Raw genomic sequence first — 124,959 nt, forward strand, 5'->3', positions numbered from 1 at the left:
ACGGACAGCTGATGCCAATCCCCTGGGTGTCCGTAATTCAAAGGTTTCACTGTACATACTATGTAGTCATTTACAGTTGATCTTTCTTCTAAATAAATCTGAGCATCCAGGTATTGCTGGTTAATTGAACTGCTCTGGAACAGACAAGTAGACCGCCTAGAAAGGGATACTTAAGTTTTAATAAAGGATCACACGTTGTCACTGACACCATTTAGAAAGGTGTAAAGCGCTAAACAAATGTAAGTCCCCTATCCATGGGGCACCCCACTCCGCACTCCGCACCTCTCCCTAACCTGACATAACTTCTCTAACAAGTACCCGCTGCTTTCTACTGTTCAGCGAATTTCTTATCCTTTCCCAAGCTTGATCCCGAATCCCCATTGTTTTGAGCTTAATTATTAACTTTCATGCCGAACTTTGTCAATTGTTTTTTGGATGTCTAGGTGCACCACGTTGTTGGGCTTTCCATAGTCCAATTGGATTGCTCCTTCCTCAAAAAAGTCAAGGCAGACAGGATTTTCTCCTTCTGAATCCATTTTTGCTGTTGCTAATAATTAAATTATTATCAGTCCCCAGTTTTACTCCTGACAGTTGATTCCATTATTTTACATGTTAATTAAGTAAGGCTAAATAGACCTGAAGTTTCCTGAGTTTGCTTTCTGGCCCTTTTTTTAATAATCAGAACCATTCCACGGATAGTGTTCAGTTCCTTCTGTAATTCCGTAGCTGCTTCATCAGATTCTACAGCCCCTCTTAGTATCATCTGTGATTTTGACTAACTTTACATTTCTGAATCCAGATCATTTATGTAGATCAGAAACAATAGAGCCTCAGCAGGGATCCTTGGGACACTCAACTCACTGCATCTCTCCAGGCTCACACCCTTCTCCAAAGCAGTACTCACTGCTTCCTCTCTTTGATGTGGAGATGCCGGTGATGGACTGGGGTGGACAAATGTACGGAGTCGCACATTGTCACCTGACGAAGGAGGAAAGCTCCGAAAGATTGTGATTTCAAATAAAGCTGTTGGACTATAACCTGGTGTTGTGCGACTCCGTACATTTGTCCTCTCTTTGAGCATTTCTTAGCTTATGATATCCGCTGCCGTAAGCTCGCGAGGCAGCTTTTCATGTAGAACTTCGTCAAAGGCTTTCTGGAAGTCCAACTGTGCTATATCATTCGTTTTCCAATGTCCACTTGGGATGTCACTTCCTCATAAAAAAAAATCAAGGAGGATGGTCGGGGAGGATCTGTCCCTTCTGAAATCACGTTGCCTGCCTGGGAACCTTAGAATTTATAGCACAGAAGAAGGTCATTTGGCCCATCGAGCATGTGCTGGTTCTTATTAGAATTGAATGCATTTTGTAATTTATTTCTGTATTTGGAAATAATTGCACACAAATGAAGAATCTCCTCGAGGTTTGGAGATTTTTACCCTTTAAAATGTTGCTTACACCCACCAACACATACTGTAAAATAGATGAGGCAGCTTTATGATTGTTCAGGACTGAGGTAGCCACTCATAAGCTTCCATTGTCAAATGTTTCAAATCCTATATTTTTCATCTATGTTTTTAAAATGGAAAATGTTGTAACTGCTTTCTGTTTTTCCTAACAACTTGAACTGACTGTGATCCTTAGGCTGGGGCGATGATGTAATTGTTGACTTGAAACTTTTTGCTGGCATAAATCTGAGGTACTTATATGCGCAAAACATGTTGAAGGGTAGGTGCCGGTGAATGGTGATGCTTCATGCTACTGCCGCTGTAACAGCACCTTTTTGTGTTTAAGCAGATTGCAACCATGTTAAATCCCCTTAGGGGAGCAATGCTATGAGTCTTACTTTCAAGATTAGTGCAATTTGTTACCCTCTCGACGTTCCTCAAACATCCCATCATTTCCCAACAAATTGGTCTGCATAAATCATATTATTTTTTGAGCCTTACTTTGTAAAAGAGTGATCTCAGAATAAAAATAATAAAGGCCCCCAAGAAAGTAAATCCTCTCCTTTAGTGAAACCGGGCGGGGAACTAATTTCAGCAAATGGAAGGGTACGAACTGCATACTTCAGCTGACGGTAACTTGCAGCAAATTTTTTCCCCTCATCAAACTCACTGCCATTTGTATATCAATTTTGCTCAGTTGATAGCACTCTTGACTCTGAGTCATAAGGCTGTAGGTTCAAGTCCCACACCAGGGGTGGGTACAGCAAGCAATTAGGAAGGCAATTGCGAGGGGGTTGGAGTAAAGCAGTAAGGAGGTCTTGCTGCAATTATATAGGGCTCTGGTGAGACCACACCTGGAACACTGTGTACAGTTCTGGTCTCCTTATCTAAGGAAGGATATACTTGCCTTAGAGGGGGTGCAACGAAGGTTCACTAGATTGATTCCTGGGATGAGAGGGTTGTCCTATGAGGAGAGATTGAGTACAATGGGCCTATATTCTCTGGAGTTTAGAAGAATGAGAGGTGATCTCATTGAAACATATGAAATTCTTAGAGGACTTGACAGGGTAGATGCTGAGAGGCTGTTTCCTCTGGCTGGAGTGTCTAGAACTAGGGGTCATTGTCTCAAGATAAGGGGTCGGCCATTTGGGACCTAGATGAGGAAAAATTTCTTCACTCAGAGGATTGTGAATCTTTGGAATTTTCTACCCCAGAGGGCTGTGGATGCTCAGTTGTTGACTATATTAAGACTGAGATCGATGGATATTTGGACACTAAGGGAATCAAGGGATATGGGGATAAGGCAGGAAAGTGGAGTTGAGGTAGAAGATCAGCCATGATTTTATTGAATGGTGGGGCAGGCTCAAGGAGTCGAATGGCCTACTCCTGCTGCTATTTCTTATGTTCTTATGTTCTTATGTCCAGAGACTTAATCTAGGCTGACATCAGAGCAGTACTGAGTGAGTGTTGTCAGAGGTTCCATCTTTCAGATGAGATGTTAAACAAAGGACCTGTCTGCCCTCTTAGGTAGATGTAAAAGATCTGACATCACTATTCAAAGAAGAGCAGGGTCCTGGCCAATATTTATCCCTCAACCAGCAGCACAAAAAAAAACAGGTTATCTGGTTACTGTTACTGTTTTTGGGATCTTGCTGTGCGCAAATTGGCTGCCACATTTCCTACATGACAATAGTGACTATACTTCCAAAGTATTCATTGACTGTAAACGCTTTGGGACATCCTGAGGTTGTGTAAGGTGCTATATAAATGCAAGTTCTTTCTTTTTATTTGAAGAGCAGGAAGCTCACTAGGTGTCTTGGCCGACATTCCTTCTTCAACCAACAGCGCCAAAAAAACACATTAACTGGTGATTCATCTGGATTGTGCGATGTTGAATAGGTGCTGTGTTTGTCTACATAAACCAGTTGCTGCACTCCAGAAGTAATTTTTTGCATTAAGCACTTTGAGGTGAATCAACACAACATTGCACAATATAAATGAAAGTGCTATGATTATTTTATTATTTCCCTTCCCACTGAACACTCAACCGAAATTTACGAAAGATTAAAACAGAAGCTTCCGAAAATAAATCATCATTCTAGAATAGTTTCTTTTAATCAATGCCCATGAAAATTCAGGCTAACCACAGCCTGGGTTCCCAGTCTGAAGATAAATTGCATACATTCACGCATTGTAAACAGAACAGTCGCCAAACTAAACACTGTTTAGAAAACCTTTAACTAACATGCAGACATAACACATTCCAGTTACTCATATAACTGCTGTGTAGGAATGACTGTAATAGCTCTGTTTACGTTAATACAAATCTTACAACGTCTATACATTTCTGAAATATTAAGGCATGTCTATGAATGGAATATATATGAATTGCTGTCAAAATTATACATTTGTCCCATAAATTCATTTTCACATTACCCTAAGCCTCCTGCTTGTCATCAGCAATGCAGTTGGCACAGAACTGCCACTGCCCGGGTCTATTCACTTTATTGGTTCATTTTTTTTCTGTTCTGGCCTTGGGTAGCACTTGTGGCCTCCCATCAGGCTTGCTCAGGGTCACATCCAGCCATTTGTTCTTGTTCCCGTAGTCCAGTCTCTTCTTTCTAGGAATTTACCCAGCATATGTTTTTCAGATGTTGGGTTTTTCCATTCGCTCCATACAACAAAGCAACTGTAGTTGTCTTACAAAGAATTTGAAGCCTAATGGTGACTGAAGATCCAAATAGAGATCTATTGGTTTATCGGGGAGGTACTCTTCTGAAATCTGTTATAATCGTGCTAGAGTTGTTGCTGAAACCATGAGGTATGAAACCTCCAAGTAAGAAAGAAAGAACTTGCATTTATACAGCACCTTTCATGTCCTCAGGTTGTCCCAAAGCACTTAACAGCCAATTAATTACTATTTGAGGTGTAGTCACTTATTATGTAGACAAACACTGCAGTCAACTTGCACACAGCAAGGTCCAACAAATAATCAGTTAAGCTGTCTTGGTCTTAATCTGTTGGTTGAGGGATAAATGTTGGGCAGGACACCAGGAGAACTCCCCTGCACTTCTTAGAATAGTGCCATGGGGTCATTTACATCCACCTGAACAGGCAGACGGGACCTCGGTTTAACGTCTCATCCAAAAGACGATACCTGCGACAACATAACACACCCACACTGCTGCACTCAAGAGTCAGCCTAGATTATGTGCTCCCGTCCTGGAGTGAGGCTTGAACCCATGACCTTCCTGACACAGAGGTCAGAGTGCTACTAACTGTGTCAAGCTAGTAGTGTCAATGGCTTCAAAGGAGGATGATAACACATTCTGTAGGAATTTCATCCTTGTTTGCCAGCTCAAAAAAGAGACTGCAGTAAGGATATATTTTAACCCTATATATGCTATTTTCAATATATAATGGCACATTTCATGTAAATGCTAACACTATCAAACATCTTCCACGTGTATATTACATGGGAGATGTCCAGCATTTCTACAGGAGGCCAATTTTATCATCCCTACCATTAGCTAACTCAGCACAGATTAGGGATCAGATTTAGGGCCTTTATGGCCTGCATGGATCAGTTACTTGCTGGATGAACTCACTGAACCACCAGAGGTGCTGTAATGCTCTGCTAATTGAATATTTACACTCAGTAGAAGCCTTTTAACAGTAGTACCGTAGTAACTGCGCCTGTTTTAACATGGTGCCACCTGATTGTTCCCTTTACCAATAGCCCTCATTCTCTGGATTCTTTTTAAGGGACACGTAAGGAAAGTAAGAACTTGCAATTCCAAAGCGCCTTTCACGACCTCAGGACATCCCAAAACGCTTCACAGCCAAAGAAGTACTTTTGAAGTGTCGTCACTGCTGTAATTTAGGAACTGTGCAGTGAATAAATGGCGCAGGTCAAATTTCTGTTTAAAGCAGCTCAAATATGTAGGTTGATTACGCCATCTTCCTCGGAGCTCGCTCCTTCTGAACCCTTTCTGCCTCAATTACCTGCGTACGTTCAAACTGGTGAAAACCAAATTCAGGACTGACGTCAGAAGGTGCTTCTTCACACAGGGAGTGATGCACACGTGAAGTGAATGTAGAGTACTGGAGGCAAAATCCTTGAGATCATTTAAGAAACAGTTAGATGGTAGGAGGTGGGGGCGGGGGAACTGCTCTTCATGGATTAGCTAGGAAGGCTTCATCTGTATTTATCGTGTGATCTGCCACAAAACAATGTGGAATGGAATGTGCTAAAATTAATGTAATAGTTGGATTAAAGTGCAGAGTGGAATATGTATAACCACAGTAGGCGACGCACGACTGAACCAGAAAGAAAAGTAATGCCTGACTCTCACGGAATTTCTATCTGAAGTGGTAAATCAGGAATACTTGTAATTAGCATTTATTCACTCCCTTGATTTACAGAAGTTCATTACAAAGTAACACAAAAATAAAAAGGGCCCATGTTGCTAGAAGAAATCCAATGTGGATTTTTTTAACTTGCTTTTTCTTTTTCATTCAAGTTTATTTCATTTTAATACCACAAAATATCATTCATGTGTTATAGGTGTCAGCCATGGCTCAGTTTTTGCACTCCCACCTCTGTGAGCCAAAAGGTTGTGGGTTCAAGCCCCACTCTGGAGATTTTGAGCACAAAAGCTAGGCTGACACTCCAGTGCAGTACTGAGGGAGCACTGCACTGTCTGAGGTGCCGTCTTTTGGATGTGAAGTAAATCGAGGACCCGTCAGCCTTCTCAGAAGGACGTAAAAGATCCCACGGCATTATTTCGAAGAAGAGCAGGGGAGTTCTCCCCAGTGTCCTGGCCAATATTAATCCCTCAACCAACATCAATAAAACTCATTATCTGGTCATTATCACATTGCTGTTTGTGGGCCCTTGCTGTGCACAAATTGGCTGCCGCGTTTCCTACATTACAAGTGACTATACTTCAAAAGTATAGGTACGGTAGCATTGTGGTTATGTTACTGGACTAGTAATCATGGAGTCATGAGTTCAAATCCTGCCATGGCAGCTGGGGAATTTAAATTCAATTAATTAAATAAAATCTGGAATTAAAAAAAACTAGTATCAGTAATGATGGCCATGAAACTACTGGATTATCGTAAAAACCCATCTGGTTCACTAATGCCCTTTAGGGAAGGAAACCTGTCGTCCTTACCCAGTCTGGCCTATATGTGACTCCAGACCCAAAGCAATGTGGTTGATTCTTAATCACCCTCTGAAATGGCTTAGCAAGCCACTCAGTTACACAATCTCACAAAAAAGTCATAACAAGCATAAAATCGGATGGACCACTCAGCACCAGACACGACAAAGACAAACCAAGCCCAGTCAACCCTGCAAAGCCCTCCTCACTGGGGACTTGTTGGGAGAGCTGTCCCACAGACTAGTCAAGCAACAGCTTGACATAGCCATACTCACAGAATCATACCTTTCAGCCAACGTCCCAGACTCTTCCATCATCATCCCTGGGTATGTCCTGACCCACCAGAGGTGGTGGTACAGTCAGGAGGGGGTGGCCCTGGGAGTCCTCAACATTGACACTGGACCCCATGAAATCTGGCATCAGGTCAAACATGGGCAAGGAAACCTCCTGCTGATTACCACCTACTGCTCTCCCTCAGCTGATGAATCAGTCCTCCTCCATGTTGAGAAGCACTGAGGGTAGCAAGGGCACATAAATGCACTCTTAGTGGGGGACTTCAATGGCTATCACCAAGAGTGGCTCGGTAGCACCACTACTGACCGAGCTGGCCGAGTCCTGAAGGACATAACTGCCAGACTGGGCCAACGGCAGGTGTTGAGCGAACCAATACGAGGGAAAAACTTACTTGACCTCATCCTCACCAATCTACCTGTCGCAGATGCATCTGTCCATGACAGTATTGGTAGGAGTGAGCACCGCACAGTCCTTGTGGAGACAAAGTCCCGTCTTCGCACTGAGGACACCATCCAACGTGTTGAGTGGCACTACCACCGTGCTAAATGGGATAGATTCAGAACAGATCTAGCAGCTCAAAACTGGGCATCCATGAGGCATTGTGGGCCATCATCAGCAGCAGAATTGTTTTCCAGCACAATCTGTAACCTCATAGCCCAGCATATTCCTCACTCTACCATTACCAACAAGCCAGGGGATCAACCCTGGTTCAATGAGGAGTGTAGAAGAACATGCCAGGAGCAGCACCAGGCGTACCTAAAAATGAGGTGCCAACCTGGTGAAGCTACAACTCAGGACTACATGCATGCTAAACAGCAGAAGCAACATGCTATAGACAGAGCTAAGCGATTCCACAACCAACGGATCAGATCAAAGCTCTGCAGTCCTGCCACATCCAGTCGTGAATGGTGGTGGACAATTAAACAACTAACGGGAGGAGGAGGCTATGTGAACATCCCCATCCTCAACAATGGCAGAGTCCAGCACGTGAGTGCAAAAGAGAAGGCTGAAGTGTTTGCAACCATCTTCAGCCAGAAGTGCCGAGTGGACGATCCATCTCGGCTCCTCCCGATATCCCCACCATCACAGAAGCCAGTCTTCAGCCAATTCGATTCACTCCACGTGATATCATAGCAGCTGAGTGCTCGGGATACAACAAAGGCTATGGTCCCTGACAACATCCCGGCTGTAGTGCTGAAGACTTGTGCTCCAGAACTAGCCGCGCCCGTAGCCAAACCGTTCCAGGACAGCTACGACACCGACAATGTGGAAAATTGCCCAGGTATGTCCTGTCCACAAAAAGCAGGACAAATCCAATCCGGCCAATTACCGCCCCATCAGTCTACTCTCAATCAACAGCAAAGTGATGGAAGGTGTCATCGACAGTGCTATCAAGCGGCACTTACTCACCAATAACCTGCTCACTGATGCTCAGTTTAGGTTCCGCCAGGACCACTCGGCTCCAGACCTCATTACAGCCTTGGTCCAAACATGGACAAAAGAACTGAATTCCAGAGGTGAGGTGAGAGTGACTGCCCTTGACATCAAGGCAGCATTTGGCCGAGTGTGGCACCAAGGAGCCCTAGTAAAATTGAAGTCAATGGGAATCAGGGGGAAAACTCTCCTGTGGCTGGAGTCAAAATTAGCACAAAGGAAGATGGTAGTGGTTGTTGGAGGCCAATCATCTCAGCCCCAGGACATTGCTGTAGGAGTTCCTCAGGGCAGTGTCCTAGGCCCAACCATCTTCAGCTGCTTCATCAATGACCTTCCCTCCAACATAAGGTCAGAAGTGGGGATGTTCATTGATGATTGCACAGTGTTCAGTTCCATTCGCAACTCCTCAGATAATGAAGCAGTCCATGCCCTTATGCAGCAAGACCTGGACAACATCCAGGCTTGGGCTCATAAGTGGCGAGTAATATTCGCGGCAGACAAGTGCCAGGCAATGCCCTACAAGAGAGAGTCTAACCACCTACCCTTGACATTCAACGGCACTACCATCGCCGAATCCCCCACCATCAACATCCTGGGGGTCACCATTGACCAGAAACTTAAATGGACCAGCCACATAAATACTGTGGCTACAAGAGCAGGTCAGAGGTTGGGTATTCTGCAGCGAGTGACTCACCTCCTAACTCCCCAAAGCCTTTCCACCATCTACAAGGCACAAGTCAGGAGTGTGATGGAATACTCTCCACTTGCCTGGATGAGTGTAACTCCAACAACACTCAAGAAGCTCGACACCATCCAGTCCGCTTGAAAGGCACCCCATCCACCACCCTAAACATTCACTCCCTTCACCACCGGCGCACTGTGGCTGCAGTGTGTACCATCTACAGGATGCACTGCAGCAACTCACCAAGGCCTCATCGACAGCACCTCCCAAACCCGCAACCTCTATCACCTAGAAGGACAAGGGCAGCAGGCACATGGGAACAACACCACCTGCACATTCCCCTCCCAGTCACACACCATCCCGACTTGGAAATATATCGCCGTTCCTTCATCGTCACTGGGTCAAAATCCTGGAACTCCCTACCTAACAGCACTGTGGGAGAACCGTCACCACACGGACTGCAGCATTTCAAGAAGGCGGCTCACCACCGCCATTCCAAGGGCAATTAGGGATGGGCAATAAATTTGGCTTAGCCAGTGACGCCCACATCCCATGAACGAATAAAAGAAAAAGCATTTAATTGGCTGTGAAGCACTTTGGGATGTCCTGTGGTTGTGAATAGCGCTGTATAAATGCAAGTCTTTCAAGTCTTACTTTATTTAATCACTGAGACAGTAGTGTTTCAGAAAAAATAGTTGCATTGCTATCAATGTTCTCTTAACATAATGGTATGTTTAAACATTTAGCTAAGGTCTCAAGTTTGTTATATAGTGATGCAAAGAAAAGGAGCGGGGTGTATCCAGGGTGAGGCATTTTAATGATATTTAGACTTTACAGATTTCATGTACAGGCAGATGTAGTTATCAATTATCATATTTCAAGACACTTAACTTCAAAGTACAGTGGCACGTTTCCAGAATATCTTAAAGCTGCCTTGACCTCTGGCCTCAGCGGCAGTGTCTGATGAGGTCCCAGTAATTCCTTTAAACAACAATTGCACAATTCAAACTTCTTCAGATGACAGGGATAAAAGACTATGATGACATTTGTGTTCAATTCTGATCACTTACTAAGAATGCTTACTTCCAGCTAATCTCCGTAGTAGACATCCCCCATCCCTCAGTTCCTCATGAACTGACTTAAACATCCATTCCCTCCACCAACGGCATACCGTGGTTGCAGTGCGTACTATCTACAGGATACGCTGTATCAAGTCACCTTCCAAACCTGCGACCTCTACTACCTAGAAGGACAAGAGCAGCAAATGCATGGGAACACCATCATCTCCAAGTTCTCCTCCAAGTCACACGCCATCCTAACTTGGACACATATCGCTTCATCGTCGCTGGGTCAAAATCCTGGAACTCCCTACCGAACAACATTGTGGGCGTACCTTCACCATATGGACTGCAGTGGTTCAAGAAGGCAGCGGCTCACCACCACCTTCTCAACTAAGGACAGGCGATAAATGCTGGCCGTGCTAGCAAAGCCCACATCCTGAAAATGAATAGAGAAAAATATCACATGATTCTCTCCAAACAGGAGGCTGAGTGGTCCAGCCTAACTCCATTAATAAATTTCTGGCCACTATGAATTGCTGTGGTGTTGTGGGTTAGATTCTTTCCATCTGAGTTTTTCATCCTTTCCTTTGGCCTAGCACATTGCTGCTCCTCATTGGTTAGATCTTCCACCCATTGACTGCTCTCACCGACTGCCCTTTTCTGGCTCTGGATTTAAAAACATAAATAAAGGGAAATGTGAGGTTATTCAGTTTGGTAGGAAAAATAGAAAACCGTAATATTTTTTAAATGGTGAGAAACTATTAAATGTTAGTGTTCAGAGGGATTTGGGTGTCCTTGTGCACGAAACACAGAAAGCTAGCATGCAGGTATTTTTAAAATTTTGTTCATGGGATGTGGGCGTCGCTGGCAAAGCCAGCATTTATTGCCCATCCCTAATTGACCTTGAGAAGGTGGTGGTGAGCCGCCTTCTTGAACCTCTGCAGTCCATGTGGTGAAGGTTCTCCCACAGTGCTGTTAGGAAGGGAGTTCCAGGATTTTGACCCAGTGACGATGAAGGAACGGCAATATATTTCCAAGTCGGGATGGTGTGTGACTTGGAGGGGAATGTGCAGGTGGTGTTGTTCCCATGTGCCTGCTGCCCTTGTCCTTCTAGGTGGTAAAGGTCATGGGTTTGGGAGGTGCTGTTGAAGAAGCCTTGGCGAATTGCTACAGTGCATTCTGTGGATGGTACACACTGCAGCCACTGTACGCCAGTGGTGGAGGGAGTGAATGTTTAGTGTGGTGGATGGGGTGCCAATCAAGCAGGCTGCTTTGTCCTGGATGGTGTCGGGCAATTAGGAAGGCAAATTGTATGTTGGCCTTTATTACAAGGGGATTGGAGTACAAGAGTAAGGAAGTCTTGCTGCAATTGTTCAGGGCTTTGGTGAGACCACATCTGGAGTACTGCTTACAGTTTTGATCTCCTTACCTAAGGAAGGATATACTTGCCTTAGAGGCAGTGCAATGAAGATTCATTAGATTGATTCCTGGGATGGAAGGGTTGTCCTATGAGGAAAGATTGAGTAAAATGGGCCTATACTCTCTGGAGTTTAGAAGAATGAGAGGTGATCTCATTGAAACATATAAGATTCTAAGAGGGATTGACAAGGTAGATGCTCAGAGGATGTTTCAGTTGGCTGGAGAGCCTAGAACTAGGGGACATAATCTCAGGATAAGGGGTCGGACATTTAGGATTGCGATGAGGAAAGATTTCTTCACTCAGAGGGTCGTGAATATTTGGAATTCTCTACCCTAGAGAGTTGTGGGTGCTCAGCCATTGAATATATTCAAGACTGAGATCAATAGATTTTTGGACTCTGAGGGAATCATGGGATGTGGAGATTGGTCGGGAAGGTGGAGTTGAGGTTGAAGATCAGCCATGATCTGATTGAATGATGGAACAGGCTCGAGGGGCCCTGTGGCCTGCTCCTGCTCCTATTTCTTATGTTAACCACTGGATTGGAGATGGAACCCGAAGAAGAATTGTTTTTTCACAAAAGTGAATTAATTATTTTTTTTTAAAAAAAAGAGAACCTGTATGTACAATAACTTTGTAAGATATATGTATAACTGCTTCATAAATTGTAAATGCCTATTCTTGACAAACCAATAAAAAAAGTTCGGTGCTGGGTCCCTTGCTGTTTGTGGTCTACATTAATGACTTGGATATGAATGTAAAAGGTATGATCAGTAAGTTCGCTGATGATACAAAGATTGGTAGGGTGGTAAATAGCGAGGAGGATAGCCTCAGTCTGCAGGACGATATAGATGGGTTGGTCAGATGGGCGGAACAGTGGCAAATGGAATTTAACCCGGAAAAGTGCGAGGTGATGCACTTTGGAGGGACTAACAAGGCAAGGGAATACACAATGAATGGGAGGACCCTAGGCAAGACAGAGGGTCAGAGGGATCTTGGTGTGCAAGTTCACAGATCCCTGAAGGCGGCGGAACAGGTAGATAAGGTGGTAAAGAAGGCATATGGGATACTTGCCTTTATTAGCCGAGGCATAGAATATAAGAGCAAGGAGGTTATGATGGAGCTGTATAAAACACTGGTTAGGCCACAGCTGGAGTACTGTGTGCAGTTCTGGTCGCCACACTACAGGAAGGATGTGATCGCTTTGGAGAGGGTGCAGAGGAGATTCACCAGGATGTTACCAGGGCTGGAGCGCTTCAGCTATGAAGAGAGACTGCGAAGATTGGGTTTGTTTTCCTTGGAGCAGAGGAGGCTGAGGGGGGACATGATTGAGGTGTACAAAATTATGAGGGGCACAGATAGGATGGATACTAAGGAGCTTTTTCCCTTCGTTGAGGGTTCTATAACAAGGGGACATAGATTCAAGGTAAAAGGCGGGAGGTTTAGAGGGGATTTGAGAAAGAACTTTTTCACCCAGAGGGTGGTTGGAGTCTGGAACTCACTGTCTGAAAGGGTTGTGGAGGCAGGAACCCTCACAACATTCAAGAAGCATTTGGATGAGCACTTGAAATGCCATAGCATACAAGGCTACGGACCAAATGCTGGAATATGGGATTAGAGTAGACAGGGCTGATGGCCGGCGCGGACACGATGGGCCGAAGGGCCTCTATCCGTGCTGTATAACTCTATGACTCTATGACTCTATAAGAGAAAGAGGGAGAGAAAAGTTTGGGTCACCCCATACTGCACACATCTTGCGTTGGATCGAGCAGCATTGCCCCTTCCATTTCCCACTTCCCATCAAATTTGGGGAAATTCTATATGATGTTTGTGAGAAAAAATATAATTAAAACCGAGGACTAATTTGCAAGGTTATGGGGAAAAAGCTGGGGTGTGGGACTAAATTGGACAGCTATTTCAAACAGCCCGCACAGGCATGATGAGCCAAATGGCCGCCTTCTGTGCTGTAAGATTCTATGATTGTAGGTGGGAGGAAGGAAGCGTATTGTTGACTTTACCCGTAAGGAACATCGTACTGGGTGTGCCCTGTCTGAGACGTCTCTCTCAAAATCTGATGCATGCCATTCAAATACTTGTCATTCCTAGCATGTTAATCTGTGAATGGTGCATTAATTCCTTATCCTTGGAATCATGCACCTATTCAATACTGCACAGTAAGGTTTTATGTTCTCAGCTCAAAGCTCAGAAAGCAGGCTCATTTTGGGCATTTATTGTAGTCTCTAGCTCAGACTCCAATTAATTTGTGCTTGAGAGTTATTGAAAAGGTTGGAATTCCAGGCATGGAAACAGAATCCTGCTTCACAAGAAACTATTGTAATACACCATTTTTTCCACCCGCTAAGCATGGCTAACAAGGTGCCCATAAAGTAGTCAACTTTATGTGTAGGTGATTATATTCAGAACATTTTCTGGTGTAATGCCAGGGCTGCCTCAGTTCTTGTTGGTGTCAGACCCTCAATACAGAGCCTCATATGAAAGTGAGATGTTGTACTTGGGGGTTGGCGGAGGGAGTGGGTCGCGAGGGGCCTGGTACTGAATCATTACACTGAAATTGCACCTTCCGATGACTGTACTTGTGTCTAAGCAAAAGAGAAAAAAAAGGAGTAAAGCCCCTCAAAAATAAACTGACAAAAATAGTAGCTGTAATCGATACTTACATAAGTGGTTAGAATGTGGAACTTACTACCACATGGAGTGGTTGAAGCGAATTGCATAGATTCCTTTAAGGGGAAGCTGGATAAGTACATGAGGGAGAAAGAAATAGAAGGATATGCAGATAGGGTTAGCTGAAATAGGGTGTGAGGAGGTTCGTGTGGAGCATAAACACGGCATGGACCAGTTGGGTGGAATGGCCTGTTTCTGTGCTGTAAAGTCTATGTAATTATCTGTATAATAATCTCAAGTACAATTCTAGCATTTTGTTTGCAACCTGTTCCTTCGACCCAAGGTCAGAATTTTAGTTCGAGAAGATGCGGAGCCTCTATTTCAGCTTCAGCAATCGGGTCTGCCGATATTTCAAAAATGAACCATCAATCTGTTCCTGATTACCACCTTCCCTCCCATTGGCAGCAAAATAGATCACTTCCCCATTTTGGAAGGTCTCCACACTCATTTAACTGCAATTCAAGGTAACTAACACTGGCCTTAAACCATATTAATGCCTTTACCCTCCCTTGATATATTCCTTATTTCTTCGGGGGTGGGGGGGGTGGGGGTACGATACTGGCTATGTTACTGGACTAGTAATCCAGAGGCTGTGAGTTCAGTTTGAGAATTTGAATTCAATTTTTAAAATCTGGAAATGAATGGCTGGTATAAGTAAAAGTGACCACGAAGCTGTCAGATTGTCATAAAAAAACCCAGCTGGTGCACTGATGTCCTTTAGGGGAGGAAACCTGCCGTCCTTACCCGGTCTGGCTTATATGTGGATCCAGTCCTACAACAATGTGGTTACCTCTTAACTGCCCTCCGATGTTCAGTTGTATTAAAGCGCCACCAACTTCTCAGGACAACTCAGATGGACAATAAATTATAAACCTGGAGGAGGTTAAAGAGATAGGGAGCAGAGGCCATGAAGGGATTTAAACACAAGGATAATAATTTTAAATCTGAGGTATTGTAGGACTAGGAGCCAATATAGGTCAGTAAGGACAGAAGTGATGGGGGAGCATTACTTGATGTGGGATGGATGCAGGGGCAGTCAGTTTTGGATAAGGTGAAGTTTATGGAGGATGGGAGGTTGGCCAGGAGAGCTTTGGAATAGTCGAGTCTGGGAGTGGCAAATGCAGGGTTAAGGATTGAGATGGGGCAGAAGCAGCTGATGCTACAGAGGTGGAAGTAGGTGGTCTTTGTGATGGAGGGTTTGGGGTCAGAACCTCAGCTTTGAGTCAAATAGGACACTGAGTTTGTGAACAGTGGCCGGGGAGGAAGATGGAATCGGTAGCCAGGGTATGGAGTTTGTGGTTGGAGCTGAAGCCAATGGCTTCTGTCTTTGCAATGTTTAGCTGGAGGAAATTGTGCCTCATTCAAGACTGTATGTCGGACAAGCAGTCTGACAACACAGAGGCAGTGGAAGGGTTGAGAGACCTCGTGGAGAAGTAGAGCTGGATGTCATCAGTGTACAATGAACTGGACACCATGTTTGCAAATGATGTCACCAAGGGGCAGCAGGTAGTCACAGAAGCCCCGTGCTATAAAATTGTGCTGACGTGCTGGCCTTAAACACGTCAACACGAAGCCAGCTGCATCCATTTCATCCACAACCCTTAAACTCCTGTATCTTGTTCCTCATGTCATTATTATTTATAAACCATTGCACCAGATCCTTGTTTATCGATTTACTTTATGACTACTTACTTTGTTCTTATATTTGTTTCTTATCATCCTTTTAATATAGTTCCTCCCCTCCCCCCAACTCCCACACCCAGGTTAAATCTTAATCTCTGTGAATAAATTCTGGCTGCATTTTAGCAGCAACCTCCAGACAGTTAATGCCTTCATAAAGCTATCCAATTTTCAACAAATTCCATTCCTTTCTCTTCACAGCATCTCCCCAATGAACAGTCTTTATCTGGCTTTATATCACCACATCAGCACTAGAAATTGCTCGGAATCTATTTACATTTGTATTGTTCAGTCTCAAAATCCCTGCATTGTGTCTGGGGCCCAATTGTAAAAAGAAATTCCGCCCCCATCTTCGGGTGGGGGGTGGGGGGGGGTTCAGGCCTCGATCCCGACCTGAACCACAGCTGGGCATCCCATCCATTCCTGTTGACGAGATATACCTGGTGAGTCTAGGCATACCTGCGCGGACCCTACGCCAGGTCCCGACTGAGGGCTGGCTTGCGGGAGCTCCAGACTTTAGAAGCCCCCACCCTGCCTCCTGTCCCCACCTCCTTATGTTGATGGCCTTGTAGGCATGGGCAGAGGCTCTGTCCCCTCAAGGCCTTACAGGGAACTTCGTCCTGTGGCTGAGGTCTAGCTTATCCTGGCCCAGTTGGAGTTAACGGCCATTCTGCCTGATTCCCGCTGACGTATGGAAGGAATCCATTGAAATGGGCCCCAAAATATTTTGCACCAGAAGGTCAGTATTTTGTTGAAACTAAATCGGACGTGCCCACCCTGGCCTCTCTTCCAAGGGATGTGGTGCCCTACGCTTTTGCTCCACTGTGGCGCCTCGCTATCTAAAAACAATTTCAGTTTCTTTAACTGTGCCTTCTCTACAGCATCTCTTGCCCACTTCCCCATACTTCTGCTTCTCCCCACTTACCGTCACTCTGCCGTGTTCAAGCACGGCACCTTTGTTGTACTCCCAGCTGGCATTGGTGCTCTGTTCCTGACTTCTGGCTACTCCCAGATCTAACGTAATACTCACAACCCGGGACTATAATCACATCCTCACTAGGTATCCTGCACTGCTTCCAGTCACATGACCTCAGTGCTGCCAGCCCCCATTTCCTCCCTCAGTGATCCTAATTCATCTTCCCCAGGAGTGCTCCTAGACCCCCCTCAGTGGCTACCAATCCTCCCACCCCTTCAGTCCTCCCAGCTCTTCCAAGTTCGTCCTGAGCCAACCGTACCCTTTTAATGCTTCCAATACCTATCATCTCAAACTCCCATCCTCCCACACCACATCCATCCTGATTAATCTCCAGCTTTATCCTCCCTCCCACACTGAAATCCCAACCCCTTGCTTCCTTGCAGCTGTACACCCCATCAGCCTCTCCTCAATCTCACCATACATAGAATTTACAGCATAGAAACAGGCCTTTCGGCCCAACTGGTCTATGTGGTGTTTATGGTCCACATGAGCTTCCTCCCACCCTACTTCATCTAACCCTATCTCCTATCCTTCTATTCCTTTCTCCCTCATGTGCTTATCTAGCTTCCCCTTAAAGGCATCTATGCTATTCACCTCAACTACTCCATGTGGTAGCAAGGTCTACATTCTAACCTCTCTTTCGGTAAAGAAGTTTCTCCTGAATTCCCTATTGGATTTATTAGTGACTATCTTATATTTATGGCCCATAGTTTTGGTCTCCTCCACAAGTGGAAACATCTTCTCTACATCTGCCCTATCAAACCCTTTCATAATTTTAAAGACCTCTATTAGGTCACCCCTCAGCCTTCTCTTTTCCGAAGAGTCCTAGGCTGTTCAGGCTTTCTCAATCACCCATGTTGCCTCACCTCTAATACGTTGCCTCCCATCTTCCTGAAACCCTGGGCTTTAAAATTTGTAAAACACATACATCAGTACAAGAATATGTGTGAAAGCCACACAGAGTCATTGGAGATGTACAAATGAGAGACAAGGCAGAGGGAGGAGAGACTTAAGGGAAGTGTGTGACAGAAGTGATATGAAAAAGGATTCAGACCTAGTGATACAGATACCTTCGTGAGAAAAGTGTGTGACAGCCAAACAGAGAGAGACGTGAGAGGGAGAAAGGCAGAAAGAGCGACATGAAAACGAGAATGGGAAGAAGCAGAAAGACAGTTATCTGGAGAGAGATATAAGACCCGAAACTCCTCAGGCCCACTCTGCCGGTGTAAGTACCTGTTAGACCATTCCAAACATGTTTAACCATTAGTGAAAGATGGGAGCTATACTACCCAGCCTATTTCCACTTTACTATATAAACTAATAAAGTGGAATATGCTTTTGGTCCAATGGTCAGATATTACCTTATAAACATGCCATCCAAATAGCTCTGAATGGTTGGACAAAGAGTCCGTGGCCACTCTTGTACATTGTAGAAAGTCAAATGTCTGCATCTGCCAAATCCAACATGGTATTTTATCTGCAAAGGGAAATTGCATCAGCTGCTGCAGATGTTGTGTTGCCCTGTGCTTTGGAAGGTGTGCCAGAAAGTGGCACGCTACATATGTTTTTTTTCGAGGTTTCTAGTTTAAGCAAAGAATTTTCACATTCTTCTGAGGTTTAGTAAACCAACCTTCATAGGGATCACAAACCCCTAGCTATGCAGTAAGCTTCCTGAGAGATCTGCTGAACACTTGGAAACAGTGCCGCAACATTTCAAAAAGCAATTTCAAAAAACAGACTGTCAAAAATGCACCTACCGAAATAGTACCATGCATCCCGCAGTTCACAAGGGAGACAAATGATCCCAAGATTCAATAATGCAATCATATCATGATATCATGTACCAAACTAGCAAACCAAATGGTAGTTTTTTTATGTTTTTATAACCTTTACTGACAGGTTCCCAGAATTCTTTATCTCTCCCAGGTTGAAAACAGTTGTCAAGAAGAGATAAATGCTCAACAGCTGACACATTTTACATGAATCATTCCCTGGGCTCCCTGAAGGTTCACAGGCAAAGTCTCTAGCCTGAATTTTGATTTCAATCAGCCGAATTTACGCCCATGCCTTTGTGCCATTTGCTCTGGAGTTACCATTTTCCTCCCACCATTTCACACAGGGCACAGTGGGCTTCCCATTGGGAATTTCCCTGTCACTTTGCTTTTTGAAAGATGCCAGACCCATCAGGCAGCACCCACTCGCTGGTACCCCCTTACTGGAACATACAAGCAGAGGAAGACATTCCTACATTTCTCAGGAGGGCATTGCCTCCGGAGGCTTTGCTTTACAATGGAAACCGCATGCCACATGCTGTATGTTGTCCTACATACAGGCCACCTCCAGCACAGGCAATTCACTGACAGCAACTGTTAACATCAGAGCTGCCCTTAACTTTATGCTATGGGTTTTATTCCAGCTTGCTACTGGGGATGTCATTAACATTTGCCAATCAGTTGTGCACAGATGCGTTAAGTAGGTTATAGAAACATTGTTTACCTGAACAAGCAATTTCACCTCCTTCCCCATGGACAATAAGAGTTAGCGTAATAGGCATTGCACTTTCACATAGTGACAGGATTCCCAAAGGTCCAAGGAGTCATAGATTACACCCACATGACATACATGCTCCCTTGCTAATGCCACTACAACATCAATAGAAAAGGACTCCACACTTTCAATGCATAGCTTGTTTGTTATCAGCAGCACTGCGTCATGCCTTTAAGGGGAAGCTAAATAAGTACATGAGCTAGAAAGGAATAGAAAGATATGTTGATTGGGTGAGATAAAGTGGGAGGAGGCCCCTTTGGAGCATAGACCTGTTGGGCTGAATGGCCTGTTTCTGTGCAGTAAATTCTATGTAATGCCAGTCAATACTCACTTCCCTGGGAGTTACCATAATGCTTTCATTTTAGGGAAATCCACTGTTTCAACTCTCTTTGTCCCAGAAAGGCAAGTTTTGGGGTGGTTTCAAGGAAATCCAGGTTATCCTTTTCAGCTTAAGCTCATAACATCTGTTCAAGATCCCAGGATGCAAACTGAGCACTGGTATAAATGAGGTCCATTCATGCACCAGACTGATACTTCAGCACGCCACTGGCATATTGAAGGTGTGCTTCAGGTGTCTGGATTAATCTGGGGACCTCCTGCAATATTGTCTAGCTAGGATTTCAAGCATCATCGCTATGTGCTGCATGTTGCATGACTTTACCTTCTCTTGATTCCACAAGGATGCCATCATTTAAAGACCCTTCTCTCTACGTAACGACTCATCAAGTTCCCATTCATGTCCCCTAACAAGACAACTTCCAAATGTTTCCAAGAGCAGAGTCTGCATGCATCACAATTTTAGCACTGCCATAATTTAAAGAAAACCCATATTGTGTTTGTGTGCCTAATGCTTCTTACCCCTGTGCTTTCCCTTGGTGCCTGTGTGAAGTATGTGCTCTTAACCTTGTGCTCTCCTAGGTGCTACCTCAGCGACAGGAGTGTGTGAGATAGCTGGGCATTATATTGCCAAAGGAGCCTCCTGGGACCGAGGTGGTGTCCTTCATCTCATGGCAACTAAATCCTGAGATGGACCTTCTGCTGGCTGCACCGCTTGTGCTGCTGGCTGGTTCAACGTTCCTTCTATCATATGTGCAAGGAATGGTTATCCTGAGAGACAGCATCATCATCCATGCCCATTCCTGCCATCCCGCTAATACTGGACACTGGCTCAGTGTGGCTAACGACCTGAGTCAAAGCAGACCTAATAGTCTCAATAAGATCACCGACGCCCAGTGGGATACATATCTGCAACCTATCCCCAACTTTTTGAGGCTAGAAGAGATTTGAGCCTTGTGAGCCAGGCTTCTTTGGCAGCAGTTTGAGCATCTATGGAAAAAGTAGAGACTGCCCCTAGAGTCTCTTTCACAGGAGACTCTGCTACGAATGTCCTTGAAACTACTACACTTCAAAGTGGACTGCAGAGTTACAAAGCTATACTCCAATGTCCTGTGCACACTCCTTCACACAAGCTGCTATTTGCATTGTCTGGCCCTTAGTGCCTCCACCAGCATTTGATGCTCTGTAAACATTTTAAAAGCCAGATGGGTGAAACCCTGATCCCCAGGCTCTTCAGCTGAGGGGCTATGAGACCTAACCCTCCCATCAGCAATGTCTTCCACCTCCATGTGCCATCAGCAGGTCCTCCTTTTCACTCATACTCTGTGTGTCACCCAGTGGGCTCCTCTTTGACTTGCTTTGTTACTCCCTGCCCTCCCCCTCCAGGTGGATGTCTCTGAAGCAGGATAGACTGAGTGACTCCATGTGCTCTGAAGTGCTGGCAGCGTGAGATATCCTAGGGCTTGCAACTTCTAGAGAAGGAAAAATGGCAGACAAGTTATAAAAGTTTCCCGACGAACAGAGTTCACATGTAACTCACACTAGAAAGTATGACACAAGGGTTTCATAGTATGGTTTGCGGGTAGTTAATACAGGATACAATAGCTGTTTAAAACAACAAAGGGATTCAATAGGGTGGATGCAGGGTAACCATTTCCTCAGGTGGGAGAATTCAGAACAAGAGGGATAATCTTAAAATTAGAGCTAGCACATTTAGGAGTGAAACGAAGCATTTTTTCCACGCAAAGGTTAGTGGAAACCTGGACCCCTCTCCCCTAAAAGGTTGTGGATGCTGGGACAAATAATTTTTTTTAAGGCAGAGATCGATATATTTTTGTTAGGGGTATCAAGAGATATGGATCAAAGGTGGGTAAATGGACATGAGGTACAGTTCAGCCATGATCGAATTGAATGGTGGAATAGGCTTCAGGGGCTGAATGTCCTACTCCTGTTCCTGTAAGAGAGGCAGATGCTCATCATGAATTCACAACTGGCAAATATTCTCTTACTTCCTCATTTTCAGTTGCCGTGCCTATTCTGCACAGGGGATGCGGTCAGAGGTTTGCAAGGCTGCAACCTGTTGCAGCACTCTCTTTCTCTGGTAGATGTACTACCTTCTCCTTGAAAAAGTATGCAAAAAGTGCTATGACATGCAGTAAAACCCAACTGTCAGCATGCAGCCCACAATAGGTGGGATGACAGATGCTTGCAATAAATAATTACATTCCATGCATGTAAGGCGAGTAATGGTGGTAACTGGGATGTCAAGGGCATAGGGCACGTCATGGGCATTGTTGGTAATCCATTAAAGTACTTCAACACAGGGAATAATTTTAATCAAACTCACCCGCCGAGAAGCACAGAGATTCAAACTGGCCGCCTGTTTTACGCTTCACCCAATTTTACTTTCCATTGGCTTCAATGGTGACCTGGCAAGGTCATTAAACATCTTGCATTGCCTGGCCAAGCAGAGGGTAGGGCACTCATTGCCCTAGCCTCCTCCTGCCATTGCAGGACTTGTCTTAGAGCCCTGCTGTATGCAATGCCTAAGCATACTGTCCTCTAGTTCACTTCCTGCAGCAGTATTCCCACTGCTCCATCAAAGAATATAGTGAAGTGCTGGCAGTCATTCTTTAATCTCAGAATGTCTTTCCTTGTGTAGAGACAGTAATGGTGATGCCTGCCCTTTTAAGCTGTTGCAGGCCTTTAAATCTTGCACTAACACACACTTTCCCACTTCTGAAATGGGGAGCTGCCAAGCAGAAGAGTTTCTGTTGCCTGGAACTCACCCAAAAAATTCTAATGAAGCCTCCCCAGATATTACAGTAGGTTCATAAGTGGGGCAAATCATACTCCTCTCTCTTTCACTATTTTCTCCTTGAAAAAAATTGCAAAAAGTGAGAAGTTTCTTTTGTTGCTATGACAACAGGCTCCAGTCAGGTGTGTGCCCAATTGAAAAATTCAAGGTTTTGTCTCTTGAATCATACATAATTAGGTCCATTTCTACCTCAATTCTTGTTCTCAACAGATGTCTATGAGGGCAGCGGAGGTGTGCTACAAAATGTCCACAGAGCCCCGAGTCTAGATTGACCAAGGTTCCTTTCCTAACTGTTATATAGTGACCCCCACCCCCCCGGACTCATGGAAATGCTGCACGTAGACACTGGCTAAGGACAGGGTCAGGCTCAGCTGTGATGTTCTCCAACCAGCACTCAATACCAAAGCTCACACATATGCAATGTTCACTTGGGTGATATACCAGAGCCCAACCCCTGCTAATGGAACCATATAGCAGTGAGAGAAGCAATGCCTTCAGTGGAATGAGCGGAGGAAATTGAGGAAAAAAATGTTTCCTATGTCAAGTTAGAACAATTTTGTTGTCTCTACAATGTTGACTTTGAGGGGCATATGCAAGAATATTACAGGTGATTGGATGATGCAGTGAGTTAATACTGTCCCTTCACCTTTGGCACTCAGGTTTTGAAACAGCTAGGCTGATGAAATGAAAGTCTCCTTTCTCTGCTGGCTATAAGGACCTTATGCGAAATGACTTTGGGCAGTTTTCAAACCCATTGGTGCAGTAAAGCTGCTTTTATGTGGCCAGAGTTAAGGCAACTTTTAGGGTGCAGTAAAGGAAGCTTTACTCTGCATCTGTCTGTGCTACACCTGACTCCGAAGAATGCTCAATGGTGACAACTGATGTCCAAACTGGAAATGTCATTCAGCTATAACAGTGACAGCCCTCATCTTAGTGAGTGCAAAAGTTCAACAAAAAGGTACACACATTTTAAAAGGTTATAATGAGGATGTTATTGAGAGATTATTTATAGGAAGCAATACACGTTTTATCAAAGGTCATGATATATCAGGAAGGGTTAGAAAGCTGCGTATCCTGAGCGAAAAAAGTAACATGCGTACATCTGGGATGAGGAATAATGTGGTCTTCCCAAACTAAGGATGTGGTCTTGACTGTCAAAACACATACTCTACAATGAATAGGAAACCCAAAAAACAGACAGCGTTCTTGTGGCTTATTTTCATTTTGCTGATTGTGTAAACGTGAACAACCAGTGTTCCATCACAGTTAAGTAACAGCAACATTTCCATGAAGTTGAAGAATTGCCGGATGTCTCTGCCAAGTTGCTCAACCAAATCAAAATATTTCACTGCAGATGTAGTTTTACATCTCTCTTCTTGGATAAGAAAACAGAGTCTAATGCCGCTTTACTGCATGATGACATTCACTTCTCACGTATAAATGGCAAATGAATTTCAATAATAGGTAAGTATGAAGTGGTGTATTTTGGTAGGAGGAATAAGGCGGCCACCTACTCCTTGGAAAATAAGAGTCTAAATGTTGTAGAGGCACAAATCATTAAAAGTAGCGACACAGTTTAACAAAGTCACAAAAAAGTGCAAACAAAGCACTGGGGTTCGTTTCTAGAGGAACTGAATTCAAAAGCAGAGAAGTTATGTTAAACTTATATAGAACCTTGGTTAGGCCACACTTGGAGTACTGTGCACAGTTCTGGTCTCCATATTACAAAAAGGATATAGAAACACCAAAGGAAGTGCAAAAAAGATTTACAAGGATGATACCAGAACTGAGAGGTTATACCTATTAGGAAAGACTGAACAGCCTGGGACTCTTTTCTCTAGAAAAGAGAAGGCTGAGGGGTGACCTGATAGAGGTCTTTAAAATGATGAAGGGATTCGATAGGATGGGTAATCCTAGAGAAGATGTTTGCACTTGTGAGGGAGTCCAAAACTGGGGGTCATAAATATAAGATAGTCACTAATAAATCCAATAAGGAATTTAGGAGAAACTTCTTTACCCAGACAGTGTTGAGAATATGGTAGTGAGTTCCTCATGAAGTGGTTGAGGTGAATAGAACAGAAGCATTTCTGGGGAAGTTAGATAAATATATGAGGGAGAAAAGGACAGAAGGATATGTTGATTGGGTCAGATGAAGTAAGGTGGGAGGGGGCTCACATGGAGCATAGACCTGTTGGGCTGAATGGCCTGTTGCTGTGCTGTAAAATTTGATGTCAACAGTAACAGAAGAAAATACTGATTATACAATAATTCCATGGCAACAGCACTCTCTGCAACAGGGTTGAATTTATAAAGAGAATAACAGAAGAAACTTATACATTAAAAGGACATGTGAACCGGTTCACTCAAGTTGCAAAATTGGTTGGCATTTTGACAAATTTCAGGCTGAAAAAAAATCTTGAATTACCTCACACAGTATGGAGGTGAAATTCCTCCAACAAAAATGGAAAAAGCCTGTTTTTCTTTGAAATTCATAAAAGAAATGATGGGAATGCACAGCTTTGAAATATGTGATTCTCAAGTATGCTAGCAGATTAAATAATGAGAAAAACAGGCCCTCTCCTACTTTCTATTAAAAGATGAATTTCACTCCATGACGTCTTATTATGAATTTATTGATGTGCATCTGCCATAAACAAAATCCAATTAATTATTTAGCTATTAGTTTTAAGATCTGCCAACAGAAGCAGCAAACCGTAACCACCAAATGATAGGAATCCAACAGGTAACTAACAAAAAGTACCAGAGTCACCATTTCATGCCTATCTGTCCCCAACAGCTCAAACCATTTGTATAGAATACTTTACAATATACATGAAATCATAACACAGACATCCTCACAAAGAGTACACAGTGATTATAATATTTGTGTTCCTAAAGATATCTTGAATTATTGCAGCAACTTTGTCCCACTCCAGATTGTCCAGTCCACATCCGATCCTGCAGAGAAAACAGTAATGTTCATTACGATGTAGTTGAGCCAGATCCTGGGGTAATAAACACTATTAGAATGAAAAATTGCAAAATCCCAATATACAGAATAGTGAGGATTTAACACCTGTTGTACAGGTACAAGTTATGTCATCTATTTGCAACTGGGCTATCGACAATATGGATGAGATAATTAGGCAATCTTTAGAGTTCTGGGCCTCAATGGGCTGAAACAAAGAAGGTTTTTAGTAGAGCATGACACAGAGTGGGAGTCAGTAAACAGGAAAAAAACAAATGGCATCTCAAATATCTAGAAGTTTTCTTGAATCTGCCAGCAGTCTAAAGGCTAAAAGTCACAAATTAAGCAAACTCAACCAAAAATCAGTACCTGACTGCATTATGATGGTGTGGGTCCTGGGTGCTTACAAGAACCCAAATGGAACCCAAACTTGGGTGCCAACATACTTTGCAATGACTTTATTAGTCCTGTCATTGCCCCTCACTGGTCTGTGTGTCATTCTCTATCACCTGCCTTCTCATTGAATGATTTGGTCCATACCATGCCTTCCAGCTGGTCTACTAAAAATCAGTTCTATGCTGCAATTACAGTTAATACAAGATAGCTACTGATATAATGACACACCTCTTATAACCAAATACTGATGTGGCAAACAACATTTCATTAGGTTCTAGCACATATTGCTTCACTGTATTCATTGCTGCCGGCAACTCTTTTGTAAGCACAGCTGCATCTTTAGTGGACAGACAAAATAACAGAAACAAAACAATTCATGGCATATTTATTTTGCTCACTTGAACAATGATTTCATTTCCACTCTCTACAAACATCAAAGCTCTGAATGGCCGTTCAAAAGAACAGTTGATCGCATACCAGCTGAACATCCAAAATCAGTCTGACCACTGTCTGCTCCAGACCCAGTGGTTTCTCACTGGATCAGCTGTGCTCACAGTAAGTATGAACAGAGCACCTGTCAGCTTTCTACGCTCTTACTGTTTGTTTTTTAAAAATATTTTTTCCTTACCTTCTGCGCTATCTCCCTCCTGCGACCAGGACAGAATTGCTTGTTCTGAAAACTTCTTCATGGTTACCACGCATGCATTCTGCGATTGGCCAACAGGTGGTCTACTTTAGGGAGGTGAGACTGGTCTTTTTCCACTATATTCATGTTTAATGCATAAATTCAGACAATATTGTGAACTGACCTCTCTGAGCCTGCTGGTGACTCGTACCATGAATACCCTTGTACCTCAAGTTATATCAGTTAGCTTAACAAGGTACTTATTTAAACATCTGACTGTAATCAAGTTTCAGCCACTGCCACAACACTGAAACAGCCCTGATCAAGTCACAAATGAAATCCTGTGACTGCGATCGTGATGCATTATCCCTCCTCGTCCACCTTGACTTCTACAGCCTTTGACATGGTCAACCACACATCCTCCTCCAAAGCCTTTAGTCTATGGTCCAGTTTAGTGGGACTGCTGGCACTTGGTTTCATGCTTACCTATCCACAGTATCTCCAGCAATGGCTTCTCTTCCACCTCCACATCATTTCCACTGGAGTCCCCAAAGTACCTATATTTGGCCCCCTTCCTCACCTACATGCTGCCATTCTGCGACATCATTTGAAAACATGGCGTCAGGTTCTACACGTACGCTGATGATACTCACCTTTACCCCTCTGCCATCTCTCTCAATCCCACCACGGCCTCTGTATTCTCAGCCCGTTTGTCCGATATACAGTCCTGCATGACCCGCAATTTTCTCCAGTTAAAGACTGGGAAGACCGAAGTCAGCGTCTTCAGCTCCCACCACAAACTGCATATCCTAACCACTGATTCCACCCCCTCCCTGGCCACTGTTTCAAGTTGAAGTTACTTATTCACTACCTTGACATTGTATCTGACCCTGAACTGAGCTTCTGACCACAAGTCCTCTTCATCACAAAGACTGCCTACTTCTACCTCAGGAATATCGTTAGTCTCCACCCCTGCCTCAACCCAACTTCTGCTGAAACACACAACTATGTCTTTGTCACCTCCAGACTCAACTATTCCAACACTCTCCCGGCTGGCCTCCCATCCTTCACCTCCATAAATGAGCTCACCCAAAACTCTGCTGCTCGTTTCCTAATGTACACCAAGAACCACTCACCCAATATCCTTGTGTTCGCTGACCTATATTGGCTCCTGGTCCCCCAATGTCTCTAATTTACAATTCTCATCCCTTCATGGACCCGCTCCTCACTATTTCTGTAACCTTCTCCAACCCAATTACCCTCTGAGAACTCTAGTGTTCCTTCAACTCTGGCCTCTTGTGCATCCCATGGAAATAGACAGGAAAATGGGTGCCAAGGCATGGAGAGAAATCAGAAAGGATGACTGAAAGCTTGGTCAAAAAGATGGATTTTAAGGAAGCTATGAGAGGAAATAGAAGGGGAAGCACAGAAACGTTTAGGGAGGTAGCTTCAGAGAGTAGAGACAAAGCAGCTGAAGGTTCTGCCACCAAGGCTGAAGCAAAGGAAAGTGGCGTAAATGTACAAAAAGGAGTCAGGGGATTGAAGTTTTTTGGGGGGGTGGGGAGGGGGAAATGAAAGGGTAGTGGAAGTTGTAGAAATAGGATGGGCAAAGGTTGTGGATGGATCTGAAGATGAGGATGAGGCATTAAATTTAGTACACTGGAGAACAGAAAGCTAACGTACATCAGTTAGGACAGGGGTGATGGGTGAGTGACACTCAGTGTGGGACAGGATACTGGCAGCTCAATTTTGGGAAAGTTGGAAGTTGTGGAGGGTTGAGGACAGTAGGCTAGAAAGGAGAATATTGGAATAATCAAGTTTATCTATAATACAAACAGGCAATTGTGATAAAACTGTAGTAAAAGCAACAAATTCAACTTCTCCATCATTATTACTTAGGCATTGAGATGTGCGAGACTCCATTATCCAGGCAATGGTTCTTCATGGCCTTGAGGCTGCTCTGCAGATTGTCATAAGTTGGCTTATCTGATGCCACCATTTTAGTGATCTGAAAAAGAATCAAATCACTTAGTATCAGGCAAGTCCCTGTAACTGTCTCACATAACAAGGTAGGCAATGACGAGTATTAAAGTGGAGATTTTCCTGGGTTTCTGCCCAAATGCACTGGATCACCTAGGTGCAGTGAATATCAGAAAACCAGGTAGATAAGGAAACAGGAGGAGGGGAAGCACAAAGGAGTTTAGGGAGGTAGCTTCAGAGAGTAGAGACAAAGCAGCTGAAGGTTCTGCCACCAAGGCTGAAGCAAAGGAAAGTGGCGTAAATATACAAAAGGAGAGTCAGGGGATTTAAGTTTTTTGGGGGGCGGGGGGGGGGAATGAAAGGGTAGAGGAAGTTGTAGAAATAGGACTTTAAAGTTCAACTTTAAACTGTTTTATATTGTATCCTCAGCAATTGTAGCTCAGCAATACCAGTTTTAAGTTGGCACCTTTGAGCTGGTCATTAACGAAAGGCACCAAAAGGTAAGTGGGAATTAAAGCCTTGTTTAACACCAAATGACACCTGAAGGTTTACAACACTAAATGACAGAACTGTAAGAAAGCAGCAGATAAGGTGGTTGAAGGGTTTATAGTTGTCTGGAGCATGAATCCCAGCAAGCTGACAGATAAGCCAACTGTTTTGTTTCTAAACAGAGATTGAATGCTGTATTTTTAATGGAGCTTTTCTTCTGATTAACAAAAAAAACTGAAGAGCAGTTACTTCATTCAGCACTAGCAGGTATATCACAAACCTGTGACAACAATGTGTATTTTCAAAATATAGTACACAAAGAAAATTTAATATCAAGAGGTTAAAAAAACACACAAAGTGAAAATTTACTTTTCCAAATTATTCGGTATCTTTCCATGATTTTTAGATCATTTAAATGGTAAATAATGATCATTACTCAATTGATTAAAATGTGGCTGGATTCATTACCAAATAGTAAATGTATCTTTGATCTTTCTGCAGCACTGCCACATCCCCAGTCTTCTTTTCTGTAAAGAAAATCACCAATTAAAAAAACAATTTTAGTTAACATGTAAATGCTAAGAAGGTGCAACAACCTTTTTTTTATTCGTTCATGGGATGTGGGCGTCGCTGGCGAGGCCGGCATTTATTGCCCATCCCCAATTGCCCTTGAGAAGGTGGTGGTGAGCTGCCTTCGTGAACTGCTGCAGTCCGTGTGGTGACGGTTCTCCCACAGTGCTGTTAGGAAGGGAGTTCCAGGATTTTGACCCAGCGACGATGAAGGAACAGCGATATATTTCCAAGTCGGGATGGTGTGTGATTTAGAGGGGACTGTGCAGGCGGTGTTGTTCCCACGTGCCTGCTGCTCTTGTCCTTCTAGGTGGTAGAGGTCGTGGGTTTGGGAGGTGCTGTCGAAGAAGCCTTGGCGAGTTGCTGCAGTGCATCCTGTGGATGGTACACACTGCAGCCGCAGTGCGCCGGTGGTGAAGGGAGCAAATGTTTAGGGTGGTGGATGGGGTGCCAATCAAGCGGGCTGCTTTATCTTGGATGGTATCGAGCTTCTTGAGTGTTGTTGGAGCCGCACTCATCCAAGCAAGTGGAGAGTATTCCATCACACTCCTGACTTGTGCCTTGTAGATGGTGGAAAGGCTTTGGGGAGTCAGGAGGTGAGTCACTCGCCGCAGAATACCCAGCCTCTGACCTGCTCTCGTAGCCACAGTATTTATATGGCTGGTCCAGTTAAGTTTCTGGTCAATGGTGACCACCAGGATGTTGATGGTTGGGGGATTCGGTGATAGTAATGCCGTTGAATGTCATGGGGAGGTGATTAGACTCTCTCTTGTTGGAGATGGTCATTGCCTGGCACTTATCTGGTGCAAATGTTACTTGCCACTTATCAGCCCAAGCCTGGATGTTGTCCAAGTCTTGCTGCATGCGGGCTCGGACTGCTTCATTATTTGAGGGGTTGCGAATGGAACGGAACACCGTGCAATCATCAGCGAACATCCCCATTTCTGACCTTATGATGGAGGGAAGGTCATTGATGAAGCAGCTGAAGATGGTTGGGCCTAGGACACTGCCCTGAGGAACTCCTGCAGCAATGCCCTGGGGCTGAGATGATTGGCCTCCAACAACTTCCTTTGTGCTAGGTGTGACTCCAGCCACTGGAGAGTTTTCCCCCTGATTCCCATTGACTTCAATTTTACTCAGGCTCCTTGGTGCCACACTCGGTCAAATGCTGCCTTGATGTCAAGGGCAGTCACTCTCACCTCACCTCTGGAATTCAGCTCTTTTGTCCATGTTTGGACCAAGGCTGTAATGAGGTCTGGCGCCGAGTGGTCCTGGCGGAACCCAAACTGAGCATCGGTGAGCAGGTTATTGGTGAGTAAGTGCCGCTTGATAGCACTGTCGCGACACCTTCCATCACTTTGCTGATGATGGAGAGTAGACTGATGGGGCGGTAATTGGCTGGATTGGATTTGTCCTGCTTTTTGTGGACAGGACATACCTGGGCAATTTTCCACATTGTCGGGTAGATGCCAGTGTTGTAGCTGTACTGGAACAGCTTGGCTAGAAGCACAGCTAGTTCTGGAGCACAAGTCTTCAGCACTACAGCCGGGATGTTGTCGGGGCCCATAGCCTTTGCTGTACCCAGTGCACTGAGCCGTTTCTCGATATCACGTGGAGTGATGCGAATTGGCTGAAGACTGGCTTCTGTGATGGTGGGGATATCGGGAGGAGGCCGAGATGGATCATCCACTCGGCACTTCTGGCTGAAGATGGTTGCAAACGCTTCAGCCTTGTCTTTTGCACTCACGTGCTGGACTCCGCCATCATTGAGGATGGGGATGTTTGCAGAGCCTCCTCATCCCGTTAATTGTTTAATTGTCCACGACTGGATGTGGCAGGACTGCAGAGCTTTGATCTGATCCATTGGTTGTGAAATCACTTAGCTCTGTCTATAGCATGTTGCTTCCGCTGTTTAGCATGCATATAGTCCTGAGTTGTAGCTTCACCAGGTTGGCACCTCATTTTTAGGTACGCCTGGTATGCTCTTCTACACTCCTCATTGAACCAGGGTTGATCCCCTGGCTTGTTGGTAATGGTAGAGTGAGGAATATGCCGGGCCATGAGGTTACAGATTGTGCTGGAATACAATTCTGCTGCTGATGATGGCCCACAATGCCTCATGGATGCCCAGTTTTGAGCTGCTAGATCTGTTCTGAATCTATCCCATTTAGCATGGTGGTAGTGCCACACAACACGTTGGATGGTGTCCTCAATGCGAAGACGGGACTTCATCTCCACGAGGACTGTGTGGTGGTCACTCCTACCAATACTGTCATGGACAGATGCATTTGCGACAGGTAGATTGGTGAGGACGAGGTCAAGTAAGTTTTTCCCTCGTGTTGGTTCGCTCACCACCTGCAGCAGGCCCAGTCTGGCAGCTATGTCCTTCAGGACTCGGCCAGCACGGTCAGTAGTGGTGCTACCGAGTCACTCTTGGTGATGGACATTGAAGTCCCCCAACCAGAGTACGTTTTGCGCCCTTGCTACCCTCAGTGCTTCCTCCAACTGGTGTTCAACATGGAGAAGGACTGATTCAGCAGCTGAGGGAGGATGGTAGGTGTTAATCAGCAGGAGGTTTCCTTGCCCATGTTTGACCTGATGCCATGAGATTTCATGGGGTCCAGAGTCAATGTTGAGGACTCCGAGGGCCACTCTCTCCTGACTGTATATCACTGTCCCGCCACCTCTGGTGGGTCTGTCCTGCCGGTGGGACAGGACATACCCAGGGATGGTGATGGAAGAGTCTGGGACGTTGGCTGAAAGGTATGATTCTGTGAGTATGGCTATGTCAGGCTGTTGCTTGACTAGTCTGTGGGACAGCTCTCCCAATTTTGGCACAAGTCCCCAGATGTTAGTAAAGAGGACCTTGCAGGGTCGACTGGGCTTGGTTTGCCGTTGTCGTGTCCGGTGCCTAGTGGTCCATCCGGTTTTATTCTTATTATGACTTTTCGTAGCGAGATTTTGCAACTGAGTGGCTTGCTGGGCCATTTCAGAAGGCAATTAAGAAGCAACCACATTGCTGTGGGTCTGGAGTCACGTATAGGCCAGACCGGGTAAGGACGGCAGTTTTCCTTCCCTAAAGGGCATTAGTGAACCAGATGAGTTTTTACGACAATCCGGTACTTTCATGGCCACCATTACTGATACTGGTATTTTAATTCAAGATTTTTATTTAATTAATTGAATTTAATTAATTAATTGACAGGATTTGAACTCATGACTCCGGATTTTAGTCCCGGCCTCTGGATTACTAGTCCAGTAACATAACCACTATGCTACCGTAACCTGATGACAAAGCAACATGAATAAAATTATACATTGCATTACATTAGGAAATAGAAGTTTGATTTGAGGAAGAAGAACCAATTGAACTAATAATGAGGTCCATTTCCAATCCCGTTACTGAAACAGGAAAACTTCCACTTATTGTGTTATCAGTTTGACATATTCTAATAGGTCATGGATAAGGAGTTAACCCAGAAATGAGCATAGCAATGGTACTTTTACAGTGAAAAACTGCAGTGCAAATTGAGGTAGTGTAGGTGCTGTGAGATGTATGGAGAGTCATGGAAAAGGATAGGGAGGGGCCGGAAATAAAGGTTCTAAATTGGGGGAAGGCCGATTTTAATAGGATAAGGCAGGATCTGGCCAAAATGGACTGGGATCAGCTGCTTGTAGGAAAATCCGCATCGGAGCAATGGGAGTCTTTCAGAAGGGAGATTGAGACCATACAATGGCAACATGTTCCCGTAAAGGTCAAGGGTGGTTCCAAGAACTCCAGGGAACCTTGGATGTCAGGGGATATACGAGAATGGATTAGGAAAAAAAGGAGGGCTTTTGGCAGATACAAAAGGCTAAAGACGGAGGAAGCCCTAGAGGAGTACAAAAAGTGCAGGGGGATACTTAAAAAAGAAATTAGGAGATCAAGGAGGGGCCATGAAATAACACTGGCGAGCAAAATAAAGGAAAATCCTAAGATGTTTTATAAGTATATTAAGGGTAAGAGGATAACTAGGGAAAAAATAGGGCCCATTAGGGACAAAAATGGCAATGTGTGTGTGGAGCCGGCAGATGTAGGAGGGGTTCTAAATGAATTTTTTGCATCTGTTTTCACTATGGAGAAGGACGATGTAGACATAGAAATACGGCAGGGGGACTGTGATATACTCGAACATATTAACATCGAGCGGGAGGAGGTATTGGCGGCTTTAGCAGGCCAAAAAATGGATAAATCCCCAGGCCCGGACGAAATGTATCCCAGGCTACTGTGTGAGGCAAAGGAGGAGATTGCGGGGGCTCTAACACATATATTCAGAACCTCTCTGGCCACAGGGGATGTGCCAGAGGACTGGAGAACCGCTAATGTAGTACCATTATTCAAGAAGGGGAGTAGGGAAAAACCGGGGAACTACAGGCCAATGAGCCTAACATCAGTGGTAGGAAAATTATTGGAAAAAATTCTGAAGGACAAAATTAGTCTCCACTTGGAGAAGCAAGGATTAATCAGGGATAGTCAACATGGCTTTGTCAAGGGAAGATCATGTCTGACTAATTTGATTGAATTTTTTGAGGGGGTGACTAGGCGTGTGGATGAGGGTAACGCAGTGGATGTGGTATACATGGATTTCAGTAAGGCCTTCGATAAAGTCCCCCACAGGAGACTGGTCAAGAAGGTACGAGCCCATGGAATCCAGGGTGCCTTGGCACTTTGGATACAAAACTGGCTTAGTGGCAGAAGGCAGAGGGTGATGGTCGAAGGTTGTTTTTGTGACTGGAAGCCTGTGGCCAGTGGGGTACCACAGGGATCGGTGCTGGGTCCCTTGCTGTTTGTGGTCTACATTAATGACTTGGATATGAATGTAAAAGGTATGATCAGTAAGTTCGCTGATGATACAAAAATTGGTAGGGTGGTAAATAGCGAGGAGGATAGCCTCAGTCTGCAGGACAATATAGATGGGTTGGTCAGGTGGGCGGAACAGTGGCAAATGGAATTTAACCCGGAAAAGTGCGAGGTGATGCACTTTGGAGGGACTAACAAGGCAAGGGAATACACAATGAATGGGAGGACCATAGGCAAGACAGAGGGTCAGAGGGATCTTGGTGTGCAAGTTCACAGATCCCTGAAGGCGGCGGAACAGGTAGATAAGGTGGTAAAGAAGGCATATGGGATACTTGCCTTTATTAGCCGAGGCATAGAACATAAGAGCAAGGAGGTTATGATGGAGATGTATAAAACACTGGTTAGGCCACAGCTGGAGTACTGTGTGTAGTTCTGGTCGCCACACTACAGGAAGGATGTGATCGCTTTGGAGAGGGTGCAGAGGAGATTCACCAGGATGTTACCAGGGCTGGAGCGCTTCAGCTATGAAGAGAGACTGGGAAGATTGGGTTTGTTTTCCTTGGAGCAGAGGAGGCTGAGGGGGGACATGATTGAGGTGTACAAAATTATGAGGGGCACAGATAGGATGGATACTAAGGAGCTTTTTCCCTTCGTTGAGGGTTCTATAACAAGGGGACATAGATTCAAGGTAAAAGGCGGGAGGTTTAGAGGGGATTTGAGAAAGAACTTTTTCACCCAGAGGGTGGTTGGAGTCTGGAGCTCACTGCCTGAAAGGGTTGTGGAGGCAGGAACCCTCACAACATTCAAGAAGCATTTGGATGAGCACTTGAAATGCCATAGCATACAAGGCTACGGACCAAATGCTGGAATATGGGATTAGAGTAGACAGGGCTTGATGGCTGGCGCGGACACGATGGGCCGAAGGGCCTCTATCCGTGCTGTATAACTCTATGACTCTATGAGAGGGCATTTACTGTGTAGCCGAAGCAATAACATTAGCTGTTCTACTAAAAACAGTTAGGTAGTTATTTACTTCCATGCATGGCACTATACTGGAATTCTAATTTTCATAGTGAGTAATTAAGGGCTTTCTTAGCAAATCTTTTTATGATGGAAGGTTTTAAACCTATGCCGTATGTGAGTCAAGTGGGCATAATTGACTATGGAATGCATATGACACGCAGGTGATTGTGTTTGTCTCTAAATACTGGAAAGTCCATATCCAGACAACATCAAGCAGCACTGCAGTGAGAGCTGTTATTATGATAGTTCTGAATGAGTCATTACATTGTAAAGTTTTTGCAAAAATAGCTCCATACTATAGACCTGTTGAATCACATTTGATGTATATGTTTGTATGGCTAGGTTTTCAGCCTTCCTGTAGGCTTACTGTGCACTGGGCTTGGCATCACTGCTGTAGAGATGCCAGCACTCTTCACAAATAGTTATTTTTGTCAAACAATACAAATTACTTATTTATATACTGGCTTCCCAATTAAGGTTAGAGGAATGCAACTTCTCCAGGTCTGTTGACCTTAGAACTGTATTTATTGGTATAAAGAGATGGTGTTTTTAAAAAGCAACAACGCTGACTTATTCTCCAGAAACCACATCAACATTTAAGAGTAGATTAGATTGGTGGTTGAAAAAAAAAGGGGAATATGGGAATAGGACATGAGATTAGGACTGGTACTCATGTGGAGGATAAACACTAACATGGGCTGGTTAGAGAATGGAGGACCTTACTGTTTCTGAAAGAATTTATTGGTTAATTTTTTTTTAATAAGTTAAGAATTTGGTGGGCCTAAAAAAAAACTTTGAGAAACCATATCCATTTCTATGGTAAACTGCAAGTTAAGATGACTTCTATAATTTTACTCGCTTACTCTGATTCTGCAGCTCCTCTTCGCATCCATATTTCTTCTTGAACAAGACCGCTATCCCTGCCTTCATATCACAATCTTCACTGATACAATGTGCCAGTGCATCCTTCTCTGGGCATGAGAACAGATCACCTTTCAGGTAACAGATCTCAAAGCTCTGTGGCTGCCGATGAAAAGACATAGTTAGATATTTAGAGTACTTGGAAGATTTGTCATTCCCACTTTTTTTTCCCCCTAAATCTTTTTAATAGTTGAGTATTTTTCAGTTGAAAGCATCCATACAGTTCACAATTTTTTTTTAAAAAGGACAAAGTAAGAAATTAGGAATGGGAAAAGGCCATTCAGATCGCAGAGCTTGCTCTCTCGTTTAAGCCCATATACTATTTTGGTCACACCTACTAATAATAGAACTAGGCACCATTTTTTTGGCCACTTGGACAAGGTACCAAAGAGTTGTAGGTAAATGCAATAACATACCACAGCAAGAACTACTGTTTACTCTTAATTCAAAGTTGCTTAATTCAAATGATCTGATACTCATTTAAAACATTACATTCCTACTTTACTGTATTAATGTTTATTAATTCAAATTATTGGATAATTATTTTTTTTAGATCAAAAAACATCTTTGAATGATCAAGAGTAGACTGTTATTGGCTTTAGCAGAGGAGGGACAGAACAAAAAGGGGAGAAAGTATGCAGAGTACTCACTGTGAGACCCAAACTTACATTGCCCTCTGGTGGCCTGTCTGAGGAACTAGTCATTTTTCTTTTCTTTTCGTTTACTTTGTGCTTCCTTCTCTATAAACATAGCAAAATAAATGATCTGTTAACTGTAATATTCACTTACTTATTTTCTACTATTAGCTGTGGCTCAGTGGTAGCACTCTCATCTCAGGTTGTGGGTTCAAGTTCCACTCCAGAGATTTGAGCTCAAAATCTGGACTGGCACTTCAGTGCAGTACTAAGGGAGTGCTGCACTGTTAGAGCTGCCGTCTTTCGGATGAGACGTTAAATCAAGGCCCCATCCACCCTCTCGGATGGACATAAAAGATCCCATGGCATTATTTCATAAAAGGGCAGGGGAGTTCTCCACAATGTCCTGGCCAATATTTATCCCTCAACTAACATGAAAAAACCCAGATTATCTGGTCATTATCACACTGCTGTTTGTGGGACCTTGCTGTACGCAAATTGGCTGCCATGTTTCCTACATTACAACAGTGACTACACTTCAGAAGTACTTCATTGGCTGTAAAGCGCTTTGTGAGGTTCTGAGGTCGTGAAAGGCACTATATAAATGCAAGTCTCTTTCTTACTCCTCATGTTCCCATTCTCTGTCAAGGTCATTCTGAGTTACCTGCTTGAAAGAGGCCAAGGATAAATGTATTGACCTGATCTCCAACTTGCCCTTTCTCCCTATAGGGAAGAAAACTAAATCTGTTTGGAACAACCTCACACAAACAGATTGACACTGTGTACTCTTGCATGGAGATTCACTGCTGCATATTTAATTTCATACATTAAGGAAACAATTTAGAACCACAGAAGTTTATAGCACAAAAGGTGACCATATGACCCATCATGTTTGTGCCAGCCTTTGCTAGAGCAATCCAAAACTAATCTTAAATTAATGAACCCTTGTTACTGACTCACCAACCAGAGGAAATAGTCCTTCCCTGTTCCTCCTTTCAAAACTCTTCATAATTTTGTAAACCTCTACTTCTCTGCCCCAATGGAAATAATCCCAAAAGGGAATTGGATAAATACCTGAAAAGGAAAAATTTGCAGGGCTATGGGGAAAGAACAGGGAGTGGACTAATTGGACAGCTCCTTCAAAGAGCCAGCACAGACACGATGGGCCGAAAGGTCTCCTTCTGTGCTGTATGCTGTATGATTCCAATCCTCGACAGTTTCTTATCTCTGGCATTATTCTGATGTACGCTCGCTATGGTTTTAATCTCCTTTCCGTAATGGGCTGCCCAAAACTGTACATAATACACTAAGTGTGGCCACGTATACATTTTATCACCTCTATGCTCTTGTACTCTGTATAAAACCCAACATGCTATTTTTATGGTTTTACCTTTACTGCACTTGCATTGAATTATGTATTCGAACCCCAAGGTCTCTCTGCTCATCCACAACCTTCAATGTCTTTCTATTAAGTGTAGACTCCCATTCCTTGTTTTTCCATTAAAAGCATTACTTGACACTTCTCCACATTAAATTGCTGCTGCCACGTCTGCCATTTCGCTAACCTGTCGACGTCCTCTTGAAGTCTTTTAAAGTCCTCCTTTCAAATCCCCACCCCACTTCTGTGTTTATGCGTCAATCACAAGACAGTGATTTGAAAATTCAATACAGACCAGTACAATTTTTCCCGCAGCCTAAATAACATGGGGGAAAAAAGCACTTTAGATGACTTCTAAAAGGGTGATTCAAAATTAACAAAAATCTCAGATTATGTTACAGGCATGGATAAAGAATGATAACAATGGCAAATTGTCTTGTGTTACCATTATCTTAATTTAACATGTACAGGAACGCCCTTGGCAGCAATGTAATCTTAGGACTGAACAGTGGCAGTCACACATATATTATTTTTATATGAAAACATTTTACTACAATCCCTACATAAAATATACATGAACTTAAATATATATTAAGAGTTCTACAACTACACACTTTCTGTCAAACTTATTTCCTGTGTCACAATTTAGTCATGACTCGTTTAATACTTACTTAAATTGCCTATCTACTTAACTTACCATTACTTACCTTGCAATGCAGGCCTCTGAACAGTAGGTTGCACTGTTGCACCTGCTACCTTCATCTCCTGGCTGACTCAGCCCGACATGACCAGCATCTTTGATACAGCCTAACTGCCAGCTATCCTCACCCTGTTCCCTTTCCCAGCAGTTGCCCAGATCCAAATCTCCACTCCCACCTTTCCTTACAGCCCTCCTACTCAGCCTCAAACCCCACTCCAGCTCTTCTTCCTGGCTGCAATCTGCACCAGATTCTAACAGGAAGCACAACCGTTGCATCAGATCGAGACCATTACCCCACAAATGCCACGTCCACGGAAAGGCTGTTCATTGAAACTGATGCCCTATTACAGCCTGCCTATATTTCATGAGCCCTGTGATGTCCTGGTTTATCACTCATAAACCTGAAGTGTCGTATCCTGATTCAACACAGACTCTCATCAGCAATTTCCCTCTCTTTTAGCAAGTGAATAATGCTATTAATGGTCTGTTCAAACATAAAACTATCTGTTTTTCCGCTTTGCCATTCTCTCCTACTTACTTACGGTTCTGTGCTGTGCTTTTGGGTTCTCTTTTCCTGTAGGAATTCCCATAAATGCAGAGCACTGTAATATCCGTTCATCAGGAAATCTACAGGAGAGTGAATGGAAAGTCTGTACTTGGATCAGGTCTGCATTCCCATATGAGACGTGGACAAGAATCGGCTGATTTAAAGTGAATGCAGACTAAATGAAGAGAGTAAAAATCAAGAAACATAGAAAAGCAGAAAAGACAAATGGAATTAAAAGAAAAAAACAGAAGCAAAACAGCAACAAAAACACAACAGACTATCCTTGTGACTTATTGTGAGCAATGCCAAGGGAGATCCACCAGTATGTTTGATGTTGAAATAACTACGGATGAAGTTCAAGGAGAATACTTTCTGTTCATGATTACGCAAATACCTATCTAAGGTAATTGAATTACTAGGAAGCTCTACAAAACAGAAGATAATTCTCGGGAAAAGTTTCCACAATCAACAGCTGTGAGGCTGGCATAGCTTTCACAGTATGACTATTTTATCATAATTTATCAACCAAACCACATGACATTTTGTTGTTAATGCTGGTTGATACTGAAGCATTCACCCACCACTGGAGAGAAAATTACAGAAAGCCTTGAATCACATTGTTATGGTTGTCAGGGAGCTGCTAGGAAGTCTGAGTGACACTGGGCAATGTCACACAAAGAGCAGGGAACACTGCAGCACATCCGAAGCTTGGTGGACAGCTGCAGCAGTCATAGAGAGCTTTAAACCACTGTTTAATGAGTGGCATTAATGGAAAAGTCAGCTGTCATTCATAGCACCACACAAGGCTGACTGGCTTTTGTATAAATACCCCTTACTGCTAACAAAAAAGAGACAGCAAGAAAGAGAACGCTAATACCAATGTATTAAAAAGGAGCACAATGAGTTCTTGCCGAAGAGTGTGGGAACAATTCCACATTCCCATCAGAAGGAAAACCACAACTACAGCCTTGGAAACCACAGTGGCATAGGAAAATATGAGTGATTAGAATGATGTTACTGATAGATTAACAGAATCTAAGACATCCATTATGTTTAGTTTCCATATATTACAACAGTGACTATGCTTCAAAAATGTTTCAGTGACTGTGAAGCAATTTGGGACATCCTGAGGTTGTGAAAGGAGCTACATAAATGCAAGTTTGTTCTTTCTTTCTTAGCTTGATCAGGCTTAGTACTTAGTAATTTCCCTTTTCAGGTTTTTAGTTACAGAAGGAAACTGTTTTATCTGTTGCTCAGTGACATTATTATGAATAATAATACGTTGGATCTTGGGTTCCAAGAATAATTCTTGGGTCTGCCTGTGCCACACACACTTCCTGATCGAGAGTGCTAGTAGCAACCAGCTGCCAGGTTTCTGCCAACATTGCTCTGAAACCAGCAATGAGGAAGTGTATAAGAGTATTCATGATGACCCTGCATCTGTTGTTTCCTCCCCATTCGCTTTTGGGTTCTTCTACGTTTTTGTACTCGGACCACTAGGCACCAGACACGACAAAGGCAAACCAAGCCCAGTCGACCCTGCAAAGTCCTCCTCACTAACATCTGGGAACTTGTGCCAAAATTGGGAGAGCTGTCCTACAGACTAGTCATGCAACAGCCTGACATAGCCATACTCACAGAATCATACCTTTCAGCCAACGTCCCAGACTCTTCCATCATCATCCCTGGGTATGTCCTATCCCACTGGCAGGACAGACCCACCAGAGGTGACGGTACAGTGATATACAGTCAGGAGGGAGTGGCCCTGGGAGTCCTCAGCATTGACTCTGGACCTCATGAAATCTCATGGCATCAGGTCAAACATGGGCAAGGAAACCTCCTGCTGATTACCACCTACCGCCCTCCCTCAGCTGATGAATCAGTCCTCCTCCATGTTGAACACCACTTGGAGGAAGCACTGAGGGTAGCAAGGGCACAGAATGTACTCTGGGTAGGGGACTTCAATGTCCATCACCAAGAATGCCTCGGTAGCACCACTACTAACCGAGCTGGCCGAGTCCTGAAGGACATAGCTGCCAGACTGGGCCTGCGGCAGGTGGTGAGCGAACCAACACGAGGGAAAAACTTACTTGACCTCGTCCTCACCAACCTACCTGTCGCAAATGCATCTGTCCATGACAGTATTGGTAGGAGTGAGTACCGCACAGTCCTCGAGGAGATGAAGTCCCGTCTTCGCACTGAGGACACCATCCAACGTGTTGTGTGGCACTACCACCATGCTAAATGGGATAGATTCACAACAGATCTAGCAGCTCAAAACTGAGCATCCATGAGGTGCTGTGGGCCATCAGCAGCAGCAGAATTGTATTCCAGCACAATCTATAACCTCATGGCCCGGCATATTCCTCACTCTACCATTACCAACAAGACAGGGGATCAACCCTGGTTCAATGAAGAGTGTAGAAGAGCATGCCAGGAGCAGCACCAGGCGTACCTAAAAATGAGGTGCCAACCTGGTGAAGCTACAACTCAGGGCTACATGCATGCTGAACAGCAGAAACAACATGCTATAGACAGAGCTAAGCAATTCCACAACCAACGGATCAGGTCAAAGCTCTGCAGTCCTGCCATATCCAGTCATGAACGGTGGTGGACAATTAAACAACTAACGGGATGAGGAGGCTCTGCAAACATCCCCATCCTCAATGATGGCGGAGTCCAGCACGTGAGTGCAAAAGACAAGGCTGAAGCATTTGCAACCATCTTCAGCCAGAAGTGCCAAGTGGATGATCCATCTCGGCCTCTTCCCGATATCCCCACCATCACAGCAGCCAGTCTTCAGCCAATTCGATTCACTCCACGTGATATCAAGAAACGGCTGAGTGCACTGGATACAGCAAAGGCTATGGGCCCCGACAACATCCCAGCTGTAGTGCTGAAGACTTGTGCTCCAGAACTAGCTGCGCCTCTAGCCAAGCTGTTCCAGTACAGCTACAACACTAGCATTTAAGGACAATGTGGAAAATTGCCCAGGTATGTCCTGTCCACAAAAAACAGGACAAATCCAATCCGGCCAATTACCGCCCCATCAGCCTACTCTCAATCATCAGCAAAGTGATGGAAGGTGTCGTCGACAGTGCTATCAAGCGACACTTACTCATGAATAACCTGCTCACCGATGCTCAGTTTGGGTTCTGCCAGGACCACTCGGCGCCAGACCTCATTACAGCCTTGGTCCAAACATGGACAAAAGAGCTGAATTCCAGAGGTGAGGTGAGAGTGACTGCCCTTGACATAAAGGAAGCATTTGACCAAGTGTGGCACCAAGGAGCCCTAGGGAAATTGAAGTCATTGGGAATCAGGGGGAAAACTCTCCAGTGGCTGGAGTCATACCTAGCACAAAGGAAGATGGTAGTGGTTGTTGGAGGCCAATCATCTCAGCCCCAGGGCATTGCTGCAGGAGTTCCTCAGGGCAGCGTCCTCGGCCCAACCATCTTCAGCTGCTTCATCAATGACCTTCCCTCCATCATAAGAAAAGGGGATGTTCGCTGATGATTGCACAGTGTTCAGTTCCATTCGCAACCCCAGATAATGAAGCAGTCCGTGCCTGCATGCAGCAAGACCTCGACAACATCCAGGCTTGGGCTCATAAGTGGCAAGTAACATTCGCGCCAGACAAGTGCCAGGCAATGACCATCTCCAACAAGAAAGGGTCTAACCACCTCCCCATGACATTCAACGGCATTACCATCGCCGAATCCCCTACCATCAACATCCTGGGGGTCACCATTGACCAGAAACTTAACTGGACCAGCCACATAAATACTGTGGCTACAAGAGCAGGTCAGAGGCTGGGTATCCTGCGTCGAGTGACTCACCTCCTGACTCCCCAAAGCCTTTCCACCATCTACAAGGGGAAAAAAACACTAGTGGGCGTAGTATATAGGCCTCCTAATAGTTGCAACTCTGCTGGAAGAAGCATTAATCAGGAAATAGTCGGGGCATGTAATAAGGGAACAGCTATAATTATGGGGGATTTTAACTATCATATTAACTGGACAAATCAAATTGGGCAGAGCAGCCTTGAGGAAGAGTTTATTGAGTGTATTAGGGATGGATTTCTTGAGCAGTATGTAACTGATCCTACAAGGGGGAAAGCAACCTTGGACCTGGTCCTGTGTAATGAGCCAGGATTAATTAATAATGTCCTAGTTAAGGATCCCCTTGGAATGAGTGACCATAACATGGTTACATTCCATATCCAATTAACGGGTGAGAAGGTTGGTTCTCAAACAAGCGTACTGAGCTTGAATAAAGGAGACAATGATGGTATGAGAGCGGAATTGATTAAAGTGGACTGGGAAAATAGATTAAAGGGTAAGACGGTACATGAGCAGTGGTGTTCATTCAAGGAGTTATTTTACAACTTTCAAAAAATATATATTCCACTGAGGAAAAAAGGGTGTAAAAGAAATGACAGCCATCCGGGGCTAAGTAAAGAAATTAAGGACAGTATCCAACTAAAAACAAGGACATATAAGGTAGCCAAACTTAGTGGCAGGATAGAAGATTGGGAAGTCTTCAAAAGACAGCAAAAAGTAACTAAAGGATTGATTAAGAAAGGGAAGATAGATTATGAAAATAAATTAGCAAAAAATATAAAAACAGATAGCAAGAGTTTCTATAGTTATATAAAAAGAAAAAGGGTCCCTTAGAGGATGAGACCGGGAAATTAATGGTGGGAAACATGGAAATGGCAAAAATGCTGAACAAATATTTTGTTTCAGTCTTTACGGTAGAGGACACTAAGAATATTCCAACACTGGACAAACAGGGGCTCTAAGGGGGGGGGAGGAGTTAAATACGATTAAAATCACTAAGGAATTGGTACTCAGTAAAATAATGGGACTCAAGGCGGATAAATCCCCTGGACCTGATGGCTTACATCCGAGGGTCTTGAGGGAAGTGGCAGTAGGGATTGTGGATGCTTTGGTAATAATTTTCCAAAATTCTCTGGACTTGGCAAAGGTCCCGGCAGATTGGAAAACTGCTAATGTAACACCCTTATTTAAAAAGGGTAGTAGGCAGAAGGCTGGAAATTATAGACCAGTTAGCCTAACATCTGTGGTGGGTAAAATTTTGGAATCTATTATCAAGGAGACAGTAGCAGAACATTTGGATAAACATAATTTAATAGGACAAAGTCAGCATGGTTTTATGAAGGGGAAGTCATGTCTGACAAATTTGCTTGAGTTCTTTGAGGACATAACGTGCAGGGTGGATAAAGGGGAACCAGTGGACGTAGTGTATTTAGACTTCCAGAAGGCATTCGACAAGGTGCCACATAAAAGATTATTGCTCAAGATAAAGAAACACTGGATTGGGGGTAATACTCTGGCATGGGTGGAGGATTGGTTATCTAACAGGATGCAGAGAGTTGGGATAAACGGTTCATTCTCGGACTGGCAACCAGTAGCCAGTGGTGTTCCACAGGGGTCGGTGCTGGGTCCCCAACTCTTTACAATCTATATTAACGATTTGGAGGAGGGGACCGAGTGTAACATATCAAAGTTTGCAGATGATACAAAGATGGGAGGGAAAGTGGAGAGTGAGAGGACATAAAAAACCTACAGGGGGATATAGACAGGCTGGGTGAGTGGGCGGAGATTTGGCAGATGCAATACAATATTGGAAAATGTGAGGTTATGCACTTTGGCAGGAAAAATCAGAGAGCAAGTTATTATCTTAAAGGCGAGAAACTGGAAAGTACTGCAGTACAAAGGGATCTGGGGGTCCTAGTGCAAGAAGATCAAAAAGTTAGTATGCAGGTGCAGCAGGTGATCAAGAAGGCCAACGAAATGTTGGCTTTTATTGCTCGGGGGATAGAATATAAAAACAGGGAGGTATTGCTGCAGTTATATAAGGTATTGGTGAGACCGCACCTGGAATACTGCATACAGTTTTGGTCTCCATACTTAAGAAAAGACATACTTGCTCTCGAGGCAGTACAAAGAAGGTTCACTCGGTTAATCCCGGGGATGAGGGGCGGACATATGAGGAGAGGTTGAGTAGATTGGGACTCTACTCATTGGAGTTCAGAAGAATGAGAGGCGATCTTATTGAAACATATAAGATTGTGAAGGGGCTTGATCGGGTGGATGCGGTAAGGATGTTCCCAAGGATGGGTGAAACTAGAACTAGGGGGCATAATCTTAGAATAAGGGGCTGCTCTTTCAAAACTGAGATGAGGAGAAACTTCTTCACTCAGAGGGTGGTAGGTCTGTGGAATTTGCTGCCCCAGGAAGCTGTGGAAGCTGCATCATTAAATAAATTTAAAACAGAAATAGACAGTTTCCTAGAAGTAAAGGGAATTAGGGGTTACGGGGAGCGGGCAGGAAATTGGACATGAATTTAGATTTGAGGTTAGGATCAGATCAGCCATGATCTTGTTGAATGGCGGAGCAGGCTTGAGGGGCCGATTGGCCTACTCCTGCTCCTATTTCTTATGTTCTTATGTTCTAAGTCAGGAGTGTGATGGAATACTCTCCACTTGCCTGGATGAGTGCAGCTCCAACAACACTCAAGAAGCTCGACACCATCCAGGACAAAGCAGCCCGCTTGGTTGGCACCCCATCCACCACCCTAAACATTCACTCCCTTCACCACCGGCGCACTGTGGCTCCAGTGTGTACCATCCACAGGATGCACTGCAGCAACTCGCCAAGGCTTCTTCAACAGCACCTCCCAAACCCGCGACCTCTACCACCTAGAAGGACAAGAGCAGCAGGCACATGGGAACAACACCACCTGCACGTTCCCCTCCAAGTCACACACCATCCAGACTTGGAAATATATCGCCGTTCCTTCATCGTCGCTGGGTCAAAATCCTGGAACTCCCTTCCTAACAGCACTGTGGGAGAACCTTCACCAAACGGACAACAGCGGTGCAAGAAGACGGCTCACCACCACCTTCTCAAGGGCAATTAGGGATGGGCAATAAATGCCGGCCTTGCCAGCGGCGCCCACATCCCATGAACGAATAAAAAAAATATGGTTTTGGGTGGGGTGGGGAGTGCATATTTTGTGATACACAAGGTATCAAGTGTGGGGGACAGGCTGAATGGACCAGAGGGCCTTTTCTTGTCCATCATTGTTCTTATATTTTTGGTTGCTGTGTTTCGGACTACTCTTGTAGGTCCCTATGTCCTCAAGTGTTTTCACGTGCCCAGATACCTAGATGAGCTTTATAACATGCCTGGGAGTATGAATAGAGCACTGTTTTTTTGGATCAATTCAGCTGCTAGTTTCATCGTGTACCTCCAAGAGACTCTTTGTTTTCAGGAAACAGCAGAATAACATTAAACTAGATCTGGTTTTGGTCTTTAACTGACAAATTAAATTTATTAAAAACAAGCAAATGGTAAAAGATACAGTATAGTTGTTAAACTTTGCTAGCTCCTTGTTTGTAGAAAAAGGTTTGCAACTCTTATACTAATACTAGCCACAATTAATAATGTGTATCTAGCTATTCCTTTTCCCCCCCATTAACTACAAAAGTATCTGGCTTAACTGATACTCTTAGAATTTGAAGACAGTCTTCAAAGGCTCCACTGATTTTAAAAGTAAAAGCTAAAATTAAATATCGTTGAAACATTCATCAGAGCTTTGTGAATTTAAATAACTGTCTGTTCAATTTAAAATGCTGCCAATCAGGCAGATATCACTCAGCATGTCTGGATTTGAATTAAGAGGTGTCGTTCTTCCTACCTCACATAGCTGCCCAGCAACCACCTAACAGTTGCAACAATATAATCGAGTCACACTGTAGAAAAAGGTTTGCAACTCTTATACTAATACTAGCCACAATTAATATATATTTAGCTATTCCTCCCCCCCCCCCCCCATTAACTACAGAAGTATCTGGCTTAACTAATACTCTTAGAACTTCCAGACAGTCTACACTGACGTGAGTTAAGCTGGTTTTCAATTTTTTTTTGCTTAATGTGTGTCAAGAAAGTGTCTGGCTCTGTTCAGCTTCTCTGCACAGCAGCAAAGCTGAAAATGCTTTTACATTGGGTTAGTAGGATATTAATACCACTGGCTCCCCTGCTCTTGTACAGCTGGCGGCAACCCCATAGTAAACTTGCCAGGTTCACTGTCGGGAAGGCCTCTTTTTTTCAAACCAGATCTTCTCAGCAGCCACCCTTATAGCATTAAATATGATTACTCTGGGGTTGCCACCAGTTGATCAAGACTCTGATGTCAGTAGTTGGCAGCAATAGCACCCCACTAAACCCCTTTAAAAGCAACTTAAAACTGGTAATTCATACTGTGGGTACAGCACATTGGGACTCTTACATGCCACCTCCAGTTTAAGCTATTATTAACACTGATACTAACTTCATAAGAATCGAAATCAATAAAGAGTAGGAATCCTTCGACAAGTAGGTCTGTTATACCTGGGTGGCATGTTCTGAGATGTGACAGATTTTGCGTCCCTCTAGGTTTTCTTCACTGTTGAATTTCCTTTAAAGTGTGTTTCTTAATAAAGGATGCCTTATTATTTAAGTGATGTAACAATATCTTATTCAATTCCTGAAATGTTCATCACCATCTGTTATAAACTAGATTAAGAAAAACCATAAATTTGGAAATACCTCAACCCCAAATTAGCTTCTCTCCATCTCCCCCTTCCCTCACCAAGATCACTAACTCAACATGAACCATTTCTGGCTCCCTTAATCCACTCTCCACCCAAATTCTGAGCACCAAAATGTGTTTTGCCCCAGTGCTCGCTGACATCATTAATTAACTCCCTAGCACAAACACCATTCCCTTCCCCATCAAAACTGCAGTCATCACTGCCTCCTGCAAAAAGTCCACCCTTGATCCCTTTTTTTGTCCCCATATACTTCCCTATCTCTAACCTTCCTTTTTTTCCTAAGTAACAGCAGCCTACTCTTTCAAACATTCCAGAGTTCCTTACTGTGATTCTAGCACTAATAGACCTGTCCTTGCCATAATTCTGAAACTAACCACTCTGTATTCCCTTTAGCATTAACAACAACTTGCTTTTATATAGCACCTTTAACATAGTAAAACGACCCAGGAGGGATTATCAAACAAAATTTGACACCGAGCCACCTAAGGAGATATTACGACAGGTGACCAAAAGCTTGGTCAAAGAGGTAGATTCTAAGGAGTGTTTTAAAGGAGGAGAGGTTGAGAGAATTCCAGAGCTTAGGGCCTAGGCAGCTGAAGGCATGGCCAGCAATGGTGGAGCGATTAAAATCAGGGATGCACAAGAGGCAAGAATTGAAGAAGCACAGAGATTTCGGAGGGTTGTCGGGCTGGAGGAGGTTACAGAGGTAGGGAGGGGCAAGACCGTGGAGGGATTTGAAAACAAGGATGTGAATTTTAAAAATCAAGGCATTCCCAGACCGGGAGCCAACGTAGGTCAGCAAGGACAGGGGGAATGGGATTTGGTGCGAGTTAGGATACGGGCAGCAGAGTTTTGGATGAGCTCAAGTTTATGGAAGGTGGAAGATGGGAGGTCGGCCAGGACAATATTGGAATAGTCAAGTGTACAGGTAACAAAGGCATGGATGAGGGTTTCAGCAGCAGATCAGATGAGGCAGGGCGATATTACGGAGGTGGAAGTTGGCAGTCTTGGTGATGGAATGGATATGCGGTCAGAAGCTCATCTCAGGGTCAAACAGGTCGCCGTGGTTGCAAACAGTCTGGTCCAGCATCAAACAGTGGCCAGGGAAAGGGACAGAGTCAATGGCTCGGGAATGGAGTTTGTGGCAGGGACTGAAGACAATGGCTTCGCTCTTCCAAATATTTAGTTGCAGGAAATGTTTGCTCATCCAGTACTGGATGTCAGACAAGCAGTGTCACAAATCAGAGACAGTGGACGGGTCGAGGGAGATGGTGGTGAGCTAGAACTGGGAGCCGTCACTGTACACGTGGAACCTGACGTCATGTTTTCGGATGATATCGCCGAGGGGCAGCGCGTAGGTGAGAAATAGGAGGGGGCCAAGGATAGATCCTTGGGGGTCTCCAGAGGTAACGGTGCGGGAGCGGGAAGAGAAGCCATCACAGGTGATTCTCTGGCTACGACTGGATAGATAAGAATGGAACTAGGTGAACGCAGTCCCACCCAGCTGGACAACAGAGGAAAGGTGTTGGAGGAGAATGGTGCGTTCAACCATGTCAAAGGCTGCAGACACAGCTGGGCAACGGGGGAAAGGCATTGAAGGAGAATGGTGCAATCAACCATGTCAAAGGCTGCAGACAGGTCGAGAAGGACAAGGAGGGATAGTTTGCCAATCACAAAGAACGTCATCTGAGACTTTGATAAGGGCCTTGGCTGGGGCGGAACCTGATTGGAGGGATTAAAACATGGAGTTGCAGGAAAGATGGGCATGGATTTGGGAAGTGACAGGACTTGAGAAGAAAGGGAAGTTGGAGATGGGGCGGTAGTTTGCAAGAAGAGGGGTCAAGGGTGGGTTTTATGAGGAGAGGGTGATGATGGCAGATTTGATGGGGAGGGGGACAGTAACTGAGGAGAGGGAACCATTAACAATATCAGCTAACATGGGGTCTAGGAAGGGAAGTAGGGTGGTCAGCAGTTTGGTGGGAATTGGGTCAAGGGAACAGGAGGTGGGTCTCATGGTCAAGATGAGGTCGGAGAGGGCATGAGGAGAGATAGGAGAGAAACTAGAGAAGGCTTGGTGGGCTAGGGCAAGCGACAGAGGCAGCTGAATGGATGGTCTCAATCTTAGTGACAAAGTAGTCCATGAGCTAGTAAAAACTTTCTTAAAATATTCACCGGTCCTAATTTAAGGGTTCATTTCTTGGACCTTTTTTAAAGAGGGTGGTCACATTTGCTATTTACCAATCCATTGGGACATTATCTGATTCCAATGAGTTTTGAAAAATTTGCAGGATTTGCAGTTTCTTCTGCCAACTTTACCAGCAATCTTGGATGGAAATTGTCAGTCCAATGACTTGATTACCGTAAGTTTCCTAAACCTGTCTAATATGATTTCTCTTGTGATAACTAAGAGTTCCAGATTGCTCTCTCCCTTATATTTTCTCAACTCCAGCATCTTTCCCCTTCTTTCAGTGGTAAATACAGTCACAAAATAATGATTTAGTAGATTCTACCACTTCCCTGTCCCATTGTGTCAAGATGATCAAAATCCCATGATTATATTTGAGATTTTAGCACTAATCTTTGTTATGACCTCCCACTGTGATACATCAACCTCCTTTTTGCTTTGTGGTAGTCTGTAACATATTCCTACCACTAACATTTTCCCCTATCTTCCAGATTCACTGAATTCTTTCCTCAGTGACATATAAACTTTCCCTGTTAAACTGTGCCATCACCCCCCCATTCTTTCCTTCTTCATCCTATCCGCAGATTTATTCCCCACTCATCTTCCTTTAGCCAGGTTTCAATAACTCTTATGATGTCAATTAGTTCTCTAATTCAGCCACTGTATCTCTTACTCTCCTAGTACTCATGTAACTACATCTTAGATCATTCCTTGCTGTATTCTATTCACATGACCCAAGAGCTGGTTCACACTAATATCCTCTCCCTCTGCTTCACCAATTTAAATCCATCCAAATTGTTTTATTTATCCTATCAAGATGAACGTGTCTCCTCAGTTTAGGTGGTCTGTCTCAAAGTTGTTGCCTTTCCTTGCCCTAGTGAGTCAAGAATTTGAACCTATCCCTCCATCATCATATGTTGGGCCATGCATTGACCTGCCTAATCTATATGTCTCAAATAGGTGCAGGACGTGACATGAGGTGTTATCATGTAATTTCTATCCTGGAAATCCTTTTCTTCAATCCTTGTAGGACCTCCAATCTACACCTATATACATCATTTGGTTCCCCTGTGAACCAAGACCTCTGGTTTCTCCTCTTCCTGTTGTGGGATCTTATCAACCCACTCGATTAAGTCCCAAAGCCTGGCAGCTGGAAAGCAACATACCTTTCATGGCTCCATCGTGCTTTCACAAGATTCATACGAACATACAAATTAAGAGTAGGCCATTCGGCCCCTTAAGCCTGCTCTGCCATTTGATAAGATCATGGCTGGTCTGATTGTGACCTCAACCCTACTTTCCCGTCTACCTACTATAACCTTTGACTCTCTTGTTAATCAGGAATCTATCTAGCATGACCCTGCATGCACCACTCTCTGGGGAACGGAGCTCCACAGGCTCACGACCCTCAAAGAAAAAAATTCTCCTCATCTCCGTCTTAAATAGGAGACCCCTTATTTTTAAACTGTGGCCCCTAGTTCTAGTCTCTCCCAGAAGAAGAAACATCCTCTCAGCATCTATCCCTTCCAGTCCCCTCAGGATCTTATGTTTCAATAAGATCACCTCTCATTCTTCTAAACTCCAGTGTATACAGGCCCAACTTGTCCAACCTTTCCTCATAAGATAACCCCCTCAGCCCAGGAATCAGTCGAGTAAACGTTCTCTGAACCGCCTCCAAAGCAATTATGTCCTTTCTTAAATAAGGAGACCAAAACTGCACACAGTATTCTAAATGTGGTCTCACCAATGCCCTGTACAACTGTAGCAAAACATCTCTACTTTTATATTCCATTCCCCTTGCAATAAATGACAACATTCCTTTTGCCTTCCTAATCACTTGCTGTACCTGCATACTAACTTTTTGTGGTTCATGTACTAGGGCACCCAGATCTCGCTGTACCTCAGAGTTCTGCAATCTCTCTCCATTTAAATAACATACTGCTTTTCTATTCTTCCTGCCAAAGTGGACAAGTTCACATTTTCCCACATTATACTCCATCTGCCAAATTTTTGCCCACTCACTTAACCTATCTATATCCCTTTGCAGACTCCTTATGTCCTCTTGACATCTGACTTTCCTACCTACATTTGTGTCATAAGCAAATTTAGCAACCATACATTCGGTCCCTTCATCATTGATATAAATTGTAAATAGTTGAGGCCCAAGCACTGATGGAAACATAGAAAATAAGAGCAAGAGTAGGCCATTCGGCCCTTCGAGCCTGCTCCTCCATTCAATATGATCATGGCTGATCCTCTATCCCAATACCATAATCCCGCTCTCTCCCCATCCATACACATTGATGCCTTTTGTGTCTAGAAATCTGTCTAGCTCCATCTTAAATATATTCAGTGACTCGGCCTCCACAGCCTTCTGTGGTAGAGAATTCCACAGGTTCACCACCCTCTGAGTGAAGAAATTTCTCCTCATCTCAGTCCTAAATGTCCTACTGCGTATACTGAGACTGTGACCCCTCGTTCTGGACCCCCCCCCCCCCCACCCTCAGCCAGGAGAAACATCCTCCCTGCATCCAGTCTGTCTAGCCCTGTCAGAATTTTATATGTTTCAATGAGATCCCCTCTCATTCTTCTAAACGCAAGTGAATACAGGCCTAGTCGACCCAATCTCTCCTCATACGACAGACCTGCCATCCCAGGGATCAGTCTGGTGAACCTTCGCTGCACTCTGTCTATGGCAAGTATATCCTTTCTTAGGTAAGGAGACCAAAACTGCACACAATACTCCAGGGTGTGGTCTCACCAAGGCCCGGTATAACTGCTGTAAGACATCCTTGCTCCTGTACTCAAATCTTCTTGCAATGAAGGCCAACATACCATTTGCCTTCCTAACTGCTTGCTGCACCTGCATGTTTGCTTTCAGTGACTTGTGTACAAGGACACCCAGGTCCCTTTGCACATACATTTCCCAATCTATCACATTTATCCACATTATACTGCATCTGCCATGTATTTGCCTGCTCACTCAACTTGTCTAAATCACCCTGAAGCCTCTTTGCATCCTCCTCACAACTCACGATCCCATCTAGTTTTGTGTGGTCAGCAAACTTGGAAATATTACATTTCGTTCCCTCATCCAAATCATTGATATATATTGTGAATAGCTGGAGCCCAAGCACTGAAATGGTACGGTACCCCACTAGTCACTGCCTGCCACCCTGAGAAAGAACCATTTATTCCTACTCTCTGTTTCCTGTCTGTTAACAAATTTTCAATCCATGCCAGTATATTACCACCAATCCCATGTGCTTTAATTTTGCACACTAACCTCTTATGTGGGACTTTATCAAAGGCCTTCTGAAAATCCAAATAAACCACATCCACTGGTTCTCCCTTATCTATTCTACCAGTTACATCCTCAAAAGACTCCAGTAGGTTTGTCAAACACGATTTCCCTTTCATAAATCCATGTTGACTTTGTCTAATCCCGTTGATATTTTCTAATGATCTGATCCATGTGGCACTCCACTCATTACATCTTGCCAACCTGAAAATGACCCATTTATGCTACTCTCTCTTTCCTGCTAACCAACCAATCCTTTATCCATGCTAATGTCACCCCCTACACCAGGAGCTCTTATTCTGTGTAGTAGCCTTTGATGTGGCACCTTGTCAAAAGCCTTCTGGAAATCCAAGTACACCACATCCACAGGATCCCCTTTATCCATGTTGCTTGTTACTTCCTCAAAGAACTCTAATAAATTCATCAAACACGATTTCCCTTTCAGTTTGGGTTCCGCCAGGACCGCTCGGCTCCAGACCTCATTACAGCCTTGGTCCAAACATGGACAAAAGAGCTGAATTCCAGAGGTGAGGTGAGAGTGACTGCCCTTGAAATCAAGACAGCATTTAACCGAGTGTGGGACCAAGGAGCCCTAGTAAAATTGAAGTCAGAGAATCAGGGGAAAACTCTCCAGTGGCTGGAGTCACACCTAGCACAAAGGGAGATGGCAGTGGTTGTTGGAGGCCAATCATCTCAGCCCCAGGACACTGTTGCAGGAGTTCCTCAGGGCAGTGTCCTAGGCCCAATCATCTTCAGCTGCTTCATCAATGACCTTCCCTCCATCAGAAGGTCAGAAATGGGGATGTTTGCAGGTGATTGCACAGTGTTCAGTTCCATTTGTAACCCCTCAGATAATGAAGTAGTCCGTGCCCACATGCAGCAGGACCTGGACAACCTCCAGGCTTGGACTGATAAGTGGCAAGTAATATTCGTGCCAGACAAGTGCCAGGCTATGACCATCTCCAACAAGAGAGAGTCTAACCACCTCCCCTTGACATTCAACGCATTACCATCACCAAATCCCCCACCATCAACATCCTGGGGGTCACCATTGACCAGAAACTTAACTGGACCAGCGATATAAATACTGTGGCTACAAAAGCAGGTCAGAGGCTGGGTATTCTGCGGTGAGTGACTCACCTCCTGACTTCCCAAAGTCGTTCCACAATCTACAAGGAACAAGTCAGGAGTGTGATGGAATACTCTCCACTTGCCTGGATGAGTGCAGCTCCATCAACACTCAAGAAGCTCAACACCATCCAGGATAAAGCAGCCCGCTTGATTGGCACCCCATCCATCACCCTAAACATTCACTCCCTTCACCACCGGCGCACCATGGCTGCAGTGTGTACCATCTACAGGATGCACTGCAGCAACCTGCCAAGGCTTCTTCGACAGCAACTCCCAAACCCACGACCTCTTTCACCTAGAAGGACAAGGGCAGCAGGCACATGGGAACAACACCACCTGCACGTTCCCCTCCAAGTCACACACCATCCCAACTTGGAATATATCGCCGTTCCTTCATTGTCGCTGGGTCAAAATCCTGGAACTCCCTTCCTAACAGCACTGTGGGAGAACCTTCACCACACAGACTGCAGCAGTTCAAGAAGGCGGCTCACCACCACCTTCTCAAGGGAAATTAGGGATCGGCAATAAATGCTGGCCTTGTCAGCGACGCCCACATCCCATGAACGAATAAAAAAAAGCAGTGTTGACTCTGCCTGATTGCATTGAGATTTTCTAAGTGCCCTGTTATAACCTCCTTAATAATAGATTCTAGCATTTTTCCTATAACCGATGTTAAGCTGACTGGCTTGTAGTTTCCTGCTTTCTGTCTCCCTCCTTTCTTGAACAGAGGAGTTACATTCGCTATTATCCAATCTGATGGGACCCTTCCAGAATCTCGGGAATTTTGGAAAATTAATACCAATGCATCTACTATCTCTGCAGCCACTTATTTTAAGATCCTAGGATGAAGTCCGTCAGGACCTGGGGACTTGTCAGCTTTTAGTTCTAATATGTTTTTCAGAACCTTTCAATCTTCCCTACTAAGAAATGCCCTAAAACTATTTTGTTCCTTTAATCTTATCTATTCCCTTTCTCTTGAGCAAGCACTTGCTGCCCTATGCCATTGGTTTGCTCATGGTTACCATTACGCGCAGTTCCATCCTTTCCACCTCGAGTGATGATAATCTGTTACGGGCAACTCTAGTTCCACAAGTTCCCTCTGTTTTATTTTACATAAGCAAAATCCTTGCTATTGTATGGCATCCCTGTTGGTTTTGCCCTACAGTAGGTATTATCAACTAATAAAAGGAAAGCAATTCAAGAGAAAATTTCTGGGATACTTTTATGTACATCTTATACCCGCCTTGGGTTCACAGATTCAGCTTCCACTTCTTCAGAAGCCAGTGTTGGAAATGTCTCAGGACTCATATGTTAAACATCAACATCGACATTGGCCTTAATAAAGAGTCAATGCTGTGCAGGCCAGATCAAGGTACAAGTGCCGTCAGTCCTGTGCAATAAAATCTGGTAGTAAGCACAGGATCACTGTTAAGATGACCATGACGCATAATTACAATCACAAAATTGATAGAAGTTACTCTCCTCTGGTTATTGCAGCTCTTGATTAATTCTACTATACTGTTCTCTGGATAAGTACCATTCTTTCACATTGTGATATTCTGCACCAAAAATAGACAATCAGCAGTCATCGTAACGGTGACATAATCCAGTTTGAGCTTGATGAGTATCTAAATTTACCGTATTTCAAGGTCAGTTAATGATTTTTTCACAGGGTTCTACAAGACTGTCCTTTCTTATTTGCCCACTATTGCTAGAGGCATAGAAAGTCACCCTAGGGCAACTGTCACTCCTTGGCAGCCAGAGGAAATAACCCACCAAGGGAGAAATAAATGTGGTGGACTTTCTTTCCATTAATAATTTACTACGGAATGTGTTGCTTTCCTCTGCAATGCTTTGAACTCCCAATTGTTATCCATTATTATTGCTTTACCCAAGTATCAGAATTAGCAAAGTTGCCAACAGCATCCTACCAACTAGCTCAGATGCCAAGAACATTGTGAATGGTTTCACAGGATAGTCAAGATCAGGAACCAGTGTAAGAGTTTAAAAAAACAAATCATACATATGGTCCCAAAAAGTTCGTGCTTATGTGAATCAGTAATTCCGGCTTGAAACAAATAGCGTAAAACACCAGTGAGGATGACAAAACCAATCTTTTAAGACTCAGGTAATTTTCAGAGATAAAGGAATGATGAGCTACCATACACAGATAAGCTCCAACCAAATTCCTTAATGTTAAAAATAGTGGAGAATCAGATTGATTAGTATTGAATCTCTTTGTAACTTAAATAGAACCAGTGAGGCAGCTACCTCAGGTAATCCATTGCTGCTTGGATTTTTTTTTGAAAGGACGTCCTTCTTTCTGAAATTACTCTGAAATGTAGTCACTGTTACATGGGTAAACACTGCAGCGGATTTGCACATACCAAGGTCCGACAACAATAAATTAGATTTCTTTTCTTATTCATTCTCAGGATGTGGGTGTTGCTGGCAAGGATGGCATTTAATGGCCATCCTTAGTTGCCCTGAGAAGGTGATGGGTCTTCTGTTTGATACCAGAGTGGCTACCTAGGCCACTTCAGACAGCAGTTAACAGTCAATCACATTGGTGTGGGACTGAGTCATATAGACCGGACCAGGTAAGGATAGCAGGTTTCCTTCCCTAAAGGGCATCAGTGAACCAGTTGGTGTTTTACGACAATCCGACAGCTTCATGATCACTTTTACTGACACCAGATGAATGATCAGTTAATCTGTTTTTTTTGGTGGCACTGGGGAGGGTGTAATATTAGCTAGGAAGTCCCTGGTCTTCTTCAAATAGTGGCATGGAATCTTGAACATGCATATGATCAGCCAGATGGGGCTTTGGTTTTACGTGTTATCCAAAAGGCAGAACCTTCGACGTTGCAGCACTCCCTCAGTACTACAATGAAGCATCAGGCTAGATTGTATTCAAACCTTCTGACTCAGGGGTAACAGTGCTACCAACTAGGCTAAGTTGATACATGCAACATAAATAGGATGTGTGGCATCCATCAATTAACCATCCTAGGTTAATCCATCAATGTTGGGAACTTTTCTCGAGAGAATTTAACGATTGGTAGATTTTCTTTGTGGAGCATCCGCGATGCAGAGAAACTTGTGGATAGCACGTTTAGCGAGTTGGTCACACCGCAGGTAAAGGGAGTACAGGCAGGAAGTGAATGGGTGACCACCAAGCAGAGTAAGAGGTGCAGGCAGGTAGTGTAGGGGTCCCCTGTGGCCATCCCCCTCTCAAACAGGTATACCGTTCTGGATGCTGTTGGGGGTGATGGCTCACCAGGGGAAGGTGACAGCGGCCAGGTTCATGGCACCGTGGCTGGCTCTGCTGCACAGGAGGGCAGGAAAAAGAGTGGCAGAGCTATAGTGATAGGGGACTCGATTGTAAGGGGAATAGACAGGCGTTTCTGCGGACGCAACCGAGACTCCAGGATGGTATGTTGCCTCCCTGGTGCAAGGGTCAGGGATGTCTCGGAGCGGCTGCAGGACATTCTGGAGGGGGAGGGTGAACAGCCAGTTGTCGTGGTGCATATAGGTACCAACGATATAGGTAAAAAATGGGATGAGGTCCTACAAGCTGAATTTAGGGAGTTAGGAGTTAAACTAAAGAGTAGGACCTCAAAGGTAGTAATCTCAGGATTGCTACCAGTGCCACGGGCTAGTCAGAGTAGGAATGACAGGATAGCTAGGATGAATACGTGGCTTGAGAGATGGTGCAAGAGGGAGGGATTCAAATTCCTGGGCCATTGGAACCGGTTCTGGGGGAGGTGGGACCAGTACAAATTGGACGGTCTGCATCTGGGCAGGACTGGAACCAATGTCCTAGGGGGAGTGTTTGCTAGTGCTGTTGGGGAGGGTTTAAACTAATGTGGCAGGGGGATGGGATCCGATGCAGGAAGTCAGTGGGAAGTGAAGTGGTGACAGAAACAAAAGGCAGTAAGGGAGAGTGTACAAAACATGACCGGACAGATGGTCTGAGAAAGCAGGGCAAAGACCAAGGGAAGTCTAGATTAAACTGCATTTATTTCAATGCAAGAAGTCTGATGGGCAAGGCAGATGAACTCAGGGCATGGATGGGTACATGGGACTGGGATGTTATAGCTATTACTGAAACATGGCTAAGGGAGGGGCAGGACTGGCAGCTCAATGTTCCAGGGTACAGATGCAATAGGAAAGATAGAGCAGGAGGTAAGAGAGGAGGGGGAGTTGCGTTCTTTATTAGGGAGAACATCACGGCAGTAGTGAGAGGGGATATATCCGAGGGTTCGCCCACTGAGTCTATATGGGTAGAACTGAAAAATAAGAAGGGAGAGATCACTTTGATAGGATTGTACTACAGACCCCCAAATAGTCAACGGGAAATTGAGGAGCAAATATGTAAGGAGATTACAGACAGCTGCAAGAAAAATAGGGTGGTCATAGTAGGGGACTTTAACTTTCCCAACATTGACTGGGACAGCCATAGCATTAGGGGCTTGAATGGAGAGAAATTTGTTGAGTGTATTCAGGAGGAATTTCTCATTCAGTATGTGGATGGCCCGACTAGAGAGGGGGCAAAACTTGACCTCCTCTTGGGAAATAAGGAAGGGCAGGTGACAGAAGTGTTAGTGAGGGATCACTTTGGGACCAGTGATCATAATTCCATTAGCTTTAAGATAGCTATGGAGAATGATAGGTCTGGCCCAAAAGTTAAAATTCTAAATTGGAGAAAGGCCAATTTTGATGGTATTAGACAGGAACTTTCAGAAGTTGATTGGGAGAGTCTGTTGGCAGGCAAAGGGACGTCTGGTAAGTGGGAGGCTTTCAAAAGTGTGTCAACCAGGGTTCAGGGTAAGCACATTCCTTATAAAGTGAAAGGCAAGGCTGGTAGAAGTTGGGAACCTTGGATGACTCGGGAGATTGTGGCCCTAGTCAAAAAGAAGGAGGCATATGACATGCATAGGCAACTGGGATCAAGTGGATCCCTTGAAGAGTATAGAGATTGCCGGAGTAGAGTTAAGAGAGAAATCAGGAGGGCAAAAAGGGGACATGAGATTGCTTTGGCAGATAAGGCAAAGGAGAATCCAAAGAGCTTCTACAAATACATAAAGGGCAAAAGAGTAACTAGGGAGAGAGTAGGGCCTCTTAAGGATCAACAAGGTCATCTATGTGCGGAACCACAAGAGATGGGTGAGATCCTAAATGAATATTTCACATCGGTATTTACGGTTGAGAAAGGCATGGATGTTAGGGAACTTGGGAAAATAAACAGTGATGTCTTGAGGAGTGTACATATTACAGAGAGGGAGGTGCTGGAAGTCTTAACGCGCATCAAGGTAGATAAATCTCCGGGACCTGATGAAATGTATCCCAGGACGTTATGGGAGGTTAGGGAGAAAATTGCGTGTCCCCTAGCAGAGATATTTGAATCATCGACAGCTACAGGTGAGGTGCCTGAAGATTGGAGGGTAGCAAATGTTGTGCTTTTGTTTAAGAAGGGCGGCAGGGAAAAGCCTGGGAACTACAGACCATCTGTAGTGGGTAAGTTGTTAGAGGGTATTCTGAGAGACAGGATCTACAGGCATTTGGAGAGACAGGGACTGATTAGGAACAGTCAGCATGGTTTTGTGAGTGGAAAATCATGTCTCACGAATTTGATTGAGTTTTTTGAAGAAGATAGATGAGGGCTGTGCAGTAGACGTGGTCTACATGGACTTCAGCAAAGCCTTTGACAAGGTACCGCATGGTAGGTTGTTACATACGGTTAAATCTCACGGGATCCAAGGTGAGGTAGCCAATTGGATACAAAATTGGATTGACGACAGAAGACAGAGGGTGGTTGTAGAGGGTTGTTTTTCAAACTGGAGGCCTGTGACCAGCGGTGTGCCTCAGGGATCGGTGTTGGGTCCACTGTTATTTGTTATTTATATTAATGATTTGGATGAGAATTTAGGAGGCATGGTTAGTAAGTTTGCAGATGACACCAAGATTGGTGGCATTGTGGACAGTGAAGAAGGTTATCTAGGATTGCAACGGGATCTTGATAAATTGGGCCAGTGGGCTGATGAATGGCAGATGGAGTTTAATTTAGATAAATGTGAGGTGATGCATTTTGGTAGATCGAATCGGGCCAGGACCTACTCCGTTATTGGTAGGGCGTTGGGGAGAGTTATAGAACAAAGAGATCTAGGAGTACAGGTTCATAGCTCCTTGAAAGTGGAGTCACAGGTGGATAGGGTGGTGAAGAAGGCATTCAGCATGCTTGGTTTCATTGGTCAGAACATTGAATGCAGGAGTTGGGATGTCTTGTTGAAGTTGTACAAGACATTAGTTTGGCCACACTTGGAATACTGTGTACAGTTCTGGTCACCCTATTATAGAAAGGATATTATTAAACTAGAAAGAGTGCAGAAAAGATTTACTAGGATGGTACCGGGACTTGATGGTTTGACTTATAGGGAGAGGTTGGATAGACTGAGACTTTTTTCCCTGGAGAGTAGGAGGCTTAGTATAGAAGTCTATAAAATAATGAGGGGCATAGATAAGGTCGATAGTCAAAATCTTTTCCCAAAGGTAGGGGAGTCTATAACGAGGGAGCATAGATTTAAGGTGAGAGGGGAGAGATACAAAAGGGTCCAGAGGGGCAATTTTTTCACTCAAAGGGTGGTGAGTGTCTGGAACGAGCTGCCAGAGGCAGTAGTAGAGGCGGATACAATTTTGTCTTTTAAAAAGCATTTGGACAGTTACATGGGTAAGATGGGTATAGAGGGATATGGGCCAAGTGCAGGCAACTGGGACTAGCTTAGTGGTATAAACTGGGCGACATGGACATGTTGGGCCGAAGGGCCTGTTTCCATGTTGTAAACTTCTATGATTCTACTTCTATGATTCTATAAGTAGTGTTCCATATCCATATAGTCCACCTTCCATCCATTAAAAAATAAAGAACTTGTATTTATAACACACCCTTCACGTCCCAGGGATCTCACAAAGCTTCATAACCAAATAGATACTTTTGAAGTGTAATCACTGTTGTAATGTAAGGAAATGCAGCAGCCAATTTGTGCACAGCAAGGTCCCACAAACAGCAATGAGATAAATGACAAGAAAATCTTTGCTTGTGTTGGCTGAGGGGTAAATGTTGGCCAAGACATTGGGAGAATTCACCTGGTTTCTTCTTCGAATAGTGCCATGGGATATTTTATATCCACCTGAGATGACAGACAGGACCTGTTTCAAACCTCATCTAAAAGACAGCATCTCTGACAGTGCAGCAATCCCTCAGTACGGCACTGAATTACTTTTCAATCCTATTGTAATGCATAAGATGGTTAATAAAAAAATCATTTTTTAAACAGTCAAGGATCAATGCAGGGCATCACCGAGACCAAAAAGACAAGGTTGATTGGTGCCAGGCTTGATTTTAAAAACACAAAGGTGGTAGAAGGAAGGAAAAACTAAGAGATGAGTTCTATGGTTTTGAGGTTCTCAAAAAGAATGCATTAGAGCAGGAGACAGTGTAAGAAATCTAAATTTCACACAGCAAAGACATAAAGAAAAAGAAGACATTGTGAGTATGGAAAAATTTCTTGCTCAAGAGGAACAGGACAATGAAGTTCAGGGAGTAACACAGAAGGGAGGGGGGTAGAGAAGGGAGAAGGGGGGTAGAGAAGGGAGTAGGGAGGGTGGGGCAGGGGGAAGGAGGAGGGAGGGTGGGGCGGGGGGAGGAAAAATAAAAAAGCAAAATATTATTTGAATGGAGAAAACTACAAAATGCTGCGGTACAGAAAGATCTGGGTGTCCTTGTACATGAAACACAAAAAGTCAACATACAGGTGCAGCAGGTAATCCGGAAGGTAAATGGAATATTGGCGTTTATTTCTAGGGGGATGGAGTATAAAAGCAGGGAAGTTATACTACAACTGTACAGGGTGCTGGTGAGACCACACCTGGAGTACTGTGTACAGTTCTGGTGCCTTATTTAAGGAAGGACATAACTGCATTGGAGGCAGTTCAGAGAAGGTTCACTGGGTTGATTCCAGGTATGGAAGGGTTGTCTTATAAGGAAAGATTGAACAGGTTGTGTCTATACTCATTGGAGTTTAGGAGAGGAGATCTTATTGAAACATACAAGATTCTAAGGGGACTCAATAGGGTAGATGCTGAGAGGATGTTACCAGTCATAGGGGAAATCTAAAACTAGGGGGCATAGTCTCAGAGAAAGGGATCGCCTGTTTAAGATGGAAATGAGGAGGAATTTGTTCTCCCAGAGGGTCGTGAATCTTTGGAATTCTTTACCCCAAAAAGCTGTGGAGGCTGAGTCATTGAATACATTCAAGACTGAGTTAGACAAATTTTTGATCAGCAAGCGAGTCAAAGGATATGGGGAAAGTGGAGTTGATGCAAAAATCAGATCAGCCATGATCTTGTTAAATGGCAGAGCAGCCTCGAGGGGCCGAATGGCCTACTCCTGCTCCTATCTCTTATGGTCTAAGGTAAAGGGCGGGGGGGAATAGAGTTTTAATGATCCTTAAATTTTATTATTAAAGTAGCATTGCTTATTCCCATTTTCTGCAAATTTAATACAGTAAATAAGTATTTATTTAGTATGGCCATTATTACTTCTCTTGGAGGAAAACACGAGGAATATTTATACACACAGTATCTCGAAGGGATCACTATTTACCCATGGGAAATGCGGGCTACGCTAGACCTCCGTAAACACGAAAGGGGAGCTTTACACTTAGTTCCATGCTCCTCAATTTAAATTAAAATTGTAAATTAAAAGCTTCTCCTTCAGTCGCCCACCAAACCATTTCCTGTGGGCGCCATTTTGTCAGGATATCTCGAATGTTCTTTCGGGATAAATGGCGTTACCCAACTTTGGTCCCTCTCACACTTAAAATGCGAAAATCTTGTAATCGCCGAGAGTATCCTTCTTTCACAAGAAACAAGTAAAAAAAAATCCTAACGTACAAATAAATAAAGAATAATTAAGTTTCATTAACCCCACCCACATACCTAGATCTTCACAGCGCTCTGACAAATATCAATCCGCACTTTTAATTCGTCCTACGCGCGGGCTCTTTTTTTTTCCTTCCAGAAGCGTCTTCCAAATCGGATCAACCTAACCTGCTACCGGAACTTCCCTGTCCGCAATTCGGCAGATTGACGTGCCGCTCGGCCACTCAGGAGCCAGCGGCCGCTTTATTTACCGTTCGCAAGGGTCGTGTCCGTTAAATGCAAACAACCAATGGTTGGGGGGAGGCATGAAGCGAGGGGGGAGGTGGCACTCTGAGGGAGTAGCAGGTTAGGTTGAGGCTGGGTGTGAGGAGCTCACTCGTTTCCTCTTGTGTAAAATCGGTAGAGAACCCTGTCACCGTCGCTGCACTAGAAAGCATCGAGCGCCATGTTTGTGAGGAATAACCACAGCGTGTGAAAATTTTCCTTTTTTTTTCTCGCTCTCGCCAACCAAAAATCACCAAGAACAAAACCGGCGGAAAAAGAGGGGTATCAAAACTCTTTAGAACCAATACGCAAACAGTTTAACCAAATAAGAACTCGCGTAAGATTGAACGCTCTTGTGTTTTTTTTCTTTTATGAAAAAAAAGAGAGAAAAAATATTGTTCTCTCATCAATTTACCGTGAGAGTTTTATTTTTATTTTTTTTTTATCTTCAGCATCAGCAGTCACACCAGCAACGTCTCAGTGAGACTCTCTCTACTTAGCCTTGTACTGTTGTGTGTGGGGGAAAAAACATGGCTTTTGAAAGCCTTTTCTCCAGTCCCCCAACCCCAGTTGACAAAAATGATGTTCTAAACATGACAGAGTCTGAGCTTGCAGGGGACGAAAGGTCGAGTAACATTCTTATATATCAACCATTCTGAAATTATTTTTAAAATAAGTTTTAACATTGCCATTCTCTATCTATCTATCTATATATATCTCTCTCTCTTTCTCTCTGCCTGTTTTAATTTTAACTTTTTCCGGAAAAAAAATCAGTTCATGGGAGGTGAATACTATAGTTTGTATTTCTCTCTCTGTACAGTAAATGTTTGCTGGGTAGGGCTTTTTCCTGTCCTTTTTTTTAAAAAAACAATTATAATTATATAATATAAAAAGTTGAAACTTGTGCATGCTTGGCTTTTTTAAAAAAAATCATTTGTCCATTTATAAAAAAAACCGACACTGCTCATTGTGGTAAGTTTTATATATCAAAATAGGGAGGAAACAACTTTTTTAAAAAAAAAGTTATTTACTTAGGGAACCATTTGATTTATTTATTTTTAGATGTAGTAGCGAGATTGAATGTTTTGTCTATTTTGGGTCCGTGAAACCTCTTCTCGAACTCGGGGTGGATCCGATTTCATGCCGTCTCATCGGATTATATCCTCCATTTTGGCAGTGAATCTTTATGTAAATCAATGGCGTGACCGACATGTTAACGTTCAGTTTGTTGCCACCACAGAAATACCCATGAGCACAGAACAAAGAAGTCCCTTTCCAAAAAGCTAGTTGCAAAATACAAGCACCATCACGTGGATTTTTTTTAAATCGGAAAAACAAAACGATTCGAACATTCTACTTTCACCTTGATTTGTTTTTTTAAAAAAGTATAATACAATGTTTACACACAGACTTATCACAGGACTATTTATAGAAGCCCTAAAAAAACAAGAACATTTGATAACGTTCGTTGTTTTGTTTTTGTAAAGGGAATTTGGCTCAACAGACAACAATAGATCTACCAACCCTTTGCCGAAAATGTAAATTTTTAAAATTCATTTCGCTTTAAATAATACGTGTTAACTGTTTAAATATATTTGCAGATGATCTTTGCTTTTAAACCTTCCCTGTACTGTGTGCACTTGGCAGTTGTTTGAGACTGACACTTCTATTCAGTGCATCACTTTTGTATTTGACTAATACATAGTGCAGACAAAGGTAATTTAGTTTATCTTTTCTCTTCCCTTCTCCCCTCCCTCATATGTGCAGACAAATATGAGGTTAAGTGAGTATTTTTTACATTAGGTATAGATTTGGAATGCTAAATGTTTTCCCAGTGGATTAGTGGTGGAACAGCATAGCTTCACTGCAGTCCTGTTGCAACCAGTAAATGGATTTAAACTTGACATTCTTGTAGTATTTGATGATAGGCCGTGTGTAAGGGCAGTTGAAATTAATATTTAATTTTTTACTTGTTAGACTAAACCTTGAAGCTGTGGCAAAATTTGTAATTAACTTGAGTTTCACCACCTGCAATACTCAGTTTTTAAAAATTCAGTCATCCTTTTGTTGTGTCCATTTCAGTTATTCATATTTTAAAAGTCGTTAAGTGGTGAACCTTGCCTGCACTCCTTGGGTTACTGAACACAATGATGTGAAGGGGGCTGAATAAGATTCGGTGTTGATGGTGAATGTACTTTGAATCTGATTATCCACTGATGATTCAGCTCTCCCACAGTAATTCAGTTTCACAACTTGCCTTGGTGGGATTTGATCTCACAACCAGAAGTCAGTTCAAATTCCACCATGGCACGTTGTGAAATTGGATTTGATAAATCTGGTAATTTGTAGCATCACAAAAATGACCAAGAAAACTGCCAGATCGTTATTAAAAACTCAACTGGTTCACTAAAAGAGACCTAAGAGAAAGGGAACGTGCCCATCCCTATATCTGGCTTACATATGACTCCAGTCCCACATTATGCATTTGAATCTTAATGTCCTCTGAGATGGCATAACAAGCCACTTATTTGTCAAGATAGTTAGGGATGGGAAATAAATGTGATATTGCCCACATCCCAAGGACAAAAAAACCCTCCTTTTAAGCGCTTTTTTTAATGGTGTCATCAGTACTCAATGTAACAAATGTTCATATTTCTTTGCAAATGTTTCACCTTTAAAGGGGGAGCATCTCCATCTGATTTTATGTAGTCAGTGTCATTCTGGCTCAGTCTGCAAAGTTAAATGGGAGTAAAGGTAATTTGGGAGATCATTTTCACTGTCAACGTATTTTCTCCTCATATTTGTTGGAGGACATGTGGTATGAAGCCATTCCTTAGTGAATTAGAATCATAGAAATTCTAGCCCAAAAGAAGGCCATTTGGTTTACTGAGCCTGTGCTGATGCTAGCTTTTCAACTAGAGTTATCTGCTCTAATCCCTTTTCTCTGGTCTTTCCCATAGAATCTATTACTGTGCTGAAAGTAGCAAGAATTTCCTGTTGGATAAGTGTCCAATATAAAGTAGACACCTTTTACATATTGAAAATGCTTTGGAACCATTGCGATCTAAATATAGAACTACTGTAGGGATGTCTGTGAGATGCTACACCTTTCTATTTAAAATTGCAATGTCATGGGGTTTATTGCTAGGTCTTCTCTAGCATAAATGTGTTAAATTGTACTTGTCTTTAGAGTGAAGTGGTGGTGGAGCACACTGAAGCCTGAGTGTTGTAATGTTGAGTGACCAGATGTGGATTCCTATCCATAATTCCTCTCACTGGATAACAAATGCAGGCTAGTTACTTATTGCAAGAGAGGAAGAGTCATCTTGAGGTGCTCTAGTACACCTCTAGTTAGTGTGGGTAACTTAAAATAAACCATTGTTGCCCTTTAGACAAAATAATTCTGAAGTGCAACTTTTTAAAATTTCCAACAGGCAGCCTTGCATGAATCTGAGCTTTCTAAAAAGCAAATGGTTTCAAAAGCCTATAGTTAACATTCCCCAGCCTCATTGCTTTAATAGGGTATACTACTGACACTGAGCTCTGGCTTGGAGGAATTGCTATTCTCATTGGTGCAAGGGAGCTAAATACATTGTTGAAGTTACATGATGAGCGAGTGGTGATAACTACCAATATTAAACTTCTCACATTGTATTTTAGTAATTCCTCCAAGCTAGTACAAAAATTACACCAGCACTTAATAAATTAAGGGGGGCAAGGAATACAAAATTTTCATTAATTATAATTTTAAAAAATTAATGGAGAGATGACATGTGGGTTTTAATATGCAGTCTCCGGAGTGCAGCAAAACAGAGTAATTTTGAAAATCTTTCCTTCCTCACCATTTATCCATGTGCAAGCTTTGTCCCTAATGTTCGGCTAGAGCTGTAATTCATAGTTTTAAAAGATTTTTGTGAAATTCACAGTCTAAATTGAAATATATTAGTATAGTCATTAGCACAATACTTATGTGTTTGCAGAAATGGGGCTCCCCATCACTTGTCAGCGTGGATGGACTTTGGTTCCGACCAAGTTTAGGCACAGATTTTTAGTATATAGTATTATCGCATGAATTAATACTGCCCAGCCAAGCATAACTGTTCATGCATGCTAATAATGTTCAGGGCCCATTCTAGTTGAGATGTTCAGCTTAGTCTTTTGTTAGTAGTTTCCCTTTGTTTCTGAATAACTTCATTAATTTCCAAGGCCCTGACTGTCACAGTTCAAATCCACTATTTGCCTTTAATCTAACTATAATGTTGAATAAAAAGATTCCTTTAAAAAACTCAGTTTTTACCTTCAGTTTCAGAGCTAGTGGTGGAGTAATTATACAGGACTGTGCAACTTGATATTAAGTGAGCAAACTCAGATTAAGATTGGATGATGTGTTAAATGGAAATTTATCTTTGTGCAGTACAGGATGTTACTTTAAACTTGAGATTAAGGTACACTGGTAGCAGGTTGAAGTTTTATTTCGCACCATGCTGTACTTTTCTTGAAATTGCTCCATTCTCAAAAAGTGGGGAATATATTACCCAGCACTAGTCACATTGTCTTAATGAACCCAAACTTTCTTTTATATATAAAAAAAATGCTATCAATCTCTACCCAAGTCTCTGTGGCTTTTATGCTTTCTCCAGGTTAAGTACAGTAATAGCTGCAGTAATGAGCTTGTTTCATCTGCCTTTGTATGATGTGCTGCCAGGGGAATGGAATCAGACTTCAAGTTCCCAGGAGCACTTACCTACAGTCCCTTGGCTGCCCATGTGGAAAATAGCTGATCACGGGTGTGCTTCTGTGGTTTTAATTCTTCAACAAAACAGTAAGGTCATAAAAGTTTTGATTTGTGTGATTGTTTTTGGCAAAGTTTACCTAAGGGTTCTTCGTTTATCACTATAATGACCAATTGAAAATGTTAATATAAAATGCAAATGCCAAAAAAAAGTTGGATGAAAAGAAATGCAGCATTGACTCATTTGATAAATCATTGCCCAGTGTGGAACTAAGCTACAGAGACTAGAAAGTCCTAGGTTGTTGGTTGAGCTCAGCTGAGTGGTTCTTGAAGGGGCTATAGTTGGTCTCAGCATTCCTAACCTAGGGAAAGGAGAAATAATTTCCTGCTCCTGGTTATCATCACCAGTATCTCTACTACTTACTTGTAATTGGTATCTTTGGGCTCCGAGGACAAAACAGGATTGGTTGGAATCAACACCTCCCTATACCCTTGCCGCCACTGATGACTAACCTGCCAAAGATCACTATTAAGGCACACGTAAAGAGAGGTCACTTGAAAAGATACTGATGAATAGCCAGTGCATCTGGAACTGTATCCCACATGATTCGTACTTTCATGAGTAGAGGAAATTGGGAGAGGTAGATCTTAAATGTAATACAAAATTATGGAAGTGAAAGGATTGTAAGCACAAAATATGCTGATTCAAACTGGCACTCTGCCCGTAAGCCGTTCACTCTTATTTTAAATAGTTGAATTTCATGGGATGTGGAGCCCTACTGTGACTTGCTTGACCCAACAAACTTTTATTAAGGAATTCCCATTATAAATAAATGTATAACAACCAAAATCTTTTAGTTGTAAATGGTTTATAGATTTAGTTGCAAAATTATAGCTTGTTTTTTCATAATTGTACTATTGATCTGCTCAGAAGTGTTGACTAAACTGAGATGTAACTGATACAGCTTGTGCACCCTGGTAGCGTAGTAGCTTGCATTCTTGGCGTGAGTGCTAGCAAGTAGCAGATACATTGGCCCAATGAAAACTTCAGTATGATTCGCTTTTAACTGTATTTATGCAATTGCGATTTAGCTTGGATGCAGTATACCAAACATTTTTTATCAGTTCAAACCTTGTACGTTGTTGTAGGAGTGCTGTTGGCATAGTAAAACTTGAGATGCTCATTTTCCCACCATTTGGAGGAAAATTACACCCAAGCCTTGAACTTTGAAGTAAATTGGTTATAAAACTTTTGGCCATTTGAATTGTTAGCCTGTAGAATGACCAGTTGGTACCCTATATTTTTTGTTTCGACTAGTTAACTAATTTGTGAATCCACTATGAAAATCATTTTAATTTGAAGCTATATGCTTCATTTTTTTCAGTTGGGTGTGTCTGGCCACAACAATTATTTAACTTGAGCAGCCATTCTGACCTACAAACATATTATGTAAGCTCATCTTTACAAACAGTTCTTTCATACGCCATCAGTGTGTGTGTGTATAATATTTTTATATATATATATATATATATGCATGTGTTCCGTGTCAAGCTATTTTGCTTCACAGCACATACCCCTTTTTCATAAATAGTTCAGTTTCAACTGATACAACGCTGGAATGCACTCTGTGTAGTGTTGTAACAAATGTAAACAAACTGTTCAGAGTTCCCCCAAATTGCACTATATTTCATTACTTAGGATTAACCATGATATACCATGTTACAATAAATACAATTTAATTTCCAAATAATCAATAAAATCACCTATCGGAACACCCCCAGTAAAAGTGTTCCTTGACTATTTGCTATATGGAATCACTTTAAAGTGCGAACTGGTGACGTTGCTAGACACTCAGATTAGAACTGATAAATGTTTTAAGAACTTTTCCCCTCCATCTGACCTTCCTGTCCTCTACCATAGTCCTTTTTTGCCTGTATTTCAGGCTCTTTACAGATATGCCTTCATCCCTTGTCCTTCGCATTCTTTTTCCTCTTTCCTCACTTTTTTGTATTTTCCTTCCTGTTGTTGGAGATAAATAGGGCAGAGGAAGACCGTTCTGTCTAATTTAGCTCGTCAATCTAGCGAACCTTTAGTCTCCTGATCAAAGCAATTATCTTTGTTAATCTGGCTCTCAAATAACTTAACTTCCAAATAGGACAGTGGAGGCTCATTTCAAGTGTTGCTGGCTGGTTTCTCATCCTCCACTCTAAATTTCAGTTCGTGGAAAACTTTATTACCCTTGTCCATCCTGCATCAAGTCCTGTTCACCTATTAATCCTATCCTCGTTGACCTATATTGGGTCCCAGTCCCCCAATGCCTCATTTAAAATTCTCATTCCTTTGTTCAAATCCTTTCATGCCCTTGCCCCTCTTTATCTGTAACCCCCTTGGGTGCTGCATCCACGACCTCCCACCCCCAAACTCTGTTCCGATGACTTCAACCTCTTGTGCATCCTTTTTGCCCATTGTTGGCGGCTGTGCTTTTAGCTGCCATAAGGCCCACACGCTGGAATTTCCTCCACTTCTCCATTTCGCCTCCTCAAAATCCATTGCTTTGACCAAGCTTTTGGCCATTCCTTATACCTCCTTTGACTAGATGTCCATTTTATCCTTGCGGCTCAACTTTTTTACGTCTCTATACAAATACATTGTTTCTTTGTGTGAAGAACTTCCTTACACGGCTTTGATCCTGTATCCCCCCCACCCCAGTCCAACTGTGTCTGGGTTTACCTTGGAATAGAGATTGAGTTCCAAGTATACCAGTTATATTTTCTACACTGGTTACTATCTTGGATACCTTTAAGGTTCAACGTCAATTGCTTTCCTTTCAGGGCTGAAGGTAAATCAATACTTTGAGATTAGGCATCAGACTAGTGGTTCTAATCTGGATTGCCTCCAGACAAATGTTTGGTGACCAAATCTGGGTACGGTACTTGAGGTATGGTCTGACCAGAATACTGCACTGTTTCAGCATCATGACCTCCAACTTGAATTATACAGATTTTATATTATAGTTCTGAGTCTTTGTATTGTTTATTTTTCCACAATGACTGGGTATATTGAGTGTATGGTCTACAAACGTCCCTACATGGTTTTCAACTTCATCCATAAGATAATTCAACACTTAGAGCATGTATGCTTCTCGTTGTTTACTTTTGATGTGTAGTACCTTCCGTTTATCTGTATTGAATTTTGCCTTGCATGTTTCATGAATTCAAATTTTATCTCATTTTGTAGATCCTTGGCTAACTCACCAGATTTGACTGCCTCCTAGTTTAGTATTATTTGTACATTTATATAAATATAAGATAGTCACCAATAAATCCAATAAAGAATTCAGGCGAAACATCTTTATCCAGAGACTGGTTAGAATGTGGAACCTGCTACCACGTGGTGTAGTCGAGGTGAATAACGTAGACACATTTAAGGAGAAGCTAGATAAACACAAGTGAGAAAGGAATAGAAGGAAGTGTTGATGGGGTTAGATGAAGAAGGATGGGAGGAGGCTTCTGTGGAGCATAAACACCTGCATGGACTTGTTGGGCAAAATGACCTGATTCTATGCTGTAAATTCAATGTAATTTACTCAGTTTCTGAATCCAAGTCATTGATATAATTTGGACACAGTAGGGCAATTGGTTCTTGTGCTCTTTGCAATAGCTAGCTTATTCTCACTTGGTATTTTATGTTGCTTTCCCCTCTCCTGTCCATTTCACTAGTGTGCAGCATTTATTTACTAGATGCGCTTCCACATTTTCCGTTATTTCCCCTTCTCTCCTGAGTTTGGGTGCCCCTACCCTTTTGAATGTTTTAGTCTTCTAATTTTTGATTCTCTTCCCAGCAATTGTTAATTTAGGAACTTGCCTCACTCTCCCATTGTGTTGCTCAGACACTCACAACCCGTTCCTCCTTCTTTCTTTCTTTGCTCTTTCTCCACATCAGCTGTTCTATTCTCAGATTCCAAACACAACTCTAATCTATTTTTAGAAACTCAGCATTCCAGGCTTCCAGATAGCCCTAGCCTGCCTTTGATACAGCGAGTGGGTATTGCAACAGCCAGTCAGATTCCCTTTGAGCCACCTCAGCTGTCCTTGCTATGTATTATCAGCAGATTGTTTATTCAATTCTTGCAAATTTACATTGTGTGTCCAGTACTAAGTGTGTATATATATATATATATATATATATATAATAGTTTAATATTGCCTGAGGTGAATGGATTGAAAATTGCAGGAACAGTTAGAGAAGTTCAACTTCAGCATATAAACACTTCTTAATTGGCTGTTCTATCTGTTTACCCCTGCAAAGTTAGGTTTTGTTGCTTTTGCCCAGGATGATCATGATTTAGTCTGTTACTTATTTTTATTTAGTGTTTATGCAATTGTATTGTATTTGTATTATGTGGCTAGAGCAGTTAGGTATTTTTAACAGTCCCATTGGAGTACAATTCTCTAAGGGTGTGTTTATACTGCATGTTTAGCATTTCAGTCTTGCATCATTTGGGGTTGACACTGCATAGAAAATAATCCCAGTGCAGTGTCAAATTAGGTTTGCAAAATGCAGATCTTTTGGACTTACTGGACCCTTTTATAAACTTGCCTAGAGCTTATTTAAATGAATTGAGTGCGGTTGCCCTGGTGTTGCTCTCAAAACATTTAAAATGTAACCACCGGGACCAGATCTCTCTGCCACAGCCAGGCAGTTTAAAAAAGGTGGCTGCCAATGGATCCTTTAGCTACTTGATCTGAAATTGGTAGATACAATGTACCCTAATTGGTATAGTTCTGAAAAGTGAACAATAAGTTTGACACTTCATTCTGAAGGGTACAATATGCCATCACTTTAGATGCTCATATTATACATTTGTTGGTTTTATTTTGGCATGAGATGAGACAGAATAGGAATATGAAAAGCCACAATTAAGTATTTTTTAAAAAACATATTCCAGTTTAATGAATGTTTAACAATGGAACAGTACAATGTAACAGGCGTAGTGAATGAGTACAGATAATTTTTGGGAATAGTAATGAGATTACCACTTAGAGTATTTAAAGTGGCTAAAACTTCTTTGCAGCATGGAATATACCTGTGGCCAGATATTTTTCTAGTTAGCTCTCAGAACGTAATGACATGCAGTTCATTTAAAACCCACGTAGTCTACTGCTTTTGAAATTGAATAGCATCTTGCAATATGGAACTTTTAGCAGAAATCAATACCTATTCAGTAGCTAGTTGAACTGTATTATTTCAACAGTTTTCTGTGTATTGTCAATAAAGCTGTTGTCTTGAATGGAAACTTTTGCATAATGATCATACATTATGTTTTTGCCAATTTTTCTTCTTTGCTCACTTCCCTAAAGGCATTGACTGCTTGTTCAGGTATGTGTCCATGTGTTTCTTGCCCAAGTGATTATTATTTGAGTAAGCCTTGATGGTGAATGTTGGTAGGCTATTCGGCCATAGCAGCATCAAGACCAAGTCTGAAACCGTCTTCATTCGTTCGTGTGTGTACTTCCAGTAGAGGTGGTTGATTAGTGAGTTTCAATTAATGACACAAATGTTTACTCAGCTGTGCTGGTGGGCACAGTAGCTCCTCAGGCTACCTTACAATGATATCCTGTTCATAACTTACATTTTTTTCCACAAGAAATAAATTCTGACTTTGAGGATGACTATTCCTCTTTCTTGGCTCTTCACTGTCATATACCATCCTGGCCAAAAGGATGATTAACTTGTTCCCAGAGCTCATGGAGTGCTCCAAAATCAACTGTCAGCGTGTGTGCACACAGGAACTCCCGTTTACTAACTTGTCATTGGGGTATGGTCTGACTTATATTAAGTAGGAACATTAGGAACAGGAGTAGGCCATTCAGCCCCGTGCGTCTGCTCCGCAATTCAATTAAATCATGGCTGAGCTGCACCACAACTCGATTTTCTTGTCTTTGCTCCATACCCCTTGATACAAAAATTTATCTACCTCCTCGTGGCTGCAGAGCTAAGATTATTGTGTGGAGACTAGCAGGTGCAAGCTTGCATTTCGCCACTCTTAACAGTCAGTTAATGCTGTAGCACTGTCATACTGGCCGCATTGTTAATTAGGGGTTAGAAGTGGCTGATGCTCTTTCCCAAATGTGAGTGGAACTGGTTTTCAGGAGTCCATTTGGTTATACGATCAGCTATACACTAAATCTCTGTCCTGGTAAATTTTATATATCCCATAAAATGTGCTTTGCATAAACTGACTGTGCATAAAGTTTAAAAAAAAATACTGCTTCCCAATCTCTACATTGCTATTGTCAAGCTGAGAGGAGAGTTTTAGCTGTTGATTTCTCCATGGCTGCTATCACTGCTGCTGCACGCTGAGAATTGTTTTGACAGTTTCTATTCCATCTTTGGTCTTTTTGGGTTGGAAAAAGTAAACCAAGCAGATACACCAGGACAAAAGCACACTGATTCCAGGTTGTGAAGAGCGATTTTAGACACATCAGGAAGTATTTCTTTACACAGAGGGTGATACAGTTCAAATTAGTTTCCAGGAAGAGTGGCTGAGGCTAGGATATCGGACTTATCTAAGATGCTGCAATTGGAAGATGGAGTTGTTAACTCTAAGGATGAGATCATATGGGTTGAAAGGCAGTCATCCAAAATTATTATGTGATCTTTTCAATTCATCTTGGCATTACTTATTTCTTTTCCTAGTTTGCAAGTTCTGCTGGCCACTTAATTTTGTACAGAGACAGGAAAATAGATTGTGACAAAACGGGAAAAGAAAACAGGAAGGCTTTAGCAAGGAAGATGGAGAAATGGGAAGACAGCTGAATAGGACTGGCATATGAATTTATTAATGGATTAATAGAACAATTAACGTGGTAACCTTTTATGTAATGACTCCCTTGTAAATGGTCTGTTACGTAATTTTGTAATTTCTAAAAACAGCATTACCGAAAAACTATATTTTGGTGGATTGGGAGTTTTGACTGCTTTATGAATGATTAATCCGCTCTTAAGGATGAGGGAAGAGGAGAAATACAGCACAGAGGCCCATTCGGTCATCGTGCCTGCACCAGCTCTGAGCTGTCTTATTAGTTCTATTCCCCTGCACTTTCCTGGTACTCTTTTTAAATTTTCTTTTTCAAGTATTTATCCACTTCCCTTTTAAAAGCTATTATGAATTCAGGTTGCACAACTTTTTAGTAGGGTATTGCGTGTCCTAATAATCCTCTGCTTAAAAGAAATTCTAATAATCTCCCTTGGTTCTTTTGATAAACTTATGCCCTCTCAATTCACCAACCAATAGAAATAGTTTTTCCTGATTTATCATATTAAAACCTTTCATAACTTTGAATATCTATTTCAGATTTCTTAACTTTCTCTGCTCTAATGAAGACAGCCCCATTTTCTCTAGTCTCTTATAATTAAACCCTTCATTCTGGGTATAGTATAAGTAGCGCTCTTCAGTATCCTCTCCATGGCCTTGACATCCTTCCTAAACTGGGGTGCCCAAAACTACACAATGTTCTAGCTGTGGCCTAACCAGTATTTTATATAGGCTTAACATTACCACTTAGCTTTTGCACACTGCCCTATTTGTAAACCGAGGAACTTAAATCCTTTGTTTCAGTTTTATCAATTTGGCCTCCGACTTTGAGATTTGTGTACATGAACCCATAAGTCTTTGAGCCTCTACTTTTAAAATTTTATCATTTAGTGTGTACGTTGTCTTATTCTTCCTCCAAGTAAATTTGATGTGACGTCTTTCTGCCCAGTCTACTAATTTGTCTCTGCTCCTGAAGTCACATGTAGTCCACTTCACTGTGATTGTGGTGAACTATGTTTCTAATTTAAGTAGGATTGTCTAGAATTTTTGATGTTTTAGGATCATAGCCTTATGATTTCCCAGCTGCCAAATGTTATCCCTTTAATCTCCCACCTGAATTCATGGCAGCTGTTTTCTTCTATAGCATCTTGCACTTTTCGATCATTATAACAGCATTGCTCTTAATTGTTAATTTTTTGTATTCAGATAATAAGTGGATGGTTGGTATGAGTAATGATTGTAATAATAGGGATTCAGCTGTTGTGTTTAAGAGTAATGCTTTGCTGTTCTAAATTATAGCATTATCTGGATCTGTTAACTAAATTGCAGCATAACTGGGCACATCCAGCTATAATTCATTAAGTAATCTCTAGTGACTTGAATATTTTGTTAGTTGGAGGAAAATAGAAGCAAAACACATCATTGATTCCCACTTCCAGGGAGCATCCCAGCAACCCAAGCGAGCACTAATTTGAATCTAGGAATTGAAATATTAAAATCAACAGTTTGTGTATCCGTACCAATTTTATCATGTCCTGAATATGTTGATTTCTTGCTGTAATGCAGTTCCACAAGTGCTGCTAACCTGGCAAGTGTGTTTGTAGGCTACTGACTGGGGCACATTGCAGTCACTTTGATCCTGTCTTGCCCAATGTCCATAAGGACAGTATGTTAGTTCTAGAATCACAGCAAGAAACTTGATGGGAAGTTTGGATGGGTAGGCTAATGGACCAATGGTATCCATCAGAATAAATTGAATTAAGCATGTTAATTTAGGTAATACTTCTGTTTAGTTTGTAGGCAAATTAAATTGCCAACAAGAGCTCTCCAGTGGCTCATTATTGTTGTGATACTGAGCTTGATCCCTGAACTCTGCTGATTGCAATTGGGAAGGGAGAGGAATGTTACGATTAGTTCTAGATCTCTTGGCTGGGGGGGGAATAATAAGCCACGGTTTCCGCTGTTGGTCACTAAGACCTTTGGCGGCAACCCACTCCCCCCTTCCTATTCCTACCATCTTAGCTGACATTTGCTGTTGAGGCTTACAGAAACAATGGCTACTTAGGTCAAGTACCAGGAGGCAGCAGGCATCTGTGAATCTATAAAACACAATAAGTTGATGCCTGTGAGGAGGGAGGTGGGGAAAGAGTGAGAGCAATGCTGCAGTCTTTAAATTCATTGCTCAATGAGAGTGACGGGCAGCCACAAGGTCAGTGTTAATTCAGTCTTTAAGTGCACATTTTTAGCAGCAGAACAGTAGCTGACTGGAAGTGTTAAAGTTTGAATCAAGAGAAACCAGCTTGTGCTATTTATGAAGTCATTGGACTTGAGGTTCTGTTGAAGTCTGTAGCACTCATTTCTAGGCAGCTGCTTTGGAGAGTTTTCTGTACAATTTCATTTTTAAAAAAGTTTTGTTGTGGAGCTTTTTCTTAAACCATAGACAAGTTTGTTCAGTAATCTGTCTGTACACTTAAAAAGTGTCCCTTTTGAACTGTCCATTTGGCCAGTGACCTTTATATTAGTGAATGTTAAGCAATCTGATTGGCCACTAGTATCTAGTATTCTATCCACATCCCTTTCTAGTAATCTCATTGGTTGCTTATAAGCACATAGCTGACGATTATTACGTTTGATTGGGCTCTGCATTCATGCTAGGAAAGGCATGCTAGGTGGGATTTTGTGAGTACGTGAGCATCAACTGATTTATGTGCAATAGCTTTAGCTTTCCATAATCCAGCCATGGTCCTAACTCTGCCTTGCTACCTGGCTACACTTCCCAGAAAAACCACCCACTACTCCAGGACTATCCTAGAAAGCAAAGGTAATCTCTGGTGGTTTCTTTCCACTGCCAACTTCCTCCTTAGACCCCTCTTCCCAGCCGCCTCCACAACAAATGCGAGGAGCTCATGAATTTCTTGGCCACCAAGATAGAAACCATCAATTCAACTGCCTCTGCTGCTTCCCTTCTTCCCCTTGTCCACAATGCTAAACCTTCTGCCTCAGCCCCCCGCACCCTGAGCTGCCATCGTTCTAGTTTCTCATCATCTTCCCTATATTCTCTCTGAACTCATCTTATCCATAAGACCCATCTCCTGCTCCCTCGCCCCCATTCCCACTAAATTGTTGACCACCTCATGCCAGCTGACATTGTAAATAGTTCCCTCTCCTGAGGCACTGTTCCATTCCCTTCCAATACCACCATCGTTCCCCTCTTTAAAAAAAACACCCCCCACCACTCTATCTTTGCAAACTATTGTGACCGTAATGCATTATCCCTCTTATGGATGGTTTCTATTTGTTCGTACTTGAATGGTAAAATATTATGATATTTTTAAGACAATAGGTAACGTGACCACAAGTGATATTCTAACAGGCTGACCCACAAGGCGGTGGAATGTAGCTTTCTCAGTTTTATTCTTCATTTCTAATTTGAACCATGTTGTTAAGGAGAGCTGCTGAGCAGAGGCCAGATTTTCTTGTTTGTTTCCCATGGGTTGCATATAAAGTCATCACCCTGTAGTACATTGATTTGTGCATGTATTTTGCAGTATCCAGATCAAAAGAGTGTTGATAGAGACCTGTGATCAGCAACCAGCCCCCACCACCCCCCCCCACCCAAACTTGATAGTTGCAAAGAATAAATAGGTTAGCGAGGACATGTTTGGTTTTGATTTGAACAAGTTATCCTTTTCCAGAGAAGGTGAAAGGGATCATTAAAGTTTAAAAAGTGATTGCAGAAGTAGCCTATTGTATTTAATGTTATAGATCTTGATCTGGACCTGCACTTCTACTTGCCGTGCTCTCTGTACACACTGAGCGAAGTATAGCAACTGTAAAAATTAACACAAGCATACATTTTAATTGTGATGTTAAAAGTATAATTTATGAAAGTGTTCTTCACCATGTACCTCATTGGAATGGGTGGTGTGCTATAACTACTTAACAATTAACAAATTAAACTTCTGTAAACAACTGAAGCTTTATGGTCTTCACATCTCCAATCCAGGTGTTCCCCCCCCCCCCCCCTACCACCTTTACTGTGCTAAGGTGTGGTACAGTGGCCAACAACAGTAGTCCATCAAATCTGTCCTCCTTAGTACATGCTTGACAGCAGGAGGGAGACAGGAAAATGCCCTTGGTTACACATGAATTTTTAGGAACATGAAACTGCCTGTTTCCAAAAAAGCTATTCTTTTTTGATCTCAACCCTGCTTGTACTACTTTCATCACATTATTTAACCCCCCCCTCTAGAAATGCGTCTGGTTACTTCTTGTGTCCATTTACATAATATTTGCTTCAGTGGTGTTCCCTAGTAACTTTGTTCCTAGTTACATAAACATATGTTGCTTGGAACGTTGCACGCTGGGTATCAAGATTGAGTGTAGCCTTCAGATTAAATGGGATACAAGGGGGTGGGGAGGGGTGGATAATTGGACTAGGGTGCACAAATGTAATTTAGTCCTAATTTGAAGCCATTTTTATTATAAGCTCCTATAGTTATAATGGATACCGCCGATGTAAACGTATCACGCTATAATTACACATTCCTACCAGTGATGACACAGTAGTGCCTCCACTGGGAGAGAGTGTATGGTACACTTAGACAGTTTCCACTATAAATTGGACATTGGGGTTTATAATGGAAAAGTTTACAAGAAGTGCATGCAGGCCTAAGATTTTTAATATTGCATCATTTTTTTGAAAAAAAACTTTGTTTGACTTATCTTTCAAATTTTCACATGATATTCTCCGATCCCTAAACTCTTTACTGGTCCAGTAGGTCACCTCAAATTCTTCAGGTAACAGAATTATCTTGGATGTTTGCCTCTTTACCCTTACAAGGGCAAGAACATCCTTACTATGTTTATGTGACCAAACTTAAGGTGGGGTCTGACTTTTTTATTCGTTCATGGGATGTGGGCATCGCTGGCAAGGCCAGCATTTATTGCACATTTATAATTGCCCTTGAGAAGGTGGTGATGAGCTGCCTTCTTGAACCGCTGCAGTCCGTGTGTTGAAGGTTCTCCCATAGTGCTGTTAGGTAGGGAGTTCCAGGATTTTGACCCAGCGACGATGAAGGAACGGTAATATATTTCCAAGTCGGGATGGTATATGACTTGGAGGGGAACGTGCAGGTGGTGTTGTTCCTGCTGCCTTTGTCCTTCTAGGTGGTAGAGGTCGCGGGCTTGGGAGGTGCTGTCGAAAAAGCCTTGGCGAGTTGCTGCAGTGCATCCTGTAGATGGTACACACTGCTAAAGCAGCAATACTACAACCCTTTGATTTGTACCCAATACTCTATTTGTGTATTTATTGCAGCCAAGTGCTAACCAACAATGACTTTGGATCTCTCTCTTATCTGGGATAGTTGGTGCATGGAAACTGATGGAAAAGGGAGAAAATAAATACAAAATAAATGCCAATGGACTGCAGGTTTTTCATGGTTATCGAAGGAGTGCACTGTGTCTAAAAAAAATCTTGATTACATGCCACTGTTCCAATAAACAAATACTCTTTTGGTTTTTTATGCCCATACTAATAATTTTACACTTTTCCATATTGAAGAGAATCTTCTGCTTGCCCAGTTTCCTAAATACTCAAGTCCTTCTGAACTGGGTAATGTTTGAGGCCAGCAATCTTTTAAAAATGGATTTGCTAAGTTTCTGTGTGTTGGGTGGGGGGGAATTCTTGGGTAATAATGCTATATGACTGCTCATTTTTAAAAAAACAATTACCAGATTTTTACCATACTTCAGAATCATCTTCCTAATCTTAAGTATCAGGCCCTTTCTGAAAATTCCCACGGTCAGAGCTATCTATAAGTCCTGCTTTGCATGTTTTGCTAGATGCACTGTATTCCTTCAGTAATATTAACCCAGATATTTTCTTGCATTCGTCCTGTGTTCTTATAAAACTTATCTTCTACCTTTTCCTTCCTTGAAGTTTCCCCGTATAACAAATTATTCCAACTATGAAAGTCTTGGGGACTTGGCCAGTGCTGTACATCAGCGACTGTAAGGAGTGCAGATGTAGCAGGGGACAGTTGCGCAGCTGAGGTTGGGATAGAGGACCAAGGGCGCCAGCATATTTCCTACTAATTCTGGGCTGAGATCCCATGGATTTTGCTTCTGATTTAATACTGCATGCCAGACATTGTCAGTATATTGCTTGATGTGTCTATTCATGTTCTGAATTTAACTTTTAAGCTCAATAATTTAAAACTGTACCTAGGATAACTTTCTATGCCCACTAATACTGAATTGACATCTGTTAGTTGAAGATTTAAACTTAATGATCACTTCATTGGGGTATTAATAGTTTAGATAGTGTTGCAACATCAGTTTGGTGATGAATTTTTGCTTTGCCTAAAATGACCAACTTAGTGCTGATGTAAAACACATATTTAAGAGTACCAGTTGAGTGGAAGAGCCAACTTTATCCAAAAGGTTGTAGCTTTGAAAGTCAGGCCCTTTTAATTTATAGTTCTCTTTCCTATCTGCGCTGGCTTCTTGTCACAGCACCTGTGTTGATACTTGGGAATATATGTGGGCATTCCTAACATTTGTAGTTTGCTGTTAATTTTCTGATTGGAGTACATTTCCAAAGTGGGACGTTAATGGAGAAACTTTGGCAAACGTTCTTAACTTTTGCTATAATCCTACATTTATTATTGCCTGGTTCCTAAGTGAAAAGACTAAACTAATTCATTAATTTAGATCTAATTGATGCTGACAGTAGTCTTTAAGCATACTTAGCTGGCATTTGGATCATTTTTTATTTTATATCTTCATTGCTTTCATTCTGCTTACTGTGCATCTGACAATATTTCAGTAACCAGTTAGTCACTCACTTCATTGATGTATGATTTCTTATTGCTGTGGCTTAATTGCAGTGAACAATTTCTGTGCATATTTTCTCTTCCTAATACCAGATCAGAACTTATGTATTATATGGATAATTATTTGTAGTGCTGTCGTGGTAAATTTGAGGTAACAAACCATCTGTTAGATCTTAGTTTTCTTCTTGCACTAAGCTGCTTTGTGGCTGTGTTTTTCAGTACAATTCAAAATTCACAGTTTTTGCGACCTTCCCACCTCCCTTTCTGATATAAACTTCATATGTAATAAGGAGCAATAGTAGTGGTGCTTTACACATTCATTTTTTAATATCTTTCTGGAATTTGAACAGTGCTATTTTTGAATTCATTCATGGGATTTGGGCGTTGCTGGCAAGGCCAGCATTTATTGCCCATCCCTAATTGCCCTTGAGAAGGTGGTGGTGAGCCGCCGCCTTGACTGAGTGGCTTGCTAGGCCATTTCAAAGGGCGATTAAGAATCAACCACATTGCTGTGGGCCAGACCGGGTAAGGACGGCAGGTTTCCTTCCCAAAAGGACATTAGTGAACCAGATGGGTTTTTACGACAATCCGGTAGTTTCGTGGCCACCATTACTGATACTAGCGCTTTTTTTATTCCAGATTTGATTTAATTAATTGAATTTAAATTCCCCAGCTGCCGTGGTGGGATTTGAACTCATGACTCAGGATTATTAGTCCAGTGTGATCTTTATCAGAAGATAAAGTGTAAGCCTGGCTGATGGCATGTATTTGACTGGGGGTGTGTGTGGTGCATGTGTCACAGCAAAGCTGAAATGTGCCTTTCCCCAGCATCAATATTTGCATTTTCAGCAGGGAATCCTGGATAGTCACGAGTGAGAACCTTACTTTCTTTTCTATTGACTCCCCCAACCCTGTAGCCCTGGGATCTTGATGTCATTTATGTTTTCCTGTCCTAAGTTAGCTCATCTTTGTCAGACCAAACTCAATCATTTTGGATGGACTGCATCTTCTACAAAACTGTACTTTTACTTTATTGTGCTTTAATAGTTAGTCTAAGTGTGGTAAAGGCGCAGAGGAATCTGGGGGTACAGATGCACAAATCAGTGATTTTGCTAACAAGTAGTGACTCACGTTAATAGCATTTAGCAGTTAATAGCATAATAAAGTAAACTAAGCACTGGGGTTCATTTCTAGAGGGATAGAATTGAAAAGCAGAGAAGTTATGTTAAACTTGTATAGAACCTCGGTTAGACCATACTTGGAATACTATGAAAAGTTCTGGTCTCCAAAATATCAAAAGGATACAGAGGCATTGTAGAAGGTGCAAAAAAGATTTACTTGGATGATACCAGAACTGAGAGGTTATACCTATCAGGAAAGATTGAGCATGCTGGGGGTCTTTTCTTTAGCAAAGAGAAGACTGAGGGGTGACCTGATAGAGGTCTTTAAGATTATGAAAGTGTTTGATAGGGTAGACGTAGAGAAGATGTTTTCACTTGTGGGGGAGACCAAAACTAGGGGCCATAAATATCAGATAGTCACTAATAAATCCAATAGGAAATTCAGGAGAAACTTTTTTACCCAGAGAGTGGTTAGAATGTGTAACTTGTTACCACAAGGCGTAGTTGAGGTAAATAGCATTGTTGCATTTAAGGGGAAGCTAGATAAACACGAGGGAGAAAGAAGTACAAGGATATGCTGATAAGGTCAGATGAAGTAGGGAGGGAGAGGCTCGTATGGAGCGTAAACACCGGCATGGACCTGTTGGGCTGAATGGCCACTTTCTGTGCTGTACATTCTTTGTAATTTCAGGTAATTTGTTGTGGTGTTTCCATGCAATATTGCTGACCCAAAGAGGAAGAGTGTGCCAAAATGTGTAAATAGGCCCATATTGCGCTGAGTTAATTTTACTTCAAATGGGCATCGTCAGCTCTTCAGTGATGTGAAGAATTTTTGATTGTATTTAATAACTGATCCTGGAATCCATTTACAGAATAGTAGTTGATAAACTGGAATTTTTTGTTTTCAAGTTTTTAGTTCAAAGATTTACAGATCTCACTGGAAAGTGATTCTGACTTGCTATTATCCATTGAAAGCCTGTTCAGATTTGTCTGAAATAATATGCCTTTCACAGTCAACAGTTAATATAAACAACGTACTTCATTTCTAACCATTGCAAGTGATCATTTTGTCAGCGTGATCTAGCTGTTTGGTTTTGACATTAATGAATAAGGTAGCATTCTGTTTTTTGGAAGAGAAAGTTTGACACTTTTTTTTAAAAAGAAAGCCAACCTAAAAAGTGACAGGAAAAGCTTTACCCAACTCATACTCCCATTAAGAATGTAGAAACTCTTGAGCATGATGTGAATTTTTTATGATGGTGGTATTTTGCACTTACAGGGAGGATGGGGAACTTGAAGATGGAGAAATAGATGATGATGGACTTGAAGGAAACCTGGAAGTGAAGAAAGAACCAAAAGAAAGTGAGAAAGAGGATAAGTCATCCCATAGAAGATCGAAGAAGAAGAGAAAGCGAGAGAAAGAAAGGGAAAAGAAAAAAGCAAAGAGGAGGAAGAAGGAGAAACACAAGGTATTGTGAACAGACGACCCTATTCAGCTATGTTTTCTATAGATACAATTTGGTTATTGTAGAAAAAATACATCATCTTTAAGCATTCACATTTATTGTGTGTAGGACCTTATTATACTGAGTGAGTTTGAATTCTTTACAGCGACATTCTCCTTCCAGTGGTGATTCAGACTTCAGTTATGATTCTGATATTGATACAGAAAGGTCGTACAAGAAAGGCCCTGTACCCTACAGGGAGTATGATGCTCCGTTCCCTCCGGTAGGTAACCAAAAATGGTTATGATGTGGTTTTTAAATAAGAGGGCTGTATTTTTGTGCTAATCTAGTACATACAGTTTAATGCAATGCATGTACTAATTTATGTTGAGTAACCATTCCACTCCAGCTCTGCTGCTGCAGGAAATCTCGGTAAAGCAGATAAGATCAGAGGACGTGGGCTTGAGTCATGCACTAAATGAAACTTATAGAAGCATGCGTGTTCTTTTTAATCAGCTGATCAGGAAGTGTTCTTGAGGAATGCAGAAAAGAATGTGCAATCCCTCTTTATTTCAAAGTGCAATTTAAACCTAAAAGCACGTTAATGTTGAGAATGGGGCATTCAGCTCATAAACCTGATCCTTTTATGGCATCTTGAGACTCTTCTCTCTTTCCCTCCCCCTCCCCGGGAGGTAGATTGTTCTAATAATTTAATACTGGGCAAAGAAATCCTTCCTGACTTGTGTTAAAACTGTTCCTCACTTATTTAAATTCATGTCCTTTAATCCCACTTTCCTGTCTCTTTGATATTCTAGCTTTGCCTTATCTAAAAGTCTTGCATACAGCATGGGTGACACTTTTAAATAAATTGCCTGTAGTACAAAAGAAAATCTTAATTTCTTATTTGGTTAGGAGCCAATCATAGAAACAGTTCATTGCTATCCACTTCACCGTCATGACATCCTCAAACATCAACCATATCCTCCGAATCACTTTCAGCAGCACTGCAAGAGGTCCAGTAGTACGACCTAATATTTTGTACAGGCTTATTAGGGGTCTCCTTAACTGTTTTCTTTCTAGACTCAATTAGATTTTTGGAATTGTTAAACTGCTTTGAAATGCATTATATTTGGTTAAGATTTCTTCACTTTACTGAAGCATAAGACATGTGTGTTACCATGTAATTTATTAATGGAGTAGTTTTAAATCTTCAGCTATTTCCTGTGCATCTTTGACCTAATCTGAGTAGAAATCCATACTTAGGTTGTTTGTTCATTTATTCATCCTTCCCATGAATATATTATACTCTGTCACCTAGGGGCAGTGTCTCTTCAAGAAATATCTTCTGCGATCACTTTCATTTAAATTTTCCCCTCTTCCCCATTCTCCCACATTGCTCTTAAGACCTCATTCAGTGCTATGGTGCTGCCTTTTTCTCCTAGTGCCAGCACCAGTCTTGATTATTGTCCATAAATACAGGAGAAAGTTAATGATGATTACAGACAAACTTATCTTGATGAGGTTTACAGCCCTTTGTAATGCAATTTTTTTTTTCCACTTTCCTGTTAGTGATGGAATCCAGTATACTTGGCCCCATGCAGTACTGAACTCTCAACCAAATTGCTTTGACAGTGTTGGTCAACAATATTTTCAGAATGCCACCTTTATTGTACCTCTCATTTCATCCCTACATTCCGTCAGACTTCAAGATGAAGTTGATGAATTTAGTACTAAATGGTGACTGGTATTGTGCTGTGTTTGTCTATCAATTCAACTACTATCACTTGAATGATCATATGTAAGGAATCTTACAACACCAGGTTATAGTTCAACAGTTTTATTTGAAAATCACAAGCTTTCGGAGGCTTTCTCCTGACGAAGGAGAAAGCCTCCGAAAGCTTGTGATTTTCAAATAAAACTGTTGAACTATAACCTGGTGTTGTAAGATTGATTACATTTGTACACCCCAGTCCATCACCGGCATCTCCACATCTTGAATGATCATAATACATGGAACTCATAACAAACCCTCCTCATGAGAGGAAACCTTAACTTAATTTTGTCTGGATTTAGTCTCTGGCAAAAAGGCACTGAGGATCTGCTACTCATTGACCAAATATACAGAGAAAAAGATAACACCATGAGGCCTTAGGTGCAATGTGAGGGAATGGGGAAGAGAGGGGAAAATTTTAATGAAAGTGATTGCAGAAGACATTTCTTAAAGGGACACTGCCCCTAGGTGACAGAATATGAGGTGAAGCTGAAGCTGTTATAAAGTTTCTGCTGTATTTGGACCTAACTTAGCTTCCTTTATTTTTAGCATGCACAGGGTCCTGGAAATTACATGAAATCCCCTGCACCCTTACCTGCACAGAAATCTTACAATAACAACAAGGCTGATAACAGAGATTATGCTGAATACAGTGACTACAGTGAGGAGAAGTATGATGCCTATGACGAGGAGGAGTGTGATGACTTTGCTAATGAACTGAAACAGTACAAACAGGCAAAGGAAGCCTCAACTGTTATGGCTCCAAAAGGGCCACCAATGGGACAGATGCGAAAGCCTGGAATGAAAGGTATCCAGAAAGGTCAGTTCTTTCTGTATCTTTAGAAATTATGTATTTTGGAACTAAAATGTTGGCTTAGTAGAAATGCATGTTGGGTCATATTCTAAGAGTGGTGCAGTGGCTGCATTTAAAGTCATATCACTTGATAGTTGTGGGCGCAACTACAATAAGTTGTATTTATATAGTGCCTTTAACATAGTAAAATGTCCCACAGTGCTTCGCAGGAACATTATCAAACAAAATTTAACACTGAGCCATATAACGAGATATTCGGACAGGCTTGGTCAAAAAGGGTTTTAAGGAGCGTCTTAAAGGAGGATGGAGAGGTGGATGTTTATGGAAGGAATTCCAGAACTTAGAGCCTTGATAGCTGAAGGCATGACCACTAATGGTGGAGCACTGAAAATCAAGAAGCCAGAATTGGAGGAGTGCAGAGATCTGAGGGTTGTAGGGTTGGTGAAGGTTAGAGATAGGGAGGGGTGAAGCCATGGAGGGATTTGAAAACAAGGATGAGAATTTTAAAATCGAGGCGTTGCCGGAGCAGATGCCAATGTAAGTCAGCGAGCACAGCGGTGATGGACGAACGGGACTTGGTGTGAGTTAGGATAGGGGCAGCTGAATGGATGAGCTCAAGTTTACGGAGGGTGGAAGACCGGCCAGGAGAGCATTGGAATAGTCAAATCTAGAGGTAACAAAGGCATGGATGAGGGTTTCGGTAGCAGATGTGTTGAGGCACGGGTGGAGATGGACGATGTTACGGAGGTAAATAGCTTGTAGGTGTTGGTTATAAAGAGGAAGAGAGTATCAGGATAGCGTGATTTCATTAATATTAGTTTTTTTAAATGTAAAAATACTGCAAGAATATGAAGGGTTGTCTAGTTCTAGCTACCTATATTCTAGAAGAGGATTTGCAGTGTTGGAGACTGCATTGATATATGGTGAAGATTAATAAAGGTTGTTTGCTCTAGTGACCATGGTTGCATAATTGCCACCTTTCTCTGCTCTCTATTTACACTTTTTTTCCTCGCATTTTGTACTCAGCCTGATAAACCATTTTTATTGCATAGCTATTTGCCTTTGTGCTATACATCGTGAAGCCTTCAAATCATAGAATGGCTTTGAATGAGAATTGATTAAGAATCATTGGAAGTGATGTTCATAGCCATTGAAAGACACTGGATGGGCTAAAAATCGATAAAGAGGAGGTACAAGAAAGGCTAGCTGCACTTAAAGTAGATAAGTCACCTGGTCCGATAGGATGCATCCTAGGTAGCAGAGGGAAGTAAGGGTAGTAATTGCAGAGGTACTGGCCATAATCTTCCAAACATCCATGGATACAGGGGTGGTGCCAGAGGACTGGAGAACTGCAAATGTTACACTCTTGTTCAAAAAAGGGTGTAAAGATAAACCCAGCATCTACAGGTCGGTCAGTTTAACCTCTGTGGTGGGGAAGCTTTTAGAAACTATAATCTGGGACAGAATTAGCAGTCACTTGGACAAGTGTGGATTGATTAAGGAAAGCCAGCACGGATGTGATAAAGGCAAACCATGTTAACTAACTTGATAGTGTTTTTTGATGAGGTAACAGAGGGTAGATGAGGGCAATACAGTTGATGTGGTGTATATGGACTCTCAAAAGGCATTTGATAAAGTGCCGCATAATAGGCTTGTCATCAAGATTGAAGCCCATGGAATAAAAGGGGCAGTAGCAGCATGGATACAGAATTGGCTAAGTAACAGGAAGCATAAAATAATGCTGAACAGTTGTCTTTCGGACTGGAAGGAGGTGTACAGCGGTGTTCCTCAGGGATCGGTACTAGGACCACTACTTTTCTTGATAGATGTTAATGACTTGGACTCGGGAGTACAGGGTACAATTTCCAAATTTGCGGATGACACAAAACTTGGAAGTGTAGTGAACAGTGAGGGGGATAGTGTTAGATTTCACGAAGATATAGACAGGCTGGTGGCATGGCGGACACGTGGCAGATGAAATTTAACGCAGAAAAATGCACGGTGATACATTTCGCTAGGAAGAACGAGGAGAGGCAATATAAACTATGGGGCACAATTCTAAAAGAGGTACAGGAACTGAGAGATCTGTGAGTATATGTACACAAATCATTGAAGGTAGGTTGAGAAAGTGGTTTAAAAAAAGCATACAGGATTCTGGGCTTTATAAATAGAGGCATGGAGTACAAAAGCAAGGAAGTCATGATGAACCTTTATAAAACAATGGTTCGGCCACAACTGGAGTATTGTGTCCAGTTCCAGACATCGCACTTTAGGAAGGATGTGAAGGCCTTAGAAAGGGTGCAGAAGACATTTATTAGAATGATTCCAGGGATGAGGGACTTTAGTTATGTGGATAGACTAGAGAAGCTGGAGTTGTTCTCCTTGGAAGAGAGAAGGTTGAGAGGAGATTTGATAGAGGTATTCAAAATCACGAAGGGTCTAGACAGAGTAGATAGAGAGAAACTAGTCCCATTGGCGGAAGGGTCAAGAACCAGAGGGCATAGATTAAGGTGATTGGCAAAAGAACCAAAGGTGATGTGAGGAAAAGCTTTTTTACACAGTGAGTGGTTAGGATCTGGAATTTACTACACGAGGATGTGGTTGAGGCAGCTTCAATCATGGCCTTCAAAAGAGAACTGAATAAATACTTGAAAGGAAAAAATTTGCAGGGCTACGGGGATAGTGCAGGGGAGTGGAACTAGCTGGATTACTCTTGCATAGATCCGGCATGGACTCTGGGCCGAATAGCCGCCTTCCGCGCTGTAACCTTTCTATGATTCTATGAAGGCGTCCCTTAGCTTGGTGTATTCAACTACCTCCTGCTGGAATATTATGGAATTACATTGAAGGCAGTCAGAAGTCTTCACATACAACCGTACTGTACTCAAACAATTAAATTTTAAAGCATTTACTTTTTGATCAAAACAAAGCTCTAAACCAATAAAATATTCAAAAGAATGAGGTTGAAATGTAGTAAACAGTGAGATGGATATTAGCAGACTTCGGGAGGATAGAGATGGACTGGTGAAATGAGCAGACAAATGGCAGATGAAATTTAATGTAGAGAAGTGTGAAGTGATGCATTTTGGGAGGAAGAATGAGGCAATATAAACAAAATGGTACAATTTTAAAGGGGGTGCAGGAACAGAGAGATTTGGGGATGACATACACAAATTTTTGACAGTGGCAGGACAAGTTGATAAGGCTGCTTTAAAAAAAAAACACATGGGACCCTGTGCTTTATAGAGGCATAGAGTACAAAAACAAGGCAGTTATGTTAAACCTTTATAAATGGTTAGGCCTTAGTTGGAGTATTGTGTCCAATTCTGGATACCGCACTTGGGAAGAATGTCATGGCTTTGGAAAGGGTCCAGAGGAGATTTATTAGAATAGTACCAGGGATGAAGGACATCAGTTATGTGGAGAGTAGAGAAGCTGGGATTGTTCACCTTAGAGCAGAGAAGGTTATGGGGAGATTTAATAGAGGTGTTCAAAATTATGAAGGGTTTTGATAAAGTAAATAAGGAGAAACTGTTTCCACTGGCAGGTGAGTCTGTAACCAGAGGAGACAGATTTAAGGTGATTGGCAAAACAACCAGAGGGGAGATGAGATTTTTTCATGCAGCGAGTTGTTATGATCTGGAATGCACTGCCTGAAAGATGGTGGAAGCAGATTCAATAGTAACTTTCAATAGAGAATTGGATTTATACTTGAAAAGGAAAAAAAATGCAAGGCAATGTTGAGAGAGCAGGGGAGTGGGACTAATTGGTTAGCTCTTTCAAAGACCTCCTTCTGTGCTGTATGATTCTATGAAATAAAGCAGATTGTCTACAGTGTTTAGATTCTTTCCCCTCATACTAAATTGGGGGAAGTGAGCAGGTAGCCTACTCCAGGTACCATTCTTGAGGTGACTGTTGAAAGATCTATGAGCTTGACTTTTCACCCACCCTCAGACCTGTTGAAAGTCTCACTAACTGGATGGTCCAGTTGAGATTGGGTAGTTTGCTGTGCATGGAGTTGTGGGCTGTGAGCATGTTTCCTATCACTCCATGATGCAGGGTATTGATGCATTCTATTTTAGTGGGCTGCCAGTACAACATACTCTTAATGATTCACAGCTTGCCCAAATCAAATGTTGCTGCAGAATTTGAAGGTAATATTTTTGATGAATTTTTTGTTCATGGTAAGAAATGTTAGCATTTGGAAACAGTACACCTTTTAATATCAGTCATCAAGTGTTAACATCAAAACATTCCCAAGTCAGCTACAGAATTCGTTAACACAAAGTAAATCTCTAATCCAATAATGCATCCCAGCCCTAAGCTTAGAGTGTCTGGTTTTTCTTATTCCATGCACTAGCCATCCTGCGGCTTCATTGTATGAGATTGGCAACTTAATGCTGAATTTGGAGCTGTTTTGTCCTGTGGCCCATCATCACTAAGAATTGGTAGAGACTGCCCAGGCTCATTTCATGTAAAACCCTTGCAACCCAACAGACAGAGGAAACTTTCATCCCATCAATCTGTGCTGAATTTTAACCCAAGTAAAAGGCTAGTGTACAGTGCACTATACTATCCAGTCATCAGTACCTTTATATATGACCAATTTTAAATGATTTACAAAGATACAATGGAACTGAAATATGCTGTGCCATGTGATTCCTCCCTCCAAATTCTCTGTTCTGTCTTCCATTTAGAAGCCACCTCCCTATAAGAAGGGAAAATCTGAAAGCCAGTGACTTCAGATTTCTTGTATGCCGCTTCTAGAACATACAGACTTGGACACGGGTCTTCAGCTGGGAAAGGCATTTGAGGGTACAAAATAAACTTGCAAATTTAATTTGATATAAAATTGTTCCAGGTATTATGCAGAAAGGTAGAGGTCGAGGAATTGGTCGGGGCCGTGGAATGCGAGGACAACCAAAACAGAAGCGCAAGGTTTGGGGACCTGGAAGAGGAGCTGATGGTGGTATGATGGATGGTGGTGATCAGGTAAAGAAAAAAAAAACAGCTACTAATTTATTGTCGTAACATCCTTTCCAAGAACAACTTAAATGAAGGCATTTAGTTCTGTCACTAGAACTTGAACTAAATATATGACATGCTGTTCTGAAAGATGTGATGGAATAGTATCCAATATCATGCAGCTCAAATCATGTGGTTTGATAGCTCTGCTGCTGTTTATCGTGCAGTATGCCATTCTGCCAATAATGGATTTTATATGTGTTGCATTTTTAATTTAGATTCTTTATTGCTGAAGTTAGCATGTGAGGGGTTAATGACCCATGCGTCATTGAATATTTCTCAAAGGAAAAAACGTGAGATCAGACATGTTGACTGTGGAGTGGTCTTCAAGCGTGAATTGATGATGCTAAGGACACTGGAAAGTTCAAAGTATTAATTGTCCAGAGCTATTGTATTCAATGACCAGCATGTTATACCACCATCATAGAATAGCTAACCACCAATATTAGTATTGTTTATTATTTGTAAATGGATTCTGTAAGCAATAGATCTTGGGGACATTAAACTCCATTGTGTTTTACTTTAATTACGTTGTCTAAACTCCTTGATGCAATACTGCTTCATAAGATAAGGAAGGATATACTTGCCTTAGAGGCGGTGCAACAAAGGTTTTCTAGATTGATTCCTGGGATGAGAGGGTTGTCCTCTAAGGAGAGGTTGAGTAGAATGGGCCTATACTCTCTGGAGTTTAGAAGAATGAGAGGTGATCTCATTGAAAATTATAAGATTCTGAGGGGGCTTGACAGGGTAGATGCTGAGAGATTGTTTCCCCTGGCGGGAGAGTCTAGAACTAGGGGGTATGGTCTCAGGATGAGGGGTTGGCCATTTACGACTGAGATGAGGAGGAATTTCTTCACTCAGAGTTGTGAATCTTTGGAATTCTCTACCCCAGACAGCTGTGGATGCTCAGTCGTTGAATATATTCAAGGCTGAGATCGATAGATTTTTGGACTCTAGGGGAATTAAGGGATATAGGGATCAGGCGGGAAAGTGGAGTTGAGGTCTAAGATCAGCCATGATCTTGTTGAATGGAGGAGCAGGTTCGAGGGGCCGTATGGCCTACTCCTCCTATTTCTTATGTTTCTTATAAAACACTCCAGCCTTCCCATTACCTTAAATGTTTGGCATTATAGCAGATTGGATCAATGGCTCCACTAATTCAAAATTATGTCTCAAACTTCTGGACTGTAAACAAAACCATTTGCAGATTTTCTTTCAAAAAAATTGAGGTACATATATAACGTATTGTAAATAAAATCATTGTTCACTTATATAAAAGCTTTATTCTATTTTCTTACTTTACTCCTGCAGACCAGAGCTAAATTTCAGCTACATTACACTGTTTTAATTAGGTTTGCATTGCTGGGAAAAAATCACATTTATTCCAAATATACATTATTACAGTGGATATTTTGGGAAGAGACAACTCTGTGATTAAGTGATCAGGAACGTAGATAGAAACCTAATCTATTAAAAGTCTTGTTTTAGCAAGCTGTACCAATTAGCCCTAATTTGATAGCTTTGAGCTGCAAGTTATGCAAAATGGGAGAAAAAAACTGAAGCGTTTTTTTTTGTTTTAGCAACATTACTGATCTAAATATTGTATTTTGCAGGATGGTTTTGGAGGTACTAATTTTCCCCGGAAGAAGAAGAAAAATCAAGATTTTTCATATCACGGTACAGGCGAAAAGAATAGGAAAGGAGGCATATGCAAGTATTTTCTGGAGGGACGCTGTACTAGGGTATGTTTTTGTTGCAGAATTTGTGTACATCATGCTCTCTTAATGACCTACTAAAAGAACCTATTGGTATGTATCAGTTAGAACTGTAGATTAAAGGCAACGTTGAACTTCTTTCTCTTCTTGAATCCTTTGAAGGACACACCCCCCCCCCCCCCCCCCCGCCCCGTTCCAAGTTCTTACTCAATGTAGTATTACTCCTAATATCTGAAAATATGAGAATGTGGATTACCACATCGTTGGTGATGTTTACTAAAAACATAATCTCAGCTGACATTCTAGTACAGTACTGAAGGAGTGCTGCACTGTCGGAGGTGCCAACTTTCGGATGAGATGTTAAACTGAGCGCCCATTGGCTCTCAAGTGGACATAAAACATCTTGTGGCACTACTTAAAGGTGAGCAGGGAAGTTCTGTGTCCTAGCCAATATTTATCCCTCAACCAATACCACTAAAACAGTATAATTGGTCATTTCTTATTGCTGTTTACGGGACCTTGCTATGTGCACATCAGTTCCCGCGTTTCCCTACATTAAAGCAGTTGCATCTCATTGCTAGTGAAGCATTCTGAGGTCGTGAAAGGCTCTATATAGATGCAAGTTCTTTTCTTCTTTTACTAGGTCACCACCTTAATTACATAGGAAGTTGCAACATGAGATTCAGGTTGTTCGGTCTAACTGGTCAATGTTGGTGTTTAGCCACTACATGAGCAGTAATGGTTGTGGCAATCAGATAACAAGAGTTTCTCCTCAGTAGCAAATTTGCATGTTTTGAGGTAGCACTCAAAACAGTTTTGGCCTGACGGGGGTCCTTGTGTAGGCAATAATATATAATGCAAGTTATTCTGAGACGCTAGCAGCTATTCTCCAGATTGTCTCAAGTAAGTTATGGAATAATTTTGTATGATTGTATAGGGCATCATGTCCTTCGCAATAGTGTCTGTAGAATAGAACTTCATCCTATCATGAGAGGTAAGTTGCACACAAATTGTCTGCCTACTACCAGCAGTTGTAAATCATAAAGTAAGGCGACTGAGAAAATAGCATTTTAGGAATACAGTTCAGTAGACTATACATAATTTTTCATTTTATTTACGTACAAGACAACTCTACCAATGCCAGTCGAACAAGGTGCACAAAAGTGGTCCAAAGTGGCCAAGTCCATCTGTCTTTATACCCCTGACTGCCAGAAATTTCTTGCCCTTGGGAAGTCTGAAGCCTCAGGAAATTTGCAACTTGCACAACATTTTCAAGAGTACTGTATTTTCTAATGGCATCAGATTGCTTCCTTTTTGCTATGACTTGCTGCTGTTATTTATATATTTTTGATTTTTAAATAGGGGGACCAATGCCGATACAGTCATGATATAGCCTCAGCGAAGAAGAAGGACATCTGCAAATTCTACCTAAATGGGTTTTGTACCAAAGGAGACAACTGTATTTTCATGCATGATATCCTTTATCTTTTTATTAGCTGCATGTAGATGTAAACATTCATCCACAAATCAGCATTGTGGGAGAACCTTCACCACACGGACTGCAGCGATTCAAAAAGGCAGTTCACCACCACCTTCTCAAGGGCAATTAAGGATAGGCAATAAATGCTGGCCTTGCCAACGACGCCCACATCCCATGAACGAATAAAAAAAATTGGATTTCCTTAGACCTTGTGTTCATACATTAGTCCACTTCTGTGATTTTTGTCCCTTTTCTGATGAAAGCTGAGTGTCCTGTATTTAGGTGGTTTAAGTAGCTGCTTTAAATGAGCCACAAGAGAAAGGCAGCTAGAATTATGCATTGAAAATGAATGAAGTCAATGATTTCTTGATTAGCTGTTGAACTTTGGGCTTGTAACTATTTAATAAGGATTTTATATGCAGAAATATTAATCTCAGTTATTATAGGTCCAGGGAAATGCCTGTCGTCTTGGGCTAGTTAGTTTTGTTCAACTTCAGTTCATAAATTATGCTGAAGCAAACATTAACATTACAGTAATGAAAGTGACTCAGATGTCAGGAATAGTTTTATTATTGTAATAACCATGGATTAAAAAAATACTAAAATTAACCTGTTTCTACTTTCGCGGTTGCCTCTGCACCCATTTTCCCTTGTATGTAACTTTAATTTTTATTTCTACCCAATTTACCTTGCTATACCACGTTCTTTGTGCTTCACTTATGTTTTTACATTTTTTTTATCACCTCTGTTGTTCTGTTGCTCCCCAGTCAATTTTGGAAATGGAAGCAAATCTTTGGCTCCAAAGTCCACTTTTTTCAGCTAATGCAAGTGCATTTGGAATCATCTAGACCAATGAAATGGTTAACAGGCTTTTTGAATGGTGAATTTTCAAGGTGCTCTATTATAGCATCAGTAAATTAGTGTGCAAATGTGGTTCATAAAGTTACTTGATTGATAAATCTGGGGTGTATTATTTTCCCATTGGCTTTTATTAATGGGGAAATGTACTTGTACGTAAGAAGTGGTCTGTTAGGTTTCACGAGCTCTAAAATTCTCTCTTCCACAGATTTCCTTGTTGTGTTTTAAGTGTTCTAATTAAATCAGTTATGTTCCTTAATGTAATTTTACGTGAATATCCATGTAAGTTCTACCACACAGGAGCAAAGTGCTACCAAGGAGACAACTGCAAGTTCTCTCATGCTCCACTTACTGAAGAAACAAGGGAATTGTTAGACAAGGTTTGTTTGCCAACAAATGCATATGATTAAAAACCTAAAATGAACTACAAATAGCCCTGTTGATGGCTGTGTAAAAAAAAATGCACAGTATGGTATGCCATTCTGTGGTACAGACCAGGAAAATCTCAGGTTCATTTGCTGGTCTGTGCTATGTTAATGAAAGGGTTTGATAGGGTAGACTTAGAGAAAATGTTTCCACTTGTGGGGGAAGTCCAAAACTAGAGGTCACAAATATAAGATAGTCACTAATAAATCCAATAGGGAATTCAGGAGAAACTTCTTTACCCAAAGAGTGGTAAGAATGTGGAATGCGCTTCCACAAATAGTAGTTGAGGTAAATAGCATAGATGCATTTAGAGGGAAGCTAGGTAAGCACATGAGGGAGAAAGGATTAGAAGGGTATGCTGATAGGGTTAGATGAAATAGGGAGGGAGGAGGCTAGTGTGGAGCATAAACGCTGGCAGAGACCAGTTGGGCTGAATGGTCTGTGTACTGTCATTTTGATGTATCTCTGTTAGTTGATCTTAGCAGGCATAGTACTGGCGGTGCTGAAGTTGGCTTTAACATTCTTGTCAGTTTCCATTCCACTGGCGATCCAGCTTCTGTGGTGTGTGTAAGTGAGAGGGGGTATCAAGGATGGTTAAGTATAGGGTCAGCAGTGTTGTCTCCTATGATTGAGTTGTCTGAAGCTCATTTTAAGACTTATGAAGAATCGTCACTTACGGCAGGTACTGGGTGGGAGAATCATCAATTTTGTAGTATCGAATGAAAACCTAAAATGCTTTCTATAAAATTGGGGGTTGGTCTTGTGTTGTGTGTTTAACTGCATTACATTTTTAGCTTGTGTCTTGACCAAATTGAAAGCTAAGGTCATTGACTGTTTCTGGATGTGGCCGTTTCACACTTTTCTGATAAAGGGGATTATATACTTACCAAGGAATCGTAAAGTTGTTGCATTTGAATTACCAACAATTGGTCTAAGCAAGAGTGTTCAGTATAGGTATTTGTTTCTTAAATTTATTTACAATCTTAGCTAGGTTAAGTTTATAAAACTTGCAAAATTGTTTATTAAACCTATGTCTACTTGACAAATTAATGTTTATTATATTTTGTCAGGTGTTGAACAATGAAAGTGTAAATTATGATAATGACCACAGCAATACCAATGACTTTGATAATTATGAATATGATTATGAGTACGAGTATAACGAAGATGATGATAAACATGAAGTGGAAGAACTTAGGAGACAAGGTATAACTCCTCTCCCAAAGCCGCCACCAGGGGTTGGATTACTACCAACTCCTCCACAACCACCAAACTTTCCTGGTCCAGTGCCGATGGGTCCTCCTGGCACCCAGCCACAAGCCACTTCACCAGGGAGGAAGATTCCCTCTATCTTTGATATTGTGGTACAGCCAACGACCGTCTTTGCTCACAAGATGGGACTGAGGTATGTTGATTTTAATGCATATCTGTCGTTGGAATAAAGGCCAGTGATCAGGTACAATGGGTTACATACACCATTCAAAGCAAACTGAGTTTAAAAAGTACTAGTGTAGGCCTACTCAAATGTACAGTCTTTTCTGATTTGAATAGATGTTGACAGACATATATAAAATGGCATGGTTTGTCATTTATAGACACCTGTTATTTGCATATGTTGAGGGTTTCTTTGTCTCCTCCCAATAATCAACATATGCACGTTATCCAACTTATCTCCAGGACTTGATATGAATGCATTTACGCTACAACTGTAGTTTCAGTGCAAAGAGGTTTTAATTCACACTGACCCTACAGTTATTGTCTAGGTGCAGGCTATATCTAACCTGGAGTTGAGGCCCAGCCTAACAGCAGAGCGAAGTGGTGCGAGACTCTGGAGGGGGAGTCTCATTCTACTTTGGAGTCCAATCAGGTCTTAACTCTGCATTTACATGATGCACATTTTGTGTAGGAGTAAAGCAGAAACTGGTTCTTCACCCCGTCCGAAACTTGTGTAGTGTAAATGCAGCCTGAAGTAACAAACATCAGGCTTAACTTCCAAACGGTTTGTTTGCTTTGACCTATGTGTTTTTAAGGTTTTTGAAAGTACATAATAAATAGGAGCAGGAGTAGGCCAAACGGCCCCTCGAGCCTGCGCCACCATTCAATAAGATCATGGCTGATCTTCAACCTCAACTCCACTTTCCCGTCGAATCCCCATATCCCTTGATTCTCCAAAGATCTATCCATCTCAGCCTTGAATATATTTAATGATTCAGCATCCACAGCCCTCTAGGGTAGAGAATTCCAAAGATTCACAACCCTCTGAGTGAAGAAATTTCTCCTCATCTCGTCCTAAATGGTCCTGAGACCATGCCCCCTAGTTCTAGACTCTCCAGCCAGGGGAAACATCCCTCTCAGCATCTACCCTGTCAAGCCCTCTCAGAATCTTGTATGTTTCAATGAGATCACCTTTCACTCTTCTAAACTCCAGAGAGTATAGGCCCATTCTACTCAATCTCTCATAGGACAAAGCTCATCCCAAGAAACAATCTAGTGAAACCTTTGTTGCACCGTCTCCTAGGCAAGTATATCCTTCCTCAGGTAAGGAGACCAAAACTGTACACAGTACTCCAGGTGTGGTCTCAGCAAGACTTCCTTATTCTTGTATTCGTAATAAGGAGATGAATTAACAGCGCAAATAGATGTAAACGGATACGATATAATTGCAATTACAGAGACATGGCTGCAGGGTGACCAAGGCTGGGAGCTGAATATCCAAAGGTATTCGATATTTAGGAAGGACAGGCAAAAAGGAAAAGGAGGTGGGGTGGCGTTGTTAGTAAAGGATGAAATCAGAGCAATAGTGAGAAAGGATATTGGCTCAGAAAATCAAGATGTAGAATCAGTCTGGGTGGAGTTAAGTAGCACCAAGGGGCAGAAAACACTGGTGGGAGTTGTCTGTTGGCCTCCAAACAGTAGTGGTAATGTAGGGGACGGCATCAAACAGGAAATTAGAGATGCATGTAACAAGGGTACTACAGTAATCATGGATGACTTTAATCAACATATAGACTGGCCAAACCAAATGAGCAATAATACTGTGGAGGATGAATTCCTGGAGTGTGTACGAGATTTTTTTTAGACCAGTACGTTGAGGAGCCAACCAGGGAACAGGCTATCCTAGATTGGGTATTGTCCAATGAGAAGGGGTTAATTAATAATCTTGTTGTGCAGGGTCTTTTAGGGAAGAGTGACCATAACATGATAGAATTCTTCATTAAGATGGAAAGTGAAGTAGTCCAATCTGAAACTCGGGTCCTAAATCTAAACAAAGGAAACTACGACGGTATGAGGAGTGAGTTAGCTATGATAGATTGGGAAGCTTCATTAAAAGGCATGACAGTGGATAGGCAATGGCTAACATATAAGGAACAAACGCATGAATTGCAACAATTATACATTCCTTTCTGGCGCAAGAACACAAAAGGCAATGTGGCCCAACGGTGCCTAACAAAAGAATTAAGGATCGTATTAGATCCAAAGAGGAATCATATGCCAGAAAAAGTAGCAAGCCTGAGGATTAGGAGCCATTTAGAATTCAGAAAAAAAGAACGAAGAGATTGATTAAGAGGGGAAATATAGAGTATGAGAGTAAACTTGCAAGGAACATAAAAGTGGACTGTAAAAGCTTCTACAAGTATGTAAAAAGAAAAAGATTAGTGAATACAAATGTAGATCCCTTATAGTCAGAAACTGGAGAATTTATAATGGGGAACAGGGAAATGGCAGAGCAATTAAATACTTTGGTTCTGTCTTCACGGACGAGGACACAAATAACTTCCCAGAAATGCTAGGGAACCAAGGGACTAGTGAGAAGGAGGAATTAAAGGAAATTAGTATTAGCAAAAAAAAAGTGCTGGAGAAATTAATGGGACTGAAAGCCGATAAGTCCCCAGGACCTGATAATCTGCATCCCAGAGTACTAAAGGAGATAGCTACGGAAATAGTGGATGCATTGGTTGTCATCTTGCAAAATTCTATAGATTATGGAACAGTTCCTGCAGATTGGAGGGTGGCAAATGTAACCCCACTATTTAAAAAAAGATGGAGTGTGAAAACAGGGCACTGCAGACCAGTTAGCCCAACATCAGTAGTGGGGAAAACGCTAGAGTCTATTATAAAGGATGTGATAACATGACACTTAGAAAATATCAATGGGATTAGACAAAGTCAACATGGATTTATGAAAGGGAAATCATGTTTGACAAACCTACTGGAGTTTTTTGAGGATGTATCTGGTAGAATAGATAAGGGAGAACCAGTGGATGAGGTATATTTGGATTTTCAGAAGGCCTTTGATAAAATCCCAAATAAGAGATTAGTGTGCAAAATTAAAGCACATGGGATTGGTGGTAATATACTGGCATGGATTGAAAATTGGTTAACAGACAGGAAACAGAGAGTAGGAATAAATGGTTCTTTTTCGGGGTGGCAGGCAGCGACTAGTGGGGTATCGCAGGGATCAGTGCTGGGGCCCCAGCTATTCACAATATATATCAATGATTTGGATGAGGGAACCAAAAGTAATATTTCCAAGTTTGCTGATGACACAAAACTAGGTGGGATCGTGAATTGTGAGGAGGCTGCCAAGGGGCTTCAAGGAGATTTTAGACAAGTTGAGTGAGTGGGCAAATACACGGCAGATGCAGTATAATGTGGATAAAAGAGAAGTTATCCACTTCGGAAGAAAAAACAAAGGCAGAGTATTATTTAAATGGTGATAGATTGGGAAATATTGATGTACGAAGGGACTTGGATGTCCTTGTACACCAGTCACTGAAAGCAAATATGCAGATGCAGCAAGCAGTTAGGAAGGCAAATGGTATGTTGGCCTTCATTGCAAGAGGATTTGAGTACAGGAGCAAGGATGTCTTACTGCAGTTATGATGTGGAGATGCCGGTGATGGACTGGGGTTGACCATTGTAAACAATTTTACAACACCAAGTTATAGTCCAACAATTTTACTTTTAATCCCACAAGCTTTCGGAGGCTTCCTCCTTCCTCAGGTGGTGAGGAGGAAGCCTCCGAAAGCTTGTGGGATTAAAAATAAAATTGTTGGACTATAACTTGGTGTTGTAAAATTGTTTACAATTACTGCAGTTATACAGGGCTTTGGTGAGACCACACCTGGAGTATTGTGTGCAGTTTTGGTCTCCTTACCTAAGAAAGGATATACTTGCCATAGATGGAGTGCAGTGACGGTTCACCAGACTGATCCCTGGGATGGCAGGACTGTCAAATGAGGAGAGACTGGGTCGACTCAGCCTGTATTCACTCAAGTTTAGAAGAATGAGAGGGGATCTCAATGAAACATAACATTCTGACCGGGCTAGACAGACTGGATGCAGGGAGGATGTTTCCCCTGGCTGGGGTGTCCAGAATGTGGGGTCACAGTTTGGGACACGGGGGTAGGACATTTAGGACTGAGATGAGGAGAAATTTCTTCACTGAGGGTGGTGAACCTGTGGGATTCTCTACCACAGAAGGCTGTGGAGGCCAAGTCACTGAGTATATTTAAGAAGGAGCTAGATAGATTTCTAGACGCAAAAGGCATCAAGCGGTATGGGGAGAGTGTGGGAATATGGTATTGAGATAGAGGATCAGCCATGATCATATTGAATGGCGGAGCAGGCTCGAATGGCCTACCACTCCTATTTTTTCTATGTTCGCCGACCCCCTTGCAATAAAGGCCAACATACCATTTCCATTCCTAATTGTTTGCTGTACCTACAAGTTAACTTTCTGTGTTTCATGTACAAGGACACCCAAATCCACCTGAACACCAACATTTAATAGTTTTTCACCATTTAAAAAATACTCTGCTTTTCTATATTCTTCCTACCAAAGTGAATAACCTCACATTTCCCCACATTACACTCCATCCACCACCTCCTTGCCCACTCACTTATCCTGTCTGTATCCCTTTGCAGACTCTTTGTGTCCTCCTCACAGCTTACTTTCCCACCTAGCTTTGTATCGTCTGCAAACTTGGATAGATTACACTCGGTCCCTTCATCTAAGTCATTAATATAGATTGTAAATAGCTGAGGCCCCAGCACTGATCTTTGCGGCACCCCACTAGTTACAGCCTGCCAACCTGAAAATGACCCTTTTATTCCTACTCTGTTTTCTGTCTGTTAACCAATCCTCTATCCATGCTAATATATTACCCCCAACACGTTATCTTGTGTAGCAACCTTTCGTGTGGATCCTTATCGAATGCCTTTTGAAAATTCAAATATACTACATCAACTGGTTCCCCTTTATTTACTCTGCTAGTTACGTCCTCAAAAAACTCTTAATAGATTTGTCAAACACTATTTCCCTTTCATAAAACATGCTGACTCTGCCTAACCATATGATGAATCTAAGTGCCCTGTTACACGTACTTAATAATGAATTCCAACATTTTCCCGACGACTGATGTCAGGCTAGCTGGCCTGTAGTTCCCTGTTTTCTCTCCCTCCTTTCTTGAATAGCAGAGTTACATTTGCTGCCTTCCAATCCACTGGGACTGTTATAGAATCTAGGGAATTTTGGAGGATCATAACCAATGCATCCACTATCTTTGCAGCTACCTCTTTTAGAACCCCCTAGGATGTAGGCCATCAGGTCCAAGGGATTTATTGGGTTTTAGTCCCTTTAATTTCTCCAGTACTTTTTCTTTACAGATATTAATTACTTTAAGTTCCTCACTCTCATTAGACCCTTGGTTCCCCATTATTTCCTGTGTGTTTTTTATGTCTTCTACTATGAAGACAGATACAAAATATTTGTTGAACGTCTCTGCCACTTCCTTATTCCCCATTATAATTTCTCTTGTCTCAGTCTCTAAGGGATCCACATTTACTTTCGCTACTCTTTTTACATACTTGTAGACAATCTGTTTTTATATTTCTTGCTAGGTTAATCTGATTCTATTTTCTCGATCTGTACTGTACTGATTTTCAGTTTAAAAGAGCAGTGTTTGAGTTAAAACTATTTAAAATGCTACTTTGTCAGTATATTCTCCCTCTAATGTATAAAACACTTTCCTACATCTTTATTTTTCTTTCTCCATGTTTGAAGTCACGAGTTTCAATAAAACGTCCTAAAAGTGCCATTTTCATTTTCTCAGACTTTTGGTGGATCAGCTGCTAACATTACGATCAACTTCTGTTTTTTTTTCTACAAATCTGAGAGTGGTCTATAGTAAAGGCAAAGCTGGTTTTGAAAACCATAGGAACATTGATGAATTAGTTTCACTTGTATCCAAAATGTTGGAGCCTTTTCCAACCCTCTCAACCTATTGCTTTGTGCAGAAAATGTCTGATAGGTAAAATATATTGTATTATTGAATAATATCAGCCAGATTTCATTACATATTGCAAATTTAATTGATTTTCTGGTACTATTTAAAATACCAATAAAGGTCTAATGAATTTTAATTATAAACATCGCTTTAAAACAGCAGCAATGCTCTCAACGCAGATTGAATTGTTAGATAAGCAGTGAGAGACCATCGGTTTAGGGTTAAAGAGTTGACTTTCTCTTTATAGGAAAACGAGAAGAAATTTACATGTAATAGCACTTCAGGTTTTATAGTTGGGGAATCAAGCGCCTTGGCTATCCCAGTCTGTAGTTGTTATAGCGCTACAGCAAAATAGATTTTCATTCATGTGTTTGTGCTTTCCCCACATGGTCAGTTTCTGATCTCGACTGGAAAAGCAGTAACTTCCACAAAACAGATCTTGTGATGTGTTCATTATAAATTTGATTGACCTCAACTTATAAGGGTGGCATTTTTTTTAAAAATTGAGCGGGTGGAGGGGTAGCAACGATATTCAGCTGCACTTTAAATTGCCTCACTATTTGGTTCGGAGAAAGAGGTGGTTTTCTGCATGTTTTTCCATTAATCTTTTGCTTTTTTTTTAGGCCGCAGTTTTATAACAGTACGTCACCCCCACATCCTCCATTCGAAGGAAACGAACCACCACCTCCCCCTCAGATGTTTGGAGGTGGTCCAGGTCCAGAACAAAACATGATGCCTCCAGGACCCAATGGACCTCCAGAGTCTCCAGGTGGTTTTGGTCCTCCTTGTCCTACAGCACCACATGGTCTGCCAGTTCCACAAGGTATGCCTGGGCCAGTCATGTCACCAGGCTTACCTGGACCGCCAGTATTACAAGGCCAACCTGGAGCGCCAGTTCCTCCAGGACACCCTGGTTTACCCCTCCCGCCAGGATTTCCAGGCCCACCAATAAATACAGGACCAAATGGAGCTCCAGGTCAGATGGGATTTCAGGGAGCTATGATGAACATGCCCATGGAACATCAGATACCACCACCATCACAAAATCAGACTCACCCGCAGTTTCCAGTAGATGCATCTCAACAAATGCAGCAAGATATCGCGTACCAGCAAGATATCGCGTACCAGCAAGATATCGCGTACCAGCAAGATATCGCGTACCAGCAAGATATCGCGTACCAGCAAATCCAAAATCCAGTGGACTTCTATAACTCTTACTATTCGCAACAAGCAGTGCAAAGTTTGGAGCAAGAAAACCATATGGGAGGTATGGCATGATTGTTACTTAATTGAACTTGTTTGAAGTTGCTGCTTAAAGGACCAGCACGTCACAGTTAAAACAACCTTTGTTCAGGTATTGCTTAGACACCAAATCTATATTCACGTTTTTAAACGGGCCTTCAACTAACACTGACAGATTTCCCACTATGGAGCTGGACAAACATTCCCAATATCCACTGGTGCAGTGCTGTAGTAACATTTTCAAAATGTTTCAAGTGACTAGAAGTTAATGGTTCATGCTGTTGGAAAATTCTATGTGGCATTAGGGGGGGGGGAAAGGAAAAGAAGGTTATGCTGATAGGGTTAGATAAAGAGGAGTGGGAGGAGGCTCGCGTGGAGCATAAACACTGGCATGGACCATTTGGGCTGAATGGCCTGTTTCTGTGCTGTATATTCTATGTAATGATTTTCTGTAGTTAAAATCCCTCATTTGATATGTGTACAAAGCTCTTTCAGCATTGCAGTAAGGTGCTTTAAACTGATTTACTTAGTTATTTGTTCCTAATTGTGCATTGTGATGGCATGCTGTATCACAGTAGAAAGAGGCTTCTTGCTCATAATTCCCCCAGGTGGTGAATTCTGTGTCCTCACTAGGTTTATGCATGCCAACCAAATATGCAGGCAAACAATTTAATTCAGACGAGTCTTGTATATCCAGCACAGTATTATGGTATGGTAAATGTCTGGAAATGGTTGCTTGCTTGTAACTGGGGCAGGAACACAGTAGAAATTAAAATGAACATTACAATAGTATAATAACATTTAACTGCAGAGGTGTGGTTGTTTCAGAAAAATATAAATAAAGGCAGGTAGATAATTTCCTTGAAGTGTCTTATTTGTGACCCATTAGCAGAGTCTTATTGACTTATGAAGGAACAAATTTCTTTTTTATGTTTTTAAATATTCAGATGGAGTATCAAATTCGGCATCTGAGCAGAGAGATCATCAGTCTTACTTGGGCACAGATGATTCTAGAGATAGCGACACTGAATCGGATGCCAGTAGTTCAACAGGTCGTAAGCCTACTGTTACTGTTCCAGACTTCCTCCCAGCCAAACAAAAAGCTCTATTTCTGAGAATTAAGCAGAAGCAACAGGAAGAGGGAGGATCAGACAATAACCAGTCACAGTTGCTGCAGAGCAGAGATGAAGGTTAGTCTTAAAAGATGCTGTTCATTTGATTGGTTTGAGACTATTTGTTTTCTGTCACTGAATGGTGTTTACTCTCACGTAATTCGTACCCAAGACGTATTTCTTTTATTTTTCCCTTTGCCCTGAAGGCGCCAACTCTTGGTGGAGTTTGGATGTCGACAGTTACTAACTAAGTGATCAATCCTTGTGTGTGCATCTAGACAATGAGTGTTGGCAGACTGTGGACGCAATACAGCTAAGCCTGATTCGTCCTCATTTATTCAACCTTTGCCTAAAAAAAAATCTGGTATTTGCTGCATCCTTGGGGTGGGATGGAATGTAGGCAGTGGTGGCCTATGGCCCAAGTGAGTGCCAATAGACCTGGCTTGTAACCTTCCTGCTGGCTTCTCTCGTCTTTGCACTTGGGCACAACCCAGATTTAGGCAGCTCTTTAAAGTCCCCAAGCCTTGAAGACTGGAAAAGGCTTCTCCTTGGTTAAAATCCATCAATTGGGAAGCAGCCTTTTCTAATCCTCCGGGCCCAGGAACTTTAAACGGTTGAGGCTTTCAAGCGTTGAGGTGTTGATGAAGGTAAGGAGAATGAGAATGTCAGGTTTTTTATATGTACAGGGCGCTCACTTTGGGTGGGGGTTGCCTTTTTGTCTATGTGGGGGGCTTATTATGTAATCCTATGCAGCCCAATCACTAGTTTTGCCATGTGTATCTGGTTCCCCAGCTCCAAAAGTTGGACACTGTCCCTTCAATTTAAGGTATTATGACATTACTGTAATAGAGGCCGCTAGTCCTTTTTTTCTCTCATCAGGTGTTTTGTCTCCTGGATCAGAAAGGAGTTATTTGTGTCAACTGACAGCTGACTTTTTTTCAATCATTCTGGAACAAATAGAATTAATTTGCAACTATTGTGCATTTTGCTTTGAGTTTTGATACCTGTGTGTTTCGGGCAAACACCAACCACCACTGTGAATTGAGTCTTAGCCTTACCAATTTTTTCGCACTTTTAGCTACTGGTGGCTAATGCTATCATCTGGTTTTAAAATCTGATTAGGCTGTTACAAGGCCTTGTAGTGATAAATGCCCACAACGGCTGCTTACAGGTTCTTTCTTCATTGTATGATTTTCCTAAGCAAAGCTTATTCCAGGGTCACTTTTTGGTCCAAAAGGCAAAGGATTCCTTTTGAGCTCATAACACTTGGGAGGATAAATGCCTGGAGCATCTATGTTCCAAACTACCTTGAAGTTGTAGGTTCTCCAGAATCCCATGACCAGTTTTCTGTACTGCCTTGTATACTTCTCTTTGTATGTGGATGTTGAATGAACGTGAGAAAATGTTAATGACCTATGTTATGTATGGGTGTTCCTTATTCTTTGGAAGTTCAATACCAAGACAGAATGTTCCTTCCCTGCTTGTCACTTGTTTCTCTTTATGATCGGGCTTGGAGCTACTTGGCAAACTTGCAGTACTAGGTTTCAATGCTCTTGCTGTTACTTAGCTCCATCTCTGAGCACATTAATGTAGTGGTCCATAACAAGGCCTTACAGCAAGTTAGGGGAGGAACACCTGCACAAGGCACAAAAAAAAAGGATCATTGTCCCAGGCATTTTCCTCCATTGAGTGTCAAATCCTGTTTGAACATGGGTACAAGCTGTTCAGTTCAATAGTGCTGCCGCTAAGGGATGCACAAGATAAACTCTAGGTAATGACAGCAAAATGGCAGAAATATTGAATAATTATTTTGCCTCCGTATTTACAAGGGAGACTAACTGGGTGGAGATGACATGAGAAGAAGAAATCAAAAAAGATATCAAGACATTTAACATAGAAAGGGGGGAGATTGATAAACTAGATAAACTTAGAGAGGATAAAACCCCTGGTCCAGATGGATTACATCCACACATACTAAAAGAAGCCAAGGAAGAAATAGTAGAGGCACTATTATATATTTATAAAAATTCATTAGAAAAGGGACTCCTGCCAGAGGACTGGAGGACAGCTAATGTGATTCCTATATTTAAAAAGGGAGATAGAACAAGTCCAGGGAACTATATGCCAGTTAGCTTAACATTGGTAGTTGGAAACATAATGGAATCTTTACTCAAAAGATGTAATAGAGAAACATCTAGAAACTGAAAATATAAAGAATAGTCAACACTGGTTTCAAAAGGGAATGTCATGCTTGACCAAACTTATTGAATTCTTTGAAGTAACTGAAAGAGTAGACAAGGGTAATGCAATAGATGTAATATACTTGGATTTTCAAAAGGCTTTTGATAGTAGACTCATGACTACAGTCAGAGCATGTGGAGTCAGGGGACAAGTAAAAGAATAGATAGCAAGCTAGATAGAAAACAGAAAGTAGGGGTTAAAAAGTAACTACTCAGACCGGTATAAAGTAGGAAATGGTGTTCCACAGGAATCAGTGCTAGGTCTACTGCTGTTCACTATTTACATAAACAATTTGGACTTTGGAATCGGAAGTACAATTTCAAAATTTACGAATGACACCAAATTGCGGAGTATAGTTAATACTGAGGAAGACTGCGACAAAATACAAGATGTTATTAAACTTGCAGAATGGGCGTGTAAATAGAAAATGAATTTCAATATAAATAAGTGTGCGGTGGTGCATTTTGGTAGGAGGAATAAGGAGGCCACATACCCTTGGAAAATAAGAGTCTAAATGGGGTTTAGGAGAAAAGGGACGCATGTTAACAAGGCCATAAAAAGTGCAAACCAAGCACTGGGTTTAATTTCTGGAGGCATAGAATTGAAAAGCAGGGAAGTTATGTTAAACTTGCATAGAACCTTGGTTAGACCACACTTGGAGTACTGTGTACAGTTCTGGTCTCCATATTACAAAAAGGATAAAGAGGCACTGGAGAAGGTGCACAAAATGATTTACAAGGATGATTTCAGAACTAAGGTTAAACTATCAGGAAAGACTGAACAGGCTGGGGCTGTTTTCTCTAGAAGAGAAGGCTATGGGGTGACCTAATAGAGGTCTTAAAAATTATGAATGGTTTGATAGGGCAGATGTAGAGAAGATATTTCCACTTGTGGGGGAGATCAAACTAGGTGCCATAAATATAAAAGTCATTAATAAATCCAATAGGACATTCAGGAGAAACTTCTTTACCCAGAGAGTGGTTAGAATGTGGACCTTGCTACCACATGGAGTAGTTGAGGCGAATAGCATAGGTGCCTTTAACAGGAAGCTAGATAAGTACAAGAGAGAGAAAGGAATAGAAGAATATGCAGATAGGGTGGAATGAGGCTCGTGTGGAGCATAAACACCAGCACAGACCAGTTGGGCCGAATGGCCTGTTTCTGTGCTGTAAATTCTATGAATTACTTTATATACAAGATGGTGATGGACTTGGATGAGACTTCAGAAACTTGCTCCATTGTGCCGCCTAGTGGTAGGAGCCTGCAACTACACCAGTTACATAGCAAAATTGAATGGTAAATGTTGACAAAGGTGTGACCGAAAATTGTGACAACAGGAAATAAGGTTTGTGGACGAGAGGTGTGCACCCAGTGTAAGATTTAGTAATATATAGGTAGATTACGATCTGTTAACACTGTAACTCAATATAAACTAACATTTTACCCTTTTAGGTCCATTTTTAAACCATAGCTTTAACGGGTGAACTTGGCCTCATTGCATACAATCATTTGTGTAATGGGTTGTTTGTAATTATCAGTTTGAGATCATTTGGAAAGCTTAAGCAGAACTGCTTAATGGTGACCTAGAAGTGTTCAGTACAATTTATGTCTTTTGTACATCAACATTTAATATACAGATTCTTTGCCTCTAGTGGCAGATGGGATCTGTAAGAAGTATTTCTTTTCATTATTTTAGTAAAAACCCAAGGAACAATGTTAAGGTTAACCTACCAGTTATGATCAGCTTTTGAGCTGTCTAATAACTTGCTGTTGATGCTGAATCATGTGACCTCTTTACTATGGAGTCCCACTCAGCAGTAACTGGTTTAAAACTGCCTAAACTCATTTTACTAGAACCATTCATTTTGATTCCACTGAAATGGTTACAGCATTTATGCACAAGTTCAACAACTGAATGCTCAACTGCTGCCAGTCACCCAGCAGTATCATGCTGCTGCTCCTCCTAGTGGCTGTATCTAAAGTAGCATTGATAGTCCTGGGAGCAAGCTGTCCTCCAGTATACTATGCATAGCACTGGAAGGGGCAGAATTATTTAAATCTGCTTCTCTTGCACAGCACCTGATTATGGTGGTGTTGATTACTCAAAATCAATATTTAAATTTACTAGTAGAATTGGTATTGATATTTTCCTAACTTGTTTCAGATGAATCTGTAAATTGGTATTCGAGTGATGAAGAGGAAGATGGTAGCAGTGTAAAAGCAATATTGAAAACCCTTAAGAAACAAAGCGAGACCATGAAGAACCAACAGCCTACTGTAACAGAGCAGACATCTTACACAAACATGGACCCCAGACTTGTGAAAGAAAAAGCCCCTGAAAATAAACCTTCAGATCTTCGATTAAGGGCTGACTTACGACAAAGTACAACTGGAGAAGTCAAAAAACCTTCAGAGGTCGTAGTCTCTGCTGATCCAAGATTAGCAAGAGATCCCAGAAAGATGAAGGTACATGAGAATGCCAGTATAGGCCTTTCTGTTAGTGAGAGCCCTAAACACGATTCTCATCCTATCTCAAACAATAAGCAGCAAGGACTGGATGATGATGAAGAGTCAGAACGAGAACTGAGGGAGAAAGCAGCCATAATACCTTTGGAGACAATACCTGGTGCGACCTTACGGGATCCACGCTGTCAGCTGAAGCAGTTCAGCCACATCAAGATGGACATCACCCTCTCTAAACCCCACTTTGCAAAACTTGTTATTTGGACACCTGAGGACCTCCTTCCACTACCGCTGCCAAAGCAAGACCCGGTGTCTTCAATAAATTTGCCTCTCCCTCCACTAATAGCTAACCAACGTCTGAATAGAGCGCTGAGTATTATAAGTGACCCTCGTCAGATTGCTGATCCACGGTTGTCTTTGCGGTCTAAAGAGAATAGTGCAATAAAAAGCACCGAAAAGAACGCAGACTCAAAGGTTTCTTCCGACAGACCTTTAGACCCACGATTACAAAAGTCATCAGATCCTAGATTGCAGAAAAGCAACAGCACAGATACTACTTCAAGAGAGTTCCACGTTGCACGAGCAGATCCTCGCTTATCAAAAATAAGTAGTGGTTCTACACAAGTGTCGGGAGTCGCTGTTAAGATGGATCAGACCTCACTCCCTCCGTATGCTCCCAAACTGTCTGCAAGTGGCATTGGACTTGGATCCCCCAGCACATTGCTCAGTGGCATCAGTCTCTATGACCCACGGACACAGACTTCTCAAAGCTTAGTGACTTCGGTTTTAACTACGCAAGCCGATTCCTCTAGGGAAGGAGGAGAGCAACTAAAGAAACTTCTTGTACCAAAAAATCCCGCAAAATCGGAAAATGTCCAGTGTGATTCTTCATCACTACTGTATAAATCTTCATTGGTGCAGGAAGGTAATAGTGCAGAGAATACAACCGATCTTGGTGCAGAGAAGTCTGACAGTTACAGACCGCAGTCGAAGTCTGGAGGAGCCCAGGCAGCTGCTGCTTCTGTTCCTGCAGTACATAACCTACCAATCCAGGCTTTAGCTGGCCTAATCAGACCACAGTATAGTGACCCAAGACAAACTAAACATTCTGGACCTCCTAGCCAAGTGGAGGAAGATGATTTAAACAGTAAAAAGGGTAAAAAACCACTGAAAGAAATGTTCAAGACTTTTGATCCAACAGCATCACCTTTCTGTTAGCATCCACTCCTCGAAAGACTGGCATTCAGTGTGTATATTGTAGCTTGTCCTGGTTCTTTAACTTATTTGGCTTGTTGGTAGTGTTTTATTTATTTTTTTACTATGTACAGTCTGTTTGTTAACTGTTCAAAGAAATGCATGCAGTGGCACACGCCAGACTGTATGACTAATTTTTTTTTGGTCTGAGTATGTAAGAACTACATTTTGAATGAATAATTTTTTATGGTAATAGAAATATATATATATATGTATAGAGAGAATATACCTGTGACCACATTTAAACTTCTTCCCGGTGAAGTAATCGTTTTTCCTTGTACTGAAATTGCTTAAAACCTATTGTACAGTTCTTGCATTCTAAGTTATTTCCTGCTTGGGTATTGTGTGATTATGTATTATTGAAGTAGTACACTGAAAAACTGTATATTGTTTTTAGTACTTTCAAGTAACTACTTTTTGTTGAGAGCTAATCTTAAAGAGAAAAATTACTGCCACTTTTATATTGTACAGTTTAAATAGTACCACTCTGATGATGGTATACTTAGTCAAGGTCCGAACCAGTTTTTGAGTTTCATTGTTAATCGGTGCTGTCATGCGTGCACTGCAATTTTGTTTTAAATTAGTTGCTTTGATATTTTGTCACAATCAAGTGTGGAACCATTTGCAGTTAGACACTGTTCATAGATATTGCACTGTACATCTTGTTATGTACTTCAAAAATTGTGATTTTTTTTGTTTAGCAAATGTAAGCGGATCATCTGTTTTTAAATTGGCAAATCAACCAGAATCATGTCAAAACTTACTGAAGATCAATGTACACACAATGTATAAAGCATTTATTGTGAAAACTTTTTTGTTTGGTCTAGAATAAGTCCTAAATTTAGTGAACTACTACTTATCCATTTAATACAAGGAACTAGTAGTGGATTATTGTGCATTAATAAAAGTTTCTGAGCTTGTTCTTTACGTATGACACCGTATTTTCATATTGAGCTACTGAGAGCTTTATAAACAAAGCCTAATGTAAAAGCTTTTTGTACATATGTATTAAAATCTTTTAAAGTATATTTTTATATGTATGTTTTAATTTTTAGTTAACTTTTAGGCAATGCTGCATATGATGCTTCAACTTGACCTGCAGTCATATTAACTTGAGTCTCTATACCTAACTGTTGAGATTAAAAAATAACTTTAAATCAGGAAAGTAGATGACATACAAAGAGAATTGCAGCCAGATTGAGATATTGAATTGAGTAGTAAATTAAAGACTACATTATGTTTTTTTAAAATTAAATACCGGCTTACACATGCCTGCTGTAAAGGTTGCGATATTCTGGAATGACACCATACCTGTCGGGCAAAATGCTTTATGACAGGTTGCTGCAGGAAAGGAAGACTTGTACTCATCTGATGATATTTCATGTTTTCTTAGTATGCAGTGCTGGTATTTTGCAGGCCTGTGTGCCTCCTCATCTGAACTAAGCATTTCCATTTCTAAAGCCAATCCTTTTTAAGAGTGTTAAATTAAACTACTATGGACTTATGAGCCCTGGACCAGAAATCCTTTGTTAACATTGCACATAGTTTTAACACCATTTTCTGTTTTGGGCTGAATTGAAAACAATATTATTTGGACTCCTGTCTTTCACACTGAATAGTTTGAATGAAATGCAGGCTTGTATTTACCAACTGCCTAAATACCTGAACCATTCTACACAATTAAGAGATAATTCTTGTGAGCACTGATGCACAGTGGTAATTCTGCACTTGCTCATCCATGCATTGGTTTAGCTCACAGAACAGAGGATGGGACCTCACTGTGTGCAATTTGTTTGCCTACAAAACAAAGTACACGTCAAAATTCTTTGGCTATGAAGCACTTTGGGATGTCTTGAGGTGAAAGATGCTATATAAACGTACATTTACAGGAGGATACTGAGGTGTAGAGGAAGTGAGGGACCTTAGAGTGCATGTCCACAGATCCCTGAAGGTAGCAGGACAGGTAGATAAGGTGGTTAAAAAGACATACGGGATACTTTCCTTTATTAGATGAGGCATAGAATATAAGAGCAGGGAAGTTATGCTGGAACTGTATAAAACATTGGTTAGGCCACAGCTTGAGTACTGCAAACAATTCTGGTCACCATATTACAGGAAAGATGTGACTGCACTAGAGAAGGTACAGAGGAGATTTACGAGGATGTTGCCAGAGCTGGAGAATTTTAACTGAGAAAAGATTGGATAGGCTGGGGTTGTTTTCTAACTGCTTGCTGCACCTGCATGTTTGCTTTCAGTGACTGGTGTACAAGGACACCCAGGTCCCTTTGTACATCAACATTCCCCAATCTATCACCATTTAAATAATACTCTGCCTTTCTGTCTTTCCAAAGTGGATAACTTCACATTTATCCACATACTGCATCTGCCATGTATTTGCCCACTCACTCAGCTTGTCTAAATTGCCCTGAAGCCTCTTTGCATCCTCCTCACAACTCACAATCCCACCTAGTTTTGTGTGGTCAGCGAACTTGGAAATATTACATTTGGTTCCCTCATCCAAATCATTGATATATATTGTGAATAGCTGGGGCCCCAGCACTGAAATGGTACGGTACCCCACTAGTCACTGCCTGCCACCCCGAGAAAGACCCATTTATTCCTACTCTCTGTTTCCTATCTGTTAACCAATTTTCAATCCATGCCAGTATATTACCACCAATCCCATGTGCTTTAATTTTGCACACTAACCTCTTATGTGGGACTTTTATCAAAGGCCTTCTGAAAATCCAAATAAACTACATCCACTGGTTCTCCCTTATCTATTCTACCAGTTACATCCTCAAAAAACTCCAGTAGGTTTGTCAAACGTGATTTCCCTTTCATAAATCCATGTTGTCTTTGTCTAATCACGTTGATACTTTCTAAGTGTGCTGTTATCACATCCTTTATAATAGACTCTAGCATTTTCCCTACTACTGATGTTAGGCTAATCGGTCTGTAGTTCCCTGTTTTCTCTCCCTTTTTAAATAGTAGGGTTATAGAATTTTGGAAGATGGCAATTTTAAATAGTGGGGTTATAGAATTTTGGAAGATGCATCCACTATTTCCAGGGCTACCTCTTTTCATACTCTGGGATGCAGATTATCAAGCCCTGGGGATTTATCGTCTTTCAGTCTCATTAGTTTCTCCAGCACTTTTTTTTAAACTAATACTAATTTCCTTTAATTCCTCCTTCTCACTAGTCCCTTGGTTCCCTAGCATTTCTGGGCAGTTATTTGTGTCCTCTTATGTGAAGACAGAACCAAAGTATTTGTTTAATTGCTCTGCCATTTCCTTGATCCCCATTATAAATTCTCCCGTTTCTGACTGTAAGGGACCTACATTTGTCTTCACTAATCTTTTCCTTTTTACATAATTGTAGAAGCTTTTACAGTCTGCTTTTATGTTCCTTGCAAGTTTACTCATACTCTATTTCTCCCCTCTTAATCAATCTCTTGGTTCTTTTTTGCTGAATTCTAAACTGCTCCCAATTCTTACGCTTGCTACTTTTTCTGGCAACTTTATATGACTCCTCTGTGGATCTAATACTATCCTTAATTTCTTTTGTTAAAAGGAAAAGCACCCAACCATGGTTGTGTTTTTGCACCAGAAAGGAATGTATAATTGTTGCAATTCATTCCTTAAATGTTAGCCATTGCCTATTCACAGTCATACCTTTTAATGAAACTTCTCAATCTAGCATAGCCAACTCACTCTTCATATCTTCGTAGTTTCCTTTGTCTAGATTTAGGACCCTAGTTTCGGATTGGACTACTTCACTTTCCATCTTAATGAAGAATTCTATCATGTTATGGTCACTCTTCCCTAAAGGACCCCGCACAACAAGATTATTAATTAACCCCTTCTCATTGTACAATACCCAATCTAGGATAGCCTGTTCCCCGGTTGGCTCCTCAACGTACTGGTCTAAAAACCATCTTGTACACACTTCAGGAATTTATCCTCCACAGTATTATTGCTCATTTGGTTTGGCCAGTCCATATGTTGATTAAAGTCATCCATAATTACTGTAGTACCCTTGTTACATGCATCTCTAATTTCCTGTTTGATGCCGTCCTCGTCATTACCACTACCGTTTGGAGGCCAATGACAACTCCCACCAGCGTTTTCTGCCCCTTGGTGCTCCTTAACTCCACCCAGACTGATTCTACATGTTGATTTTCTGAGCCAATATCCTTTCTCACTATTGCTCTGATTTCATCCTTTACGAACGACGTCACCCCACCTCCTTTTCCTTTTTGCCTGTCCTTCCTAAATATCGAATACCCTTGGACACCCTGCAGCCATGTCTCCGTAATTGCAATTATATCGTATCCGTTTACATCTATTTGCGCTGTTAATTCGTCTACCTTATTACTAATGCTTCGTGGATTCAGATACAGTGCCTTTAGATTTGTCTTTTTAACATTTTTAGACATCTTAACATGTTTTTGTACTATGACCCTATTTGTCTTATTACCACTTGTTCTTACCCGGACCCTATTTGTTAGTGCACTCTATTGTTTATACGCTCTGTCCCTTATCATAGAAGTTACAACATGGCAACAGGCCCTTCGGCCCAACATGTCCGTGTCGCCCAGTTTATACCACTAAGCTAGTCCCAATTGCCTGCACTTGGCCCATATCCCTCTATACCCATCTTACCCATGTAACTGTCCAAATGCTTTTCAAAAGACAAAATTGTACCCGCCTCTACTACTGCCTCTGGCAGCTCGTTCCAGACACTCACCACCCTTTGAGTGAAAAAATTGCCCCTCTGGACCCTATTGTATCTCTCCCCTCTCACCTTAAATCTATGTCCCCTCGTTATAGACTCCCCTACCTTTGGGAAAAGATTTTGACTATCTACCTTATCTGTGCCCCTTATTATTTTATAGACTTCTATAAGATCACCCCTTAACCTCCTACTCTCCAGGGAAAAAAGTCCCAGTCTATCTAACCTCTCCCTATAAGTCAAACCATCAAGTCCCGGTAGTATCCTAGTAAATCTTTTCTGCGCTCTTTCTAGTTTAATAATATCCTTTCTATAATAGGGTGACCAGAACTGTACACAGTATTCCAAGTGTGGCCTTACTAATGTCCTGTACAACTTCAACAAGACATCCCAACTCCTGTATTCAATGTTCTGGCCAATGAAACCAAGCATGCCGAATGCCTTCTTCACCACCCTATCCACCTGTGACTCCACTTTCAAGGAGCTATGAACCTGTACTCCTGGATCTCTTTGTTCTATAACTCTCCCCAACGCCCTACCATTAACGGAGTAGGTCCTGGCCCGATTCGATCTACCAAAATGCATCACCTCACATTTATCTAAATTAAACTCCATCTGCCATTCAGCGGCCCACTGGCCCAATTTATCAAGGTCCCGTTGCAATCCTAGATAACCTTCTTCACTGTCCACAATACCACCAATCTTGGTGTCATCTGCAAACTTACTAACCATGCCTCCTAAATTCTCATCCAAATCATTAATATAAGTAACAAATAACAGCGGACCCAGCACCGATCCCTGAGGCACACCGCTGGACACAGGCCTCCAGTTTGAAAAACAACCCTCTACAACCACCCTCTGTCTCCTGTCATCAAGCCAATTTTGTATCCAATTGGCTACCTCACCTTGGATCCCGTGAGATTTAACCTTATGTAACAACCTACCATGCGGTACCTTGTCAAATGCTTTGCTGAAGTCCATGTAGACCACGTCTACTGCACAGCCCTCATCTATCTTCTTGGTTACCCCTTCAAAAAACTCAATCAAATTCGTGAGACATGATTTTCCTCTCACAAAACCATGCTGACTGTTCCTAATTAGTCCCTGCCTCTCCAAATGCCTGTAGATCCTGTCCCTCAGAATACCCTCTAACAACTTACCCACTACAGATGTCAGGCTCACCGGTCTGTAGTTCCCAGGCTTTTCCCTGCTGCCCTTCTTAAACAAAGGCACAACATTTGCTACCCTCCAATCTTCAGGCACCTCACCTGTAGCTGTCGATGATTCAAATATCTCTGCTAGGGGACCCGCAATTTCCTCCCTAACCTCCCATAACGTCCTGGGATACATTTCATCAGGTCCCGGAGATTTATCTACCTTGATGCGCGTTAAGACTTCCAGCACCTCCCTCTCTGTAATCTGTACACTCCTCAAGACATCACTATTTATTTCCCCAAGTTCCCTAACATCCATGCCTTTCTCAACCGTAAATACCGATGTGAAATATTCATTCAGGATCTCACCCATCTCTTGTGGTTCCACACATAGATGACCTTGTTGATCCTTAAGAGGCCCTACTCTCTCCCTAGTTACTCTTTTGCCCTTTATGTATTTGTAGAAGCTCTTTGGATTCTCCTTTGCCTTATCTGCCAAAGCAATCTCATGTCCCCTTTTTGCCCTCCTGATTTCTCTCTTAACTCTACTCCGGCAATCTCTATACTCTTCAAGGGATCCACTTGATCCCAGCTGCCTATGCATGTCATATGCCTCCTTCTTCTTTTTGACTAGGGCCTCAATCTCCCGAGTCATCCAAGGTTCCCTACTTCTACCAGCCTTGCCGTTCACTTTATAAGGAATGTGCTTACCCTGAACCCTGGTTGACACACTTTTGAAAGCCTCCCACTTACCAGACGTCCCTTTGCCTGCCAACAGACTCTCCCAATCAACTTCTGAAAGTTCCTGTCTAATATCATCAAAATTGGCCTTTCTCCAATTTAGAATTTTAACTTTTGGGCCAGACCTATCATTCTCCATAGCTATCTTAAAACTAATGGAATTATGATCACTGGTCCCAAAGTGATCCCTCACTAACACTTCTGTCACCTGCCCTTCCTTATTTCCCAAGAGGAGGTCAAGTTTTGCCCCCTCTCTAGTCGGGCCATCCACATACTGAATGAGAAATTCCTCCTGAATACACTCAACAAATTTCTCTCCATCCAAGCCCCTAATGCTATGGCTGTCCCAGTCAATGTTGGGAAAGTTAAAGTCCCCTACTATTACCACCCTATTTTTCTTGCAGCTGCCTGTAATCTCCTTACATATTTGCTCCTCAATTTCCCGTTGACTATTTGGGGGTCTGTAGTACAATCCTATCAAAGTGATCTCTCCCTTCTTATTTTTCAGTTCTACCCATATAGACTCAGTGGGCGAACCCTCGGATATATCCCCTTTCACTACTGCCGTGATGTTCTCCCTAATCAAGAACGCAACTCCTCCTCCTCTTTTACCTCCTGCTCTATCTTTCCTATAGCATCTGTACCCTGGAACATTGAGCTGCCAGTCCTGCCCCTCCCTTAGCCATGTTTCAGTAATAGCTATAACATCCCAGTCCCATGTGCCCATCCATGCCCTGAGTTCATCTGCCTTGCCCATCAGACTTCTTGCATTGAAATAAATGCAGTTTAATCTAGACTTCCCTTGGTCTTTGCCCTGCTTTCTCAGACCATCTGTCCGGTCATGTTTTGTACACTCTCCCTTACTGCCTTTTGTTTCTGTCACCACTTCACTTCCCACTGACTTCCTGCATCGGATCCCATCCCCCTGCCACATTAGTTTAAACCCTCCCCAACAGCACTAGCAAACACTCCCCCTAGGACATTGGTTCCAGTCCTGCCCAGATGCAGACCGTCCAATTTGTACTGGTCCCACCTCCCCCAGAACCGGTTCCAATGGCCCAGGAATTTGAATCCCTCCCTCTTGCACCATCTCTCAAGCCACGTATTCATCCTAGCTATCCTGTCATTCCTACTCTGACTAGCCCGTGGCACTGGTAGCAATCCTGAGATTACTACCTTTGAGGTCCTACTCTTTCGTTTAACTCCTAACTCCCTAAATTCAGCTTGTAGGACCTCATCCTGTTTTTTACCTATATCGTTGGTGCCTATATGCACCATGACAACTGGCTGTTCACCCTCCCCCTCCAGAATGTCCTGCAGCCGCTCCGAGACATCCCTGACCCTTGCACCAGGGAGGCAACATACCATCCTGGAGTCTCGGTTGCGTCCGCAGAAACGCCTGTCTATTCCCCTTACAATCGAGTCCCCTATCACTTTAGCTCTGCCACTCTTTTTCCTGCCCTCCTGTGCAGCAGAGCCAGCCACGGTGCCATGAACCTGGCCGCTGTCACCTTCCCCTGGTGAGCCATCTCCCCTAACAGTATCCAAAACGGTATACCTGCTTCCTGACACAATCTGGTTATCCTTACCCCAATCACTTTCCTGCACTGCTTCTTTGTCTTTTCTCTCTAGCATTCGAGATTTCTTTCCACCGGGACCCTTCTCCTCCCCCTCCCCCTTTAGTTTAAAGCCCTATCTACCTAGTTATTCGATTCGCTGGAACTCTGGTCCCAGCATGATTCAGGTGTAGTCCGTCCCAAAGGAACAACTCTGTCTTTCCCCAGTACTGTTGCCAGTGCCCATGAATCGAAACCCACTTCTCCCACACCAATCTTTGAGCCACGCATTCATCTCTCTGATCTTATTGACCCTATGCCAATTTGCTCATGGCTCAGGTAATAATCCAGAGATTATTACCTTTGTGGTTCTGCCTTTTAATTTAGTCCCTAGTTGCTCAAACACTCTCAGCAGAGCCTTTTTCTTAGTCCTACCTATGTCGTTGGTATCTATGTGGAGCATGACAACTGGATCCTACCCCTCCCACTCCAAGTTCCTCTCCAGCCCGGAGGAGATGTCCTTAACCCTGGCACCGGGTAGGCAACGCAGCCTTCGGGACTCATGCTCCTGGCTGCAGAGAACATTGTCTATCCCCCTAACTATACTGTCGCCGACTACAACCACCTTCCTTTTTACTTCCCCACCCCCCCCCACCCCACTTGAACAGCTTCCTGTACCACGGTGCCATGGTCGGTGTGCTCGTCCTCCTCGCTGCAGGAGTTCCTCAGGGCAGTGTCCTAGGCCCAACCATCTTCAGCTGCTTCATCAATGACCTTCCCTCCATCATAAGGTCAGAAATGGGGATGTTCGCTGATGATTGCACAGTGTTCAGTTCCATTCGCAACCCCTCAAATAATGAAGCAGTCCCAGCCCGCATGCAGCAAGACCTGGACAACGTCCAGGCTTGGGCTGATAAGTGGCAAGTAACATTCGCACCAGACAAGTACCAGGCAATGACCATCTCCAACAGGAGAGAGTCTAACCACCTCCCCTTGTCATTCAACGGCATTACCATCGCCGAATCCCCCACCATCAACATCCTGGGGGTCACCATTGACCAGAAACTTAACTGGACCAGCCATATAAATACTGTGGCTACAAGAGCAGGTCAGAGGCTGGGTATTCTGTGGCGAGTGACTCACCTCCTGACTCCCCAAATCCTTTCCACCAATTACAAGGCACAAGTCAGGAGTGTGATGGAATACTCCCCACTTGCCTGGATGAGTGCAGCTCCAACAACACTCAAGAAGCTCAACACCATCCAGGACAAAGTAGCCCGCTTGATTGGCACCCCATCAACCACCCTAAACATTCACTCCCTTCACCACCGGCGCACTGTGGCTGCAGTGTGCACCATCCACAGGTAGAAGGCTTCTTCGACAGCACCTCCCAAACCCGCGACCTCTACCACCTAGAAGGACGAGCAGCAGATACATGGGAACAACACCACCTGCACATTCCCCTCCAAGTCACACACTATCACGACTTGGAAATATATCGTCGCTGGGTCAAAATCCTGGAACTCCCTTCCTAACAGCACTGTGGGAGAACCTTCACCACACGGACTGCAGCGGTTCAAGAAGGCGGCTCACCACCACCTTCTCAAGGGCAATTAGGGATGGGCAATAAATGCCGGCCTCGCCAGCGACGCCCACATCCCATGAACGAATAAAAAAAAAAGTCCCCGCACTTGTCCACAAGGGTAGCATGAACCTCAAATCTATTGGACATGTGCAGGGACTGAGGCTCCTGCAATACTACCTCCTGGAACCCCGTACCTGCCTCACTCGCAGTCACTCTCCCCTGTCCCTGACCACATGTCAATTCTAAAGTATTTAATTTAAGGGGTGTGGCTGCCTCCTGGAGCAAAAGTCTAGGTAGCTTTCTCCCTCCCTGATGTCTCGCAATGTCCGCAGCTCGGACTCCAGCTCCTCAACTCGGAGCCGAAGTTCCTCGAGCTGCAGACGCTTACTGCAGATGTCGTCGACCCGGACAAAAATGTCCAAAAGCTCCCACATATTGCAGCAGCCACACATCTCCTGTTCTCCAATTTTATTTATTTAATTAACTAATTAAGTGTTAATCAAGTTATTTACCTGGTTTATTGGATTATTTAAATTAAGTTTAGTTTTTAAAATTTAGTTATTTTATATGTTAACTTAGAACTTAGCCCACAGTCACTACCAATCACTTACCTGCCTCACCTGTGATGTCACACTGTTGTTGCAGGTCTGCTGCTGCTTTTATCCCCGGTCTGCTGCTGCTCAGGTCTGCCACCGCTCTGTGGAAAAAGTTAGGAAAAGCAAGGCAAAGCAGCACCTCCTTCCCCCACTTCACCGAACTCCCACACTCACCAAACTCTCAAGTTGCTCAGTCTGTGCCCGCTGCACTCAGTGCCAGTTGCACTCACAGGCCCCTGTATTTCTATTGTTTGTGACTCAGATGAGTCAGCCCTGCTCTGCTACTGTTTCAGGAACCAGTTTAATCTAGCTAACTAATTAACTAACTACAGCAACTCTCCAGTAGGAGAGCTTGTTTGTCCATGCTTAAGCCTGACAGAAACTTTAAGTTCAATTTTAAACTTTAAATTTTTAACAGTTGATCTTACTTAAAAGTTAATAGCTGCACTCAGTGGGAAAATAGAGAGGGTAGGAAGAAACTTGGCATGGAGGAGATGATAATCAGAGTTGTATGTTAGTAGAGATACTTCTCAGGAGTTTCCTATAAAGATGCAGTGAAGGACCCACATTCCCTGTTGTTTTTTGGATCTGAGAAAATAGGTGATGGGGTCCTCCATGTTCTGCACAACTCCCTCCAGCATTTGGCCACAAGTAAACTCAAAGCATTACTTTTGAGCACCAGTTTGATGTCACTTCTGAGTTGAGTGACAACATTGTCTGGTCACTGACCAGTATGCTGGTAATTTCATTGTCTCTACATGTGCAGACTTTTAATATTGTTCAACACAGCCACAGCAGGGAAGAGTCAAACACCATATGCCAATTCACCAATATCAGTGTACTGCTCACAAGAGTTGGGAATCTCTTAACGAATTCTATAATGCCTGTCAGCCACTTAAAATGAATCTAGACATATGGTTAGCTATGTTAAAATAGTATCCATCCCCTCCTGTGGCCACAATATTGATTCAAGCAGGGACATCCCAGAGAGCAGTATTAATATAAGGACTATAGGACAGTTTTGGTATTACACAAGATTAAAAGGTCCTCTGCTGAGTACTCTAAAGGCCAACTTTGTACAAGTACAATTAAACCACCCAAGATCAACTTGGAGAACATGGGGAAAGGCTCCCCTTCCAGAAATTAATGATAGGCTTGAGACTGAGGCTGACCTAGCATGTATTTCATTCCATAATGCACAATTCAAAGCTTGCAGTCCAGTCATAAGTATGTGAAGGAACACACAAAGGTTCTGTCATTGATTTGTTGTTAGAAAATTGAAGTAGTTAAAGCTGAGACTGATCCTGTTCATATGCGTGGACACTTTCTAGCATAAGTAGAAATTAGGAGTGGGAACCCTGCAAGAATTTTCCCCTCACTAGTCCAAGAATGCTGAGATCGACTGTTGTACTTCGACTCCTTTTCTTCACAGCGATGCAAACTTACATGGAAAATCTGTTCAGGAGAAGCTTCACTGGCTCCAAAGAAGGAGTCTGAGTGTATGTGGATGCGTTAAAGAGGCTTTAATTGGAAGGAACACTAATTGTGTACGGTCTATCAAGTAACTGGATGAAGTCTACCCAGATCAAGGTGCTCTCTGTGAAATACCAGCTTTGGTTAGAAAACGGATGTGGGCTAACGTATATAACATTGGCCATGGGTGTTGGATGCAGGCAACATGGACAGAAGCCTAGGGCATGTCCTGGTCTACATCATGTGGCTCAAGTTTCCAACTTGACTTGTAGAAATGGTCGATGAAGCCTGCTTTAATTTTTAGAAACAACTTATTTGGCGATTAAGTGCATGGATCTTTGCAGAGCTTTTAAAAAAAAACTTAAAAGGAGCCTGCAAGTCATTTAGGAATGTCCTTAATGGAGCAGCTCACCGGA

General features: G+C 42.2%; 2 protein-coding genes across 13 annotated transcripts; one reads left to right on the plus strand and one right to left on the minus strand.

Annotated features, from left to right (window-relative positions):
* Positions 1 to 23,509: 23,509 nt before the first annotated feature.
* On the minus strand, positions 23,510 to 63,965 carry LOC137322058 (ADP-ribose glycohydrolase OARD1-like). Of its 9 annotated transcripts, none has more exons than XM_067985105.1 (7): positions 63,855 to 63,965; positions 39,610 to 39,694; positions 37,005 to 37,094; positions 36,297 to 36,456; positions 29,469 to 29,527; positions 28,427 to 28,539; positions 23,510 to 25,500 (listed from the first exon to the last, which is right to left on the minus strand). In XM_067985105.1, the coding sequence occupies exons 2-7, from the start codon at positions 39,655 to 39,657 to the stop codon at positions 25,398 to 25,400; spliced, it is 573 nt and encodes a 190-aa protein (XP_067841206.1). In that variant the 5' UTR covers positions 39,658 to 39,694; positions 63,855 to 63,965; the 3' UTR covers positions 23,510 to 25,397. The 9 variants fall into 9 exon arrangements, with proteins under 9 accessions (XP_067841206.1, XP_067841207.1, XP_067841212.1 ...); XM_067985106.1 differs by having other exon boundaries at positions 37,023 to 37,094; positions 63,855 to 63,963; XM_067985111.1 differs by lacking the exon at positions 39,610 to 39,694 and having other exon boundaries at positions 37,023 to 37,094; positions 63,855 to 63,964.
* Positions 63,966 to 64,179: 214 nt separating this feature from the next.
* LOC137322059 (zinc finger CCCH domain-containing protein 6) lies at positions 64,180 to 113,731 on the plus strand. 4 transcript variants are annotated; one of them, XM_067985115.1, is made up of 13 exons: positions 64,180 to 64,398; positions 64,514 to 64,686; positions 84,848 to 85,037; positions 85,180 to 85,296; positions 87,334 to 87,604; positions 92,460 to 92,590; positions 94,237 to 94,365; positions 95,701 to 95,812; positions 96,947 to 97,056; positions 98,173 to 98,507; positions 105,015 to 105,658; positions 106,581 to 106,823; positions 111,151 to 113,731. In XM_067985115.1, exons 2-13 carry the CDS (start codon positions 64,592 to 64,594, stop codon positions 112,665 to 112,667), a joined length of 3,894 nt encoding a protein of 1,297 aa, XP_067841216.1. In that variant the 5' UTR covers positions 64,180 to 64,398; positions 64,514 to 64,591; the 3' UTR covers positions 112,668 to 113,731. The 4 variants fall into 4 exon arrangements, with proteins under 4 accessions (XP_067841216.1, XP_067841218.1, XP_067841217.1 ...); XM_067985117.1 differs by having other exon boundaries at positions 87,334 to 87,592; XM_067985116.1 differs by having other exon boundaries at positions 64,180 to 64,343.
* Positions 113,732 to 124,959: the final 11,228 nt, after the last annotated feature.

The sequence above is a fragment of the Heptranchias perlo genome, chromosome 5 (assembly GCF_035084215.1).
Source record: "Heptranchias perlo isolate sHepPer1 chromosome 5, sHepPer1.hap1, whole genome shotgun sequence".
In the NCBI taxonomy this organism is placed as follows: Eukaryota; Metazoa; Chordata; class Chondrichthyes; order Hexanchiformes; family Hexanchidae; genus Heptranchias; species Heptranchias perlo.

Coding starts and splice junctions, on each gene's coding strand:
- LOC137322058 (XM_067985105.1), bottom strand. CDS start 39,657: ATGGGAATTCCTACAGGAAAAGAGAACCCAAAAGCACAGCACAGAACC. Junction 28,540..29,468: donor AAAGATACATTTACTATTTG/GTAATGAATCCA, acceptor ATTCTTTTTCAG/ATCACTAAAATGGTGGCATC. Junction 25,501..28,426: donor TCGCACATCTCAATGCCTAA/GTAATAATGATG, acceptor TTTTCTCTGCAG/GATCGGATGTGGACTGGACA.
- LOC137322059 (XM_067985115.1), top strand. CDS start 64,592: ATGGCTTTTGAAAGCCTTTTCTCCAGTCCCCCAACCCCAGTTGACAAA. Junction 94,366..95,700: donor TGGAGGGACGCTGTACTAGG/GTATGTTTTTGT, acceptor ATTTTTAAATAG/GGGGACCAATGCCGATACAG. Junction 106,824..111,150: donor GCTGCAGAGCAGAGATGAAG/GTTAGTCTTAAA, acceptor AACTTGTTTCAG/ATGAATCTGTAAATTGGTAT.